General features: G+C 41.6%; 1 protein-coding gene across 2 annotated transcripts; it reads left to right on the top strand.

Moving 5' to 3' along the window:
• The first annotated feature begins 25,240 nt into the window (after positions 1-25,240).
• On the top strand, positions 25,241-142,186 carry edc3 (enhancer of mRNA decapping 3 homolog (S. cerevisiae)). 2 transcript variants are annotated; one of them, XM_060853813.1, is made up of 7 exons: positions 25,241-25,327; positions 31,352-31,529; positions 36,970-37,280; positions 75,903-76,238; positions 126,758-126,911; positions 131,271-131,488; positions 136,386-142,186. In XM_060853813.1, exons 2-7 carry the CDS (start codon positions 31,354-31,356, stop codon positions 136,718-136,720), a joined length of 1,530 nt encoding a protein of 509 aa, XP_060709796.1. In that variant the 5' UTR covers positions 25,241-25,327; positions 31,352-31,353; the 3' UTR covers positions 136,721-142,186. The 2 variants fall into 2 exon arrangements, with proteins under 2 accessions (XP_060709796.1, XP_060709797.1); XM_060853814.1 differs by having other exon boundaries at positions 25,241-25,355.
• Positions 142,187-144,179: the final 1,993 nt, after the last annotated feature.

The raw sequence follows: 144,179 nt of genomic DNA, 5'->3' as shown, positions 1-144,179 counted from the left end.
AGTTATATTAAATACTGTGGCTGCAAGAGCAGAACAGAGGCTGGGAAACCTTCAACGAATAACTTGCCTGTTGACACTCCAAACTCTGCCCACTATCTGCAAGGCTCAAGATGGAAGTGTGATGGAACACTCCCACTTGTCTAAGTGACAATACTAAGACTTTAACAGGTGTAGTTTATACATAGAACATAGGGCATAGAACAGTTCAGCACAGTACAGGCTCTTCGGCCCATGACATTGTACTGAGCATTTATCTTAATCTAAGATCAACCTAACCTATACAGGCCTCAATTTATTGCAGTCTATGTGCTTGCCCAGCAGTCGCTTTAATGTCCCTAATGTCTCTGACTCTACTACCACCACTGGCAATGCATTCCACACACCCACCATTGTCTTTGTAAAGAACCTACCTCTGACATCTCCCCATACTTCCTCCAATCACCTTAAAATTATAACAGCCATTCTGCCCTAGGGAAAAGTCTGTGGCAACCTACTCTATCTATACCTCTCATTACCTAGTAGACCTCTATCAAGTGACCGCTCTTCAGTGTGAAAAGCCCTAGCTCACTCAACCTCCCTTCATAAGACATGCCCTCCAATCCAGGCAGCAAAATGATAAATCTTCTCTGCACTCAGTCTAAAACATCTACATCCTTCCTGTAATGAGGTGACCAGAACTGGACACATTATTCCAAGGGTTTTATAGAACTGCAGCAAAACCTCGTGACTCTTAAACTCAATCCCCTGTTAATGAAAGCCAAAACACCATAAGCTTTCTTAACAATCCTACCAACTTGGGTGGCAACTTTGAGGGATTTTTATACGTGGACCCCAAGATCCCGCTGTTCCTCCACACTGCCAAGAATCCTATTTGAACCCTTTTTCAGCATTGAAATTTGACCGTCCAAAGTTTATGCAGATTGAACTCCATCTGCCACTTCTCAGCCCAGCTCTGCATCCTGTCAATGTCTTGTTGTCATCTGCAACAGCCCTCAACACTATCTACAACAGCACCGACCTTTGTGTCATTGGCAAACATACTAACCCACTCTTCCACATCTTCATCCAAGTCACTAATAAAATCTACAAAGAGCAGAGGCCCAAGAACAGAACCATGTGGGACACCGCTGGTAAGTGACCTCCAGGCGGAATATTTTCCATCCACTACCACTCGCTGTCTTCTTTCAGCCAGTCAATTCTGTATCTGGCAGCCAAATTTCCCTGTATCCCATATTTCCTAACTTTCTGAATGAGCCTACTGTGGGGAATCTTATCAAAAGCCTTACTGAAATCCATATACACTATACCACTGCTCGATCTTTGTCAACTTGTCTTGTCACATCCTCAAAGGACTCAATAAGGATTCTGATATATGACCTCACAAAGCCTTGCTGACAATTGTTAATCAAACACAGTTCTTTCCAAATAGTCATAAATCTGATCTCTCAGAACCCTTTGCAGTACCTTGCTTATCACAAATGCAAGACTGACTGGTATGGAATTCTCAGGGATTTTCCTAGTTCGTTCTTGAACAGAGAAACAAAATTCACCTTCCTCTAATCATCCAGTGCTACTCCCATGGAAAGTGAGGATGCAAAGATCATCACAAGAGGCGCAGGAATTTCGCTTCCCTTAGTAACCTTGGATATCTCTGGTCCAGCCCTGGGGACTTATCTATCTTGATGCTTCCCAGAATTTCTGGCACATCTACTTTCTTAATATCAATCTGTTCAAGCCTACTAATCTGGTCCACAGTGTTCTCACTACCAACACAATCCCTCACTCGGGTGAATACTGAAGCAAAAAACTCATTTAGGGCCTCCCCTACCTCTTCAGACTCCAGGCACAAGTTCCTTTCACTATCTCTGATTGGCCCTACCCTCTCTTTGATCATTCTCTTATTCCTCACGTGAGTGTAGAATGCCTTTGGTTTTCCCAAGACTTTTTCGTGTCCCCTCCTAGCTCTCTTCAGTCCATTTTTGATTTCTTTCCTAGCTACCCTTTAATTCTCTAAAGTTGTGCCAGATCCTTGCTTCCTCAACCTTAAATAAGCTTCCTTCTTCCTCTTGACCTGAAGCTTAAACAGACTCCACATTTCTGTTGTGCATTTCCTGTAGAACAACTGTTCCCAATTTATGCTCCACGGCTCGTCTAATAGCAGTATAATTTCCCCTCCACCAATTAAATACCATCCCATACTGTCTGTTCCTATGATGTCACCACAGGAAATGACATCACCAACCCAAAGAAACCCAAACATATAAATAGAAAGCAGGAATTATCAACAGTGTTTTGCCCGGAGGCTCACGGAAGATGTTACCCAGTAGGGTGACGAAACGTCTGGAAATGAATCTTCCAGCTCAGTGAGCAAACCTACATCCAGTTCCTCTCCCTCTTCATGACCATGGTAAAGGTGAAGCAGTTGTGGTCACTGTCACCAAAATGCTCTCCCATCGAGAGATCTGACATCTGACCTGGCTTGTTGCCTAGCACCAAATCCAATATGGCCTCCCCCAAGTCAGCCTATCTACATATTGAGTCACTCTTGACAATATCGGCTCCATCCACAGCATCAGCACGAAGGAGGTTCCAATCAATATTAGGCAAGTTGAAGTCACCCACAACACCAACCCTGTTACATCTGCACCTTTCCAAGATCTGCTGTCCAATTTGTTCTTCCATCTCTCTGCTGTTATTGGAGGATCTATAGAAAACCCAAGAAAGTGTCTGCTCCTTTCCTGTTACAGACTGACACAGTCGACAAACCCTCCTCAACAACCTTCTTTTCTACAGCTGTGATGCACTCTCTAATTAGCAATGCTACTCCACATCTTCTTTTACCCCACTCCCTGTTCTTTCTAAAAGATCTAAACCCTGGAACATCCAGCAACCATTCCTGCCTTGTGAAATCTATGTCTCCGTTATGGCCAGAATACTGTAGTTCCAAATACTGATTCACGCTCTAAGTTCATTACTCTTATTCCTGACACTCCTTGCATCGAAACAGAAACACTTTAACTCATCCCTTTGCCCTATCAACTGTGTATCCTTCCTGACAGACTCTCTGCATTCTATTTCTGCCTGTTCAAAAACTATCCTCTCTGATCTGCAGCGCTGGTTCCCATCCCCCGCTAAACTATTTTAAATCCTCCCGACAGGCTGTAGCAAATCTCCTGCCCAGGACATTGGTGCCCCTCCAGTTTAGAACATAGAACATAGAACAATACAGCACAGAACGCCCTTCAGCCCACGATGTTGTGCCGAACATTTGTCCGAGCTTAAGCACCTATCCGTGTACCTATCCAATTGCTGCTTAAAGGTCATCAATGATTCTGACTCTGCCAGTCCCACAGGCAGTGCATTCCATGTCCCCACCACTCTCTGGGTAAAGAACCTACCCCTGACAACCCCCCTATACCTTCCACCCTTCGCCTTAAATTTATGTCCCCTTGTAACACTCTGTTGTACTCAGGGAAAAAGTCTCTGACTGTCTACTCTATCTATTCCTCTGATCATCTTATAAACCTGTATCAAGTCACCCCTCATCCTTCGCCGTTCCAATGAGAAAAGGCCTAGCACTCTCAACCTATCCTCGTACAACCTATTCTCCATTCCTGGCAACATCCTGGTAAATCTCCTCTGCACCCTCTCCAAAGCTTCCACATCTTTCCTAAAGTGAGGCGACCAGAACTGCACACAGTACTCCAAATGTGGCCTTACCAAGGTCCTGTACAGCTGCAACATCACCTCACGACTCTTGAATTCAATCCCTCTGCTCATGAATGCTAATGCACCATAGGCCTTCTTACAAGCTCTATCCACCTGAGTGGCAACTTTCAAAGATCTATGAACATAGACCCCAAGATCCCTCTGCTCCTCCACCTTACTAAGAACCTTACCGTTAACGCTGTATTCCACATTCTTATTTGTTTTTGGGCGGCACGGTGGCACAGTGGTTAGCACCGCTGCCTCACAGCGCCAGAGACCCGGGTTCAATTCCCGCCTCAGGCGACTGACTGTGTGGAGTTTGCACGTTCTCCCCGTGTCTGCATGGGTTTCCTCCGGGTACTCCGGTTTCCTCCCACATTCCAAAGATGTGCGGGTCAGGTAAATTGGCCATGCTAAATTGTCCGTAGTGTTAGGTAGGAGGTAAATGTAGGGGTATGGGTGGGTTACGCTTCGGCGGGTCGGTGTGGACTTGTTGGGCCGAAGGGCCTGTTTCCACACTGTAAGTAATCTAATCAAAAAAAAGGACAACCTCACACTTGACAGGGTTGCATTCCATCTGCCACTCCTCAGCCCAGCTCTGCATCATATCTAAGTCCCTTTGCAGCTGACAACAGCCTCCTCACTATCCACAACTCCACCATTCTTCGTATCGTCTGCAAATTTACTGACCCACCCTTCGACTCCCTCTTTCAAGTCATTAATAAAAATTACCATCAGCAGAGGACCCAGAACTGATCCCTGCAGAACTCCACTTGTAACTGGGCTCCAGGCTGAATATTTACCATCTACCACCACTCTCTGACTTCGACCGGTTAGCCAGTTCTCTATCCAACTGGCCAAACTTCCCACTATCCCATGCTGACTGACTTTCCACATAAGCCTACCATGGAGAACCTTATCAAATGCCTTACTAAAATCCATGTACACGACATCCACTGCTCTACCGTCATCCACATGGTCACCTCCTCAAATAATTCAATAAGACTTGTAAGGCAAGACCTACCCCTCACAAATCCGTGCTGGCTGTCCCTAATCAAACAGTGCCTTTCCAGATATTCATAAATCCTATCTCTCAGTACCCTTTCAATTACTTTGCCTACCACCGAAGTAAGACTAACTGGCCTTTAAGTGCAACTCATCCTTTATGTACAGGTCCCACCTTCCCCAGAAGGTACCGCAATGATCTATGCCCTCCCTCCTGCACCTGCCCGGTAGTCACGAGTTTACCTGCACTCGCTCCTTGTTCCTCATCTCACTAGCTCCCTGTTCCTCACCTCACTAGTACCGGCAGTAATTGTGAGAACACTACTCTGCTTGTCCTGCTTCTTAGCTTCCAACCTAACTCCCCAGAATCACTTTTTAGATCCTCATCCTTTTTCCTAGCTATGTCATTGGTGCCAATGTGTACCATGACCTCTGGATTTTTTTTTTACAAAGAGAGATTGAGATATAGGTAATGAGTGGTCTATTCCAAGCTTATAAAGCAAATAGCTCAATATCTCTTGCAGATTTTTAAAAATCCTGGAACAATAGAAGCAGCATGAATGGGTGGAGTCAGGCTCTCATTTAGTTTCAGTTTCAGCAGTTGCTGGAGTTTTGAAGCTGGATGTGGAAGCTGTCTCTCTCTCTCTCTCACTCTTACAGCTAAAAATTTGGGGTCTCTTTCTGCTGCCAGAATCCAGTGGGAGACAATCTGTTTTACTGACTTTGCCTTCACCAATGACGTGCTTATGGGATGCTACTGCATTGGAAAAGTTACTGTTTTCTAGTTAAATAATCTGTTATTCTGTTAAGTTTTCCAATAGATTTAATGTTATACCAATTCTACTTTATTTTGTGTGTTTTTAACCTGGGGTAAGAATAAAGTGTGTTTTATTTAAAGCTTAGTAGTGTGAATCACATCTGAAACATAGCACCTTACACTTGCCTTTAAATAAGATAAAAGTGTAGGCTACTTCCTTGAATACTTGAAAGGGGTTTGGTCCATAACACATGAATAAGTTTAGCTCCAGTACGGTGGCACAGTGGCTAGCACTGCTGCCTCACAGCGCCAGAGACCCGGATTCAATTCCCATCTCAGGCAACTGTCTGTGTGGAGTTTGCACATTCTCCCCGTGTCTGCGTGAGTAAGTAATCTAATCTAATCTAATCATACCCAAGAAAATTGACTATATGATAGCTTCACATCCAAAACATTCCACCATGGATGCTAAACAGTTGCCGTGTGGACCACCTACAAGGTGCACTGCAGAGATTCATCAGGGCCCTTGACAGAGCATCTTCCTAACACATAACAATTACTATCAAGAAAGACAACAGCTGTAGATCCATGTGAGCACCACTTGCAAGTCCCCTTCCAAGATGCACACCATCCCGACTTGGAAATATATCACTGTGTCTTCAGTGTTGGTGGGTCAAACTCCGGGAACTCCTTCCACAATGGCACTGTGGGTTAACCACACCAAACGGACTGCAGCAGTTCAAGAAGTAATCTCACCACCACATTCTCCAGGGCATTAAATGCTGGTCAAGCTAACAACAGCCACGGCCTATAAATAATTTATTTTGGCAAAAAGAACAGCATCCTCTCTTTTCATTTGGCACTTTCCAGCACTTGAACACAACAATGAATTCAACAATCTCAAACCATGATCTCTGATCCAATTTTGATATCTTTCTCATTGAAGACATCAGTTTTATTTTCATTTCTCACTTGTTTTTGCGTTAGGGTGGCAGCTATATATTCTGCCACTCACACCTCGCACCCCCCCCCCCCCCCCCCCCCCCCCCCCCCGCCCCCCCCCCCACCCCGGCACATCCTGTTTCTTAATGTTCCATTTCCACTCCCTTTTGTCTTACATTATGAACTCTTCTGTCATTTAACTACCTCCTCTCCAAGTTATCACATACTTTCCTTTTTATTCTATTTCTTCCTTCTATGTTTCACTTGCTTAAAAGCTACATTTCTAGCTTTTCCCATTTCTGATGATTAGATTAGATTACTTACGGAGTGGAAACAGGCCCTTTGGCCCAACAAGTCCACACCAACCCTCCGAAGAGCAATCCACCCAGACCCATTCCCCTATATTTACCCCTTCATCTAACACCCAATTCACCTAGCCTGCACATTTTTGGACTGTGGGAGGAAACTGGAGCACCCGGAGGAAACCCACGCAGACACGGGGAGAATGTGCAAACTCCACACAGACAGTTGCCTGGGTCTCTGGCGCTGTGAGGCAGCAGTACTAACCACTGTGCCATCATGCTGCCGTAACCTTTCTTGGCTGAAATGTTACTTTTGTTTACTCTTGATTGATATTATCTGTCCTGAGTATCCTCTGCATTCATTTTTTTAAATTTGTGATTAAGCCTGATTGGCACTCCTGTGCAGTACTGAGGAAATCTTGCTTTGGATCAGACATTAAATTAAGGTTCCATCTTTGGTCTCAGATAAATATTGAAGATACCATTGCACTATTTGAAGAACAGCTTGGGGGGGACCCCCTACTGTTCTGGCCAATATTTATCCCTAAGCCAATGCCACACACAGTTTATCTGGTTATTAATTTCAGGACTGTTTGTGGACCTTGCTTTGTGTAATTTGGCAATTATATTTACAATAATATAACAGCAACTAAATACTTCAAAAAATATTTCATTAACTTTAAAGCAGTTCGCAATACCTCAGGTTGCGAAGATGCTATTTAAATGTACTTCCTTCCTTTCATGTTTAAATGCAGGTTTACATCAGCATGAAAATGACTGTGCAACTGTGTATGTAATTTTGCCTATGTTAATTTGTCCTCACTCTATTTAACAATCTTAAACCAATTTTGATGTAAGGGATAATATTAATCACCCAAGAGATATATGGGCCTTTTTGAAAGCAACATTTCACCTTCGAATAACTTGCCACCACAAATCAAGATTGTGTCTTACATTTTACTGTTTATCTGTGTGACAACTCAACTTGTGGCATTAGATATAATCAAAAGCTGATAATATCACATCTTTAGGACAGGATGGAACTGTGGTTTAATGTAGTGTGATTTTTATCAATTTTGTCCTACTGTCACATGATCTTTCTATTAACATAGCAAGATTTCCCTTTCACAGTTGTAGGATACATTGCTCACACTTCAGTGACAGCTAAAAAAACAAGTCTATGTGAGAAGGATTATAAATGGATGATTTATGAATAAGTGGGTTTAATTCAGAGTGACCATCTTTGCAAATGGACTTTTCAGGTGTTAGACAGCTTAGCCTCTTTCAATTCTTTTTCCTTTTTGTATAAATAATGAAATGAGGTTTCCTTTAGTTTCCAATGACACAACATTTTTCCCTTTGTTTCCCCTGCTGCACAAGATTAAATTCTCCACACAGCTCTAGTTAACTTCCCTGAAATTGCAGACTCGGTTTTGCCTTAGAACACATTTAATGCCCCAGGAATTTAGATTTTTTAAATTGTCATTTTGGGATGATGAAATTGGGATGTGTTACTCCTGATTTGGGTTCTGAAATGAATGCAATGTGTGCCAACTTTAAAGTGGTCAGCCTGTGTCCAATTTGCTCAAGATTGGATCTGACCGCAAAATTAATGGATCCAGGTTTTTCAGCACCACTCTAATCTAGACTCTAATTTCCAGCATCTGCAGTCGTCACTTTTGGCCTTTTTGACATTCTTGGCTAATACAAAAGAACTGCGTCGAAATTCAAACTGTTTTCAAACCTTTTGAAAGGTGCCATCCAAGCAATTAATCGTCAAAATTGTTGAAAATGACGAGTTAAATTTTTCTTCTTCAGTCTCTGGAGTCGGGAAGAGGAGGTGTACTTTTGTGACTCAATGGAACTCACAATGGGCTTAACCTGTAGCCCAATGCTTTCTGAACTTTTCCCAGTATCACCCCATCTTAATGCCTCAGACTTTGTGTGACCCAGAATGAAAATCTGGGAGGTGAAAGAGTTGTTGGGTTGGGTTGGGATGATAAGACGTGGAGGAAGGTTTCAGTTGTTGAGCAAGGGAGGGATTAGGCTTTAGTTCTTGACTGGGGTGGCTAGGAGAATAGGAGTACTGTAGTGTGAAAGGAGCTGAGGAAGAAGTGACTTCTTCAGAAAAACACAAACACCTGCCCACTTTTTTTTGTAGCTGCAGCAATCACACCTCAAAACGGAGAGTATTCAGGTCACACCCATCAACAAAGAAAATGCAAAATATTCCAAGGGACCTTGCAGCTGTCAGAAATCACTCTGAGCTTCAAATAGCCCTTGCTGCCTCAGAGCTTGCGACCCCCAAATTATATCTTGCAACAAAAGCAGAAATTTATGGAAAAGCTCAACAGGTCTGGTAAGCATCTGTGGAAAGAAATCAGAGTTAGCATTTCAGGGCTGGTGACCCTTCCTCACAACTGGATCAAAACGCACCTCGAAACAGTTAACTCTAATTTCTCTCCACAGATGCTGCCAGACCTGCTGAGCTTTGCCAGCAATTTCTATCTTTGTTTCTGATTGACAGCATCCGCAGTTCTTTTGGTTCTTCTCGTATCTTGAAATTCCACTGAGGATCATGACCCACAGTTCTGGAAGTGTTGCTGTCACCCACTCCTGGGACTTCCCCAAAGTCTGCCGCCAATGAGTCAGATAGTCCATCACAGTCTTCATTTGGCTGAGATGCCTGTTAGGACAAACACCTTGGAGGTGCAAGGCTCAGTTTCCATTGATGTTAATGCCTTTCAGGTTCTGGTGTGAGCTGGCTACAGAGCTCAAAGTTGACATCTGAAAACCATCTGAGACCAGAATTTATCCCTATTCCTCTTATCGTTCTTTTACCTTGCTAACCCTAGTATATTGCATGTAAAATGCAAAATTATTTCCTTTTCATATGTTAGAGGGATACAGAGTGCCCTGTGTATTACAGCTAAAATCCAGATCTTTATCGGACATCATAATGAACAATGTCAAATGGTAGTAGCAATAACCATAACAAATGAGGTCAGTTAATCAGTTTTGCTGAGTAGCTTTAACTGAAGTAATTTTTTTATCAGGTTGTTGCGTGTCTCTCTTACCGATGTCAGGACGTCACCGCCTCAAGCTAGCTGCTGTAGTTCCTGTTGCTCTATTTCCACTGCACGCATATGTTCCTCATTAAGCTGCAATTGCAATCCCTTCTGTATTCAAAGATTACACTGCATTTAGAAAAGAACCAAAATTTTATACACCCTTTATAGCCATAATGCAAAAATAATGACAAAGATACAGGCAATTTCATTTTGTGGGTTCAATCATAGACATTGTCTTATCATAGAGTAATTCTACAATTCATTTCTTGACATATATTTTGTCTGAATTTTTTTCCCTTTATTCTCTTGAAGGCACTTACTGATTTAATACAGCAAAATGTTGTTCTACATTCTCCAGAGGTCTGGAAAGGATCAAGCACTGATCAGTGTATAAGAGCTAGGATGATATTTTTCAAATTAACTACTCAAATATTTGGTTCTCATTTATTCATCCCCATTGTAAAAGTATAGGATGTTTGTAACTCTTATAGTAGCAGATTATTGATTCAAGGATGATTAGAATGACTGAAAACATTATTGATGACATAAATCCTCTCCATGCAATTTGTTTTTTTTATCTTTTTCATATCTCAAACCTTCACTTTTCCATTCCATATTTTATTAGTGGCAGTATTCCCAACAGTGTGTTTCAACAAAATCAGTACTTGTAGTTCCTTGATTAGAAAGGATCACAATTTACAAATCAATGTGGAGAAATTCGTCCTTAAATCAAGCTTTTGATTGTTCTGTGACCTGCCACTTTAAGAGGTAGGCTTGACCTTGATGTGAACTGAAAAAGTAAAAGTGATTGCATAGCAGGGGAAGTTCAGTGAATTTTTACTAGAGGCACTGGGAGGTTGCTGGTTGTTTTTATACACAGCAGATCTTAGTCCACATTTTACAGTTTGTAGAAGGCCATTTTCATGGAAATAAACCTGACTCATTAGAGTGGTTCTGCTTTTTAGAGCAAAAACTATAACAAGAGAATGTCATCAATTTTTAAAATATTCTATTAATCAGATATGGGTGTCCAGTATTTATTGCCCATTTCTATTTGTCCTTTAGAAGGTGGTGCTGAGCTGCCTTGAACCACTGCAGTCCATTCAGTGCCAGTACATTGGCAATACTGTTTGGGAGTTAAGAATTTTGACTCAGTGACACAGAAGGAACGGCGATACATCTCCAAGTCAGAATGAGGAGCGGTTTGGACAGCAACTTGCAGGAGGTCATGTGTCTGCTGCCCTTCTCCTTCTTGATGGTAATGGTTATACATTCAGAAGGCGTTGTCTAAGGAGCCTTGGTAAATTTCTGCAGTGAACCTTGTTGATGGTACATACTGCTCTGCTGAGTTCTGGTGGTAGGAGGGAAGATACAATCAAGTGACCTACTTTATCCTGGATGGTATTGAGCTTCTTAAGAGTTATTGGAGCTGCCCTCATCCACATAAGTGGGGTATATTCCATCACTTTCCTGACTGGTGCTTGGTAGATGGTGGATGGGTTTTGGGAAGTTAGATGAGTGACTTGTTGCAGGGTTCATAGTCTTTGATTTCTTGTAACAAGAATATTTATTCATCTACTTCAGTTTTTGGTCAATGGTAACCCAGTAGATTAAGTATTCCAAATTCAGTAAGTGTTCAGGGACAACAGGGTGTGACTATAAGTGAGGCAGGTAGGGGGATTCTGAGTTCAGGAGGGCAGGAGCTTCAGCCCTTGACCTTGTCCAATAGGTATGAGATTCTTGATTTCTGTACGGATGAGGGAAAGGGCTGTTGACAGGACAAGCCAGCTGACCATGGCACCAGGGTGCAGAAGGCCATTCAAGAGGGGGGAGCAAAAAGACAAGTAGCTGTTATAGAGGATTCTATAATTAGGGGGACAGATGGTATCCTATGCAAGCTGGTTTGGGAGTCCCACATGGTGTGTTACCTGCCCGGTGCCAGGGTGCAGGACATCTCCGACCGGCTTGAAAGGATATTGGAGCAGGAGGGGAAGGATTCAGTTGTGATCCACGTTGGGACTAACAACATAGGCAAAGCTAGGGTGGAGGATCTGTTTGGGGATTATCAAGCACGAGGAAGGAAATTGAAGTACAGGTCCTCAAGGGTCATAATCTCTGGATTATTGCTCGAACCACATGCCAACTGGCATAGGGAAAAGAAAGTTAGGGAAGTAAACACATGGCTAAGGGATTGGTGTGGGAAAGAGGGATTCCATTTCATGGGCATTGGCATCAGTTTTGGAACTGGGAGGATCTGTACCGTTGGGATGGTCTCCACCTGAACAAATCTGGAACCAGTGTTCTCCTGAGAAAGATAAATAGGGTGGTCAGTAGGACTTTAAACTTCCGAGTTGGAGGGAAGGGAAAAGTGAAAGTGACAGGGAGTATGGAGTTAAATGGAAAAACAAGTATGGACTGTGGGAGGAAACCGGAGCACCCGGAGGAAACCCACGCAGACACAGGGAGAACATGCAAACTCCACACAGTCAGTCGCCTGAGTTGGGAGTTGAACCCAGGTCTCTGGCGCTGTGAGGCAGCAGTGCTAACCACTGTGCCACCGTGCCGCCCTTGATGTGGAAGACATCACAGAGGCGTGGTTGCAGGGGATTCAGGACTGGCAGTTAAACATCCAGGAAGTTACAATTTCTCGAAAAGACAGGGAGGTGTGCAGAGGGGGCAGGGTTGCCTTGTTAATTAAGAATGAGATTAAACTTATGGCACTGAATGACAGAGGGTCAGATATGTGGAGTCCGCATGGGTGGAATTGAGGAACCACAAAGGTAAAAAAACCATAATGGGAGTTATATACAGACCTCGCAGAGTGGTTAGGACCAGGGGCGCAAGATGTACCGGGAAAGAGATAGGGCATGTCAGAAAGGCAAGGTCACGGTGATCATGGGGGACTTCAATATGCAGGTGGACTGAGCAAATAATGTTGCTAGTGGACCCAAAGGAAGGGAATTCATGGAATGCTTACAGAATGGCTTCTTCGAACAGCTTGTGATGGAGCCCACAAGGGAGTAGGCTATTCTGGACTTTATAAGAGAGCTGAAAGTAAGGGAACACTGAGGAGGCAGCAATCATAATAGAGTTCCGACTGCAATTTGAAAGAGAGAAGGCAAAAATCGGAGGTAATGGTGGCACAGTTAAATAAAGGTAATTACAAGGGCATGAGAGAGGAACTGATGAACATCGACTGGAATCAGAGCCTAGTGGGGAAGAGAGTAGAGCACCAATGGCAGAAATTTCTGAGTGTAATTGAGGACACAGTACGGAGGTTCATCCCAAAGAAAGGAAAGATTATCCGGGGGGGGGAATTAGATAGCCATGGCTGACGAAGGAAGTCAGGAAATGTATCAAAGAAAAAGAGAGTGCCTAGAAAGTGGCCAAAAGCACTGGGAGATCAGAAGATTGGGAAGGCGACAAAACAAACAGAGGATAACAAAGAGAGAAATAAGGAAGGAGAGGCTAGCCAGTAATATTAGAAATGATAGGAAAAGTTTTTTCAATACAAAAGAAACAAACAAGAGGCAAAAGTAGACATTGGGCTGTTCCAAATTGATGCTGGAAGGCTAGTGATGGGAGATAAGGAAATAGCTGAAGAACATAATTAGTACTTTGTGTCAGCCTCCCCAGTGGAAGACATGAGTAATATCCTAACAATTAAGGAGAGTCGGGGGCAGAGTTGAGTATGGTAGCCATTACAAAAGAGAAAGTGCTAGAAAAGTTAAAAGGTCTAAAAATTGATAAATATCCTGGTCCCGATGGGTTACATCTTAGAGTTCCGAGGGAGGTGGCTGAGAAAATAGTAGAGGTATTGATTGTGATCTTTCAAAAGTCACTGGAGTCAGGGAAAGACACAGATGATTGGAAAATTGCTGTTGTAACCCCCTTGTTCAAGATAGGATAAAGACAAAAGATGGCAAATTATAGGCCAATTAGCCTAACCTCGGTTGTTGGTAAAATTCTGGAAAAAAATCACGACACGTGAAAATCAACTAGCCACAAAACGACATGACTCTCTCTCACTAGTACCCTTACATACAGATAAGGAAGGACATCACTTTGACTGCGACAACTCATCCATCCTAGAACAAGCCAAACAGAGACACACACGAGAATTCCTAGAAGAATGGCATTCCAACCAGAACCCATCAGGTTTGACCCCCATCTACCACCCCCGAGAAAAAGAACAGGAAATGACATCACCACAGGAACGGACATCACCAACCCAAAGAAACCCAAACATATAAATAGAAAGCAGGAATCATCAGCAGTGCTTTGCCCAGAGGCCCACTGAAGATGTTACCTAGTAGGGTAACAAACCGTCTGGAAATGAACCTTCCAGCTCAGTGACCAAACCTACATCCTGAACCTCAACCTGATCACAAATCTTCTCAAAACTCACTAAGTGCATTAGATAATCTTATGTTTATGTGTGACCTGCTAGGATGGTATTGACAAACTCCAGTCTGGAGGAAACAGAGAATAGGTGAGGGTTTCAGCAGCAGATAGAAATGTAACAATCAGAGTGCATGGGACAATTGACTGTCTGACAAATTAGTTATATTGACGTTACTTTATTTTGAAATGTTAACATTTGACGTAACAAACCTTAAGTCTCAACTTATTTTAAACATTGTAAATAGTGTTTTTACAAAGAGATCTTGGAATTCACAGTTCCATGAAAATTGAGTCACTGGTAGACAGGGTAATGAAGAAGGCATTTGATATGCTTGCCTTTATTGGTCAGTGCACTGAGTATAGGAGTTGGGAGATTATACTGCAGCCATACTGGACATTGGTTAGGCCACTTTTGGAACACTACATTCCATTCTGGTCTCCCAGATATGACAAAGATGTTGTGAAACTTGAAAGAGCTCGGAAAAAAATTACAAGGATGCTGCCAGGGTTGGAGGGTTTGAGCTAGAGGGAAAGGCTTAATAGGCTGCGGTTTTTACCCCTGGAACATTGGAGGCTGAGGAGTGACCTTATAGAAGTTTACAAAACCAAGAGAGGCAGGATAAGGTGAATATTCACAGACATTTCCCCAGGGTAGGGAAAAATTAGAGGGCAGATATTTAAGGTGAGAGAGGAAAGATTTAAAAGGGACCTAAGGAGCAACTTTTTCACACAGAGGGTAGTGCATGTAAGGAACGAGCTGCCAGAGGTAGTGATGGAGACTGGTACAATTACAACATTGAAAAGGCATCTGGATGGCTATATGTATAGGAAGGGTTTAGGGTAATATGGCCCAAATGCTGGCAAAATCCACTGTGATTCCATAGTGTTTTCTTTAAAGAAAGAGAACTCTCCTGGATAATGTCTCTTCTTCAACTACAACCAATGGAGATACTAATTAACTGGTTATTTATCAACAATCCTATTTGTCATGATTTGGAGATGCCGGTGATGGATTGGGGTGGATAAAGTTAAAAAGCACACAACACAGGTTATAGTCCGAAAGGTTTATTTGGAAGCACTAGCTTTCAGAGCGCAGCTCCTTCATCAGGTGAAGGAGCAGTGCTCCGAAAGCTAGTGCTTTAAAATAAACCTGTTGGACTTGCTGAAATATTTGTATCATCGATAGTCACAGGTGAGGTGCCGGAAGACTGGAGGTTGGCAAACGTGGTGCTACTGTTTAAGAAGGGTGGTAAAGACAAGCCAGGGAACTATAGACCGGTGAGCCTGACCTCAGTGGTGGGCAAGTTGTTGGAGGGAATCCTGAGGGACAGGATGTACATGTATTTGGAAAGGCAAGGACTGATTAGGGATAGTCAACATGGCTTTGTGCGTGGGAAATCATGTCTCACAAACTTGATTGAGTTTTTTGAACAAGTAACAAAGAAGATTAATGAGGGCAGAGCAGTAGATGTGATCTATATGGACTTCAGTAAGGCGTTCGACAAGGTTCCCCATGGGAGACTGATTAGCAAGGTTAGATCTCATGGAATACAGGGAGAACTAGCCATTTGGATACAGAACTGGCTCAAAGGTAGAAGACAGAGGGTGGTGGTGGAGGGTTATTTTTCAGACTGGAGGCCTGTGACCAGTGGAGTGCCAAAAGGATCAGTGCTGGGTCCTCTAGTTTTTGTCATTGACGTAAATGATTTGGATGAGAGCATAAGAGGTACAATTAGTAAGTTTGCAGATGACACCAAAATTGGAGGTGTAGTGGACAGCAAAGAGGGTTACCTCAGATTACAACAGGATCTGGACCAGATGGGCCAATGGGCTGAGAAGTGGCAGATAGGGTTTAATTCAGATAAATGCGAGGTGCTGCACTTTGGGAAAGCAAATCTTAGCAGGACTTATACACTTAATGGTAAGGTCCTAAGGAGTGTTGCTGAACAAAGAGACCTTGGGTGCAGGTTCATAGCTCCTTGAAAGTGGAGTCGCAGGTAGATAGGATAGTGAAGAAGGTGTTTGGTATGCTTTCCTTTATTGGTCAGAGTATTGAGTACAGGAGTTGGGAGGTCATGTTGCAGCTGTACAGGACATTGGTTAGGCCACTGTTGGAATATTGCGTGCAATTCTGGTCTCCTTCCTATCAGAAAGATGTTGTGAAACTTGAAAGGGTTCAGAAAAGATTTACAAGGATGTTGCCAGGTTTGGAGGATTTGAGCTACAGGGAGAGGCTGAACTGGCTGGGGCTGTTTTCTCTGGAGCGTTGGAGTCTGAGGGGTGACCTTATAGAGGGTTACAAAATTATGAGGGGCATGGATAGAATAAATAGACGAAGTATTTTCCCTGGGGTCGGGGAGTCCAGAACTAGAGGGCATAGGTTTACGGTGAGAGGGGAAAGACATAAAAGAGACCTAAGGGGCAACTTTTTCACACAGAGGGTATGTGTGTGGAATGAACTGCCAGAGGAGCCTGGTACAATTGCAACATTTAAGAGGCATTTGGATGGGTATATGAATAGGAAGGGTTTGGAGGGATATGGGCTGGGTGCTGGCAGGTGGGACAAGATTGGGTAGGGATATCTGATCGGCATGGACAGGTTGGACCCAAGGGTCTGTTTCATGCTGTACATCTCTATGACTCTATGACTATAACCTGCTGTTGCGTGAACTTTATTTGTGTACTCTTGTTTAGCACAGGATAATTACTATAGTAATATATTTTAAAGTCATTTGATGTCTATGACTCATGTAGAAATTATAGTGCATCTTATCTGTCTCACATTTATGTTCATGTCTTATATCCTGAACTGGAACTGTCAAGTCATAAACAATGTCTTTATCATTTCCACTGGACCTTCTGCAGTCTCCTCTTCTCAAACATTTAGCCAAATTTCTTTTATATTATCAATAGTGCCGTCTCCTAAAATATTTGATAGTCTAATAACTGTGAAATGCTTCATTCAACGTCTAATTTTGTTCATGTAATGGCAAGTTTGAGTGTGCACTCCCTTGTTATTAATTCACCAGCTAGTTGAAACAATGTTTCATTACTTGCCACATCAAGACTATTTATACTTATGAAAACCCATTACATCCCATTTAATGTTCACTCTTCTGGGGGGAAAAGCCCACTGTTTCAAAGCTTGTTATATAATTATAACATTTTGTTTGTCATAATTCTGTAACCATTCATGGTTTTGATGTTCTTACAATCACAATTCTCCAACTGCAATCTAGTTATCGCCTTGCACTAATTTAGCATCATTTTGTCCTTATATTTAACATTCCTCTGCATAAAAATCCAGAATCACAATGGCCTTTTAGTGTGTTTTGCAACCAGAATTCTTTCCACAATAGACTAATCTCCATTGAACTTGAATCTCCTGTGTTCCTCCACTCTGTTAAGAGTGGAAGAATTAAATAGAACTTACAGCACAGTAACAGACCAGTCAACCCAAATGGATCAATCTGAAATTCCTTCATTCCAATGTCTTGCTTTTAAGGTATGTCCAAATTAACTTTGCCTACATGCGGCATTGAAATGTGTAAAATTGACCCTGAAAGTTTTTGCCATCTCTCATGCGATAACACCATCACCTTGAATAGATTTCATAGAATCCCTGTAGTGTGGAAACAGACCCTTCAGTCCACACTGACCCTCTGAAGTGTATCCCAACCAAACTCATTCCCCATTACTCTACATTTACCCCTAACCTTCACATCCCTGAACACTATGGACAATTTATATGGCTTCACCTAACCTGCACATCTTTGAATTGTGGGACGAAACTGGAGCATCTGGAAGAAACCCACACAGTCACGTGCAAATTCCACACAGACAGCCCGAGGCTGGAATTGAACCTGGGTCCCTGGCGTTGAGAGGCTGCAGTGCGAACCACTGAGCCACCCATGTTGCCCTCACTTCCCCCTCTTGTGTGAGTATTTTGAAGAGACTTTCATTTTGTTAAAACACACTGATCCCCTCTTCAAATCACAGCCATTATCTCTCCCATGGCAAATACTCGAACAGTCACAAGAGGTGTAACACCTTTCCTTTTACCTCCCACCCCAACCATTGTCCAAGACCCAGCTCTTTCAAGGTGACACAGCAATTTACCTGGCTGTGTATTTAGTATGCTATATTCACTCTTGTAATGTGGTATTTTTAACACCAGGGAGATCAAATGCAGAATGAGTGACCATTTTATGGAATGCTTTTGCCTCAGTCCATAAGGATAACCATAAGCTCCTGGTTTCTTGCCATTTTATTTCATCTTGCTAATATCCCTGCCCTTTGTCTGTTGCACTGTTCCAGTGGAGTTTTAGGAACATCTCATCTTCTGATGAGGCACTTTTTACAGGCTTCTGGACTTGATACTGAGTTCAACAATATCAGGCCATGAACACTGGTCCTCCATTCTGTTTTTATTTTTTTTGTCAGGCGCTGTTCTTTGTTTTTTGTGCTTTGACCTTGGACAGAGCTGCTCATTATTTTTTCATTCAGGCTTTTGTTCTTCACTATAACCATTTGTATAACCTTTGCCTTTGTTTCACAACAACTTTGTTATTTGTTATTTCAATTCTCCTTCACTTTTGTTCATCCACTCCCTCCTGCCTTTCAATGGCACTTAACCCATCACATTTCTAGCTTCTTTCAACTCAGCAAAAGAAGCATATTTGACTCAAAACAAAATATGTTCCTCTCGCTACAGACGCTACAAGATCAGTTGAGTATTTCCAGCTCTTTCTGTTTTAACCACAACTCAATTCTAATTTCACTAGTTGGTACCACTAGGGTCTGGTTCAAGTCTCATTCCAGGGTTTCCACACAAAACTCGTGGTTGATAGACCACTGCAGCACTGAGGTTAAAATTGCACTGTTTGTGGGCCTGCCTTTCAGTTACACTGAGGATATGCCTATCTACTTGGAAGTATTCTGTGGAAGAACAAGAGATACTGGCTGATATTTATCTTTCAATCGACATCATGAACAGGGTAACTGACCCTTGTCACATTGCTGTTTGTGAGATCTTGCTGTATGCAAACTGGCTGCTGTATTTCCTACGTTAAAACAGGAATCACACTTCAGAATTATTTCACAGTGTGTGAAATGCTTTGGGATGTCTGGCAGTCATGATATAAAGCTGAAAATGTGTTGCTGGAAAAGTGCAGCAGGTCAGGCAGCATCCAAGGAGCAGGAGAATCGACGTTTCGGGCATAAGCCCTTCTTCAGGATATGATATAAATGTCTTTCTTTCTTTATTTACTGCATATTCTAGTTTTTGTTTGCAATCTTGGAGGTTTTAATGAAGCTGTCTTTAGCATTACTGCCCATCGTTAGATAAGACGATTGTCTAAGATAAGAAAACCAAAAAAAACTTTATCACAGAATCATAATAGAAATTGTCCAATCAATGCCAATGTTTTCTTTCTGCGAGACATACAGTCTAATCACACTCTTGAAATCAGTCCCTTTATCTTTCAACATTCCTTTTTCTAAAGTAAGTTATCAATTTCCCTTCTTTAAAATAGTTTAAAAGTTTGGCTCCGCTCTTTGGAAAGGAGCCTTGCTGGTGTCTGTTAATGTCAGGAATTTAAAATAGGTGCAAATTAACACTGATATGTGCTTAAACTTTCTCAGCCATGAAGAACTCATGGTGTATACATCGATGATCCATGGAGACTTCAAGCAATCTGTTCTTTAATTAAATGCTACACCCAGTTATTTCTAAATACATTAAGGACAAAAGGGTAACTAGGGAGAGAATAGGGCCCCTCAAAGATCAGTAAGGCAGCCCATATGGAGAGCCGCAGAAGATGGGGGAGATACTAAATGAATATTTTACATCAGTGTTTACTGTGGAGAAGGACATGGAAAATACAGAATGTGAGGAAATAGATGGTGACATCTTGAAAAATGTCTATGTTACAGATGAGGAAATGCTGGATGTCTTGAAACACATAAAAGTGGGTAAATCCCCAGGATCTGATCAGATGTATCCTAGAACTCAGTGGTAAGTTGTGGAAGGATTGCTGAGCCTCTTACTGAGATATTTGTATCACTGATAGTCACAGGTGAGGTGCCGAAAGACTGGAGGTTGGCTAACCTGTTATCACTATTTAAGAAAGGTGGTAAGCAAAACCCAGGAAACTGTAGACCAGTGAGCCTGATGTTAGTAGTGGGCAAGTTGTTGGAGGGAATTCTGAGGGACAGGGTTTACATTTATTTGGAAAGGCAAGGACTGATTAGGAATAGGAGAAAGTGAGGACTGCAGATACTGGAGACCAGAGTTGAAATGTGTGGTGCTGAAAAGGCGCAGAAGGCCAGGCAGCTTTGAGGAGCAGGGGAATCGATGTTTCAGGCATAAGCAATTGGAAGGGCGGGGTTCAAGGGCGGAGGTGCAGGAAGTGGAGGAGATGCAGTGGAGAGCATCGTCAACCACATCAGAGGGGAAATTGCGGTCTTTGAAGAAGGAGGCCATTTGGGCTGTTCGGTAGTGAAATTGGTCCTCCTGGGAGCAGATGTGGCGGAGGCGAAGGAATTAGGAATATGGGATGGTAGCGCCAATACAATCATTGATGTAGCGGAGGAAAAGGTGGGGGGTGGTGCGAGTGTAGCTGCGGAAGATGGACTCTTCCACATATCCGACGAAGAGGCAGGCATAGCTGGGGCCCATGCGGGTGCCCATGGCTACTCCTTTGGTTTGGAGGAAGTCGGAGGATTGGAAGGAGAAGTTGTTAAGAGTGAGGACCAGTTCAGTCAGTCGGAGGAGGGTGTCAGTGGAAGGGTACTGGTTGGGTTGGTGGGAGAGGAAGTAACACATCTTCTCCACTTCCCGGAATTTCCCCTCCAATGAGGTCGACGATGCTCTCCACCGCATCTCCTCCACTTCCCTCACCTCCGCCCTTGAACCCCGCCCCTCCAATTGCCACCAGGACAGAACCCCACCTCACCAACCTCCAGATACATCGTATCATCCTCTGTCATTTCCGCCACCTCCAAACAGACCCCACCATCAGGAATCTATTTCCCTCCCCCACCATCAGCATTCCGGAGAGACCACTCCCTCCGCCACTCCCTCGTCAGGTCCACACCCCCCACCAACCCAAGCTCCACTCCCGGCACCTTCCCCTGCAACCTCAAGAAGTGCAAAACTTGCCCCCACACCTCCCCCCTTACCTCCCTCCAAGGCCCCATTGGATCCATCCATATCCGTCGCAAATTCACCAGCACCTCCACACACATCAATTCCTGTATCCGCTGCATCCGATGTGGTCTCCTTTACATTGGGGAGACAGGCCGCCTACTTGCGGAACGTTTCAGGGAACACCTCTGGGACACCAGTACCAACCAACCCAACTGCCCCTTGGCTGAACACTTTAACTCCCCCTCCCACTCCGCCAAGGACATGCAGGTCTTTGGCCTCCTCTATCGCCAGACCCTGGCCACAGACGCCTGGAGGAAGAGCGCCTCATCTTCTGCCTAGGAACCCTCCAACCACATGGGATGAATGTAGATTTCTCCAGCTTCATTTCCTCTCCCCCCACCTTATCTCAGTCCCAACCCCCGGATTCAGCACTGCCCTCTTGACCTGCAATCTTCTTCCCGACCTCTCCGCCCCCACCCTCACCTCCTTCCACCTATCGTATTCCCAGCGCTCCTCTCCCAAATTCCCCACATGCCCCCAACCTTTTATCTCAGCCCGCTTGGCACACCAGCCTCATTCCTGAAGAAGGGCTTATGCCTGAAACGTCGATTCTCCTGCTTCTCGGATGCTGCCTGATTAGGAATAGTCAGCATGCCGTTGTGCATGGAAAATCATGTCTTCAAGTTTTTTGAAGAAATAACAAAGAGCATTGATGAGGACAGAGTGGTAGATGTGATCTATGTTTACTTTAATGAGATGTTCGACAAGGTTTCCCATGGGAGACTAGTTAGCAAGGTTAGATCTCATGGAATACAGGGAGAACTAGCCATTTGGATATAGAACAGGCTCAAAGGTGATGGTGGGGGGTTGCTTTCAAAATGGAGGCCTATGACCAGTGAAGTGCCACAAGGATCGGTGCAGGATCCACTACTTATTGTCATTTACATAAATGATTTGAATGTGAACATAAGAGGCATAGTTAGTAAGTTTGCAGATTACATTGAAATTTGAGGTGTTGTGGACAGCAAAGAGGGTTACCTCAGAGTACAATGGAATTTTGATCAAATGGACCAATGGGCTGAGGAGTGACAGATGGAGTTCAATTTAGATAAGTGTGAGGTGCTGCATTTTGGAAAAGCAAACCTTAGCAGGACTTATACACTTAATGGCAAGGTCTTAGGGAGTGTTGCTGAACAAACAGACTTTGGACTGCAGGTTCATAGTTCCTTGAAAGTAGTCGCAGGTAGATAGGATAGTGAAGAAGGCATTTGGCATGCTTTTCTTTATTGGTCAGAGTATCGAGTTTCAGAATTGGGAGGTCATGTTGCGGCGCACAGGATGTTAGTTAGACCACTTTTGGAATATTGCGTGCAATTCTGATCTCCTTCTTATTGGAAGGATATTGTGAAACTTGAAAGGGTTCAGAAAAGTTTTAAAAATATATTGCCAGGGTTGGAGGATTTGAACTATAGGGAGAGGCTGAATAGCTGGGGCTGTTTTTCCTGTTGGAGGCTGAGGGGTGACCTTATATTGGTTTATAAAATCATGAGTGGCATGGATAGGATAGAGAAAGTCTTTTCTCTGAGGTGGGGGAATCCAGAACTGGAGTGCATATTTTAATGGTGAGAGGGGAAAGTATAAAATGGACCTAAGGGGCAACCTTTTCATGCAGAGTTGTGAATGTGTGGAATGAACTGCCAGAAGAAGTAGTGGAGGCCGTTGCAATTGCAACATTTAAAAGGCATTTGGATGGGTATATAAATAGGAAGAGTTTAGAGGGATATGTGCCAAGTGCTGGCTAATGGAACTAATTAGGTTGGGATATCTGGTTGGCAAGGATGAGTTGGACTGAAGGATGCGTTTCGATGCTGTACATCTCTATATGACTCTATAAGCCATGGCATCATAGAACCAATCTTGGTTCTTGAATCAGAAAGTAGGAAACTTTAGCACTGTCTAAGTTGATACTTTAGTGAGAGAGCTCAACACATTAAACTGATGTGAATAAAGCAAAGAAATGTGGATCCTGAAAATCTGAACAGAAACAGAAATTACTGGAGAAATGCAGCAGGCTTGGCAACATCTGGAAAGAAAGAAGAATCAACGTTTTGAGTCCAGTGAACCTTCTTCAGAACATTAACTTGATGAGTTATTGAATGAAACGCTTGTGTGCCCTCTCAGTTGTCCATAAAACTGTCTGTGACCCTGCTTGAGAAAGTGGACACATGTCTTGTGCAATATTTACTCCTAAAACATTTATATATTTTTTCTGAACTGTCTATGCAAATATACGCTGTAATTTCATTTCAAAAGTCTTCCATTGATTGTGAAATACTTTGGATGTCTTGTACTTTGCAAAGCATGACAGAAATGCAATTTTTCCACCCATAATAGTCTGAAGATGCTGGCAGTATGTTGCAAATCAACACAGCATCTGTTATGATTCTGGTCCACTTCAGTTCCATGTTCATGGTCTTTTGGCTATCTTTGTCAAATCTCATGGTTCAGCTCAAACTTCAGGTCAGATATAGCTTCTGAGGGTGGTTTCTCTGGATCTCCTTTCTTCTGTCGGCTTGTCCATGGTCCTAGATAAATGTGTGCAGTATGTTGGAGATCATCCATGTCCAGTAGCTACTGCAGTGTGGTGGATCATGTGAATCTGAATTATAAGGTGCATTATTATTTTAGTTCATTTTAATTTTGCCCTTCATCTTCTTATCATTGAAATTATAAATGGTCCAAATTCAAGTTTGTAATTGAAATAGCTGACTCATCTGCTGTGTATTTTCTGTTTCAATTTTTCATTGATTTTTGCATTTTCAGTAGGTCCATTTCATTTCATTATATAAATGAGCATTTGTTCTTTTCTGTGGTTAAAGATTGATGGTTCATTTAAATAATTCTTACCCTAAATCCTACAAGAATTCCAAATAAATCCCTAAATTTGACATCATGCTTGGTCTACAATCCTCCAAGATATCTGCACCCTCCCATATTGTAGCCTTTTTTGCACTCCCAATTTTTAAATTATTTTATTGTTCACATGTCCTCCTTCTGGAACCTGGGCTTTAACCTTTGGAATTCCCTCCACAAAATTCTCTGCATTTCCCTCCTGTTTACAATGTTCCTTAACACCCATTCCCTTGACTCAGCATTTAATTACATTTCTAAATACCATTATGTGGTTCAATGTCGGTTTTATTTTCACCTCTTTGGATGTTCTACTGCATTAAAAAAGACATTTACCAGCCTGAATTGATTAAACATAATGACTTTCATAATTGTGAAGGTGTACTGTATATATGAACTTAAAGTATCTGGTCGGACAACTTTCACGAAGTGACAGAGTTGCTATAACTCCATTAAAGGGCCGGAAGTAATTAAACGGAGAATGAACGTCTTGAATGATTAATAGCAATTTGCAATTAAGGATTGATAACTAACCAAAGCCTTTTGGGGTGCAGTCACAGAAAGCCTACCTTTGAACCCAGAGACCTGGATTCAACTTCCACTTGCTCCAGAGGTGAGTGATAACATCTCTGAACATGATGATTATAAAATATCTACACACTGATCAATTAGTGCAGTCTGATGATTGCAAGTGGCTAGCTAGACTCTGCGAGTTCTTGTGGTGTAGTGTCTCTGCCTCTGAGCTAGGAGACGCAGGTTCAAATTCCAGAGGCGTACAATAACGAGACATCTCTGAACAGGTTGATCCGACAATATTTTGATTCCTAAGCAGTTTTCATTAAGAAATGCAGTCAGGGTTACTCATCCTCACCGCGATGGAGAATGTCCCTCCGTTGCCATGGAAAGGAGGAGAGAACCGGAAGGGAGTCTGGTCGCTAAGAGGAAGTGAAGTCAGAGCGTGGCCCGCGCAAGCGCAGAAGCGAGACGGGCAATGGCGTAGCGATGTGTGTGGTTGCTGAGCGTTAGTGAGGGTCGCTGGTTAGCCCACTTTCGCATCGTACCCCTCTTTTAATACGACGTAAGGGATGCTGCCGAGCTTGTGACGGGTGTGTGTAACGGGAAACGTGCGTCATTTTTTAAAGTGGACGGGTGTTTGGGGAGATTGGATGCTGCTCGGCCTGGGAGTTGGATTGGGCCTACCATCCACTTCAATCCAGTCAGCAACAAATGTCTGGTCCTTTTTTTTTGAAGCAGCCATTCTTTCGGTCATGGTGAGGGAAGAGTATGGAGGCATAATGAAATTGACACTATGGACTGATAATCCAGCAAGTATGGTTAATGCTCTGAAGGTTTGGGTTAAAATTCCCATCCAAGTGGCTGGGGGATGCCTCTTCAGTTATCCAAACCTGGAATATAAAGCTAATCTCAATGGTGTCCATGGCAACTGTCATAGATGTTCTCAAAAATTCACCTGGTTTTATGAGGAAAATAAATTTGCCGTCCTTTCCTGGTTTAGTTTACACTTGTTGATTCTTAACTGCCTTCAGATGGCCTATTAATTGACTTGGTTTATGAGCGATTAGGAATACACAGTAAAAATTGGTCTTGTCAATGATGTCCATATCTCAATGAAAAGAATTATGGTTGGTTGGTTTCTTTGTGCTTCTACAAGCCTCTTTCATCCCCATGGAGCTCTAGCAACTGGTGCTTTTGTCACTTCAAAAGTTCAAACTGATCTCCCTCCCCAACTATAATCTTGCTATGGAAATGGTAATGACTAAGTATGTGGATAACTAGGAGAGAGCTACTGCAAATGTTCATTCCAACTGCCATATTCTGCCTCTTTGCAGAGCCCTCAAAGCCAGGCAAATGTAGACAACTCCCTGCAACATTTCTGTTGACCTTGTGGTTGTGGTGGGAGAGAGGAGACAAATTCTTGCACCAGTGTGTCTGAATCCTCATTTTAGGAGTTATGTGCTTACACTTTAGTGAGAGTGTGCAGGTTCAACATTGGAACAGACAATGTATATCACAGTCACAATGCTGCATGCTGTTATTCGCTGTTAGTATTTTCAGCTTGAAATGATCAATTCATATTGTATATTGAATTATGATGTATGCAACTTTACCAGCTGTAGAGTTTTGCTGTTTTACAGACTAGATATTAGGAGCCAGAAATATTGACTTAAAACTGATACTGTACTTCAATTTAAAAGTAAATTTTTCAAGGAGTACTAATTTCTAATGTGATACTGTACTAATGTGATACTGTACTAATGCATTCTGAGTAAGGATATAATTGTTTGGAGGTGGTAACATTTTTAATAGAGGCTGTATGATTTTTTTTTACTCCAGATTTTGCAGCATGGTTTCAGAATTCATTTTGGCTTTTTAAACTGGAGTCCATGATAGACATTTATGTGGAACTTAGGTTCTATTCTCTGCCTTATGCTACAAATTTTGTGAATGAAAGAAGTGATGGAATGTAATATTTTGATTATAAAATTGCTCGTCATTGAGCATTTTGTGGTAAGTTCTAAAAATTTTGAAATGGTATGGAGGAATGGTTCATATCTGAATTGTGTCCTCTTTTTTCCAATTTTGACAAGTGTTGAATTAGTTATTGTTTTGTGCAGAGCAAATTTGAGGTCCACTTGATAAGGGAGCTTAAGGTGAAGGAACTCTTAGGAAGCAATGATTGTAATATGATTGAATTAACTCTTCAATTTGAGAGAGAGAAATTGGAGTCAGCGGTAGTGGCTTTTCAGCTGAATAAAGGCAACTGCAGAGGTATGAGTGAGGAGCTGGGCAAAATTGACTACAGGAGCCTACCAAGAAAGTCAATGGAACAGCATTGACAGGAGTTTCTGGGAATAATTCAGGAGACACAGCAGAGACTAATTTCGAGGAAAAAGAAGCATGGTCCAGGGAGGATGAGGCAACCATGGCTGACTAGGGAAGTCAGGCTTAGCATAAAAGCAAGAGAGAAAGCATATAAAACAGCAAGGAACAGTGGGAAACCAGAGGGTTGGAAAGCTGACAAAGACCAACTGAGGGCAACAAAAAGTAAATGAGGAAGATTAAATATGAGGGTAAGCTGGCCAGTAACACAAAGGAACACTAAGAGCTGCTTTAGATATCTAAATTGTAAAAGTGGACATTGGGCTGCTGGAAAATGATGTAAGCGAGATAGTTGCGGGGAACAAAGAAATGGGTGAGGAATTGAAGAATGACTTCACTTCAGTCTTCACAGTGAAAGACATGAGTAATTTACCAAAACTTCAAGAGTGAGAGGGCACAGCCGAGTACAATGGCAATCACCAAGGAGAAGGTGATTGCCTGAAGATGGATAAATCACCTGGACCAGATGGACTACACCCCAGAGTTCTAAAGGAGGTAGCTGAAGAGATTTGGAGATGTTAGTGGCAATCTTTCAAGAATCACCTGAGAATCCGGGAGGGTCCCAGAGGACTGGTGAATTACTAATATAACATACCCTGTTTAAAAAGGGAGTAAGGCAAAAGAAGGAAAATTACAGAATAGCCTAACCTCAGACAAGTGTAAGATTCTGGAATCCATTATGAAGGATGAGATTTCTGAATACTTGGAAGTGTATGGTAAAATAGGGCAGAGTCAGCATGGTTTCATCAAGGGGAGGTCATGCCTGACAAATCTGCTAGGAAGTAATGAGCAGATTAGACCAAGGAGAACCAATGGAAGTTATCTACCTGGACTTCAATAAAGCCTTTGATAAGGTGCCACAGAGGAGGCTACTGAGTACAAAAAAGGCCAGTGGTGCCAAAGGCAAGGTGCTAGCATGGATGGAAGCTTGGCTCTCTGGCAGAAAGCAGAGAATGGGGATAGAAAGGTCCTAGAAAGGTGGTAGCTGGTGAAAAGTGGTGTTCCCCAGGGCTCAGCGTTGGGACCACAACTTTTCACTTACACATTAACGAATAAGGGCATTCTGGCTAAGTTTTGCAGATGATACAAAGATAAGTAGAGGGACAGGTGGCATTGAGGAGGCAGGGGTGTGGAAATATTTGGACAGGTTAGGAGAGTGGACAAAGAATGGTGGATGGAGTACAATATGGGAAGTTATGAAGTCATGCATCTTGGTAGGAGGATTAGAGGCATGGACTGTTTTCTAAATGGGGAGTAAATTCTGAAGTGCAAAGAGACTTGAAAGTCCTAGTCCATGATTCTCTCAAAGTAAACTTGCTGGTTGAGTCAATAGTTAGGAAGGCAAATGCAACGATAGCATTTATTTCAAGAGGACTTGAATTATCAAGTTAGGCATGTACCTCTGAGGCTCTTAGGCTCTGGTCAGGCCACATTTGGATTATTGCGTGCAATTTTGGGCCCAATATCTCAGGAAGTATGTCCTGACCCTGGACTGTGTTCCGAGGAAAATAACAAGAATGATCCCAGGAATGAACAGCTTAACAAACAAGGAACATTTGAGGACTCTGGGTTGATACTCGGAATTTTGAAGGATGAGGGTGGATCTGATTGAAACTTAGAGAATGCTGAATGGCCTAGACAGAGTGGATGTTGGGAAGATATTTCCATTAGTAGGAGTGACAAGGTCCCGAGGGCACAGCCTTATAAAGGGAAGACGTTTTTGAACAGAGATATGGAGACACTTCTTCAGCTAGAGAATGGTGAAACTATGAAATTCATTGCATCAGAAGACTGGAGGCTAGGCTATTGAGTATATTTAAGACAGTGATACATTCTTGATTGTAAAGGGGATCAAGGATTGCAGATAGAAAGTGGGAGAACAGGGTTGAGAAACTGATCAGCCATGATTGAATGGCAGAGCAGTCTTGATGGACTGAATGGCCTAATTTCTGCTCCTAGTCTTGTGGTCTTTTTAAATTTGAAGACTTCCTTTAACAATTACATTAATTACTTCTCATTTGAATTAGATTGCAGTAATTTTCACGGTTACTGAAACTTCAAGGATCAGTGACATTCACAGATGGGTACTGTGGGATATTAATTGTGCAGTCTAATTTTACTTAAATGACTTGTTGCAATAGTTTACTAGAAACTGTTTTAAAACAATATATTTCTGGTTCAAGCTGTTAAATAGTGTTGTACACTGGATAGGTAACTGCATGTGTTTGAAGACTTCCCACTGGGCAGAAACTAATGAGGACAGCACTGGAGGCCAAGCACAACTGTGGCAGGGTTCAGTCTCTTTGATTCAGTGGCTCTACAGACTAAATGATTTGGAGATGCTGGTTGACAACCACCTAATAAAGGAGCAGTGCTCTGAAAGCTAGTGCTTCCAAATAAATGCGTTGGACTGTAATCTAGTGTAGTGTGATTTTTAAACTCCAGACTCACTGGAGTGCTAATGTTCCAAAGTATGACTGGAAAGAAAAAGCAATATCCCCGTCAATTTATGGAGCATTTCTTGCTCAATGTTGTCCAACCTGTAGATGAAACATCTGGACGGCATCAATTTTTGCAGGGCTCTGACAGCCCCAAGCAACTGAATGGGCAAAAAACTGTGACAGATTTTGCAGACCCGACGTTGAACTGTTCAGTCATTTCAGGACCCACAATGTTGGAGTGGAAGAAAATCTTGCTCCTTTTAGAGGGATTGCCTAAGGAGGAACGTAAAGGGTTAGTTAGGTAGGCTAGTTGCCTGCTTACTTTAATTGAAGAGCAATACTTGGTATGGAGCTGAAGGAGACAATATTTTTTGATCTTCGTACAAGCAATGTGGGAAAAGTATACCAAAATCTGGTGAATGTTAATTGTTCTGAGCAATGATTTTTTTTTAGTTCATTTAAGTTTTGGAAGTGAACTGAAATTAAAAGTTAAAAGCAATATTGTTTTTAGGTTTTCTCCTTTGCCTTTTTTGAAATATCCTCCTTGAAAGCATTGGCTTTAAAATTCTGTGTTCAATCCAAATATCCATTCATCATGAGGTTTGACGCAATGTGGTAGAGAGCTATTTGGCTGCACGGTTAGTTCATTGACTACACTTAAGGTAGATAATAAGAACCAAGCTCCAAAATGAGAATTGTGGACATAATGCCTGACAATATTAATCGTGATTTTAAAAACCGCTCCAAATCTCATTTCTTTCTCGCTTGAGGTGGGGCATAACTGGCTGGGCCAACTTTTATTGCCTGCCCCAAGTTTCCCTTGAGAAGGTGGTGGTGAGCTGTAGTCCTTGAACTGCTGCAATCCTAGTGCTGTTGGGATGGAAATCCAGCATTTTCTCCCAGCAACATGAACTGACTGAACACAGGTTGCACATTAAATCTTGGAGGTTTGAAGTGTACGTGGTCCAGCTACTGAGTAAGCAAACTTTCAGACCTGATGAGGCATTTTTGTTTTGATAAATGATGTGTGGTTGCTGAAAGAACAACTTTCAAAAATTGTTTTTTGCTCTTCTGTAACTTAGTAATGTCAAATAATTAAAGCTGTCTCATGGAATTGGAACATGTACTTGAACTATTGACTAAAAGCTGGTATTATGCTGTTCTATTAAATGCCACAATGTGTTTCTCCTTTTAAATAGTTTAAAAGGTAAATGTCCAAAGGCATACTTTCAACTAGAAACAAAGAATAGTTAATACAGTCAAATGGGAAATTGCTTTATTTTGATATGGCACCAATACAGAGTCATAGTCATACAGCATGGAAACAGACCCTTCAGCCCAACTAGTCCACGCTGACCATGTTCCCAAACTAAACTAATCCTACTTGCTTGCATTTGGCATATATCCCTCCAAATCTTTCCTATTCATGTACTTACCCAAATATCTTATAAACATTGCAATTGAGCCCACATCCACTACTTCGTCTGGAAGTTTCTTCCACAGACAAGCCACTCTCTGTATACAAACAGTCGCCTTTCATGTCCTTTTTTGAAAACTTTGCCTTAAAAATATGCCCCCCGGGTTTGAACTCCTCTACCATAGGGAAAAGACCTTTGCTACTGACCGTATCTACTTATTTCCTGATTTAGATTGCATTGCCTGATTATAGCAGTATCGATAGTTTGAGGATAAGTTTGGAAATAAAAGCTGATAGATGCAGAATCAAACAAATGACTACTTTCTTGACTTTTGTTTTCCAGTTATGCTGTATAGGATGGCTGTAAATTGGATTGGGAGCCTTGTTTCTATTAACTGTGGCGAGACGCTTGGCGTATATCAGGGAAAAATTTCTGCAGTGGATCAAACCAGTCAGACAATCTCTCTAACACAGCCATTCCGCAATGGAGTGAAATGTTCAGTTCCTGAGCTAACGTTTAGGTAAGTATTCTTAATTCAGTGACTTCAGTGCCAACTAATTGCAGCCATTTAATGTACTTGTACTCGACCATATACTGGGTAAAGGTACCTAGCTGTATAATTGCAGGTCGTCGTCAGACGAGGGTAATGAATGGAGAGCATTTTTATGCTGTTGCACCATACCCCAAAACTGCCTCAGCCATCTTAGCTGGGGCTTATAATTGTTGCTCTTGGTTCTCACTTGGAAGGTGTCAGGATGAAGAACATTACAGTGCAGTACAGGCCCTTCAGCCCTCGATGTTGTGCCAACCTGTGAAAATAATCCGATGCCCATCTAACCTACACCGTTTCAGTATTATCCATACGTATATCCAATGCCCATTTAAATGCCCTTAACGTCGGCGAGTGTACTACTGTTGCAGGCAGGCCGTTCCACACTCCTACTACTGAGTCAAGAAGCTACCCTTAATATCTGTGTCTTAAATCCATCACCCCTGGATTTAAAGCTATGTCCTCTTTTGTTAGCCTTTACCATCCGGGGAAAATGGCTCTCTCTGTCCATCCTATCTAACCCCCTGATTATCTTATACATCACAATTAAGTCACTTCTCAACCACCTTCTCTCCAAAGAAAACCGCCTCGGTTCCCTCAGTCTTTCCTCATAAGACCTCCCATCCTTACCAGGCACTATCCTAGTAAATCTCCTCTGAAACCTTTCCAAAGCTTCCATATCCTTCTACAATATGGTAAGTAGAACTGCACGCAATACTCAGGTGCAGCCTTACCAGTGTCTTGTACAGCTAAAGCATGACCTCGTGGCTCCAAATTCAATCCCCCTTCCAATAAACACCAACACACCATGTGCCTTTTTAACAACCCTATTAACCTGGGTGGCAGCGTTCAGGGATTTATGCACCTGGACACAGACCTCTCTGTTCATCTACACTGCCAAGAATTTTACCATTAGCCTGGGACTCTACATTCCTGTTATTACTTCCAAAGTGAACTAATACACACTTTCCCACATTAAATTCCAATTGCCACTTCTCAGACCAGCTCTGCATCTTATCTATGTCCCTTTGTGACCCACGACATCTTTCCGTACTATCCAGAACTCTGCCTACCATAGTGTCATCCGCAAATTTACTAACCTATCCTTCTATGCCCACATCCAGATCATCTGATAAAAATGGCAAGCAGCACTGGCCCCAAAACAGATCCTTGCAGCGCACCACTGGTAACTTCAGCTCCAGGGTGGACATTTTCCATCAACCACCACCCTCTGTCGACTTTCAGCTAGCCAATTTCTGATCTAAACCGCTAAATCACCTTCAATCCAGAAACTCTGTATTTTGTGCAATAGTCTACCATGTAGAATCTTGTCAAATGCCTTATTGAAGTCCATATACACCACATCAACAACTTTTATCTTCATCCATCTGTTTTGTCATCTTTTTGAAGAATTCCATAAGGTAGTGAGGCACGACCTACCCTTCACACAACCGTGTTGACTATCCCTAATCAAATTATTCCTTTCCAGATGATTATAAATCCTATCTCTTTTAACCTTTTCCAACACCTTACCCACAACTGAAGGAAGGCTCACTGGCCTGTAGTTACCAGGGTTGTCCTGACTCCCCTTCTTAAACAAGGGAACACATTTGCTGTCCTCCAGTCATCTGGCGCTACTCCTGTCGACAATGATGACATAAAAATTGAAGCCAAAGACTCTGCAATCTCCCCCCTGGCTTCCCACAGAACCCCAGGCTAAGTCCCATTTGACCCAGGTGTCTTAGCAATTTTAAAGATGTGAAAATAGATAAAACCTCTTCTGGCAGCCTCAATCCCATCTAATCTTATAGCCTGTATCTCCATATTCTCACTAACATCGCCCTTTTCCAATGTGAATCCTGATGAAAAGTATTCATTTAGTGCTTCCCCTATGTCCTTAGATTCCACACACAACTTTCCACTACTATCTTTGATTGGGCCTACTCCTAGTCTAGTCATTCTTTTATTCCTGAAATAACTATGGAAAGCCTTAAGACTTTCCTTTATCCTATCAGCCAGCAACCCCTCATGTTGCCTCTTGGCTCCTCTTCGCCCTCTCTTTAGATCTTTTCTGGCTAACTTAACACTCAAGCCGCTTAACTGAGCCGTCACTCCTCATCCTCACATAAGAGCTTCAACTTCATTAGTAAACCATGGCTCCTTCTCTTGACAACTGTTTCCCTGCCTGATAGGTATATACTTATCAAGGACCCGCAGTATCTGTTCCTTGAATGAGCTCAATGTTTCAAGTGTGCCCATTCCCTGCAGTTTCCTTCCCCATCCTATGGGAAGAGGGCTACAGCCTTTTTTTTAGTCATTTGTAGCCATTTTTCGGAGGCATGTATCCTGATAATTGACAATTTGCTGAACAAATGCTTTCTAGTTTGAAATCTTGCTGGTTAGGTTAAAAGAGAAAGTAGTTTGATCAATTTTGTTTGAATTGGAGCTCATTTGAGCCATTCAGGAGTTAATATCCACTGAACAGTCCTTACAACTATTAAGTGTATTTTTGTCAGAATGATAAATTTCTTTTCAGGTAATTTTGAAGTGCAGGAAATAAGACAAGACCATTAACGTGGTATAATCAGGAGTAAAATACCCATTGCTATGTAATTCTAAATATATTTAGTTTTAACAGTTCATGGTTCCTACCGTTCTGCTGGTGTTTACTGAAGCTTGCATGTCTGCATATCCAAGTCTTGTGCTCAGCAGAATGCACTTTGGTCATATATTGGAAATTCTTTATCTTACACTAATTAGATAGATATGATGCTCAACTATAAACAATAAGGAAAGTTTCTTCGACAAGAGAATAGGGTGGTGATTGGTAGGTTGGCAAGTCAACTTTAATTAGCTGAGGTAATGACACAGACAAAGCAATGGGAACTGTAGGCGTCCCCAGCTTTTGGGTTAAAAATGGGTGCAGGAATGGAACATTTTCCTCTTGTTTGCTTAAATGGCATGTCTCTTTTCAGCAAGTCCTTTTTTTATTCAAACACACAATACTAGCTTGATTAAGACCGTTTTAAAGTCACCAATTTGAGAGAGTATAACTGGTTTTACCAGAATGCCCTTAATATTCTGCATATGGAAGGTTTTGGGTTAAAAGTGTAGTTCTGTAAAATTCAGACAGTTATTAAGCCTAAGTGTAAATAATATGACCAGGTGAAGCAAGAACCTGATTGTACTCTAATAGAATGTCTTCATGTTCCTGTTAATTCTCAAATCATTTATCCTTGTTGAAGTTATTAACACATGCAGTTAAGTGATATCGCTTCATAGTTTTTGATGGGCAATTCACTGTCTCTGCTTTTACTGCATGCAGTAACAATGCTTGTATGGCCACCTGTGCCTCCAGGCCTCTCACCTGTGAATTAAGATTTCATAATTAATGCCTTCAGACTTTTTTTCCTGGTGTATAAAAGATTGTGATTAAACTTAATTTCTTCAATTGATAGTTGTCTGGATTGTTTCAGACATTGGCTGCTGTATGGCAGCCATGTGGTACATGGAAAGTCTGATTTAGTTCAGATGTTTGGCCAAGTTTAAGTGTAACACCTTCTTGTGCTGGCAGAAATCCTGGTTATGTGCTTGGAAAAACAGGTTACATTGAAATAAATAACACAAAGAAAATAGTCTGCTTGACTCAACCCAGTCCATTGTTTATCTTCCACAAAATGTCTGAACTCCACGTGGGTGTCATATTCTCAATGCATTCATTCTCTTTTTTTATCTAATCTATTGTTAGGTGTTTTTCTGATTTCTACTTCAGTCACTAATTCAAGTAGTTTACAGAATCACAAAAGTGTTATGGTGCGGTAGGCCATTTGACTTACTCTGTTTGCACCAACTCTTCAAATGAGCTCCATTTACCTGCTACCAATTTCCTGCTTTATTCCCATACCCTTGCACATTACTTATACCCAAATAATCATCCAGTACCCTCTTGAATGCCTCCATTCCTCTGTGACTTCATTTTATACTCAACTACAGTGTGCAAAACATATTAATTTAAAATACTTTAAATTCCAGTTTGTTTCCTATGTCTTGTCTTGGGCCAAGTCATGTTCACCTGTGACTCCTGTACTCTGACCAAGATTAAGTTGATGAGACTTAGCTCTGTTTCTTTTCGTCCTCTCACCCTCATTCTGCCTATCTTTTTCTTTCCTGATCCCCTCTCTCCCTATCTCATTCTGTCTCTCCAGGTCTTTTTTTCTTTGCTCTGGCTTCTGCTCTTGCTGTTTCTCATGCTTTCCCCGCACTTTCATCATGTTTTTCCATTTGTAGGTAAGTATCCAAATTTCGGACGTTTCTTCAGGAGCAAGTTGTTTGACACAGATATTTTCGCTGCTGTGCAGCTTGAGGAGCTCGCAGATGGAAAATTGTGGTGCTCTTGAGCCACCCCCTTGCTAAGTGTTGACTGGTTTAAAAGTGTTGACAGTTTTTTCCAATAATTATGGACTTATAAATTTCTAATGGAGAAAGTCAACACAGAACCATCAACAGGAAGTAGGTTTTTGTCAACTTGCTACTACCAGCCCTAGAGTTATACAGCAGAAATTGCTTTCTCCAGTTTGTATTTGATTTTTTTTGGATCAGCTGTATTTGTAATTCTACTGCAGATTTTGCTTTTAATGCACCTGAAACAATTGTAGTATGACTGTTTCCAGATCATATTTGCGCTTGCATCATCATGGCATTAGTGATGTGACTTGCAAAGAAATTGGGGATAGTGCGTGAGAGAAACAGTGCAGTACTTTAAAGTTCTTATGCAGGTGTTTGCCTGATACACAAACCCTTGATATTTCTTGATCTGAAATTTGCAGTTCTCCCAAAAGGTCTTGTCGAAGTTTTTTGCCAACTTTGATCAGTGATCCCTTCATGTTTAAATTCAAGTTATTTGTAGGTTGGCATTTTTATTTTCAACTAAAGCTCCAGCGTTTCAAAGCTTTATCTGTAATATTATGTTTTAACAGCTGTTAGCATTGGCAGACCAAAATATAGAGGGAGAAATCTTTGCATGCATTAATATAATATTTATAAGAATGTTTTATTACATAGCCAGGAAACAGTACAGCAGGAAAATACTTTGAATGATTTGGGTTTCAAGAAAGCGTCTGTGCTGTCAGAAACTGTATTTAATGTTAATTAGCAAAGACAATTATTGTTTTATGTTCGGAGTGTTTTTAACTTCAGCTTGATCTACTGCTGAACATAAATCAATCTTGAGATTTCATTGATAATATCAAGGAAAGCCACAGTAATTTTTCAAAGCATTGCAACCATATAGAAGTGGCATACATTAGTGCTTTAGAGCCAAAGTTTAGTTTTATGCAATTCCACTTTGTCGACTTTCCAGTACAATTGATATCAAAGACCTAAACTCCACTTTCTCTTTTGTTTTTCGCAGCGCAATTGATATCAAGGACCTGAAGATATTAGACATCCCACATACACAGATAAACACAGGCTTGATTCAGCCTTCTGTGTTCACGTCCACCAGTTTGTCGCACAGTACTTACTCATCTCCGAATGGTGCCAGCAAGGGTATAAAGAAACTAAACACTTCAGGAAGTGCCCCACAAACCATTCCACGCCGCGCAGAACTCAAGGTTCAGGACTTAGTCACGTCACCTCAACAGCATTCAAAAAGTTATGTGGACCGTCACATTGATTCTGCCCTTACCCCATCTAAAGCGTTTCGTCGGAGGCATAATTCATGTGAGTAGCTTGGGATTAGTTTATTTGGGAGTTGCATTGCAATACTTAAAAGATTCTCAATTTTATTTTGAACAGTCATAGAATCCTATTGGTCCTTCCTCTTCATGCTATCAGCTTCCATGTCCAAAAGATCATTGGCCACTATTTCCACTACCTGTAGTGGAATGCTGCCACTGGGCACACATTCCCATCCCCTCCTTGTTCACCTTGAGCACAGACTGTTCCCTCCAGAGCACGCTTCTTCACTTCTGCTCCACTTCTGAAACTTCACTGCACTTATACCCCAACTTTCCCATGTAATCACTGACAGTGCAAGACCTGCTCACTTACCACCCTGTTCCTCACCAACCAAGTCCCCATACAAAGCTTCCAAGTGAAGCAATGATTTGCCTGCACTTCCTTCAATCTATTCTACTATATTCACTACTCTCAATCTGGACCAGCATCATCAAAAACTGCCTGATTGGTTTCAGTGAATAGCCAGGCTGCAAAAACCAAATCAAACCAGAGAAAAGCTGAGCTGGGAGAACTGGCCACTTCCTTTTATTGTGCAAGTGCCTCTTTTCAAAACTTGAAAGCCTTTTGTCTGAGGCAAAAATCTGTTAGCTTTAATCAAACTGGCCCAAAAACCTTTCAAACTTAGACTTTTTGGAGTCTGTCTCTTTTATGACCTCTCTTGGAAAAAAAAAGTGAAGGACAGCATAACCCTGTTAAAGGAACAGCATCATGGCAAATGCGCTAATGAGACTCGATGGAAGTTGGAAGAAAACAACCTTTTCTATTGAGGTACCTTACAGCCTTTAGGACTCAATATTTGAATTCCACAATTTCATAAGGTGCATACCCTCCATCCCACAGCCCCCATTGTGTTTTTCTTGGTCTGGGTGACTCCCAGCACAGCCAACCCATTTCCAACCCAGTTTCTCTTGAGATTTTTTTTTTGAGAATTAGATTAGACTAGACTTACAGTGTGGAAACAGGCCCTTCGGCCCAACAAGTCCACACCGACCCGCCGAAGCGCAACCCACCCATACCCCTACGTATACCCCTTACCTAACACTACAGGCAATTTAGCATGGCCAATTCACCTGACCCGCACATCTTTGGACTGTGGGAGGAAACCGGAGCACCCGGAGGAAACCCACGCAGACACGGGGAGAATGTGCAAACTCCACACAGTCAGTTGCCTGAGGTGGGAATTGAACCCAGGTCCCTGGCGCTGTGAGGCAGCAGTGCTAACCACTGTGCCACCGTGCTGCCCTAAAACTTATCATCCAGACTCTTACTTTCCTTTTCAGTAGTATGTCCTTGCTTTCCTGTCGCCAATTGCCCAAATTCTTCTTAATTTTTAATTGATTGCCCCACTAAATATGTTGACAGCACTACTCTGGTCATGATTTACTAAGGCAAGAAACTGAATTTATTAGACATTAACAGAAAAAAAATCACATCCAGTCGACAGTACAGAAGGGATTCACAGAAATTTGATTGCAGGGTGGTTGTCACGAATACTATATCAATGTCTCCAAAAATAAGTATTTCAGAGGCATTGAAAGCCTAATGGGTCACACTGCAAAGTGCATATTCTGAATTTGAAGGACCCTGGAGTGTCAGAGGCTGAGGGGTGACCTTATAGAGATTTACAAAATTATGGGGCATGGATAGGGTAAATAGACAGTCTTTTTCCTGGGGTCAGGGAGTCCAGAACTAAAGGGCATAGGTTTAAGGTGAGAGGGGAAAGATATAAGAGACCTATGGGGCAACTTTTTCACACAGAGGGTGGTATGTGTATGGAATGAGCTGCCAGAGGAAGTGGTGGAAGCTGGTACAATTGCAAAATTTAAAAGGCATTTGGATGGTTATATGAATAGGAAGGGTTTGGAGGGATATGGGCAAGGTGCTGGCAGGTGGGACTAAATTGGGTTGGGATATCTGGTCGGCATGGACGGATTGGACCAAAGGGTCTGTTTCCGTGCTGTATATCTCTATGACTCTATAAATACACTTGTATAATAAAAGCAATTGTTTAAACTTAATTTGTATCAGGAATCTTAGTTTCTTGCTTTCTTAGTTTAGGCCCTGACTTAGAATAAGTTAGAATTTTAAGGAACTGCCATAAAGTGATGCTGCACGGAAATAGACCCTTCCATCCAACCAGTCCATGGTAACCATAATCCCAAATTAAATTAGTCCCACCAGCTTACACTTGACCCACATCCCTCCAAATGTTTCTTATTCAAGTACTTATCCAAATGTATTTTAAATGTTGTAACTGTACCCACATCCACCACCTCCTGTGGAAGTTCATTCCAGGTGCAAACCACTTTGTATTAAAAAGAAGTTTTCCCTCATGTCTTTTTAAAATCTTTCTCTCCCCTTTAAAATACACTCCCTTGTCTTGAAATCCCTGCTCCAGCAGGGCACCTCGCGCGTAGTTATAGTGTAAATACAAATATTTCTGCAAGGGGCCCTGCGATTTCTTACTTAACTTTGTACAATGTGCTGGGATACAGTAGATCCGGTCCCAGAGATTTATCCACCATTATACTTTATAAGACTTCCAGCACTTTGTTTCAAAACATCAGTGTTTATTTCCCTGAGTTCTTCTGCCTCCATTCTTTCTCAACTGTGAAACTGACACAAAATATTCATTTAATATCTCTCTCCTGAGGTTCAACACAATGCAACCCCTTGATTTTTTTTAATGGGCCCTACTCTCTAGTTGCTGTTTTGCTCTTCACATACTGCATGTAAAGCACTGGATTATGAAGAAAAATTAGTTAATTTAGACTTTTGTACAAATGTCTGCAATTTGTTCTTGCCTCATTTTGCTCCACCAACTTTTAATTATTGCTGAAATAAAGATTGAATCTGCTGTGGTATTCAGCATTTCTTTTCAAAGTAACCCCACAATTCAGTACTGGGGAGGTGTTTGGGGGTGGGATTTGACCAATTTACAATAGAAAAGGAATGATGCAGTGTCACCTGTTGTCCAGTAAGCTGAATGAATTGTGATGTTAGCATTTTCTGCTGCCAAGTTGTTGCAATACTGATGAGACAGTTTTTAAACCAACATAATTGAATACGTAATTGTGCAATCAGACATGAAATATTACAAACTACATCCAAGTGTGAATTGCTTTATCTTGGAGAGTTGAGGGGACTACTGTTGTGAAATCCTAGGTGCTGGATGGGACACTAGGAAAGTGGTTCCCTTTAAGTTTGATGGTTTTGCTGATTTACGGTACTTTACCATATCTGAGATTGAGGACCTGCAATCTTGCAGCCCATAACCCTCTGGTGATTGATATCGTGGATTAGAGATGTGCTTTTGAAATCTTGCTGCAATCTAACCTTTGGATTGCAGGCACTGTAACTATGTCATCATGGTGACGATGTGTGGATGCTTTAAGATTGAAGAGTGAGTGAGATTTCAGAAAATGAATCACCATGAGAAATAGGAATAGGCGTAGGCTATTTGGCCCCTGCAATACGATCATGGCTGACTTATCATTCCTCCCATTCGCTTTCCTGCCCTCCCCCTGTAATATTTGATTCCTCTACTGATCAAGAATCTATCTACCCCAGCGTGAAATATACACAAGGACTCTATATCTACAGCTTTCTGTGGCAAGGACTTCTTCAGAGGGCTAGATGTTTTCAGAAGTTCCTCATCATCCCCGTCTTAAATTAGTGCCCCTCTCTTCTAAGACTGTGCCACTTCCTGTCAAGTATCTGACCTAACCGAGTTCACCACTGTCAATCTGTGGTTGGACCATTTGAACTTTTGTTCACTGGGGGGCTACTGCATGTTTGCAGGATATGGTGATGTGACTGCATGTCGCAGAAGAATGATGAGACTCCCTCTTTTGGCTCAGTAGTTAGCGTTGCAGCCTCACGTCGCCAGGGACTCTGGTTCAGTTCCTGCCTTGGGTGACTGTCTGTGTGGAGTTTGCACATTCTCCCTGTGTCTGTGTGGGTTTCCTCCAGGTGCTCTGGTTTCCTCCCACAATCGAAAGATGTGCAGATCAGATGAATTGGCCATGCTAAATTGCCCATTGTGTTATGTGCATTAGTTAGGGGTAAATAGAGGGTGGAGGAATTGGTCTAGGTGGCAAATCAGAAGGACGTATACATTTAATGGTAAGGTCCGAGGAAGTGTTGCTGAAAAGAAAACTTGGAGTGCAGGCTCATCGTTACTTGAAAGTAGAGTCGCAGGTAGATAGGTTGTGAAGGAAGTGTTTGGCATATTTTCCTTTATTAGTCAAGAGTATTGAGAACAGGAGTTGGAGATCATGCTGTGGCTGTACAGGACATTGGTTCAGGCCACTTCTGGAATATTACATGCAATTCTGGTCTCCTTCCTATCAGAAGGATGTTGCGAAACTTTTGAAAGAGTTCAGAAAAGATTTACAAGGATGTTGCCATAGTTGGAGGATTTGAGCCATAGGGAGAGGCTGAATCACACCTCATTTATCTGAATTAAACCCCATCTGCCACTCTTCAGCCCATTGGACCATCTGATCAAGATCCCGTTGTAATCTGAGGTAACCTTCTTCACTGTCCACTATACCTCCAATTTTGGTGTCTTCTGCAAACTTATTAACTATTACCTCCTATGTTCACATCTGAAATGTTTATATAATTGATGAAAAGTAGTGAACCTAGCACTGATCCTTGTGGCACACCATTGGTCACAGGCTTCCAGTCTGAAAAGCAACCCTCCACCACCCGCCCTCTGTCTTCTCCCTTTGAGCCAGTTCTGCATCCAAATGGCTAGTTCTCCCTTATTGCATGAGATCTAACCTTGTTATCCAGTCTCCCATGAGGAACCTTGTCGAAGGCCTGACTGAGGTCCAAATAGATCATGTCTACCACTTTGCCTTTATCAATCCTCTGTTATTTCTTCAAAAAACTCAATCAAGTTTGTGAGACATGATTTCCCACATGCAAAGCCATGCTGACTGTCCCTAATCAGTCCTTGCCTTTCAAAATACATGTACATTCTGTCCCTGAGGATTCCCTCCAACAACTGGACCACCACTGACATCAGGCTCATTGGTCTATAGTTCCCTGGCTTTTCTTTACCACCTTTCTTAAATAGTGGTAAACACATCAGCCCACCTCTAGTCTTCTGGCACCTCACCTGTGACTATCCATGATACAAGTATCTCAGCAAAGGGCCCAGCATCATTTCCCTAGCTTCTCAAAGAGTTCTAGAGTACATCTGATCAGGTCCTGCGGATTTATCCACTTGTATGTGTTTCAAGACGTCCAGTACCACCACCTCTGGAATATGGACATTTTACAAGATGTCACCATCTATTTCCCCACATTCTATATCTTCCACGTCGTTCTCCACAGTAAACACTGATGTAAAATACTTGTTTAGAATCGCCCCCCTTCACTCCTGTGGCTCCACATGCTGAGTGCCTTGCTGATCTTTGAGGAGCCCTGTTCTCTCCTTAGTTGTCCTTTTGTCCTCAATGTATTTATAACAACCCTTTGGATTCTCCTTAATTCTATTTGCCAAAACTATCTCATGTCCCCTTTTATACTCTCCTAAGGGCTCAGTAGATTTCTCCTGTCTATAGCTGACATATGCTTCCATCTGTTTCTTAACCAAAACCTCAATTTCCATAGTCATCCAGCATTCCCAACACCTATCAGCCTTTCTTTTCACCCTAACAGGAATATTCTGTCTCTGGATTCTTGTTATCTCATTTTTGAAGGCTTTCCAGCTGTCTCTTTCCCTGCGAAAGCCCGCTCCCAGTCAACTTTTGAAAGTTCTTGCCTAATACCATCAAAATTAGCCTTCCTCAAATTTAGAACTTCAACTTTTTAGATCTTCACCATCACTATTTTAAATCTAATAGAATTATGGTCACCGACTCCAAAGTACTCTCCCACTGACACCTCAGTCACCTACCTTGCATTATTTCCCAAGAGTAGGTCAAGTTTTGCACCTTCTCCAGTAGGTACATTCTCATACTGAATCAGAAACTTTTCTTGAATATGTTTAACAAATTCCTCTTCACCTAAACCCGTAACACTATGGCAGTCCCAGTCTGTTTGGAAAGTTAAAATCCCCTACCATAACCACCCTATAATTCTTACGGATAACTGAAATCTCCTTACAGGTTTGGTTCTCAATTTCCCTCTGACTATTGGGGGGTCTACAATACAATCCCACTAAAGGGATCATCCCTTTCTTATTTCTTAGTTCCACCCAAAAAAATTCCCTGGATGTATACTCAGGGCTATCCTCCCCAAGTGCAGCAGTAATGCTATCCCTTATGAAAGATACCACTTTCGTTCCTCTCTTGCCTCCCTTTCTGTCCTTCCTGTAGCATTTGTATCCTGGATAATTAAGCTGCCAGTCCTGTGCATCCCTAAGCCACATTTCTGTAATTGCTATGGTATCCCAGTCACATGTTCGTAACCATGCCCTGAGTTCATCTGCCTTCCCTTAAAGGCCTCTTGCATTGAAGTGAATGTGGTTTAATTTATCAGTCCTACCTTGTTCTCTGCTTTGTTCCTGCCTGTATTGAGTGTTTGAATCACTTCCTTTCCCAACTTTACCAGTCTCAGATTGATCTCTTTTTCGCACTATCTCCCTGGTGGCAACCCATCCCCCACCTTAATAGTTTAAATTGTCCTGAGCAGCTCCAACAAATCTCCCTGCCAGTATATTCGTCCCCTTTCAATTCAGGTGCAACCCATTCTTGCGCAGGTTACTTTTACCCCAAAAGAGATTCTGATCCAAAAATGTGAACCTTTCTCCCCTGCACTAGCTCTTCAACCCCACACTCATCTGCTCTATCCTCCTATTTCTGCCCTCACTAGCTCATAGCACTAGGAGTAATCCCGATATTACGACCCTCGAGGATCATCTTTTTGAAATTCCTAAGTTTTCATATTCTGCCTTCAGAATCTCATCCTTTTCCTTTCCTATGTCATTAGCTCCAGTGTGTACAAAACCTCCTGCTGGTCCCCCTCCCCTTTGAAAACATTCTGCACCTCCAACAGGAAGACTTTATCGTACCACTAAGGGCCGCCTTTGCTCCTTCACAATCTACAGACCCAGAAAATTGCACCATCTTTTTGCTCTAAGGGCAGTGCTCCAGGCTAACTTAGTGCTTATGGTCTATAATTTTAAAATTTAAACGAGGAATATCTCCGTAAAATATATAATCAAGAAGGAGCCCACTCTAATCATTACTGTAGCCTTATGGCAAGGTTACGTGTTTAAAAACTATGCACTTACCTGTTCCTGTGCTGTGAGATCTCCCAAACAAGTTCCTCCAAGGTCAGCTGTGAATTTCGCTGTTTGTTAATGTTTCCGAGACACACTCCGATGTCCGGAGATACATGAACTCTCACAGCAAGGGCAGTAACTGCAGTTTCACTGCTGTGTCAATTAGCAGTGTAGGTTTCTTTTGCGCTCTCCTTCACTGACCATGTATTACTGCCTTTTCTGATTTTCTTCTTTGAAAAGTGTCATTGTTTTGATTCCCTCCCCCCCCCCCCCCCCCATAGTTCCAAAACAATGCAACAGCTTATGAAACAGTAATTGTTGCTCCTGGAATTCGAGGAAATCGCCCTCCAATGCATAAAATATCTCCAAAAAGTAGCAGCTGTTACAGCTACAATCTTTTACCGTTTTCCATCTTGGATTATCCAGAGTCAGTTGGTCTCTTGAGCCAGCACTACCATTTGATAAGATGATGGTTGATTTGGTGGCCTGTCTTTCCAAAATAACCCCTTGTCAATCAACAATCTGTCTAAATCAACTCTAAATACATTTAATGGCCCACCCTCCACTGCATCCCTAGAAGGGAATTTCAAAGACTAACAACCCTGCCTATTTCGATCTTAAATGGGAGACTCCTTGTGTTTAAACTGCTCCTCCACCCACAATTTCTAGATATAAAGTGGAGCTTGTTGAACCTGACCTAAACATCAGTAACACTTAATGTTGAGTCAGTGCCACTTGGTAGCAGCATTGACACTTCCTTCTATCGTTTTGCTGATGGTCAGATAGGAATTGCTTGGATTGGCCTTTTTTTGTTTGTGCAGATAGGAGTATATTGGGGAGATGCTAATATTGGAGGTCTACTGGAGCAATTTGGCTGGAGGGCAGAATTTCTGGATCACAGGTATCCAATGTAAGAATATTGGAGGAGTATTGTCAGGACCCATAGTGATCATTGCAGACCACTGTCTTGCTATCCCATGGAGTGAATCAATACCAAGACTGGCATCTATAATGGTGTAGTATAGGTTTAATTAGTTTGTAGGCATCAAAAAAAATGTTTATAGTTGTTCTTAGTCTTTGTTTTTTTTAAGAAGGAATTTTTCTTTGTGTTCTTTAATAGATCTGCCTCAATACTGGATAGCTGCAAAAACTCCTTTGATCATTTGGCGTTGAATGGTATACAGTGCTTTATACTCCTGTGGCAGTCGAGTTTTTTTTAAAACCCAGATAGCTCTGAGGAAGTTTTTTTTTGTTTTGGACTACTTTTGTTTTGCGCTTTCTTTGTACCTCTGTGTGGAATAATTGATCTGACTATAATGGGTGAAATGTATTCCATCCCTTAGAGTTGGGTTGAAAGTAGTTTTGTGTTTCACATTTAACTCAAACCTAACTGGAAAATTATAGAATCAGCATGGTCCAACTTGTCCACACCAACTAGATATCCTAAATAATTTGTGGCACTTGGGTGTCGCTGGCTGGCCAGCATTGATAGTCCATCCCTACTTGCCCTTAAGAAGGTGGTGGTGAGCTGCCTCCTCGAATCACTGCAGTCCACCTGCTCTGGGTTGACCCACAATGCCAGTAGGGAGGGAATTCCAGAATTTTGACGCAGTTACTGTGAAGGAATGGTGGAATGTTTCCAAGTCAGGGTGGTGAGTGGCTTGGAAGGGATCTTGCAAGTGGTGGTGTACCCATGTATCTGTTGCCCTTGTCCTTCTAGATGGAAGAGGTCATGGGCTTGGGAGGTGCTGTCTGAGGATCTTTGGGGAATGTCTGCAGTGCATCTTGTAGATAGTATACACTGCTGCTACTGAGTGCTGGTGGTGGAGGGATTGAATGTTTGTAGATGTAATGCCAGTCAAGTGGGTTGCTTTGTCCTGGATGGTGTCAAGCATCTTGAGTGTTTTTGGAGCTGCACCCATCCAGGCAAGTGGGGAGTATTCCATCACACTCCTGACTTGTGCACTATCGATGGTGGATAGACTTTAGGGTGTCAGGAGGTGAATTACTCGCCTAGTCTCTGACCTGCTCTTGTAGCCGCTGTGTTTGTGATGAGTCTAGATTAGAGTGGTGCTGGAAAAGCACAGCAGGTCAGGCAGCATCCGAGGAGCAGGAAAATCGATGTTTCGCGCAAAAGCCCTTGCCCAGTCGAGTTTCTGTTCATTGGTAACCGCAAGGACGTTGACAGGAGGAGATTCAGTGATGGTAATACCATTTAATGTCGAGGTGTGGTGGCTAGAGTGTCTCTTAGTGGTAATGGTCATTGTCTGGAATGTTCCAAAATGCACCACCTCACATTTATTGAAATTAAACTCCATCTGCCACTCCTCAGACCATTTGCCCATTTGACCAAGATCCCATTGTAATCTGAGGTAACCTTCGCTGTCCACGACACCTCCAATTTTGGTGTCATCTGCAAACTTGGTAATCATACCTTCTTGCATTCACATCCAAATCACTTCTATAAATGACAAAAAGCAATGGATCCAACACCAATCTTTGTGGCACATCGCTGGTCACAGGCTCTAATCTGAAAAGCACCACTACCACCACTGTCTTTTACCTTCAAGTTGGTTTTGTATCCAAATGGATGCGTAAATGAAGATAACTTCGTAATGGCTTCGTGCAATTTAGCATGTATTAATTTTACTCAATGCAATAAACATCAGAGTTGATATAGTTTTTCCTGTGTTCACTTAGCAGCCTATCAATGGTTGGGGAGGGTTTAAACTAACTCTCTGGGGTATGGGAACCAGGAGGTAATATTAGAAAGTAAGATCAGTGTACACAAAATGGAGGAGAGGCAAGTAGCATTGAAATAGAGAATGGTGAATTAGTGGGCAGAGTCAGAAAAAGCAAAAGTAATAAAGTGAAACATTAGCTCCACTGCATATTTGTAAATGTATGAAGTATAATAAGATTGGAAAGTTATAGGTGTGGGATTATGATATTGCCACGATAACAGGAATGTAGCTGAAGGACGGGCATGTCTGGGTTTTAAATATTCAAAGGTTACAAAGGTGTTCAGAAAAGATAGGAAAGATAAAACTGAGCAGGGGTAGCATTTTTGATTAAGGAGAGCATTGCAACACTGGAAACAGGAAGTTTGAGGGTTCAAGGTCAGAATCAGGTTAAAGGTCAGGCTCCAGCTAAGGAACTACACTGTAATAAATAGACCAATAACCAATGGGAAATCTGAAAGGAAAGGTTGCAGGGAAGGCAAGTATTATCGAAAAAAAACTTTGCATTTAACTGTGTTTCTGTATTATAAAGTACAAAGTGAAAAGTTGCAATTTACCTTGACTATCAATTTTGTAGACTCAGTTCATCCTTGTATCATTTGGACAAGGCTTTCTGTCCGAGCAAAAACGTGTCTCTGGTTTTACCCAATAGCGCAAAATTGAATGTGTTTATCTCTGGTTGAAGGGAGAGGTCAAATTCTGTTAAGTTACATCTTTTGTTGTTGTCAATGCTCTCTTGCATTTTTTTTCAATTTTTATTAGGTGGTTGAGGTTTTGGTCATCTTTTTTTGTCAACTTGTTTTCATTCATGGGAGGTTAGATGATGAGCAGTAAGTTGTGTTGTAAGTGACTGCATGATAGGGTGCAGGCACCAGTTTCTGATTTCAGCGCCATCCCGACGTGGAATTTGAACTGACGTCTTTTTTGTAGTGACTTGGTCAATGTGGGAAATCACTGTAATACATGGCATCAAAGAATATCTGAACAATATTTGAGCATGTGAAAAACTGATCAGTGGTCATTATGTAGCACAATTCAAATGCTCTAAGGCAGTGTGGGCCAAATGAACCCTGTGGGGAATCTTCAATTGTAAGGCATGGGTTCTTTTGCGAATCGAGATGCATTTTGCATTTTCCCAGATATCCCCTCATATTTCAGAAGAGATCTCAACATGCAACTCCCTCTCCCGTATCTTACAGAGCCGTGTGATCTCATCCAAGGCACCCCCTCCCAATAGACAAGCGTTGCTAGCAGATAATGTACCCTCAGTACTCAACGCTGTCCTTTCCATGTCAGACCTAAAGGAACAACTAGGAGTGTGGTCTCTTTTTGTATGAAATTTCTAATTTGAAAGAAATGAAAAGGTCCCTACTGGACAATTCATATTTCCAGGCCAACTGGTCAAAGACATCAATATGCCCCTTTTGAATAAATCACCCAGGCAAGACACCTCTAGTTGCCCATAGTTTAAATCCATCATCTCTGGCTGAAAGCCTAGCATACTAACTATGGGTGTCAAAAATTATATTTTGGTAATATTGCTGTCAACGCCTTGACAGAATTGATGACCTTTTGGGCTGTGGCAATATTCCTTAACTGTTCTCAGGCTAATAAGGGAGTATCTTGCCTGAGATGCTTTGTTGTCCCACCAAAGTGATTAAGGTCTCCCCAGGCCCAATCATTCACGTAAGACAGCAACAAGCTTAATTGATAGCTTTTGATATTTGGGAGGCTCCCCCCTCTGTTTGTAAGGTAACTGCAATTTAGTCAATTTAATCAGGGGCCGCTTGCAATACCAGATTAAAGAACAGAACCAGCCATTCAGTCTTCTAAATATTTGCCTAGTAAAGCAGAGGTAGCATGCGTATAGGATACGATAGGCGGGTCAGAATGTTCATTTTAATGAGGGCTATCCAACCTAACCAAGAGATCGGAAGCGTCTCCCATCTATGAAGGTCCTGCTTGATTTTGTCAAATAAATGGGTAAAATTGGCTTTAAATAGCCAATCAAAAAACAGGAGTAACAAACAAACCCAAGTAGAGAAAGCCCTCCTGTGGCCATCTAAAGGGGAACGGAGATCCACCCTCAGGATCAGGCACTATCGGGACACCACCTATGGACATGGCCTCTGACTTTTTGCAAAGTTGATCTTATAACCCGAAAAGCTACCGAATAGATTGATGCATTGTATCAGGTGTAGCACTGAGACTGCTGGGTTTGATAAGAAGACAAGAACGTCATCCGCATACAATGCGATCTTATGTGACTTCATCGCCACTTCTGGAGCAGTTACATAGTAATCCATAAGTATTGCCTCTGCCAGCGCTTAATAACCAATGTGAAAAGCAATGTCTTTTCAGTACTTTCAGACGTGTCTTGAGCAAGCATTGTTGCTCACCTGTCAGTTGCTGTTTAATGGCTGAATAGGATATAACCAACCCCCTTCACAAAGAATGATGGGCTATTGGCTGAGCCTGAATTAATATCCAAAAAAGCCCTGAACCCAGTAGAAGAGAATTCAATAAACTTGCTATCTTTGAGGATGAAGATATCCAGTTGCCAATGCCTCGAACCTACCACAGTATACTTACTCTTCCCATTAAATACACTGGGGCGTGATCGGAAATGGTGATATTGCCAATTGCACGTGATGCGACCGAGCCCAGATTTGCTGTGGGGGTCAGAAAAAGATCAATCCTGGTATAGCATTTATGTGGGTTTGAAAAGAATGTGAAGTCTCTGCCAATAGGGTGAAGATGCCTCCAAACATCTACACACATCCCTTAATTGTTTCGATCGCAAAGAAGATATCAGTGGGCCTTTGGGCAATCTGTCTACAATAGGGTCTAGGAGACAATTGAAATCTCCTCCTATGATAATATCTTGACTAGAAAGTGTATCTGTCAAGAATTTAAGGGAGTGGGCCAGGGAACAGGAAACATTTTCCGATCCTGTATTCTTCCCCACGTATCAAAGGTTTAACGATTACAAATCTCCCATGAGTCTTTAATGCACTCTTAAAAACTTAAATGAGAGATTCTTTCTAACTAAAATGACTACCCCTCTACTCCTTGTATTGAAAGATGAAAAATAAGCCCAGTCATATCGATTTCTGTTGTAGCTTCAAATGCTGTGCATCATCCAAGTGTGTTTCTTGTAATAAGGCAACATCTCCTCTCTCTCTCCTTTAAGGCTGGAAAGTACCTTCTTCCTCTTGACAGGCGAATGACTCCCCTTAATATTCCAGGAGCACCACTTAAACACATCCTGAGCCATAACCTTCTATAGCACCATTTAGACTCCAGAGAGGAAGATCCCGAACCACAGATTGCTGAGCTTTAATGCAAAAGAATGCACAAAACCCAAAAACTACACAGACTAAAATAACTACAGCCAACAAATCTAAGAAGCTTGCAGATACTATATACAGCAAAAACAGAAAAACAAAAAGTTGCCAAAGGGACTGATAAAACTAGTTTACTGCCTATTCAAAGAGGGTACCTACACATCCTACAATCCTACGAACCATCCCAACCACCCTCAACTCCTTCCAGCTAGGGTTGCGCCACATATATTGATCGCCCAGTAGAGAAAGAAACCCACTAAGATCAAGGTTAGTACTGTAGTCAAGTAAACTAAAAATAAATACATCACCCATCCCCTAACATAACTTAGGGATTAAACTTAAATACTCTGTCCATCCCGGAACCTGACCAGGACCGGGAATGGGTGCTGATCCGGACCTGGCTTTTGTGCTGTGATCCAGGGGGCTCTTTTTCAATTGTTATCCTTCCCTTCTCAACCTCCAAACCGAAGAATTCCGGGAACCACTTCTCGATTAAACCCCACCAGCTGTTCATCTTCCATCCCCTCCATTATGCGTAGGTTCTTTCTTATGCTCCTGTTTCAGAGATCGTCCTCTAGGTCCAACGGACCACGGACCTGTTTCTCCAGGGTTTCAATCTGGCACTTGGAAGAGTCAGTCTCTGCCTCTACCCCTGCAGCCCAGTGCCTGAGCTTCCCAAATCTTGCAGCATACCAGACACAGGAGCCGGCCTCTTTTTTTTTCCTTGGATCTGCCTCCCCAGGACCTCAAGATTTGGCCAGCTCCTCAACAAGGTCTGGTGAGTAAGGGAGCCCGCTGCTTCAGAAGGCTGGGCCATGGCCCCGGTCCTGTGTGAGCTTCCTCCTTGTTTTGGCATTCTCCAGCTGCACAGACCAAGGAAGTCAATTTTTTCAGGTTTCTGGCTCCTTTTGTGGTGTTTTTACTCGCACTGAAGTGTTTGAGATGGGTGCTGGCTCTGTCTGGTCGGTGTTGCAGCACGGAGCCCAGCAAATGCAATCCTAACAGGACGCTGTCATCTTGGATCCCAGATGTGAAATTTTTAATCTAGTTCAATGATTTACCACAATGTACAATCAAGGGCAGGAGTTTTAATTGTTTAAGTAGGGCCTCAGGTAGTGTTGTAGAACAGAGACACCTAGGGGTTCAAGTATATAACTCTTTGAAGTTTGCATCACCATGTAGACAGGGTGACTAAGAACGCATTTAGCATGCTTGCATTCATTGCATAAACTTTTCAGTATAGGAGTTGGAATGTTATGTTGAGGTTGTACAGGATGTTGGTGAGGCATTGGCTGGAGTGCTGTGTCCAGTTCTGGTTGTCATGTTAAAGAAAAATATTAGCAGGAGAGGGTTCAGAAGAGATTTACCAGAATGTTGCTGGAAATGGAAGGTTTGAGTTAGAAGGAAAAATGCAGTGTTCTTTTCACTGGAGCGACCTTATCTTATACCTTTTATAAGATCATGAGGGACATAGATAAGGTGAATGCCAGGTGTTTTTTTTCTCTCGGATGGGGGATTATTTTTAGGGAGCATACTTTTTAAGATCAGAGGAATAATATTTAAAGATACGGGAGCAATTTTTTTTAAACTGTGGTTCAAGTGTAGAGTGAGGAAGTGATGGATGCAGGTAGATATGTTTAAAACATATATTTGGATAAGTTCGTGAATAAATGTTTGGAGGGATATGGACCAAATGCAGACCGGTGGGGATTAGTTTAGTTTGGGATTATGGTCGGCATGGAGTGGATGGACCGAAAGGTCTGTTTTTGTCCTGTATGACTCTGACACTATCAGACAGGATATCTGGCTGAGGACTTATTGGAGGCAAAATTCCCACCAGACTGGAAGTAGTCTGCAGACATTAATATTCACTTCCATTTTGTATTTCCTTTTGGTTTTAAGAAAGATTTATGTCAGTGTTATTGTTGGAATCTGGTATCAGAGGAACTCTGAGTATTCATAGGTGTTAGTGTACCACTTTGCTTTTTAAAAGGACAGTATATAACATGGTTTTAGTCCTTGATTGTGTTAACTCATCTGGCTGTAGATAGGTTTTATGAATCAATATTTTATAATTTTAGTCATAATGAAAAGTCAACATACTACATCTTTGTAGATTTGAAACCAACTAAATGTCCAAAACTAAGTGTTTTAATAATGTTAAATGTCACTCAACACCAGCTTATAGTCCAACAGATCTACTTGGAAGCACGAGCTTTCAAGGTGCTGCCCCTTCAGGTGATTGAAGAACAGGACTGACGACACAATTTATAGCAAAAGGATTACAGTGTCATGGAGCTGTAATGATATATTAAACTGGTTTAGATTAGGTCTTTCATCTTTTAGAATGGGATATGCTAGTTTCGGTTTGTTAATATGTAAATCACAAAACTCCTTTCAAGTTACATTCTCAAGATTTACATATTAAAGAACCGAAACTAGTAATCCCATTCTAAAAGATGAAAGACCTCATCTAACTTTGTTTAATATATCGTTACAGCTCTGTGACACTTTAACCCTTTTGCTATAAATTCCGTGTTGTATGGTCCTGTTCCACAACCACTGAAAAGGCAGCGGCTCAAAAGCTCATGCTTCCAAACAAACCTGTTGGACTATAACCTGGTGTTGAGTGACTTTTAACTTTGCCCACCCCAGTCCAACACCAGCACCTCCAATCGTGTTTGAATAATGGTTAATACAGTGAAGAGCTCATTTTTTATGCTGTTCTGCAAGTAATTTTAAATAACTCAGCTAGTAATGCACAGGATGTTTTTGGGATTTAGAATGTTACTGTTCATAAGTGCGGAATGCCATTCTAGTGTTTCAGGATTAGGTATGGAAACTAATTTTAAAGTGAAGTGTTAGGATCCAGTCAGGCCTGAATCTTAATACAAATTCATGTCGTATAATCTCAGTTCTCCCCTTGAAATGAACTTTAATTTAGTTTCCCCAAAGGGAATGCATATATCATCCCTGTTTTGACTCTTCATTCTGCTTCTTCCATCTTTTCCGTTTCCTTTATTAATTTTTTTAATGGCAGTTTACCATGTGGAACAGTTGCAGCCTGTTTTTTTGACTGGCATTTGTTTAGTGTGGATACTGAGCCTGTACAGCTCCTTTTGCACTTCTAAAGCTATTTTTTTCTGGTAGCAGCAATACAACTCCGATAAAATGGTCTAATTTTACTGGTGCAAAATACTGGGATTTGCTACAAGCTACACTGAATATAAAATTAGTTTCTTAAAGATGGATTGGAAAAGGGTCTGTCTTCCCAATTTAAATTATTCAGTGGGACAGTATGTCCTTTCTTGGGTGGAATTGAGAAAATTGTACTGATTTGATTCTTGCAGAGCCTTTGGCAGCAATCTAATTTGTATGAGCACAAATGTGAATTCATGAGGCAGTAAAACAGAGCTCAACTTTTTTTTTTCCCCTTTTCATTCAGACATATCCCTTGATGTATTCAACAGTGATAACCTGGTACAATTTTATTGATGCAGCTTAAAATGGGACTACCATTCTATGCATCCACTACTTGAAAGTAACCTGATGTAAAATTATCTGGTGCACACTTTTTTGTTTCTTAAATTCAATATTTCCCAAATAAAACCTTTCAAAATGGGTCCTTTAGCACCTATTTCTGAGAAACATGGGGACATAGCCAATTTTTTTCCCAAAGATCCTGAAAGCCAAGAACTGAAACTTTTTTTTTAAAAAAAACAAGTTTGCGTCTACTTTGAAATATTTATGGATTGTGGGAAACTTGAAGTTTCCAAGAATTCAATGTGCAATTATTTCAATACTGTGAGATTGCAGAGAGTAAGTGATTGCTGAATGATGTATTTATAGTTCAGGAGGAAGTCCAGAAGAATGAATGGGTTTGGGCTCTTTGTCACAGCCTCTCTTTTTCTATTTCATCAAAGTTTCGAGGTCAGCTTCAAACTAGAAATCCTACCTATTGCCGAGTATCTTTACTATGGTTTAAAGTTCATCTTTAGATGTGAGTCTCATAATTGAGCTTTCTGAAAGGCAATCTAAATCGCTTAACAAGAGTTCCTTTGAATAAAGCAATATTGCCAGTGATATTTCAGAAGTAGTTTTTTTAATCTCTAGAGTTTCACCAATTCCTTAAAAATTGGGATTTATCTTGTGTATCTTCTACATATCTCATTCCTGTGTTCAATTTGGAAATACATGGTTTAAAAACTTAAGAAACTAGTTTTGTTATGGCAGTGTGGAATTGATGTGAAGATCTATATTTTATGGCTGACAGAGCATCAAACTTCATTCACAGAACAAAATGAAATTGATTTAATACGTGAAAAGTAGAGTTTTGGGATATTACGTAATGGTGATTTTATGTTTAATTTGTGCCAGAATTATTGAAAGTTTTTTTTGGCTCATATTTACTCCTTTTACTAAGGCTGAATACCAGGCCAAATGTATTTAAGTTAGGTGGTGGTTTTGAGTTCATTTTGATTTTAGACAACCTGTCAAACCAGCAATCCCAGATCTTAATCGTAGCTAAGTGAACTAAACACACCTTTTTTTTTCTGCTGTACAGACTTACTTCAGCCCTCCCATCAGAAGAATATTCTTCTCCTTAAAGTGTTGCAATTTTCCATTTTTCAGTTTCTTTATCCACTGGGCTATCCCTTTGTTGTTAGTTTAGTGTAAGCTTAAAAGCAAAATTATGATGTATGACCATGTGCTTTGTCACTGAATGAAATCTAGAATTGTTGCAAACTGTCTGGTTAGCGCACAGAAGATTTCATGTCATGAATATGTACTGCATTTCTGACCAGTGTACCATGAGTGAAGGATCAGAACTAATTTACTCAACTATGCAGGCCCTTCATTCTACGTTGAAACCAATGTCCAAATATTTGATGAATGTGTACTCTATCAGCTCTCAGTAATTTATCCTGATAAAGTAATTAGTAGTGTTTAATTGTTTTATGATTAAAAAGCCCCTTTAATGTCTACCCATTTCATGCAATTAAAGGCAGCACAATATGATCACTACAAGTTCAACAGGTTTTGACAGTATAATCTTATCGGACTTACCCTATGCCAGAACTGCTGATTATGATGGCAATTACTTTTCAACCTTGTTGAGAAAGTGTTTAAAACACTTACATTTTTAAAATTTGGATTGCGTAATCATTTAAAATACACAGCAGTAAGAATATTAGGCATGTTTATGTTGAGAGGGAAGGGAAATTCTAAAGAAATAGACACTGATCTTTTGCTGTTATTGATTGTATGTAAGAAATGCCTCTGCTGAATGTTGGGCACAGTTGTGGAATGACCTTTTTCCTCAAACAAGAGACTTGTGGTGTAATAAAGTGTGTTGTTACAGATGTCAGCTTGCCTGAAAATGTAAAAGTGCAGTAATGGTAAATAATAGAAGCAAAAGTTTAAAATGTAAAGAGAATTAAAAGCTTCACTTTTGTTCCTGAAGAAGCGATTAATTTGATTTTCATGTAATTCTAGGACCTTCTGTAGCCCTCTATGCAGAACCTCGTGCTAGTTTTACCGGTGTTGGATCCTCCTCTTTGCACTGAGAGTTCCTTTCCAGCCCTGAGCAGATATCCTGAACCCTGGCACCATGCAAGCAACACAACTGTCTGGATTCTTACTCTTTGCAGAGAACATGCAAATCCCCTTACTATATGTTCCTCTACTAGAACATTCCTTGCTGCTCCCAGCAGTTGAATAGCTTTCTGTACCATGGTGCCGAGGTTAGCTTTCTCATCCACCATGCTTTTATCTAAACAGGCTGAGAGAACCCCAGACTTATTGGACAACCGACGAAGCTGACACTTGTGTCCTGTTGGTCCCCTTACCACCTTCATACATCTTCCTGTCCTTGACCATCGATCAAATTAGATGACCCCAACCTAATAGTTTGGCTGCTTCTTCGTACAAAGAATGAAAGTAACTCTTCTACACTCATGCGTCACAGCATCTGTAGTTCAGCCTTCAGCTCATAAATTGAACCAAAGCAATTGTGTCCTAGATCAAAATGGTGTCAAGGAGCTTCCACATTCTGCAGTCATTATCATCACCTGTCTTCCAATCCTTAGAATTTTAGTTATTAAGTTATTTTATACACATATTAACATTGCCTTTTTATATATTGTTTTCCATTAATTTTGGTGCCAAGTTAAGAAAAGACCTTGACCACTGACCAGAGACTCATTGAATAGTTAGTTCCTTTCTCTGTAGTGGAGCAAAAACCAATTCCAATCCATTCAATCAATCAATCAATCTAGTCTTGTCTCTGCCTGTATGGGGATTCTCACTCCATCTGTTCTAGGTGATACTGACTGCCTACGTCGGAGTCCTTCTCTCAGCGCTCCTCTATTTTGATGTGGGTGTGGTGAAAACCTGGTTGAAGCGGTTCAAGCATACAATTGATTGAAAAACGCTTTTTAATTAATAAAATGGAATTGGAACAAAAAAACATTTGTTTCATTAATGTACTTAGTGAAGAAAATCTGCAATCCTTACCTGGTCTGACCTCCATGTGACTCCAGGCCCACAGCAAAGTGGTTGACTCATGACTATCTTCTGAAATGTCTGAGCAAGCCACTTTGTTCATGGTCATCCAATGCTGACTTTGCCAGTGAAGCTCACAAAAGAATAAAGAAACCGGGTGGTACATTTTCCATTTTTTGGTTTTAACCATTGTGTGCCTTTTAATTGTGTCTTTGAGAGATTAATTTATTTACTGGAGTTGTTTGCATGTTGTTAAACTAATGCTTTCATGCATAATGAAAGCAATTATCCTCAGCAAATGAAAATCATGTTGGAAGCAGATGGCTAAATACTGTAAGTATGTTAGAAGGCAGTTGGCAGAGGTTGACTTACCTGTCAAGACTTTTGGTTATGGTTCCCTTGGTGGCATAACTAGAGGTATTTAAACAGTGATGTGAGTGACCAGCCTTACAAACGAGCTTGATCAGCTTGCTGATGCTGGGCGAACTCAACTGTCAAGAGCATTTCTACAAGCTGTCAGCCACAAAATTGGTGACAATGGCCACCTCATTTTCCAAGCCCTTTTTATTGAAATATAAAAGTAAATTACTTGAACAAGTCATTGCAAGTTTGTTCATATCAGTGGAGCCCTACCATGCCACAATTCTTTTTTCCAGGTATCAAGTGGAGGGGGAGGTTTCGCATAAGCTGTTGGTAATCTAAACTTGCTCTAACGCTTTGAGAAATGGATTCTTGAGCAGTAGTAACAACATTGAAATAATTTCTTATGTATTAACTTGGACTGTCCGTTTGAGATCGATACTTGATGAACCAAAAGGACAGCAGCTATGACAAAATTGAACTAAGAGTAGAAAATGCTGGAATACTTAGTCATAGATTTATACAGCACAGAAACAGATTCTTTACTCCAACTTTGCTTGTCGGGCAGCAAATAGGAACAGAATTAACATTTCAGGTCAAGGAAGCTTCAGAGCTCTGAAGGAGATGGAAATGTAATAGATTTTGAGCAAGTGAGTGTGGCTAGAAGAACAAACAGGAAGGTCTGTCATAGAGATGTACAGCATGGAAACAGACCTTTTGGTCCAATCCATCCATGCCAACCAGACATCCCAACCCAATCTAGCCCCACCTGCCAGCACCCGGCCTACATCCCTCCAAACCCTTCCTATTCATATACCCACCTAAATGCTTCTTAAATGGTGCTATTGTACCAGCCTCCACCACATCCTCTGGCAGCTCATTCCATACACATACCACTCTCTGCGTGAAAAAGTTGCCCCTCAGGTGCATTTTATATCTTTCCTCTCTCTCCCTAAATGTGTACCCTCTGGTTCTGGACTCCCCAACCCCAGGGAAAAGACTTTGTCTATTTATCCTATCTATGCCCCTCATAATTTTGTAAACCTCCATAAGGTCACCCCTCAGCCTCCCACGCTCCAGGAATACAGCCCCAGCCTGTTCAGCCTCTCCCTGTAGCTCAGATCCTCTAACCCTGGCAACATCCTTGTAAATCTTTTCTGAACCTTTTCAAGTTTCATAACATCTTTCTGAAAGGAAGGAGACCAGAATTGCACACAATATTAGCTGGAGCATTTTTCTGTTTTTATCTTTACCCATTAAAGGTGGGTATGTAGAGTAATGAAAAAGGTCAAAAGCAGAAACCAGCACATTCTGGGGTTAGTAATGATGTGGGAGCATTAAAAGAAGTAGACAAGATAAGATTGAAGCAACTGCGGATGATGGAAATCTGCAACAAAAACAGAAAGAGCTGGAGAGGGGTTACTGGACCCGAAACCTGGACTCTGCTTTGTCTTCACGGATGCTGCCAGACCTACTAAGTTTCTCAAGCTATGTCTGTTTACATTTAGTATTGAAGTGATCTGGTCATTTCTTGTAGGAAGAAATGCATTGAGGTGAATGGGAGAGATGGAAGATCAGGAAGAAAGAATAGGAGCAGGCCTAAGTGCCAGATGGGAAGATGTTGTGGCAAGAGACCGGAGTGTAGTGGGTTTGAAATAAGAATGGGAGACTGAAAGATGGAGAAGTGGATTTAATCAGCACTTTGGTGAACCAAATAAAATGGGCAAAAACTCAGTGATGAATAAAGCTGTGTTTGAACCATGGTCTCTAGATTTTTCAGCATCTTGAGACCAGTATTTGTAGCAAGTTTATCTTGTATTTAGAGAGAGCTGAATCTGGAAATGATTATTTTTTAATTGTGCTGGATAAACAGTGGTGCTGCTCAGCAGATTAGAGTATTCTATACAACAAAACCAGTTCACTGTTTGCTTCGATAGGAGTCTGTTCGTTATAGCAATAGCTGCACTTAAATGGGTTTCTTTGCCATCTGATTTCTCTCATTTCCTGCTGTAACAGCTTACTGCTGAGTAGAATGTAAGTTGTTGAATCTGTTCTTAGTTCAATACAAATCTTTTAAATCTTTATTAGCTTGTAGCTCACTAACAATAATATTTGTCATGTCTTGCATGTACAACCAATAAAATCTAGTTGGTTAAGGATTTGAAATAGTGTGGGTTTGCATTATTCAGGGGGATCTTGTATTCCACACTTTCTTTTATTAATAGGAGCTCCTCATATTGATTGTTTTTGTAATAACTGATGTTTAAATGACAATGGATATTCAGTGGCCTGCCTTTGCAAGATTGCTAAAAGCAATACCTGTGACATCCAATTCTGCTGTCTCTTGTAACCTAAACAAGTGTGTTAGGAATTAGGACCAAGTGAGGTCTGTGGATGCTGGGGAGCAGAGTTGAAGAGTGCAGACCCTGGGGTATGGGTATCACACGTGAAGCATGTAAACACCCCTCAAAATCAAAAAGCTTCAAGACTACTACTTTCCTACCCTTCACCTTATTTTAAGGAGTGATCAGATAGCTGCCCAGATACATGTATAAAGTACAGGCCTGGAAGATAATGGAATCCACTCCACTTGTCTTGGTTGAATGTAGCTCCACCAACACTCAGGCTCAACACCAAGGCGAAATAGCCTGCTTAGTCAGCTCCTCATCCACAACCTTAAACGTTCACTCCATCAGTAGCACTGTGTGTACCGTCTTCAAGATGTATTGCACCAACTCCAGTTTCTTTCCAACAGCTTTTTGAATGCCAACTCTCTACCATTCAGAGGACAACGACAGCAAATGTGGGAATAGCACCACATGCAAGTTTCTCTCCAAATGCAACTGTCATAGTTCTGTCATTGTCGCGGTCTAAATCATTCCCAGCAGTGCTGAGTACGTACCTATGTCATGTTCAAGAAGGAGCTTACCACCTTTCCTAGAACAACCATGAATGAAGAAGCAACACTTCATCCCATAAACAAAACAAACTCTTTTATCATTGAGTGTTAAAATGGGAGACATTGTTCTGTCATGCAGAGGGTTTCATGAAACACTGGTGGTTTCATTTGCTAAGAAAGACTAGTTCTTTTTTGCAAGTCGTAAAAACCTGCAGTTGCATGCAGTCTTTCATGCAAGATCTTTGGTTAAATGAGAATTACTGCTGTTGACCTCAAAGTCCCATAGCGTGCCACATGAAGTCCAAAGTTCTACTTTGTAATACTTGTGTGACAAAAATCAATAAACAATGTATAGTAAAGCAAATTATGTAACCATGGGTTTCATGCAGTTCTTTCACTTAATTTATCACGCTACTTGCAGTTGTGGAAAAGCAGCCTAGAGGCAATAGCTCTGATTGCATTTGTAGTTTTCCTAAAATGTAATTAAAGTATAAATACTAGATGTATTTATTAACTCAACATAGATAATGCCTTATTTATTAAAAGCTTCATGTTAAGCTGCTTACTGTTCTGTTAAGATCATTGCTGAGTGTTGGAGGGTGAATGTACTTAGTTTTTCAAAGGTTGTGTTTGTACACTACTCAGGTTGCGTGACCTGCTCACTCTGTGTGCTTGCTGCTCGCATGAGAAAGATTTGAAAAGATAGTTTTAACCATAAAGTGATATATCTGTGGGAAATCTGTTAAGTTTATGATGGGAAGGCAACATAGCTGTAGATTTGACCACTTGTTAACTATTTTTATGGCTTCTATTTAGGTCATCTAAACCAATCAAGTGAATTTGTTGGCATTATTCGTGTTTTGTTTTCTCGTGGTTTGTGCAACCTATAATTTAAAGTCTGCTGCTCATTTAGGTTTCTTGCCTAACATCGTATGCGTGAGAATGGCACTGTTTTTCTTTTGAGATGTCCAATTTGCAAGTATGTAGGTTCAAATGACTGCAGAACAAGTGGAAAGGATAAGGGGCTGCATGCATGCACTGGGTCTATCACGATTTGAAAGATTAAGATTTAGATGGTGGCTGTTGACCAACAATATTAATCTCAAGCTCTGAAAACATCTTAAAATCCTTCAGAGCCATTGAATTACAGCAGTGACTACATTTTGAAAGTAAGGTAACAAAATGTGGAGAGCAAAGTCCCACAAACAACATTGAGTTAAGAAATTAGGTTATTACAGAATTTAAAGAGCCGAAATAGATCATGCAACTTAGTTGGTCCAGGGTGATGAGAATGCCCCAGCACGTGAGCTGCCTCTCATGCTGTTTCATCTCGCCCTTTGAGCATATCCTCATTCTTTGTCTTGTATCCTTTCTTCATTATCAACTTAGTTAACTTTCCCTTAAGGTTGCATGCTCCGTGTGGCCGCAAATTCCATCTTTGAGCCATTCTCTGGGTAAAGCTATTTTCACCGTATTACCTGTTCAGGAAGTTGTCTGTCAGTGGCAGTGTTGATTGTAATACATGTTGGTCAGGCACAAGAAAACTTCACTGCGTTTTTTTTTTGTCGAGTGCCTATATGGTCATTTACATGTATCTAAGGATCCAGATAAATATCTTTTTGATTAACTTCACAGACTAAAGACTGCATCTTTGAGAATGCACTCTATTGCAGTGAGGTGTTCAGGTGTCAAGAACAGAACTTGAACCCTGGTGTTTTGGTTTGCTGCTCTCATTAAGTCATGATGACACCAGACGCTCGACAACATACTTTGAATGAATCAATACTATCTAAGATAATGAACAACTGACTTGTACAAAGCCACAAAAAGGAGAAGAAAGTAATGACACAGCACAGGAGGCAGTTATTTGGCCTATTGTGCTTGTGCTGGGATTTGAGTTGCATGTCACCAATCTTGAATTAAGGAGATAGTATTCTTGACATGTTTAAGATTGTCAAATAATTTATTGCTATCTGGATTTTTTGTGGGATAATAGACCTAATATAAAATTCTGAAGTTCCAAGCAAACAGCATGTATGTACTTTGTGCTAGCAAGATAGTGTCTCTGAGGAAAGCCAAGGTAATTCATTGACTTTGTGAGCACTAATAAAAGGTATATATGCTTTAAGGGTTTAGTTTCTGATTGCATTGGGTGACAGATTACTCAGCTACCATTGAATCATAAAGTTGACCAAATTTGATGTCTCTTTTACAAAATAAAGTTTTAGTTGCCTTTTGTACGTATTTTTAAAGGAAAGTTTTATAGTTGTTTCAAATGTAGGTCAATGTTCCAGTATGAGTGCTTTAGGAAACTCGTTTATTAAAAAGTCTCATTAAAGTTTTATTTTCCCTTTATGGTTGTGGTGATGTTACATATCACACTTTGTTTAAAAAAAGGTTGAAATGGCAGAATTGTGATTTCTCTCCTTGATTGGTTTTTTTGCATTTCTTACACCACATCTCCATGCAAAGTAGTTGTTTGTTGTGAATTTACAGAAGAAGTTTTTTTGAAAAGGTATATTGAACTGGTTTCTGTCATGTTGAAAGTGTGGCGGTGGACAAGCACAGCTGGTCAGGCAGCATCCAAGGAGCAGGAGAGTCCGTGTTTCAGTCATAAGCCCTTCATTGGGAGGAGAAAGGGTGGGTGTGGGGGTGGAGAAGAGATAGTTATTGGTTCTTTTCCCAAGGTGTCACACGGGATGTAATATGCACACACCAACTTCTGCAAGCAGCTAAAGTTTATTAAAGTTTCTACAAGCCAGGTGACCGCCTTTGACACTCTTCACAGGCGTGCAAAGTGGAGTCAGAAGAGGCCCCGAACAAAGGAAACCCATCCCCTTTCTATAAGTCACTTGGTCATGCACGCAAATGCTCTGGCCATATGTTACCCCAGGTATAATGGTAGGATGAGGTCATCCTCAGAGATAATGCAAAAGTAAATGCCCCAATCCTAGGAATCGTATGCAAACGATTCCCTGATTCTGTGATTCCCAAAACAATGTAGGTGTGGTCTGTCCTAGCTTCAGGGTGATGGCAATGAAAGCATTTCTGAATGGAAGTGACTGAATGAGTGTTTAATTTGATAATGGCAGTAGAATGATAGTAAATGGCTGCCCAAATGAATTGTGAATTACAATAGATAGTCATCCACGTTCCTGCAGGCTTGTTTTGTGAGGCAGAATGTCGCCCCCACTCACTTCTGGACTGTTCAGCTTCTTGGAGAAAGACGGTGCAGTTTAATCCTTTCACGTTACATTAATGTCCAGAGAGAGAGTAAAATAAATATTTTAACATTACAGTAGTTGGGAAGGTGATAAATAGATGGGTAGAGGGGTGGGGTTTGTGATCGTGATAAGTTGGAGAGGAGGGTGAAGTAGATAGGTGGGAAGGAAGATGGACAGGGTGGACAGTTCAAGAGGGTGGTGCCAAGTTGGAGGTTTGGATCTGGGATGAGATGGAAGGAGGGGAGATTAGGAAACCAGTGAAGTTGATGTTGATGCTATGTGGTTGAAGGGTCCCAAGGCAGAAGACAAGGTGTTCTTTCTCTAGTCATTGGGTAGCTTAGGTTTGGCAGTGGATGGGGCCCAGGACTTGAATGTTCTACCTGTCCATCTTCCTTTCCACCTATCCATTCCGCCCTCCACTCTGACCTATCATCCCCCACCTGCATCTACCTAATGCGTGCACGCACGCACACACACTCCCCCTATTTATCTCTGTACATATCCTTCATTGGTCAGAGCATTGAGTATAGGAGTTGGGAGGTCTTGTTGTGGTGGAACAGGACATTGGTTAGGCCATTTTTGGAATACTGTATTCCGTTTTGGTTTCCTTGCTCTCGCAAGGAAGTTGTGAAACTTGAAAAGGTTTACAAGGATGTTGCCAGGGTTGGAGAGTTTGAATAAGCTGGCACTGTTTTCCCCTGGAGTTTCGGAGGCTGAGGGGGTGACCTTGCAGTGTTTATAAAATTGTGAGGGGCATGGATTGGGTGAATAATCAAGGTCTTTTTCTGAGGGGAGGGGAGTCCAACACGAGAAGGCACAGGTTTAAGGTGAGGGAGGAATGCTTTAAAAGGGCCCTCAGAGGCAGCTTTTTCATGCAGAGGGTGGTGTGTGTGTGGAATGAACTGCCAGAGGAAGTGATGGAGGTTGATACAGTTGCAACATTTAAAAGGCATCTGGTTGGGTCTGTGACTCGGAAGAGTTGAGGGACATGGGCCAAGAGCTGGTAACTGCAACTAGATTATTGTAAGATATCTGGTCGGCATGGACAAGTTGCACTGAAGGATCTGTTTCCATGCTGTACATCTCTTTAACTCTATGCTATTTTCTAGTATCTATTAACTATTTTGTTTCTAAAACTTACTCCTGCTAACTAGTTGTCTGTGACCCTAGTTGTGAAAGAATGTTGTCTTTGCTAGTGCTGTTAGTAGATATTCAACACCATGTAGTGGGGGATGAGATATGAAATGGAGGTACAGAAGTTGATGGCGCACAGATAAAAATGGAAGAAGAATCACCAAGTCAGCCTGGAATGCAGTAAATCTGTATTCAAATTAAAACATGAGAGCATGGCAAGGCTGGATGACCATTATTTTGATGGAAGGAGTCTTGGAAGAAAGAGTTAGGTGTTTATTAATGTGGGGATATGGTGAAGTTTTCATGAAGGTCTCATTGGCAGCTCAATATTGTGGGTTATTTAGAATCTTCAGGTGAGGCAAGAGATGAAAAAGAGGAGGTAGTTTTGCAACCACTGATTGACAAGTGAATTACAGCAGGAAGGTGGGATCATGTTTTTGAAGATTTCTGGAATGATGTCACGTTGGTACAATTAGAAAAAACAAAATGGGAGCTGTCACAGTTTTTGAGTGTACAAGAAACTACTAGATAGCCAGGAAGAGAGAGTAGAATAGTTGGAATTGGAAGTATAAAAATAATTATCTGGTAATAGAGGATTTCAACTATCCCAATATGTAACAGATTGACAAAGGTGTTTTGTAAATGTATTTGGAATAACAAGTGAGTGAGTAGAGCCCAGAGAAGAGTTTGAAGATGGTGAGGTTTTAATTGAACACTTTTTTCATCTCTCTTCATGATACAGTAGAACGATGTAGGCATTAACATTGGAGAGGACGACTGTCATATACTTGAACAAATTACAACTGAGAAAGGAGGAGGTTTTAGCAGGGTTAAAATTGGATTAATCCCCAAACACAGTTGAAGTGTATTCTAGGCTGTTTTGAGAGACAGGGAGGAGATTGCAGGGGGCCTGACAAATTTTCAAATCCTCTATGGATAGAGGAGAGGTGTCTGAGGACTGGAGAACATTTATGGGACAACAGACCAGTGAGCTTAACATAGTAGTAGGGAAACCTCAAAAAAAAATTGAGGGACATGGTCAGCATGTCTTTTTGAGGGGGCGCAGGGTGTCATGTCTGATATGATTTTTTCCATTTTTAGGGGAGGTAACTGTGTGTAGATAAAGGTAGCGCAGATAAGTGGTAGTGCAAAGGTAGGTAAATGTCTGTGTGACTTCAGTACTGTTTCTGCTGAGGTGTTGCATGGGAGACAAAAAAGGATCCAGGAAAACTTTGCAAATTAGATCCAAAATTGGTTTAGTGGCAGGAGGCAGACGGTAATGTTCAGACCTTTATTTTTGAGTCTGGAAACTTGCCCAATGTCTTACACTGGGTTTATTGTTGGGTCCCTTGCTATTTGCATTATACATAAATGATCTGGAAATGAATGTAGGAGGTTTAATGAGTAAGTTTGCAGATGACTGTAAAATTCATGATGTGTTAGGTAGTGAGAAGCCTCGAACTGCAGAATGATATTGGTGGGTAGAATAGGGCAAGTGGAATTTAATCCTGAAAAGTGAGAGAGGATGCCTTTTGGAAGTACTAGAGTCACAGTCATAGATACGTACAGCACAGAAACTGACCCTTCAGTCCAACTCGTCCATACCGACCAGATATCCCACCAATTTAGCCCCACCTGCCAGCACCCGGCCCATATCCCTCCTTGTTCATATACCCATCCAGATGCCTCTTAAATGTTGCAATTGTACTAGCCTCCACCACTTCCTCTGGCAGCTCATACACACACCATCCTCTGCATGAAAATGTTGCCCCTTAGGTCTCTTTTTTTTTTATATATCTTTCCCCTGTCACCCTAAACCTATGCTCTCTAGTTCTGGACTCCCCCACCCCAAAGAAAAGACCTTGTCTATTTATCCAATTCATGTCCCTCATGATTTTAGAAACTTCTGAGGTCATCCCTCAGCCTCTGACGTTCCAGGGAAAACAGACCCAGCCTGTTAGCTCAAACCCTCCAAGCTTGGCAACCTCCTTGTAAATCTTTTCTGAACCCTTTCAAGTTTCACAACATCCTTCCAATAGGAAGGAGACCACAATTGCATGCAGTATTCCAAAAGTGGCCTAAACAGTGCCCTGTACAGCTGCAACATGACCTTCCAACTCAAGTACCCGATGCTCTGACACATAATTAAAAGCAAATGCCGCCTTCACTATCCTATTTACCTGCGACTCCACTTTGAAGGAGCTATGAATCTGCACTCCAAGGTCTCTTTGTTCAGCATCACTCCCTAGGACCTTACCATTAAGTGTATAAGTCCTACTAAGATTTGCTTTCCCACAATGCCACACCACACATTTATCTAAATTAAACTCCATCTGCCATTCACAAACCTATTGGTTCATCTGGTAAAGATCCTATTGTAATCAGAGAGAACTTTCTTTGCTGTCCAGTACACCTCCAATTTTAGTGTCATCTGGAAACGTACTAACTATACCTCTTACCTTCACATCCAAATCATTTATATAAATGACGAAAAGTGGTGGACCCAGCATCAATCCTTGTGGCACTCCACTGGTCACAGGCCTCCAGTCTGAAAAGCAACCCTCCACCACCACCACCACCACCTTCTGTCTTCAACCTTCAATCCAGTTCTATATCCAAATGGCTAATTCTCCCTGTATTCCATGAGATCTAACCTTGCTAACCTGTCTCCCATGGGGAACCTTGTTGAATGCCTTACTGAGGTTTAAATGGATCATGTCTACCACTCTGCCCTCATCAATCCTTATTGTTACTACTTCAAAAAATGAATCAAGTTTGTGAGACATGATTTCCCATGCTCAAAGCCATGTTGACCATCCCTAATCAGTCCTTGCCTTTCCAAATATATGTACCTCCTGTCCTCTGGATTCCCTTCAATAACATGCCCACCATCAACGTCAGACTCACTGGTCTGAGGTTCCCTGGCTTGTCCTCACTCCTTTCTTAAATAGTGGTACTATGTTAGCCAACCTCCAGTCTCCCGGCATCTCCCCTGTGACTATCGAAGCTACAAATATACAAAAGGCCCAGCAATCACTTCTCTAGCTTCCCACAGAGTTCTAGGATACACCTGATCAGGTGCTGTGGATTTATCCACTTTTATGCATTTCAATGATAGGAATGATAGGAAGCACAGATGATCAGAGGGACCTTGGTGCACATATCCATGGATCCTTGAAGACAACAGGACAAGTTGGTAAAATGGTTAAGGCAGCATATGGAATACTTGCCTTTTAGTAGAGCCATTGAATACAAGAGCAGGGAGGTTGTAATGGAGCTGCTAGGCCACAACTGGAATACATTGTCTTCTGATTTCCATACTATAGGAAGGATGTGGTTGCACTAGAGATGGTGCAGAAGAGATTCACCAAGCTATTATCTGGGCTGGACTGATTCAGCTGTGAAGAGAAGCTGGATAGGCTTGGATTGCTTTCTTCAGAGCTGAAATGACTGAAGAGGAACCCTGATAGATGTGTGCAAAATCAAGGGTCGTCATGAGATGGAGAGAAGCTTTTCCGCTTAGTATGGGAATCCGTAATGAGGAGCTTAGATTTAAAGTAAGGAGCAGGAGGTTCAGAGGGGATTTAAAGAACTTGTTTCATCCAAATGATAGCAGGTATCTGGACCTCATTGGCTGGAAGGATAGTTCATGCAGGAACCATTGCAACATTTAAATATTTGGTTGAACATTTAAAATATAGCATACAAGATTATCAGCCAAATGCAGGAAAAGAGGACTTAAGTAGACGGGTGCTTGAAGACTGGCATTACACGGGGCTGAAGGGCTTCTCTTCCATGCTGTAAAACTCTGACTTGTGTCAGAGTGAGACTTTCCAGTGATTTAGAATTCTAATTTAATGTTCTGTTACATCACAGGAAAAAAGATGAAAATAAAAACAATTGTCACATTTGCCAAATACAATTTTAAAAGGTATTCAATTTGTCATTTTACTGCTACCTGTAAGTGTGCTGGACTCCTATCACATTTGGGGAGAAATCACTAAACTAATGCACATTTGTCCTTTACACCAGTCATTTTGCTGTTGTATCCTTGCAGAATTTGGTGTAAAACTGGGTCAAAAAATTTTCATGACTATTACTGAACGACCTTGCCATCACTGGGGGAAAGAAAGTTAAGCTGTGGAACGTTAGTTTTCTCCAAATCTGAAACTTACATTTTTAATTTTAAGTTTGGCATTTTACTCTCATTCTGTGTATGTGTCTTGATTGGTTTAATCTGTTTTTTTCACTTCAAAATAATAATAATGTATTTTAAAAATTGGTTTGCTATCTGTTCGAATACTTCTATTAATTGGCTCTTTATCTTATTCAATGCTATTGCTGCACTCCTGAAGATTCCAGCAACAAATTAAAACAGACATTGAGAAGGGGGAAATGCATACCACAATGTTTTAAATCTTTGTGGACAACTTTTGTGAAGGTCAGTTGCAAGCAGAATTGTCTCCCTGCTGACTCCATAAACTGAAGCATGTTATCTTTTCACCTGATTTTTTTTTATTCCCCATGCTTATCTTTCATCTAATACTCTGGGGTTATCATTCTGAAAATAAAGATGTGCAGAAACATTAGCAGATGCCACAAAAAGCTAGAATGAGTCTACGTTCCTTTAGAGTTCTGCTCAGTTGTGACTAAATGTGTTTTTCTGAAGTGTAGGTCATATATACCCACCCTGGAGGTTTTGTAAGATGTCATTTCTGCCTAGCTAGAGGTGGACATATTGCTGGCAGCCTGAGGAAACTGTTTTGAACAGCATGAAGCACAGTTAATGGCTTGTATCATATCTGCATCAGCTCATGCTTTGTACTATATTTTCTCTATTAACTACTCTTGCTGAATTCTAATAGGAAATGAATTTTGCAGTGACAGCTGTGCTTCATTTTTTTTATGTTGCTTTGATTTTGTATTTTTGAGCTGCTTGACTTGAACTTCTGGAGAGTTTGTCAGCCTTTTGTGGATCATCAGTGGGATTGTCAGTATTTGCAGTAAGGTCGATGAAAAAATGTTGCAAGTATAGTGGAATAGATAAATCAGTAGCAGAAACGGTTGCGGAACTTGTTTATTGTTACATTAAGTATCCAGGAATCTTGATCATTGCACTAACATCTTGCTGAAGTTTATTTTACTGATATTTTCTGTTGTGCTGCGGTCTGTATCTTTCTAAGATCCATTGAACTTGGCAAAGTTAACAGGTCATGTCTGCTTTGTTGATTTAACAGAGCTCTCTTTCTGTAGACATTCTATGCTGCATTTTCAGTGTTTCCTTCCATGTCAACATGATTATTGCCTTTTGTTAGTGTTGCATTGTTGGCTTGCAATCATGAAATGGAGACATTCAATTTGTGAGCAACCAATGCATCTGTTTCAAAGGGAGAGGAAGTTGATGACTTTCAAGAAGAACCTGGCAAATACTGCAAAATTGATTATAAAGCACAAAGTTTTGTGAAAATTCACGATGTAGTTATTTTGCCTTGTACAGTAACTGGTTATGAGCAAGACTGGCAGTCGATTTGTATCTGTCAACAATTCGGCATGCAAAATGTTTTCTGGAATATCTGTAACAGTGACTTGCAGTTGAAAGTGAGGAAAGATGGAAAATGTGAAATAGGTCAATAGCAGAACATAGAATGTTTGTGATATGGGGCCGCACTAGTTGATTTTGAAAACTGTTCCAAAAAATGTTTGATATCTGAGTTGTTAGCTTTGCCACGCATTGAAATGAGGACTGCAGATGCTAGAAACCAGAGTCTGGTTTAGAGTGGTGCTGGAAATGCAGAGCAGGTCAGGCAGCATCTGAAGCAGGAAAATCGACGTTTTGGGCAAAAGCCCTTCCATCACGAATAGAAGCAGGGAGCCTCCAGGGTGGAGAGAGAGAGAGGGTTGTGCGAGTGGGGAGAAGGTAACATAAAGTACATTAGGTGAAAGGTCATAGAGGAGGGTGGGGTTCCACCCTCAGACTCCTTGCCCCTATTCCTGATGAAGGGCTTTTGCCAGAAACGTTGATTTTCCTGCTCCTCAGATGCTGCCTGACCTGCTGTGTTTTTCCAGCACCACTCTAATCCAGACTCTGGTTTCCACCGTCTGCAGTCCTCGTTTTTGCCTAGTTGATTTTAACCTTGCTGTGAATCCTCTTGCAAGGATGCCTGCCTTGAAGTTCTTTCTCTCTCTTCCCCCCCCCCCTCTCTCTCTCTTCCCCCCCCCCCCTCTCTCTCTTCCCCCCCCTCTCTCTCTCTCTCTCTTCCCCCCCCTCTCTCTCTCTCTTTTCCCCCCTCTCTCTCTCTCTCTCTTCCCCCCCTCTCTCTCTTCCCCCCTTTCTCTCTCTCTTCCCCTCTCTCTCTCTCTCTCTCTCTCTCTTTCCCCCCTCTCTCTCTCTCTCTTTCCCCCCTCTCTCTCTCTCTTCCCCCCTCTCTCTCTCTCTTCCCCCCTCTCTCTCTCTCTTCCCCCCTCTCTCTCTCTTCCCCCCCCCTCCCTCTCTCCCCCCCCCCCCTCTCTTCTCCCCCCTCTCTCTCACTTCTCCGCCCTCTCTCACTCTTCCCCCCCTCTCTCACTCTCTTCCCCCCCCCCTCTCTCTCTCTTCCCCCCCCGCTCTCTCTCTCTTCCCCCCCTCTCTCTCTCTCTCTCTCTTCCCCTCTCTCTCTCTCCCTCTCTCTTCCCTCTCTCTCCAAGAATTTCAGCGAGTCCCTCTCACTCACTGCAACTCCCAGATCATCTCCTCTGCCCTGAAGCTCCTACTCTTTGCTACCTTCCCCCACCTGCCCCTCTGACCTATCACCGCCATTCATCTATTGTACTCTATGCTACTTTCTCCCCATCCCCCCCCCCCCCCCTCTCATTTATCTCTCCATCCTGCAGGCACCCTGCCTCTGTTCCTGATGAAGGCCTTTTGCCAGAAAGATTGATTTTCGTGCTCCTTGGATACTGCCTGACCTGCTGTGCTTGTCCAGCACCACTCTAATCCAAACCCACGTCTTCAAATGAGTACAGTGGAAAATAATAAGTTGCTGTTTCCAGCACCATCTTGGGTACCTAGATCCAATCCTTAGTTACAGAATAGAGGAAAGAAGAGAAAATAAAGCTAAATTACAGTTATTCATAGTATGACCATAGGTCAGAAAAAACAAGTAAAGTTAAAAAGACAAATATCACAGTTCCCCCTCCAAAGGATGTCTGCAGCAGACTAACACAGGGCTTCCCTGTTGTCTGACTGCTGGCTGTTGCAGCGCTCTTCACCCGGGCCGCTATCCCCTCTCCCACTCTGGGCAGCTGGTTGACGGTGACCCTGCTCCAGATACAAGAAAGTAGGAGAGAGGGGGAAAAAGAATTGGCAGGGAGGAGGAGCTCTGGTTGGAGCATCCTGTGCCTCCTCCACCTTACTGGATAAAATTGCTATGGTGAGTTTTCCTCCACCTTGAGGCCCTGCCCAGTAATTATTAACACCTCACAACAATTGACTTTAACTGTTTTCATTTGCTCATTTGAGCTCAATTTCACAGGAGCTTATTTAGGATTTACTTTGTAAATTTTATTTGGAGTGAGCCATTTGAACTATGCCTTGTGGAATTATAGTCACAGTGGTTATGGGCTTGTCATTACTGGAAGATACACGGAATGTTGCCTAAATAATTATTTTGCATGAGCTGAACTGCAACGCCTCAGCATACTTAGCATTATGTCAGATGAACGTAGTTTTGAATTTTGTAATTTTTATGATAGTTCATACTTTGTCATTTAGAATTAGAATCTTAGAATTAGCTTTATTGTTACATGTACTCAAATGAGTACCATGAAAAGTTTACAAGTCGCCACTTATGGCGCCATCTTAGATAAAAGATACCTTGATAGGAATTCTTCAGTGCAAATTCTTTTGGTGGGGGGGGGGTCAGAATACGAGACTTGCACCATAATCTTTAAATATAAAAAGTTAATTTTATGGCCAAAGATGCTTGGAACATTCCTGTTGCTGCCAGGAGCTTATTGGAGGGCATGTGCTGCAGTAATTTCACATGTATGGTTTATCTCCTCAGTACTTTGCTGATTGTGGGTCTTGAATTGGTGGAAAGTGACTCTGCATCTCCTGGTTTTTCTCCGTTTCATATACGACACCTTTTTAATAGTATCTATCTAATCAGTGTGGTTTTTGAAACCGAACTGATTGTATTGTGAAATTCTGATGAGCAAAGCATTGAATAATTTATAGCACAACAAACAAATATCCAGCTGGTTTATCAGTGAGTAGGGGGATGAGAAAAAGCATCGTGCATTTCTGCACTGTGGGTGAGTGAGTCAATAAATATCTTCAAATAATTTTTAAGCAAAACAAATCCGTATCTAATTGTGACTTATTAGGCTCTATCCCTTTCAAATGAGGCCTGAGATGGTTGAAAGTGTAAAACAACAGACATGATGCAAGTCCTTTTTTAAAAATTAAATTCAGTTATTCATTTCAAAACATTAAAATTAGGTTATATAATTGTAAATCCGAATTCAGTTTTGTTTCACACGCTTTTTGTGCGTGTTTTTTTTTATCAATCTTTAGATGTTTCTGTATTGATGAGAATAGTGTGGAAAAGTACAGAACTGACAGAATTCAAACTTTGCTTTAAATTCAATCTTTAAATTTAGTTGGGGGAGATGAAAGATGTACTTAGATATATTGTCTTCACGTTTGGAGTATCCCAAAGTGCTTTTCAACAGATGAAATACTTCAGTCCAATCGCTGTTGTAATATAGGGAACATGACCATCAAGCCGTGCATAGCTATGTCCAGAAGTCTGTTGGAGTAATGTTGGCTGAGGGGGTGAATATTGGCAAGGACAGCAGAGTTTGATTCTTGGAACCAGTGAAATGGGAGTGATTCCATCTAATAGAATCTCTTTTGAAAGAAAGGAACCTCAATCCTTCATGTGTACTGCACTGGGAATGTCAGCTTTGTTTATGTTATGACTCTGGAGAAGGACATGAAACCACAGCTTTCTGAGACAAAGGCAGAATCACTACTGAATAAAACCTAGCTGTCGAAAGTTGTAATTTATAAAATACATACTGAAATACCTTCACTTCTGGAATGTTAATTTATTTGTTGAGCAGAAACTGCAAAATTTATTACTGAAATACTTATTTGATGTACATTTCTGCAGAGGCATAATGGTAGTTGAAAGCTTATCCTAAGCATTTCTCCATGTTTTCTCTCCTGAGACAAGAAACTGGTGCTGAGATTTTGTTTGGAATGTTGTAACTATTTATAATATGAAGTTCACTTGTGCTGGTGCCATATAACTGGCTGGAAACTTTATCTGACCAGGACATTTGGGGAATCATTCATCATGGCACATCTCTTCAACTCCCTGCAGCATTCATTAGGAATGTACTTAATTGAAGAATGTTCTCAACACTCCATTTGGCATTGGACAATAGTGTGACTCAGCATCCTTCACTGATTCTGGAACATGCCCCATTTATGGGCTGGTTTCATTGCAGTGTACTCCATGGAAACCCCCAATGGCTTCCTCCAACAGCCTGCACTGTGGCTTAATCTACTAGCATTCCTGCAATTTGTTTTAACTCCAACTCTTTGCCATTAGCAGGGTCCAAATTGTCCAAAGAAAAAATGTTCTTTAAACTTCTGTGTTGCACTATCTGTCAATCTACCTTGTTGAACTGTTAACACTTTTTTTCTTTCCCCTAATTGGTTACTTCCTTTTCTACTCAATTACAGAAATGTATTGACTCATAACATAAATTTGTGCCTTTTTAAATTTCCTAAATCTTATCCCGATTAGATAACTCCACCCCAAAATACAACTTGAGTAGATGCCTGGAACATCTCCAGTTACAGTACAGCCTCACTTGGTACTTCAAGCAATCTGCTGAGTTGAGGACTAGTTCTGAGCCAAGCAAACACACAACTCCAGGTCACGGTATTATCCAGCCCCCATTACAGTGCATGTCCTGCAATGCACTTGTTTTGTTAGACTGATGTAACATACTAGAATATATGGATGAACCGGAATTGGGAAGAAGCTCATTTTCCAGACAAAACTCAGAGCCTGAAATTTATTTCATCCCCCCCCCCCCCCCCCCCCCCCCTCATGACCTTTGGCTGTGTATCTTCTCCATCTGCCTATTGTCATATGTACACTTGTAATATCTGCTCAATCCACAAGCACCTCCCACAAGTCCCTCTGTTGTTTTCCCTTTTGATATACATCTTCCCAGATCAGCTCATGTTCCAAACTCTGGTTCTCCTATTTTGACTTTGAATGCCAGCGTAACTTTCATGCTATCCTTTTCCTGAAGTACAGTGGAAATATGCCAAATGTAATGAGCCCCAGAATATCTTGAATGTTAAGGATAAAGTGAATTATTGAAAATATGCACTTTGCAGCTGTCCTTTTATTGTAATACAGTGCTACTATTGAATTTTAAAAGTGTCATTATCAAAGTAAGTTACTGGAATCCTAATAAGACAATGAGCACAAACAAAATATACATTTGATCATATGCTTTCATATTTAAGATAAATCTTATGAGTAGTGTCGTTACTTTTTAACATTATTCCATCACGAGGTGATGGCAATGGCTTCGAAGACCTGGTCTGTCCCACAATTTTGGGAAGCAGGTGATTCTGTTCTCTGTTGGAATGAAGCAGAGCTGGTAAATTTTTCAATCCACCTGGTTTGTCAGTGGTGTTTCAATAATTAAGTCATTGTTAATTTATACACATGCAATGAAGAAATTTAAGTTGAAAGTTCAACGAGGTATGATAGAAGCACTTGTATTTGGATTAATTTGTGTTCTCTAGAGAAATTATTTTAAACTTAGACTGAATTGGTTTTATAAGCTTCCATATATTTCGCAGGGGAATCCAGGAATAGAGGTGGAGGGGCAGTCGAATTGAGGTAAAATATCAGCCATGATCATGCTGCAGGTGCAGGAGGCTCCAGAGACCGTATAGCTTGCTGTTTCTATTTATGTTCTAAAAAATTTATTTGGGCAGTTGTATTCTTCTACTACCTTAGAAAGATGCAACTCTTTATAGATATAATAGTCAAAGCTCTTAAGGTGGAGGGAAACTGCGATTGTTCTAATATATTGTACATTATTTCACTGTATTAATCTCAATATTGTCGTTTCCCAGGGTCCTCAAGTAGCAAGATTCCAAATCAAGCAACGCCAAAGAAAAATGGAGTTAAGAATGGACCAATGAAAAATAAAGATGATGAGTGCTTTGGGGATGGAATTGAAGTAATCCTTGACACAGACTTTGATTTTGAAGGTAATCTAGCACTCTTTGACAAAGCAGCAGTCTTTGAAGAGATAGACACGTTTGAAAGGAGGAATGGAACACGGTCCCGAGGAACACCAAATGAGAAGCCGACAAGATATCGCCATGATGAGAATATTCTGGAGTCAGAGCCTATTGTCTACAGGCAAATCACAGTGCCACAGCATAGTGGCAAAGAATATTGCACTGGTGAGAATCAATAGTTTTAAAGCTGTTTAATTGGGAATTAAAGGGAGAGAATTTGTCTTTGTGGGAATTGATGTATATGTATTTGGTAACTTGTTCTCTGATACTTAGGTTGGAAATGCTGAACCAACCTGTTTTTCCTTAATTCTTGGCAGACTGGCACATGTTAAGTATGAGGTTAGTAGTGGGTATACAGTATCAAAAAGTGCATTCTTTATCTTAAGTTTTAGAAGTACAGCTTGCGGAGACTAAATTATTCAAACTTGATAGTTGGGATTCATCCAAGTCACTTGTGAAAACTACAAAGAGCAGAGGCCCAAGAACTGATCCCTGCAGGACTTCCAGGCAGAATACTTTCCATCCACTACTACTCGCTGTCTTTCGGCCAGCCAATTCTGTATCCAGACAGCCAAACTTCCCTGTATCCCATACCTTCTAACTTTCTGAATGAGCCTACCATGGGGGACCTTTTCAAATGCCTTACTGAAATTCTTATACACCAAATCCACTGCTCGACCTTTGTTAACCTGTCTCGTCGGAGCCTCAAAGAATTGAATAAGGCTTGTGATGCATGACCTGCCCCTGCCAAAGCCATGCTGACTATCTTTAATCAAACACAGTTCTTTCCAAATAGTCCTAAATCCCATCTCTCAGATCCTTTCCAGTACCTTGCTTACCACAAATGCGAGGCTGACTGGTCTCTAATTTCCAGGGGTTTCTCTTTTCCTTTTCTTGAACGGAGGAACAAAATTTGCCTCCCTCCAATCATTCAGTGCTACTCCCATGGAGAGTTAGGATGCAAAGAGGTGCAGCAATCTCATTTCCCACTTCCTGTAGTAACGTTGCATATATAGTCTGGCCCTGGGGTCTTAACTACCTTGATGTTTCCCAGAATTTCCAGTACATCTACTTCCTTAAAATCAATCTGTTCAACCCTATTAACCTGGTCCACTGTTTTCTCTCTAGTAAATCTCATGCCCAGGACATTGGTGCCCCTCCAGTTTCAGTGCAACCCATCCTTCATGTCCAGGTCCCACCTTCCACAGAAGGTACCCCCAATGATCTATGTATCTGAAGCACCAGCCTGCACCAGCCCTGTAGGAACGCGTTTAGCTGCACTCGCTCCCTGTTCCTCGCTTCAAGAGCACATGGCACTGGTAGTAATCCTGAGGTTACTACTCTGCTCATCCTGATTTTTAGATTCCAACCTAACTCCCTGGAATCACTTTTTAGATCCTCATCTCTTTTCCTGGCAGTGTCATTGGCGCCAATGTGCTACACCAATTCTGGCTGCTCACCCTCCCCTTCAGAATCTTGTAGACTCAATGAGAGAGATCCTGGCACCCGGGAGGCAGCATACCTTCCTGGAGTCCCATTCACGACCGCGCAATCTCCTGTCCGTTCTTCTAACTGGGTCTCCCACCACCACCGATTTTCTATTCTCCCCGCATCCTATCTGAGTCTCCGAGCCAGGCTCAGTGTGAGAGACTTGGCCACAATGACTTTCCCCTGGTAGGTCATCCCCTCCCAACAGTATCCAAAACCGTATTCTTATCATAGAATCAGTGCAGAAAGAGGCCATTTTGCCCATCGAGTGTGCTGGAAGCCTCCAAACAGCATCTAACCCAGATCCAGCCTCCCCATCCTAAGCCAGGAATTCTGCATTTACCATGGCTAATCCATGTAAACTACACACCTTTGGACTGTGGGAGGAAACTGGAGCATCCAAAGGAAATCCACGCAGATACCAGGAGAATGTGCAAACTCCACACAGACAGAAACAGTCGCCCAAGTCGCCTGAGTCTTTGGTTCCGTGAGACAGCAGTATTAAACACTAACTCACCGATGCTGTCTTCTGTGTTCCCCACTCTTTTTCTCTGTTCCCATGGCCTAGAAGAATTCAATTCAGGAGATGTGACATGATCCCCTTGTTATTCCGTGAACTTAATCACGTGACAATAGTCTTTCAATTTGAATCATGATTTAGTTAATTTCTGCTGGTAGAATTGTTGATAATTTATGAATGATGTTTTTGCTCTTGAGTTGTTCAGGAGAGTGGAGACTTGGTTTAGATTTACATGATTAAAAACCTAACCCAAGTTTCCTGGTAGAACATGTGGATGAGAACAGAATTGGGTATCATGCTTGCCATAGACAAATAGCTCCTCTCCAGTGTGTTTGTCCAGGTTCTTACATAAATAATTGCCATGCAGCATGTGGAGGATGGCACGTAATAACACATCCCATTATTGCCTTGCACTTTAAGTAGAGGGTGGAATGCTAAAGCTACTTGTTAAACTGAGAAATGGTTTGGATTTCCCTTGAACAGTTGTTTGCCCTCCAGGCTGATTTTTTTTTTGTTTGCTTCATGACATTTGCTAAAACAGTGGTTTCATTTGGACTAGATTTGTTTTAAAATATTATGGTTTTGCAGCTTAATGGGGTCTGTGACAACTGATTTACAAATAATGCAGTGTAAAATGGCATTGCTGCAAAACATCAGGCACCTTGGGCCAAATGAAAAATCACAAGCTATTTATAGAATATTAATGAGATAATTTCCATAAAACCAGTTTGGTGTGGTGTGTGGTTGCTGCTCAAGCAACTTTTGTAATTAATTCTTTTGTGGTCTGCTCTTGCCTTTGCAACCAAGTGAACATATCAAGATGTACAATTGGTCATCGTTGAAATATTTTTGTCTCTCCATGTAAGCCACCAAACAAAAGTGACAATAGCAGTACTGACAAGTGTATCCTACTCTTTCCCTCATCCCTCCCCCTTCTCCCCATTCCAGACCACTTTTGGAAGAATTTAAGGTGTCCAACCTAAGTTGTTGTGTGGTTGACCATTTGCCTCTGGGAAGTTTCAGAGCGATGTCTATTCTTGCCTACCAGTGCTCCGAGATGCTAGATAATGCCAATCACTCCTGCCCTTGCACCTTCTAAAATCTGAGGATTTGGCTGCACCTTCTTTCTTGTTGTTTGTAGTATTTAAAAGTGCTGTGAATAAATGCAAATTATTGGTTCAGATAATCAAAGCCTGAGGATTAAACTTGGAGCTTGCTTTAATCTGAACGACTTAGTACTTTGCTGTGTATTGCTAACTGTTATGCTGTCACAAATCTCCGAAGGGCTACTGTATGCAATATAGATGCAGTGTTCGTTAGGTCACAGCAACGAAACAGTACTGTACGTTTGGAAATCGTGTGCATGTTTATTGCTCGATAACCTTGCTGGGAAGGGCTTCATCCTAAGTTACTCTAAAGAGATTTCCTACACCCTCCTTTTGATCTATATTCTAATACCTGTGAGGTCATTTGCTTGGAGGAGTTTTGCTTCAGGTTTGCCTCGGGGTTTCTGCTATGCCACCTTGCTTGTTTGAGGCAACGGCAAAACTTGTTTTGTCTCATGCATATGATACAAATGTTTCATTCGTATGTTTCTTATGGGTAGGGCTGCAGTGTTGTGGGGAGGAATGATGGTTTTCTTGTGATAAGTAGTGAGAGCTGCCCTGTTGACTGCTCTCAAGGGTTTGGCAGCTTTATTTAAATAGAGTTCACAGAACTTTATTAAGTTTTCTGAAGAATGGATTGGTTATATTTCCATGTTGTCAAAAGCCATCCTGTATTTAACCTGTAAAAATTTGCATAATTTGTGACAGTAGTGTTAGATGCTTTGTGTAATGAATCCTAACACCTGTTTTCAAAATATTTCAATGAAAATCTTTAACCCAACTCATCCTTCACCATCATCCTTTCTTCTACCACTCCACCTTGTCTGCTTTCTTTTCTAATGCCTCTCTCTAATCTCTTTTTCTCCCTTTTTTATTTGCCTGTTCTGAAGCCAATTTCCTAATACGGTTGGATGAAGGAGAGAGGGCCAGCAAAGCAGGTTAATGACCGTGAAATTGGATCAACATTATGATGAACAATGGTAACTGGAGACCGTTCAGAATGACTTCTAAATTATATCACCTTGGTTGATAGTCTTGACCCCACCTTTCCTCTCGGGTGGAGACAGATTCTGGGCAATAAATAGGCAACAGCACCATCTACTTTGGAAACATAGTAATGCAGAATTCCAATTAGCGATGTCAGTTAAAAGTAGAAAAGGTAAAGATGGTGTCATAGAAACTAGTGTTTCAAAACAGCAAGTGTGTGCATATATTTTTCGATGATCAATTAAGGACTGGCAACACATGCTGGGCTTGCAAGCATACTAATCCCTGAAGGAATATTGAAACTTTTTATGGTATTCCACAAACAGCTTTTGAAGATTTTTAGCAGCAATAGTGTTCCTAAAAACAACTATACTCCTACTAATACACAGAGGGGTTTACAGGACTAGATTGGTGGATATCCATGATCTCATTAAATATCTCTGAGTATGCTCCAGAGGCTAAGTCACTGACTCTTGTTCCCACGAAACAGATCATCTAAAAGCAGCATAGAGCTTTTGATATAAACCTTTCTGGAATATGACTTATATCAGCAATGACTTGCCTTTTGAACACAAATGGGAAATTTGTTTTTTATATTTTTATGTGCAGGAATCTTTTTTTTAAACCAATTTGGAGCCAATGGGAGATCTCTTCTGTTCAGATTCACTGCAAGACTAGAGTTTTAGTCTCTTAAACATTTCCCGAAATGTATTTTGAAAATGCCTTTTCTCTCCCTTTTTTCATGTTTCATAAAACAGGTTGAATGCAGTGTTTCTCCAATTCTAGGTAACTGGAGCTGTTCATTATTCATAGAGTAAAAAATGAGGTCTGCAGATGCTGGAGATCACAGCTGCAAATGTGTTGCTGGTCAAAGCACAGCAGGTTAGGCAGCATCTCAGGAATAGAGAATTCGACGTTTCGAGCATAAGCCCTTCATCAGGAATAAGAGAGAGAGAGCCAAGCAGAATCATGTAAAGTTTTCTATCAAACTGATCGGTATCAAGTGAAACAAATCCAAAGCTACCTCTGAATTCTGAAATGTCCGCTGTATTTGTGTTATGTGGCACCCCAATATAGCTGCATTTTGTGCACTGATAATTGAGTGTGCTTGTAACTTAATACGTCGAAAGCACTAGCTGCCAGAATTCGATGGGAACAAATACGTTTTTCACAAGCTGTCTTGAAAATTTGGCAGCCAGTAATCTCTAGATTTGTAAACTAAACCTCTGTGCTAAAGAAGTAATGAATGATACATCTGAGGTTTTGACATATCTGCATTCAGAGGGAAAAAAGAAATTAACTTTCTGCTGAAAGCTTATCCCTGGAAAAAATCTGGTAGCAATGTCTGGATTTGTTTTCCCTTCACCTAGTGTACCATAGAAATCAGTGATTAAATATGGCTTTTATACCTATAACAATCGGTAAAATAATCAACTGCATGTGGGTAGTTCTGTCTTGTTAGCAACAGTGTAATGAGCACCAGATGCTGTCCATCTGACATGGTGTGCTTACCATGTTTGTGGTTGACTAAGATTCACAGTTGTGTTTTCCAATCCTTTCACTTACAATTCCTTGTAGTACATGATAACTGTGCAATAGCATTGGCAAGTCTAGTGTCATAAATCCCTTGGTAATTATATTGCTAAATCAGATTGCAGTGGAATCCGACTTTTGTCCGAGGGTTGCTTTGCTTCATAATTTAGCCTGTTTTAATTTCTGCTCAGGACATTTCATGGTTACTGTACAAGTAAATGTAATTCTTTTCCACTGAAATTTCTGTAACAGTTTTCATGAGCAGGGCAGAGTTTCCGATAATAATTTGATCATGCTCTTTAATTCCAAATTCAGCCTTGGCTTCCTCTGATGCCCAGTGAGATTTCCTGAACTATGCCCTAGGTTTTGCAGCAGTTTTCATTTGGCTTTGAAAGTCAGCTCTTTGCATCTTAACATGTGAATGCTCACTCTACCTGTCTGCCATTTTATTTACCCTTTTTTTAATGAAGTAGATGTGAATCATTAAAGTGTTTAGGTTATACTTCCTGCTTTTGTTTAAAATGTGGACAGTGGAGGTTAAGAAATGGATGCTTTGGGTGGCTCGATGGACCAAAGGATGTCTCTTCCTCGTGACACTGTTGCTGTGCTACTGTTGTTAAGTGAATGCTAACAGTTGAGCTGCCAAATTTCAAGGCGTTTGTAATCTGAGTCAGGTAATTCGAGATGTCCACTAAGACATCAAGCTCAATTTTCAGATTTCCCATACAAGAATAAAGTAACTAAAACTAGTATAATCTGTATATTGGTGTCAAATGGCTTTTCTGCTCATCGTGTTTACGGATCATAGCTAGTGGCAGCAACCATCCATATATAGCACATTGTGTTCATTATGTGAAATCTTAATTCCTGAAACTGATTTCAATGCAGATTGTTTCATCATAAGTCAAGCCATTTGTTTTTTCAGGTCATTTTTTACCCAGAGTGTGGTGAGCATGTGGAATTCTCTGCCTCATGAAGCATTGAGGCCAAAACAATGTTTTAATTAAAGTTACTTATAGAGTTGTACAGCCTGAAAACAGACCCTTCAGCCCAACTCGCCATGCAGACTAGATTTCTCAAACCAAACAAGTTAAGTTTGCCTGAATTTGGCTCATATCCCTCTAAACCTCTCCTATTCATACCTGTCCAAATATCTTTTAAATATTTTAACTGTATTGGTCTCTACCACTTCCTGTGGCAGTTCATTTCATATACGCTTTGTGTTTCCTTTTGTTTGGAAAACATTGCCCCTCAGGTCCCTTTACAAATCTTTCCCCTTTCATACTAAAACTATGCTCTGTAACTTTGAATTGTCCTACGCTGGAGGAATGATCTTTGCTATCCCACTTATCCATATCTCATAAAACAATTGGCTGTTAAAGAGTCCAATAGCAAACGATGTAACATTTCATGGGAGGCGGTTCAGAGAAAGTTTACTAGAATGTGCTAATGTTTAGAGTCTGGATGGCTCTTCCATTAGATAGAGAGTCCTCTCGACTTGACGTTAACTTGCTCACTCTCCGTGGATGCTTTCTAACCCGATATGATCACCAGCACTTGTTGCTTTCAGTATGGAAACCAGCATCTGCAATAATTTGCTCCTTCAGTAGAATGATCCTTGTTATGGAGGCATTGTTTTATGAGCAAGGCCTAAACAGATTAAGAGTAAAAAGTGAGGTCTGCAGATGCTGGAGATCAGAGCTGAAAATGTGTTGCTGGTTAAAGCACAGCAGGTCAGGCAGCATCCAAGGAACAGGAAATTCGACGTTTCGGGCCAGAGCCCTTCATCAGGAATGAGGAGAGTGTGCCAGGCAGGCTAAGATAAAAGGTAGGGAGGAGGGACTTGGGGGAGGGGCGATGGAGATGTGATAGGTGGAAGGAGGTCAAGGTGAGGGTGATAGGCCGGAGTGGGGTGGGGGCGGAGAGGTCAGGCAGAAGATTGCAGGTTAGGAGGGCGGTGCTGAGTTCGAGGGAATCGACTGAGACAAAGACGCCCGGACCAACCAACCCAACCACCCCGTGGCTCAACACTTTAACTCTCCCTCCCACTCCACCGAGGACATGCAGGTCCTTGGACTCCTCCATCGGCAGAACATAACAACACGACGGTTGGAGAAAGAGCGCCTCATCTTCCGCCTGGGAACCCTCCAACCACAAGGAATGAACTCAGATTTCTCCAGTTTCCTCATTTCCCCTCCCCCCACCTTGTCTCAGTCAGTTCCCTCAACTCAGCACCGCCCTCCTAACCTGCAATCTTCTTCCTGACCTCTCCGCCCCCACCCCACTCCGGCCTATCACCCTCGCCTTGACCTCCTTCTACCTATCACATCTCCATCGCCCCTCCTCCCTACCTTTTATCTTAGCCTGCCTGGCACACTCTCCTCATTCCTGATGAAGGGCTCTGGCCCGAAACGTCGAATTTCCTGTTCCTAGGATGCTGCCTAACCTGCTGTGCTTTAACCAGCAACACATTTTCAGCTCTAAACAGATTAAGACTCTACTCACTACAGTTTAGAATAAAGATGATCTCATTGAAATATATAGGGTTCTTAAGAGACTTGACAGGGTAAATGCTGGGAACGTGTTTTCCCTTGTGGGAGAATCTAGAACCAGAGGGCATGGCCTCAGAATAAAAGAGTGCCAATTTAAGACTGAGATGAGGAGAAATTTTTTGAGGATTGAGTGTCTTTGCAACTCCTTGCCACATAGCCGTGGGGCAGAATTTTTGTGGATTGAAGGTTAAGGTAGATTCTTGATGATAGGGAAGTCGAGGGTTTGAGAAAATGCAGGAAATTGGACGTGAACAATATCTGATCAGCCATGGTCTGAATGAATAGTGGATCAGGCTCGAGAGACCAGTTCTGACCACTTCTGTTCCTATTTCTTATGGTGTTTATAGTCTCATGGCAGAGCATACCATAGCAACGAATGGCCTCCTACTGCTCCTGTTGTCTATGCATTTTTTTTTGATCATTGCTATCTGTAAAGGTATTATTGCAGTTTTGCTGTGTCTTCGTGAGCTGACTGACAAAGTATTAATCAACAAGGTGAAGTGCCGGGAGACTGGAGGCTGGCTAATGTGGTGCCACTCCTTAAGAAAGGAGATAAGGATAAGCCAGGTAACTATAGACCGGTAAGTCTGACGTCGGTGGTGGGCAAGTTGTTGGAGGGAATCCTGAGGGATATGATTTACATATTTGGGAAGGCAAGGACTGATTAGGGATAGTCAGTTTGGATTTGTGTGTGGGAAATCATGTTTTATTAACCTGATTGAGCTTTTTGAAGAAGTAACAAAGAGGATTGATGAGGACAGAGCGGTGGATATGATCTATATAGACTTCAATAAAATGTTTGACAAGTTTCCCCATGGGAGACTGGTTAGCAAGGTTAGATCTCATGGAATACAGTGAGAACTAGCCATTTGGATACAGAACTGGCTTGAAGGTAGAAGACAGAGGGTGAAGGTGATGGAGGGTTGTTTTTCAGACTGAATGCCTGTGACCAGTGGAGTATAACAAAGTAGCTGGGTCTGCTACTTTTCATCATTTATATAAATGATTTGGATGTGAACATAGGAGATGTAGTTTGTAAGTTTGCAGATGACACCAAAATTGGTGGTGTAGTCGACAGTGAAGAAGGTTACCTTGGATTACAACGGGATCTTAATCAGACAGGTAAATGGGCTGAGAAGTGGCAGATGAATGCAAGGTGTTGCATTTTGGGAAAGCTTATCTTAGCAGGACTTATACACTTAATGTTAAGGTCCTAGGGATTGTTGCTGAACAAAGAGACCTTGGAATGCAGGTTCATAGCTCCTTGAAAGTAGAGTCGCAGGTAGATAGGATAATGAAGAAGGCGTTTGGTATGCTTTCCTGCATTGGTTAGGCAATAGGTGCAAGAGTAGGCCGTTCTGCCCTTCGAGCCTGCATCACCTTTCATTATGATCGTGGCTGATCATCCTCAATCAGTATCCTGTTCCTGCCTTATCTCCATAACCCTTGATTCCGTTATCTTTGAGAGCTCTATCCAACTCTTTTTCTTAAACGAATCCAGAGACTGGTCCTCCACTGTCTTCTGGGGCAGAGCATTCCACACAGCCACTACTCTCTGGGTGAAGAAGTTTCTCCTCATCTCTGTCCTAAATGGCCTACCTCTTATTTTTAAGCTGTGTCCTCTGGTTCAGGACTCACCCATCAGCGGAAACATGTTTCCTGCTGCCAGAGTGTCCAATCCTTTAATAATCTTATATGACTCAATCAGCTCCCCTCTCGGCCGTCTAAACTCAAGGGTATACAAGCCTAGTTGCTCCAATCTTTTGACATAAGATAGTCCCGCTATTCCAGGAATTGACCTCGTGAACTTACGCTGCACTCCCTCAATAGCCAGAATGTCTTTCCTCAAATGTGGAGACCAGAGCTGCCCACAATATTCTAGGTGCGGCCTCACCAGGGCCCTGGTACAGCTGCAGAAGAACCTCTTTGCTTCTATATTCAATCCCTCTTGTTATGAAGGCCAGCATGCTATTAGCTTTCTTCACTACCTGCTGTACCTGCATGTTTGCCTTCATTGACTGATGTACAAGAACACCCAGATCTCTTTGTACTGCCCCTTTACCTAACTTGACTCCATTTAGGTAGTAATCTGCCTTCCAGTTCTTGCCACCAAAGTGGACAACCATACATTTATCCACATTAAACTGCAACTGCCATGCATCTGTCCACTCACCTAACCTGTCCAGGTCACCCTGTAATTTCCTAACATCCTCCTCACATTTCACCCTGCCACCCAGCTTTGTATCATCAGCAAATTTGCTCATATTACTATTAATCCCATCTTCTATATCATTAATATATATTGTAAAAAGCTGCGGTCCCAGCACTGATCCCTGCGGTACCCCACTAGTCACTGCCATTCCGAAAGGGAGCCGTTTATCACTACTCTTTGTTTCCTGTCAGCCAACTAATTTTCAATCCAAGTCAGTACTTTGCCCCCAGTACCATGTGCCCTAACTTTGCTCACTAACCTTCTATGTGGTACTTTATCAAAGGCTTTCTGAAAGTCCAGGTACACTACATCCACTGGATTTCTCTTGTCCATCTTCAGAGTTATATCCTCAAAAAAATTCCAGAAGATTAGTCAAGCATGATTTCCCCTTCATAAATCCATGCTGACTCTGACCTATCCTGTTACTGCTATACAGATGTGTCGTAATTTCATCCTTTATAATTGACTCCAGCATCTTTCCCACCACTGAGGTCAGACTATTGAGTACAGGAGGTGGGAGGTGGCACTGGTTAGGCTGCTTTTGAAATATTGCTTGCAGTTGTGGTCTCCTTCCTCTCGGAAGGATATTGTGAAACTTGAAAGGGTTCAGAAAAGATTTACAAGGATGTTGCCAGGGTTGGAGGATAGGAGCATTGATGGCTAAGGGGTGACCTTGGAGGTGTATAAAATCATGAGCATGGACAGGATAACTAGACAAGGTATTTTCCCTGGGGTGGGTGAGTCCAGAACTAGAGGGTGTAGGTTTAGAATGAGAGGGGAAAGATATAGAAGAGACCTAAGGGGCAACTTTTTCATGCAGAGGGTAGTGTGTGTATGAAATGAGCTGCCAGAGGAAGTGGTGGATGCAAGTGCAATTGCAACATTTAAGAGGCATCTGGATGGGTATATGAATAGGAAGGGTTTGTAGAGATATGGGCTGGGTGCTGGCAGGTGAGACTTGATTAGGTTGGGATATCTGGTCGACACGGACAGGTTGGACCGACTGATCTCTTTCCGTGCAGTACGTCTCTCTGACTCCATAACAGCAACTTGTATTTATATAGCAAATTCAAAGGCACTTCACAGCAGCATTCTAAAACAAAGCCTTGGCTTTATTCAATATTGCATTTACATTGACACTTCATAGTAAGCAAAGCTCTTGACATATTTTAACCCTCTTTCCTGTATGGTATTATGTTTCTGCTGGCAAACCTACTGCAGAGTAAGACTTTGCATTTTTAATTTAAAACTATAATTTCATCAGTGGTGCTTGCCATTCATTAGGATCCACTGCTGACACCTGCCATCAGCAAAATAGGACAGTCATCTGGCAAATGCAGCTGTGTGCATTGGCAACTAAGATGTCTTTTTAATTACAAAATATACGTTAAAGCCAGTTGGGTATCTAGAATGTTTCTAGAATGTTATGTAAAAGATTAATCTGCTTGGAATTAGTAGTCTGAAATTTGAGAATTGCAGACTATAGAGCAGATCGGCTCGGAACAGTATAAAGAATTTGATCCCATGGGAATGCATATCAACTCAGTAGACCACAGCAACTGATGCATGTGATATAAGGATTTTATCTGCATGCTTCATCATGGCAGACTATTGTTAGTTTGCCGTTTTGCTGTTCATTCCATCAATAATGTCTGCTGTTTCTAGCTTTGGACCAAGAAGGATTTCTTTGTTTCTTTCTTTCTCTTTGCTTGGGAGCGGCACGGTGGCTCAGTGGTTAGCACTTCTGCCTCTCAGCGCCAGGCACCCAAGTTCGATTCCAGCCTCTGGTGACTGTGTGTGAAGTTTACACATCCCTTTGTCTGCATGGGTTACCTCTGGGTGCTCCAGTTTCCTCCCACAGTCCAAAGATGCGCAGGCCAGGTGAATTGGTCATGCTAAATTGCCCATTGTGTTAGGAAGCATTAGTCAGAGGGAAATGGGTCTGGGTGGGTTACTCTTCAGAGGGTCAATGTGGACTTGTTGGGCCGAAGGGTCTGTTTCCACTCTGTAGGGAATCTAATCTTAAAAAAAATCCTCACTCCTCCCCTTTCTAACCCCTTATTCCTCCTGTCTTCTCTCTTTCTCTCCTTGTTTGTTTCTCCCCCGTCTTTGTTTTCAAGAACTGCCAGTGAATGAGAAAATATAATCTTGTGGATGTGTGCTGAACTATTAATGTTTGTCAGACAATGTTTTTGTCCTTGCTTGTGGAATGTTCTCAGTTCAGGGGATGTGAATGTTGTTTGTGCTGTGACTTCTTTATTTTATGGAATAAATCTATCCATTTCAATCAGATACCAGCCTTAAATTGAAAACCTATACAGGTTTAGGTATTTAAATTATGAATGTCTGCCACTTTTGCACACCGTAGAGAAGATGCTGTAGCTGCTATACAGTAAAAATGATGGTATAAGTTGAGGCTGTAATTATAGAAAGGTAGTGCTGTAATTAGTCTGGCATTGTTTTAAATGGTAAACAGTTCTTCGTATCTAGTGGGATTGAAATCACTCATGTTTGAGAGTTCTGCTGATCTTTGGGAACAATTTGCAGTTTTAATGGCACCTCGTGCCCTCAGGACATCTGTAACTGCTGCACATTGAAAAGATTGCTTTCGACATCTAGTTATTTGTCGTCTTTAGCAGACTGAAGTAATTTATGCATTGCAAAGTTATCACAGAGCAGGATATTAGTTGAATCCCAATTTTCTGTATTTGATACTTCTAGATGGTAAATGTTGCCCAGGCAGGACCATAGAGAATATCTTTCTCTCCTTTTGTGTAGAATTTGAGTATTGCTGTAAAAGCTGTTCATCTCTTATACATCTGTATTTGGAAAATCAACATTGAAATATGTCTGCACATTAATATGCAGCATGTGTAAATGCTATTTTTGTCTGTATCTGCTTTATCTGAAAGTAGCAGAGTTATTTGATAGCTCATTTCCCTAGGCAATATGCTGACCAAACAGGGTCAATGGCCTAGTATAAAATTTAAACTCTGGCAGTTAACTGATGACCACCATTAATTAGTGCATTCTTCATGATGATGCCTTTACCATCAATGCACTTGCCAGTCAATCAGCACTTCCTCTCCTGCAGTGGAAATGTTTCCCTTGAAATGTTTTCATGCAAAATGTCCTGATGAGTGTAAAATGAAAAGTTTTGAAGGAATGTCTTTTTCAACCATTTTTAGTTCTGTAAAACCTAATGTCAGTTTGAATAGAAATGTTTATTGTTCTAAAACAGTGAAACAGGCAGATGGGACATCCTTTTTGAAATTATCCTCAGCAATCCAGTCCTGTATCAGTGTCACACTGAAAGCATTATAGCTTTGGTAGATAACTGCTGTCCAAGACTTCACAAATTCTGTTCACTTCAGGAAAAGCAAAATGATCTGTAAGTGTCAAATAAAAGCATGAATGTTCGAAAGATTTCAACTTGCTGCAATATTTGGTAGTTTCAAATGATGGAGCAGGCTTGAGGGGCCTAATGGCCTACTGCTCCTAGTTTAAGTGCGTGTGCATGATAAATATTTAAATTAGTTGCTGTTGTACTTGGCTGACTAGATTTGCATTCATGAATTCAAAACCGAAGTTTGTCTCTTGAGCGTGCAAGCTAATGTTTAATGTTTTCTTAAAATTCTAGGGAAGCTTTAAGTCTAATGTCCAATGATGGGATCAAGGTTTTGTTGTGACTGTTTGTTTGCTTCTAAAATATATTGAGTCCTTGGTACAGATGCAACACCACATGTTGCTGGATTGATATGTTAGCATCTTCAAGGCAGCATGATTTCAGTCTTGGTAACTTCTCAGTTCAAAGTTTTGATTTGTCGAGAGAATTCCTACTATGTTTGATTCTACTTAACTCCAAAATACTACATTTTCAGTTGGTAATTCTCTATTAGGGAACACTTTTTGTTAAATGGATCCAAGCAAGGTGATGTCTGAAACAAGACCATTCTTTTTCTTGGTGGTATTTTTGCAAGTTGCAGTCTTCTAGATCTTGTGCATCCTAACTATTACTCTAAAGAACAAAGAGAGCAAAAAACCTCACAGCACAGGAACAGGCCTTTAGGGCCTCCAAGCCTGTGCCGATCCAGATCCTCTATCTAAATCTGTCACCTATTTTCTAAGGATCTGCATCCCTTTGTTCCCAGCCTATTCATGTATCTGTCTAGATACATTTTAAATGACGTTATCATTCCCACACCACCACCTCCACTGGCAACACTTTCCAGGCACCTACCACCTTCTGCACCTAAACTTTTTTCCCCCCTCACTTTGAACTAGTGACCTTTAGTAATTGAGTTCTCTGCTCTGGGAAAAAGTTTCTTGCTATCTGCCCAATCCATGCCTCACAACATTTTGTAGGCCTCAATCAGGTTTCCTCCCCATCATCCTCCTCTCCAATGAAAATAATCCTAATCTATTTATCCTCTCTTCTTAACCAGCACCCTGCATACCAGGCAACATCCTGGTGAACCACCTCTGCATCTCTCCAAAGCAACCCACATCCTTTTGGTAATCTGGCGACCAGAACTGTACGCAGTATTCCAAATGTGGCCATTTGTCAATCCTTGTACTCAGTACCCTATCCGATGAAGGAATTTGTGACATATGCTGCCTTGACCACTCTAATGACCTGTGTGCCACCTTCAAGGAACAATGGACCAAACTCCTAGATCTCTCTGTACATTAATTTTCCCCAGGACTTGCCATTTCTATCCCTCGTTTTCACAGGAACATCTCTCTCCTGAACTCTAATCAACCTTTTCTTTAAATGCCTCCAACTTATTGAATGTAGATTTCCCTTCAAACAGCTGCTCCCAATCTACATTCCCCAGCTCCTACCAAACATTGGTATAGTTGGCCTTCCCCCAATTTAGCTCTCATCCTTTAGGACCACTCTCGTCTTTGTCCATGAGTGTTCTAAAACTTATGAAATTCTGTCACTTTCCCCAAGTAATCCCCTACTGAAACTTCAATCACCAGGCCAGGCTCATTTCCCAAAACTAGGTCCAGTATGGCCCCTTTTCAAGTTGGACTATTTACATACTGCTCTCAAACTCTGCTGGATGCTCCTTACAAAATTCCACTCCATCTAGACCTCTAAAATTAAAATCTCCTAAGTCTTTCTCTGATCTCTTGACATATTTATACCTCTATCTCATGTTCGCTGTTGGGAGGCCTGAAGTACTGCCCCAACATTGTTACTGCACCCTTCCTATTTCTGAGCTCTGCCCATATTGCTCACTGCTCAAGTCTTCCATAGTGCCTTCCATCAGCACAGCTGTGATATCTTTGAACAGTAATGCAACTCCTCCACCCCTTTTTACCTTCCTCTCTATCCCACTTGATGCATCTATATCCTGGGATATTTAGTTGCCAATCTTGCCCTTCCCTCAACAAAGTCTCAGTAATAACAATAACATCATACTCCCAGGTACTAATCCAAGTCCTATGTTAATCTGCCTTACATACTATAATTCTTGCATTAAAATAAATGCACCTCAAACCATCTGTCCCTCTGTGTTCATCCTCCGCTTCCTGCCTATTTTTCTCCTTAGTCACTCTGACTTCATTATCTTGTTCCTTACAGGCTCTAGTTACTGCCTCTTTCCTGTAGTCCACCCTCCTCATTTGATTCCCATTTCCCTGCCATGTTAGTTTAAACCCTCCCCAATAGCATTAGCAAAAGCACCCCCAAGAAGATTGGTTCCAGTCTGGCCCAGATGTAGACCATCAAATTTGTAGTAGTCCCACCTCCCCCAGAATTGGTCCCAAATTTCCAAAAATCTGAATCCCTCCTTCATGCACCATCTCTCAGGCCACACATTCATCCTGATTATTCTATCCTTCCTACTCTGACTAGCACGTGGCACTGGTAGAAATCCTGAGATTACTACCTCCCTGAAGTCCTACTTGTTTCCTAACTCCCTAAATCCCTCTTGTAGGACTTCATCCTGTTTTTTTTACCTATATCATTGGTGCCAACATGCACCATGACAACTGGCTGTTCACCCTCACTTTTGAGAATTTTCTGCAGGTGATGGGAGACACCCCTGAGCCTTGCACGTGGGAGGCAAGATTTCATTCTGCAGTCACAGAAATGCCTGTCTATTCCCCTTACACATGAATTCCCATTTGACTATAGCCCTTCCACTTTTCCCCCACCCTTCTGGATAGCAGAGCCAGCCACGTTGCCTTGAGTGTGGCTACTGCTGCTTTTCTCTGGTAAGCTATCTCCCCCAACAGTATCCAAAATGGTCTACCTGTTTTGGAGGGAGATGACTGCACGTGCACTGCCTTTCTGCTCTTTCGCTGCCTTTTGGTTATCCATTCCCTCTCTCCCTCAGCAGTCCTAATTTGCGGTCTGACCAGTTCACTAAATGTGCTGTCCGTGACCCCCTCTGCATCATGTATGCTCCAAACTGAGTCCATCTGCAGCTCCAGAGCCATTATGTCGTCTAACAAGAGCTGCAACTGGACAAACTACTTGCACGTGAAGGAGCCAGGGACACCAGCTGTGTCTGAGTGCTCACGTTGAACAAGAGGAGCATGACATGGGTCAGAGATCTTCTGCCGTTTTTAATTTTAACTTCAGTCTCAACTTAGCTAAAACTTAGGAAAAAGGAAAGTTTTTTTTTTAATCAACTTATACTTGCCAAAATCCTTACCTTGTCAACGCACCACAGAGACCTCCTCTTTGGTTAGAAGAGGGGGAACAGGTGGTAATGTTTCTGGTTCAGCTGCTGCCAAAATATATCAGCTTTTTAAATGATTTGTTTACCTTCCTGATAGCCCCCTTGTCCTCCTCCTCCTCCTTTCTGCCCTCGCTGCAATTAAAATGGAGGCTGCAGACTCCTGAGGGAAGCTTTTCAAATGTTTTGCTTACCTTCCTGGCTATCTGCCCTGCAATTAAAATGGAGCAATTAAAATCCAGTGTCCAAATTGATACTCTTTACAATAATGTTTCATCAACCTGTTGAGGGAGGAGAGGAAAGGGGAGAATGTTAGTCACAGAGATCGAGAGCACTGAGAAAAAGGCCCTTGTGTCCACGTCAGTCAAAAAGACCACAAAACTATTCTGATCACATTTTTGAGCACTTGGTCCAATCTTGAATCTGGACCTTCCAACCCAGAATTAGGGTCACTGCCACTGCATTGCGTGACACTCTTAAAATGAAGCATTGACGGTGTTACCACTGCACCACATGAGCACCTGACCCTCTTTGATAAAAGAAATTCAATCTATCTGGTTTAGCTGCCTGGATGTGTTGTGGGATACCTCTGCCCATCACATCCTGGATAGTACTTGAACTCTGATCTTTTGTTCCATATTACCACTGCACCATAGGAGACCCTAGGAACAATGGTGCTGTTGCTGAAAGTCAAGCTCATGATCTCTTTGCTCATAAAGCATGTGCTTTCAAACCACAAGGCTTCCAAACGTTTGTAGATTTGGACATAGTCTTCTGTTAAAAGTACTGTCTACAGAAGTTGGATGCTTTATTAATTGGCCACACTGTCACTGTTGTTTTTAATGGTGATGCTCAGACGAGCCACACCTCTGGAATAGCTGGAACTTAAGTCTGGACTTTCTGAATCAGAAGTCGAGAAAATACCTCTTAAACAACAAGACCCCTCTGACTCTTTTTAATTAAAAATACCTATCATGTGCTAACAACATATTCAGCAAGTCGTTATCATCTATTTGTCAATTCATTCCAACCCCATTTTATCTTTAATATTGCTGAAAAGCGAGAACTGGTGCCAAAGTTTATAGTCTTGCATTTATAATGAGAACTGCAAGAATGCCAACTTAAAACCACAACTGGCTTATCCCCCAGGAAAGGAAGGTGTATGTTAGTTTCTAAGTTGTCTTGTCAATAAAAGGTGTTAATGAAAGCCAAAAATTCTTTTATTCCTTATTAAAAATACCATTTGTTTTTGATTAGACTTAGTGTGGAAACAGGCCCTTCGGCCCAACAAGTCCACACCGACCCGCCGAAGCGAAACCCACCCATACCCCTACATTTACCCCTTACCTGACACTACGGGCAATTTAGCATGGCCAATTCACCTGACCCGCACATCTTTGGACCGTGGGAGGAAACCGGAGCACCCGGAGGAAACCCACGCAGACACGGGGAGAACGTTTTGTTTTGCATTGATATTTGTGCCATGTAATATTAAATATTGCAATGCCAGTTTGCTTAAAAACTGATTTCAAGGGATTGAATCCATTTGTTTGTGTAAGAGTGACATCAGTTACATGCAAGGGAAATGAAAGTTTCCTAATTTGAAAGATAAGGTGAAAAGCTTGGGGATGGCTACCTTCATTATATTTTTGAAAATGAACCTTTATATATTACAGATGACATTGAAAATTAAGCCAGTCAAACTAGCATTAAAGCTTATTAAATGAAGTTGACCAGACTAGGGCGAGTAAATAAATGAGCTGACAGCAACATGTGCTGAGAAACAACAGCCGAACTGCAGACTTGCGTATTGTTGAAAACATCACGAGGGAAACTTCGCTCTAAATGACTGAGTGAGCTTTCACTGGTTGCTGAGCCCAATATTTGATTAATGATGTTGAAAGTGACTGGCTTGTTTACAATTTTCAGCTTGCATAGTTTAAATTTTGGAAGCTGAGTGTTTAGTGAAATGGTTATTACAACTTCACTTTTCCGATATGGACAGTGCAGCATGGCTCATCAAAACAGTTTTTTTCTAATCGGCATTTTGAAATTCTGGTATAGGGACTTTAGTTAGATGATTACTTCAAACCTGAAATCTTCTATAGAGGAAGGCAAGAGATAGTAATGGACTGTTAGCTTAATACAGTGGCCGGTGGAAATTCAGTGCGAAGCTGATATTCCAAAAAAGCTAATTTTGTTTTTAGTGAAAGTGTGCTACTGTAGGTTGGTCATGTATATCTTTACTTTTCTATCAGTAACCTCCATCTTCAGGTACTGTATTTAATCATATTGTTCCACTCTTAACAAAATTCAATTGGAGAAAATGAAATGTTGAACTTGAATTTCCAGCATTTGTTTTATTCCATGGATTAAAGTTCGCAATTACCTTGATGCTTTAAAAAAAAACCTTGCTAAACTCTTCACTTGCTCATTTGCCCTTTGTACCTATATTAGTATAGTCATGGGGACTTTGGTAAAATGTGACATGAAATCTGAAACTTGGCCACACCAATACTACATGCAATTTTTCATTCACTTTTTTTTGGCTAACAATAATGATTTGTGTGTGTTTCAATATAGTACTGTGAAATATGCAACTAAAGAGCTTTTTTTATCTTTCCAAATTTAGTGCTTGACTAACATTTAAGAAGGTAGTTATTTCAGTGGCTACTGTTGATTTACTGGGAATTACTTTTAGGTGAAGAATTAGAAGCCATGTAAAGTTAATGGTTTTTGGTGGGCAGCAGCAAAGCAACTGTCATCACTGCTGACCTCAAAGGCTGGGCTGTCATTACTATAGCGGTCACTCTGGTGAGAGTTCCTCTTGTACTTAGAATCAGAGTCATAGAGATGTAGAACATGGAAACAGACCCTTCGGTCCAACCCGTCCATGCTGACCAGATATCCCAACCCAATCTAGTCCCACCTGCCAGCGCCTGGCCCATATCCCTCCAAACCCTTCCTATTCATATACCCATCCAAATGCCTTTTAAATGTTGCAGTTGTACCAGCCTCCACCACATCCTTTGGCAGCTCATTCCATACACGTACCACCCTCTGCGTGAAAAAGTTGCCTCTTAGGTGCATTTTATATCTTTCCCCTCTCACCCTAAACCTATGCCCTCTAGTTCTGGACTCTCCGACCCCAGGGAAAATACTTTGTCTATTTATCCTATCCATGCCCCTCATAATTTTGTAAACCTCTATAAGGTCGCCCCTCAGCCTCCACTCCTGGGAAAACAGCCCCAGCCTTTTCAGCCTCTCCCTGTAGCTCAGATCCTCCAACCCTGGCAACATCTTTGTAAATCTTTTCTGAACCCTTTCAAGTTTTACAACATCTTTCCAATAGGAAGGAGACCAGAATTGCATGCAATATTCCAACAGTGGCCTAATGACTGTCCTGTACAGCCGCAACATGACCTCCCAACTCCTGTACTCAATAATCTGATCAATAAAAGAAAGCATACCAAACGCCACCTTCACTATCCTATCTACCTGCGACTCCACTTTCAAGGAGCTATGAGCCTGCACTCCAAGGTCTTTGTTCAGCAACACTCCCTAGGACCTTACCATTAAGTGTATAAGTCCTGCTAAGATTTGCTTTCCCAAAGTGCAGCACCTCGCATTTATCTGAATTAAACTCCATCTGCCACTTCTCAGCGCATTGGCCCATCTGGTCCATATCCTGTTGTAATCTGAGGTAACCACTACACCTCCAATTTTGGTGTCATCTTACTAACTGTACCTCTTATGTTTGCACCCAAATCATTTATGTAAATGACAAAAAGTAGAGGGCCCAGCATCGACCTTTATGGCACTCCACTGGTCACAGGCCTCCAGTCTGAAAAACAACTCTCAACCACCACCCTCTGTCTTCTACCTTTGAGCCAGTTCTGTATCCAAATGGCTAGTTCTCCCTGTATTCCATGAGATCTAACCTTGCTAATCAGTCTCCCATGGGGAACCTTGTCGAATGCCTTACTGAAAAACATATAGATTACATCTACTGCTCTGCCCTCATCAATCTTCTTTGTTACTTCAAAAAATTCAATCAAGTTTGCGAGACATGATTTCCCATGCACAAAGCCATGTTGACTATATCAAATCAGTCCTTGCCTTTCCAAATACATGTACATCCTGTCCCTCGGGATTCCCTCCAACAACTTGCCCACCACCGAGGTCAGGCTCACCGGTCTACAGTTCCCTGGCTTGTCTTTACCACCCTTCTTTAAACAGTGGCACCATGTTAGCCAACCTCTAGTCTTCCTGCACCTCACCTGTGACTATCGATGATACAAATATCTCAGCAAGAGGCCCAGCAATCACTTCTCTAGCTTCCCACAGAGTTCTTGGGTACACCTGATCAGGTCCTGGGGATTTATCCACCTTTAACCATTTCAAGACATCTAGCACCTCCTCTTCTGTAATCTGGATGTTTTGCAAGATGTCACCATCTATTTCCCTACAGTCTACATCTTCCATATCCTTTTCCACAGTAAATACTGATGCAAAATATTCATTTAGTATCTCCCCCATTTTCTGTGGTTCCACACAAAGGCCACCTTGCTGATCTTTGAGGGGTCCTATTCTCTCCCTAGTTACCCTTTTGTCCTTAATGTATTTGTAAAACCCCTTTGGATTCTCCTTAATTCTATTTGCCAAAGCTATCTCATGTCCCCGTTTTGCCCTCCTGATTTCCCTCTTAAGTATACTCCTACTTTCTTTATACTCTTCTAAGGATTCACTCAATCTATCCTGTCTATACCTGATATATGCTTCCTTTTTCTTAACCAAACCCTCAATTTTGATTGTGGTGTCCAGCAACCGAGATCAATCAAAATGTTAAGCAAATGTAAACCATTGATTATCCTTTCCTTTGTTTTAAATTACTTTGCAAAGTAGATTTCAAGGGTTTTTACAGTAAGAGTAATAATGTATAAATGGAAGTTCACGTCAAACTGGATGCTAGAGATTTTTCACCTGTGGGAATTTCAACCATGCACCCAGTAGAGGAACATGCAATCATTGGTAGCAGTTTCTTGAGTCCCTCGTGTGAACTCAAAGCTTTTCTTTCCTCCCAGATTTGACAATTGTTTCCGAAATCACCACCTTCAAAGCCTCACTATCTCATCCTGTGAAGTGATTTGAGATATCCCTCTGCATATAAGCTGTGCATGAAAGGTTCTTTTGTAATGGATATTCAACCCTCTATAAATCTGAAGATAGGAAATAAAAGAGGAGAACTTTCTTTGTGCTCCTTTGGATCAAGTCTCTTCTGTTTGAAGTCTAGATTCACGAGAAACCTAACATTAAAAATGTGAGTGCAGTTTCCTCCAATAAGCCTTGCCATTAGTGTAACCAGACTATATTATTGTATCTCTTCCATGTTAAGTTGCATTCTACCTCTGCCTTTTCAAAATCAGTGTTGTGCCTTTAGTGACCCCGCAAATTAATTGTTTGGCTTAAAGTGCATAATCGTATAAGCCCAACATTTAATTGTGTTTTCTGATGAGTGCTGTTTGGTGTTTCCACATCAAAATTCAGAATGATTAAAAGGCAAATGATTGAAAATGCATCTGAGGTACTCCCAATAAGCATATTGCTTTTTCTTCCATAAGCTGATAAACTTTTAGTATATGGCCAAAATTTGTTTGTGGAACATTTGCTTCCACTTCTCTGCCCTTTGCCACCTTAAAGCAGTGTTTTTATACCTGGTCCAAGTGGCTGTTTTTTAAATAGAATTTTGGTGGGTTATTTAATCACAGAGGACATTATCCCTGAGTCCAAAGCCTCTATGCAAAGCTGAATCCTTTTGGCAAAAAGAAGTTTTGCTTTTTGCAGCATCCTGTCCCCAATCACTAATCCTTGAATGCCCCGTTTGTATTGTTCAGCTCTGTGGTGCATTTACAAAGTTGGGACTATCAAGGCATTTTGTTTTTATTACAAAATGATATGATAAGCTTCTCCTGTAATGGAAAATGCAATGAGTATCTTTCGTGAAGTGAAAACTTTTACAGCACTAATCCAGTTGTAGTTGTTATTGGCTTTGAGTCAAGTAAATTTCCTTCAATGAGGTGGAGTGTTACTGTTGTGTGCATGCTGTGGTATGACCTTGATTCTTTTCCTTTTATAGTTTATCGTACTTGCAGTTTTAGGGTTGTGCTGCAAGTCTACCGATAACCTCTCAGGGCAGGTTATACATCGCGTGTGTACTCGACGGGAAGTTGGCTTGGCAGCCAATACCTCCATCCAGACAGACTATTCATTATCAATTAGAGCAAAGTGCATTGTTTCTCTGTTTCCTTTTGGTTAAATTGTACAGGCTTTTGCCCTGTTTACCGGACACAATTTGTGGTGCATCACGCACATTCAGGCAAATTACAATACATACATCTACCTAAGTAATTATTTAGATAAATATTATGAAGTTAATTCCGAATCCACATTTCACACATACGATAATTTGTTCCATGCAAGAAAATGAGAAAGCATTAGATTAGATTAGATTAGACTTAGTGTGGAAACAGGCCCTTCGGCCCAACAAGTCCACACCGACCCGCCGAAGCGCAACCCACCCATACCCTTACATTTTACCCCTTACCTAACACTACGAGCAATTTAGCTTGGCCAATTCACCTGACCCGCACATCTTTGAACTGTGGGAGGAAACCGGAGCACCCGGAGGAAACCCACGCAGACACGGGGAGAACGTGCAAACTCCACACAGTCAGTCGCCTGAGTCGGGAATTGAACCCGGGTCTACAGGCGCTGTGAGGCAGCAGTGCTAACCACTGTGCCCATTAATAGAGTACCTTTCATGTCCTCAGTTTCCAAAAGTGCCTTACAGCCAATCTGTTTGTGGTGTTGTCAGTTACCTGTCGTCTGATAAACATGTCCTCAACATGACACATTATTAAAACTGAAAGGTATTTTTCTGAATGTTTGTGTAATATTTAACATCTCTCAAGTTTTCCAAACATTAACTTTTAACTAATCCCACAAGTTTTATTGTACTGTCTCTAATGTGTTCAGGTATGCATGTTACCTGGCATTGTATAGGAATGGTTATTCTTTGTACTGCTTGTTTGAGGTGGAAGAAAAGTTCTGAAAGTTGGAATGCTTTGCCTTTGAGTGTGCACTATGAAAGTTGCAAGACTTGGTGTGTCAGCTCCCATGCTGTTTTAAGTGCATGAGGTGCTTGTTGCCATGATTGATATAACATGCTGATCTGGTGACTATCCTCACAATGGCGTACAAAATTAACCTCATTGTTACAGTGGACAATGACATGGCTTCATCTGGAATTGAGTTTCTCATTGCTTCATATTCACCCTCATGACTCCAGTTCAAGCTGAGCCTAAGGAAAGGCTTCCTTTTTCTTCTATCCACCACTCCTTATATTCTAAAATGACTCATTCAGTTCAGTTCAATAAAATCCTGCAAGTCAGACTAAAGCATTGCTCCAGAGTTGCGAAATTCATTTACTTTGAGCAGCGCTGCGCTATACTCAGCCAGGAATATTGTTTCTGCGGTAGGTACTTGCAGATTGGTTCTGAGTTTCAAATATTGATCCCTATTGTGAAAGATGGAGTGGATTTGGAAATAATCCAGCTCCAAAGCAGTAGCTTTGTGTAGCTGCAAATTAAATATTTGTAGCATCTATTATGAAAATGTTAATCAATACATTTTTCTAGCAGAGCATTGTAATTTTAAATATGCCACTTTGCTGTTCCCTATGCAATATTTAAAAGGTAGCTTGCTTCATTACTTAGTTTTAAGTCTTGAACTTTCACACTGTTCAATATATTACAGTTCTCTACAAGAAATAATGCTGTAGTGACTTTCAACTAAGTACATGATACCTTGAGTTTGAAGGTAATTCACAATGCGTAAAAGGATACTAAAACTTAATTTGATAAAAACAAGGGTACAAAAATGCTTTGCACGTCAACTGAGGATTTAATATATGCAATGAGAAAACTATTGAGAGACTCAGAATTGCAAGTGAAATTAATGAAACTGAAAGAGCAAGTGGCAGAATGTTGACTACTGGTGAGACACAGATAATAAACATGAGACATTCTAAAGAAAATTTGGATTGGAGTTGAGCAAGCAGATGCACAAATTTGTTTTCTGCTTCCAATCAGCACTACTGTGAAACCACCAATCACTTCTTTTTAAAATGTAAAGCTGGAAATGGAGTATAAAAGCAATTGTTAAATAATAGTGCTAGTTAATTCTAATGGGATTGTGCAATGCTGACTGACCCCAATAACGAGCAATGCTAAAATTATGCAATCAAGCTGAAATAATTGTATTCACTTTTATTAAGTGATGTGAAAATCTCCATATCTTAAATGTTTAAAGTGTCAGTAGATGGTAACAATATTCCCTCTGTTTTTACCAGTCCAAAGTCCATCTTTGGCAGAAACTGATCTGGTCAGCATGGGGAATCTAATTGAAACTTTCAGAATACTGAATGGCCTAGACAGAGTGGATGTTAGGAAGATGTTTCCATTGGCCGGAGAGATTAAGAGCCAATAGCACAGCCTTAGAGTAAAAGTAAGACCTTTTCGAACTGAGATAAAGACAAACTTCTTCAGCTAGAGTGTGGTGGATCTATGGAATTCGCTGACACACAAGGCTGTGGAGGCCAGGTTATTAAGTATATTTTAAGGCTGGAATAGATTCTTCATTTATATAAATGATTTGGATGTAAGTATAAGAGGTATAGCTGGTAAGTTTCCGATGAGACCAAAATTGCAGATGTAATGGACAGTGAAGAAGGTTACCTCTTGTTACAATGGGATCTTGATCAGATGGGCCAATGGACCGTGAAGTGACAGATGGAGTTTAATTCAGATAAATGCGAGGTGCTGCATTTTGGGAAAGCAAATCTTAGCAGAACTTATACACTTTTAATGGTAAGGTCATAGAGAGTGTTGCTGAACAAAGAGATCAAGGAGTGCAGGTTCGTAGCTCCTTGAAAGTGGATTCACAGGTAAATAGTACAGTGAAGAAGGCGTTTCGTATGCTTTCGTTTATTCGTCAGAGCATTGAGTACAGGAATTGGGAGGTCATGTTGCGGCTGTACAGGACATTGGTTAGGCCTCTGTTGCAATATTGCGTGCAATTCTGGTCTCCTCCTTATCAGAAAGATGTAGTCATTAAGACATGCTGCATGAATTGTCTTAGGCACAGGGATGTTGGCCTTCTTGAAACTGGCAGGGACAGTGGCCCGCTGCAGGGAGAGATTGAAGATGTCTGAAAAGACCTCTGCCAGTTGAATCTGCACATGCTCTAAGTGCACAGCCTGGTAGTCCATCTGGTCCCATTGCTTTCCTTGGATTCACGTGAATGAAAACTGACCAGACCTCTGATGCAATGACTGTTGGGATAGGTTCGTCAGGACATGTTGGAATATGTGTTACCTCTCTGCCGAAATTCTGCTCAAAGCGAGCATAAAGGCGTTGAGACGATATGGGAAAGATTTGTCATTGTCTGCTATCTTGCACTGTCTCTTTTTTTGAACTTGATGTCAATCAGTCCTTGCTGTAGTTGCAGGCTGTCTGTCTGGGCCTCTTGTTTGGATCGGTATCTATCCTTAGCTGTCTTAGTGGCTTTGCGATGGTCACACTTGAATTACTTTATATTTGAGTGGGTCTCCTGATCTGAAGGCCTCGCACCCAGTTTTTAGCAGGTTCTGTATGTCCTGATTCATCCAGGGTTTCCTGTTGGGGAATACCCGATTGACTTCCTCAGTATGAATAGGAAGGGTTTGGAAGGATATGAGACGAGTGCTGGCAGGTAGGATGAAATTGGGTTGGGATGTCTGGTTGGACTGAAGGGTCTGTTTCCATGTTGTACATTTCTACAGCTCTGACTGTGTATAAAGGGGCTCTTGTAGGAACTGTATTTTGGGATTCTTTAGCAGCCCCGAACTTGTGCTGGGTTCGCAAAATAAAGATGCTATTTTCGACACTCACTTTTTTCGGCCACTGTTTGACCAGGGTCCCACAGTGTGGTAGAGGTATTTGAATGTGAGTCAATTCTAAGGAAAAGTTTGTTAAACTGGTCAAAAAGTCCTTTGGAACGGTGACCTAAGTGCGTCAGTCCAGGGAAGCATGTGGTGATATTCATATGTGCCATTCACAGGCTTAGTTTTGACTCTGAACAGAAATTTCAATGTCTCAATATGCGACATAGAACAGTTTAGCACAGGAACAGAGGTAAAACACTTCTACTAGCAGGAGAACTTACTGCTTTCCTTGAAATAAAAGCTTTACTTGAGCCAGTGGGAGAGTTTGATTAGTTCCTTCATGTAATAAACTGATCTTTTTAGAAACATCGGCTTCCATTGAATAGGTTTCACTGACTACCTGCGAACATTAAACCGTGATCTATCAAGCCACATTTCTTTCTGGTGTCAGACTTGTGCAGTGTTACTTTGAGCTGCAATCATAATACTGAAACAATTGTCTGTAGGGTTAAATTTTAAGAATTCTCGTGGCATTTGGGAATTCACTTTAATTATTTAAGTCCTAGCTTAGCTCCAAGGGATCGCTATTGCAGATATTACCAGTGCAACTAAGAACTTGTTCCAACAAATTTTTGGATACATGCTTGGCGAATTAACCTCTGTTCTGCCAACTATTTAGAGCTGTTAAGTTCACCAAAATTTAACTTTCATCACAAGCATACTGGAAGGGAGAACTGATCGTTTGAAACAACTTATTGTTGAAAGATTTTATTTATTTTCTTGTGACTAAGTATTAGCCAAATTTTTTCTGTTTGAAAATCTGCCGTGGGTTGCATTCTTGTAATGTTAGGGTGCATCCAACCGGGGACTCTTTTATTTCAAATATTCTGAAGAATTCAAATTTGTGTTGCAGACGTTTCGTCCCCTGTCTAGGTGACATCCTCAGTGCTTAGGAGCCTCCTGTGAAGCGCTTCTGTGATCTTTCCTCCGGCATTTGTAGTGGTTTGAATCTGCTGTTTGTCAGTTCCAGCTGCCCACTGCAGTGGTCGGTATATTAGGTCCAGGTCGATGTCAACACTCATCCACAGAATCAATTAATAAGCACATATTTCCTGACACAACTGAATGCTAATTGAGTTAAACAAAAGCAAAAGATCCCGGATACTGGACATTTGAAATTAAATCAAAAAAACAAAATGCTGGAAAAACCTCTGCAGGCCTGACAATATCTGTGGAGAGAAAACAGTTAACAGAGTCTGACGCTTCCTCTTCAGAACTGGAGAGGACTGTGAAATTCTGGTATTTATGTTGGCAAAGAGGGCGGAGAAGTAACTAGTAACAGTTGGTGAGGCTGCCCTGAGCAAAAGATAAGGGAGTGCTAATGGTTGTAAAGGAATGACCTTGATGAAAATAGATGTGGAAGGTCAAACATAGGTTGGATTTGCTCAGAGCGAACCAGATACTGGAGTGGAGGCGTGTAATCAGATTCAAGGACGGTTTCTGAAGTGATTGAAGTCAGTATTGAATCCTGAAGTCAGATGTCACACGACACCAGGTTGTAGGCCAACAGGTTTATTTGCTTAAAAACTGCACCAGGCCTCGGACAGAAATGTTAGTATGGGTTCAAGAGGATGTATTAAAATGACAAGCAACTGGAAGGTCAGGGTTATTCTGGAAAGTAGTCAACCTGTCTGCATTTGGCCTCTCTAATGCAGAGGAGATTATACTCTGAGCAGTGAATGCAGAGGACTATTGAAAGAAATACAAGTAAATTTCTCTGCTTCATCTTGAAGGTGTGTTTGGGATCCAAGATAGTTTACTCAATCAAGATGGCCATTTAATTTTTTTTTGTCTATCCCTCGAATACTTTGAAGAAATAAGGAGAATCATGATTATGCTAATGTTTTTTGATTGATGGAGAAATAATTTCTATATACTTTTATTTTCTCAGTCATAGCATGTGACACTTGTTCTGACAGAAGTTCAGACTGTGATAACATTACTACCTATGTTGGTGTTACTTTGTGTTACTCCTGTTACAAACTATGCAATTGCAATGTGACACAGCATCAGAGACACCAATGTGTTGTATAATAATCTTTTCCAAGATATATCCTCATGCCACTCATTGCATTAAAATGCAATTTATACTCAAATGTACACATTTTAATTTTTATTAAATTAGAACAGTATTCAGATTTTCTTTCAAAAAGTTATTTTCATTTGAATTTCAAAACAAGTAATAAATTTCCGATGTCTTATGTAACCTATGATGAAGGCTCGCAATATTTTTTGGGGGGGAATTTGGGTCCTGAAATAGCAGAAAATGTTATCCTTTCAGTGAAGGCTTGACTGACTTTTTTATTTGAAAAATGAGTTAAAACAGCATTTCCAAAAAAAAATTTAATTTTTGATTGAGTTATTAGCCAGACACATGGGATAATGTTACTATGGTGTTTGCAGACTTGATTGAGAGACCTGAAAAGGCTTCATTTCAAGGGAAGAGGCTCATGATCAGCGTGGTTCATAATAGTTTCCAAAAACAGACAGGTCAAGGCTAGGAAGAAGTCCTGAGTTGGCCAGAAGTAAACTTCAGAAGTAGAAAACTTTGGAGGTGTAAGCAGAAGCCATCCTGCAATTTCATCAAAGACACAAGTTTTAGGATCCCATGTCATGTAGCAATAGTGATCTGAAGCTTGCCTAAAGGCTTAGGGAGAAACATTAGAGGAATATACCATCAAGTGAATGCAAAGAAATCTGCTGAAAAGGAAATAATTTGCAGCTATGCTAGCAGAGCAAGGAGCATTGCTGTGGGCTGATTCTTCACTGAGGTATTGTCTCTGAGACTATTTGAGAGGGAGCAGTGGAGGTAAGTGGTAAAAAGGTTGAATCTTCATGATTTTTTAAATGAGTTTGTTTCATATTAGTTTATGGAGAAACTGAGGACTGCAAATGTTGGAAATCAGAGTCAGTGTGGTGCTGGAAAAGCACAGCAGGTCAGGCAGCATCCAAAGAGCAAGAGAATTGACATTACGGGCAAAAGCCATTCATTATGAATGTGGGCGAAGGGAGCTAAAAGATCAATAGGAGGGGGTGAGGCTGAGGGGAAGGTAGCTGGGAATGCGATAGGTAGATGAAGATATTTCCTTCCCCACTCCTGTCTGTTTTGGAGAGACCATTCCCTCAGTAACTCCCTTGTCAGGTCCATGCCCTCCATCAACCACCCTCCCCTCCTGGCACCTTCCCCTGCCACCCTAGGAATTGCAAAATCTGTGTGCACACCTCCCCCCTCACCTCTGTCCAAAGCTCCAATGGATCCTTCCACGTACAAGAGAAATTTACCTGAACTTCCATATGTCGTCATCTGCATCCATTGTACCTGATGTGGTCTCCTCAACGTTGGGGAGACGGGATGCCAACTTGTGGATCATTTCGGAGAACATTTCTGGGACAACACCAACCAACCCTGCTACCCTGTAGCGGAACGCTTCATCTCCCCCTCCCACCTCGCCACGACAGGCAGGTCCTTGTCTGCCTCCCTCATCAAACCCTTACCACTCGACACCTGGAAGAAGAACGCCTCATCTGTCTTGGGACCTTGCAACCACACGGGATCAATGTGTATTTCTTCAGTTTCCCCATTTCCACTCCCACCACCTTATCCCAGTCCCAACTTGGCACCACCGTCTTGAATGGTCCTACCTGTCACAACTTCCTTCCCACCTAGGTGTTCCACCCTCCCCTCTGACCTATCACCTTCACCCCCACGTTCATCTACCAATCGAATTCCCAGCTGCTTTCCCCAGCCCCACCCCTCCCATTTATCTCTCAGGCCCCTTGGCCCACATGCCTCATCCCTGCTGAAGGGCTTATGCCCGAAACGTCGACTCACCTCCTCGGATGCTGCCTGACTGGCTGTGTTTTGCCAGCACCACGCTCTTTGATTCATACTAATTTGTTTTGATTTTGTATAATAGGCTTTCGCATTCTTCTGCTTAAATTACATTGGCAGCCTCTTGTCAACATGACTGACCTCCATATTAAACTAAAAGAAATAAAAATATTGGATTATCTGGGAGCCAATTATCAAGCATTTCCATCAGCTAGATTATCATAAATCAACTGTTCAATATTTGTATTGAACTCAGGAACTGTATTCTGAGAAATACAAGTCAATATGACACTACTAAACAATTGTCAAAGTCTACAAGACCTCAGAGGGTATTGATTTTGACATTATTTAAACTATTTATTCCTGTTTTTTTTAAGGGAAGCACTTTGTTTTTTTTGGTGTGAATGTTTGAAAGTTGATTTTTGCCTCTGCCTTTTGACATTGTCTGCATTTAGTCTACCAAAAGTTTTTCTATGTACAAGATCTATCCCAACTTCAAAGTAATTTTAGAATGTGTTCCTTTTAAAGTGAATTGTAGCAAAATCCAATGAAATCTTGGTTTATATTCTTCACTATTACCTTTCTGCTTAAATGATTTAAACTTGTTTACATTTAAGTTGTCAAGTTGAAGTGAGCTGCATATTCGATATCTAACAGTTATATCTTTACAATTGTTGTTCAATTTTTCTTTAAGGCCTTTTAGAAATGAGCTGAATCAGATTGCATTTATTTTTAGCAAATGTTGATTTGTTATATTTGTGCTATTTATGCTCTGTACTACAGAGAGAAAGATCTGTAGATCTGTCATCTCTTACCTTGTTCATTTCATCTCGTATTGTGGGTGTCAGTGACAGTGACAAAATGTTTCCACCCTATTTAGAGTCAAGAAGATAGTCACAAGTCACTTTGAAGTACTTTAGTCCAACTGGTGTAGGTGCTATTAGTGGAAATTTCCAGACCCAATGATTATGAAGGAAGACTGATCTATTCCCAATTCAGGGTTGAGAGATTTTTGACGGGACAGTGGAGACCGTTGTTTCTGCTTACCATGTGGGACATGGTAAGGACTTTTGCTAGGTCCGTTGATGTGGTTTTTAAATTAATATAGTAGTGGTAGGGAACCAGTTTGTAAACCAAGATGAGTCCGATTCAGATCAGGAAATAGGAGGTGGAACTTTAGTTGGTGATGTAGTCAACAACTCAAAGATGAAAAGAAATGAGGATTTTCCAAAAATGTCCAGCAATGAAAATTGATAGGGCTAAGCTGCTTATTCTTCAATGCAAAGGTTATTATAAACAAGACAGATGAACTAAGGGCGTAGATAGCCACATGGCAACACAATGTTGTTGCTATAACAGAAAACTGGCTAAAAGAGGGGCAGAATTGGCAGCTCAGTTTTCAGGGGGATAGAGTGGGTGACAAAAAAGGGGTGGGGGGGTGGGGTAGCAGTATTGGTTAAAGAATCAATTACATTTGTGAGAAGGCATGGTATACTAAACAGGTTAATAAATGAGGCATTATGGGTTGAACGTAGAAATTTTAAAAAAAGGGCAGCCTCACTACTAGCACAATACCATAATCCTTGTAGTGGGAGGGAGATAGATGGGCATAAATGGAGACAAATTTCTGCCTGTAGGAATAAGGCGGCAATAGTTGGAGAGTTTAACTATGCCCATTATCAGCTGGGCTTTGAGGATGAAACCAACATGTACATTCAGGAATTTCTTTTTAAGCATAACTGATAAGCCCAATGAGAGGTGATGCAATTCTGAACTTAGTTTGGGAAATGAAGGTGGGCAAATGGGAAAAGTGACAGTTTGTGACTATATTGGGGATAGTGACTATAATTTAATATTACTGCAAAGCACAGATGAATCAGGCGTAAAAGGTTTTAATGGGAGGTTAATTTTACAGAACAGGCATGTGATTTGTCTGAGGTGGACTGGACATGACTGCAAAAGGGCAAATTAGTGGTAAACCAATGGGAGGCATTAAAGAGTGAGACCCTTAAGGTGCAAAGCAGGTATATCCCCTCTAAAAGGGGAAAGTGAGGTCTGCAGATGCTGGAGATCAGAGCTAAAAATGTCACTGGAAAAGCGCAGCAGGTCAGGCAGCCCTGCTCATGCCCGAAATGTCGATTCTCCTGCTCCTTGGATGCTGCCTGACCTGCTGTGCTTTTCCAGTGACACATTTTCAGCTCTATCCCCTCTAAATCCCATGGTTAACAGGAAAAATACAGGGGAATATTAAGCCAGGAAAAAAACTTAAGATCATCACAAAATGACTCAACATTGCAGATAACCTAGAGGAGAGTAGAAAATATAGGGAACAAATTTTAGAAAAAAATTACCAAGCAAGATAAAGGGAAACGCAAAGATGATTTACCATTATTTAAACAGCAAAAGGGTAGCTAAGGGAAAAGTGAGGCCTATCAGAGATTAAGAAGGCAACTTGTTTGAAGATGCAGAGGGTATAGGAAGAATTTTAAATGAATTTTTTGTCTCAGTACTCTCAAAGAAATGGGATGATTTAGATATAGCAATCCAAGAGGAGCAGTGTGATTTATTGGGCACAATCAAGATGAGAAAGAAAGTGTTAGAACCGTTGGAGTCCTTAAGTGCATAAGTTGCCAGGGCTGGGCGAATTCCTCCTCAGGAGGTCAGGGAGGAAATGGCAGATGCTGGGTATTATCTTCCAATCTTCACATGACAGAGTGAACTGCCGGAGGACTGGATAAATGCAAATGTGGTTCCATTGTTTAAAAAGTGTGCAAAGAGCAAGCCAGACAACTGTGGGCCAATTAGACTTGCCTAGATGGTGGGCACATTGTTAAAATCAATCCTGAGAGATCAGACTATCATGTCGGCATGGATTAGAAGGGGATCCTCAGCATGACCTTAAGAGAAACTAATGCCTTTACAAATTTGATTTCTTTGAGGAGTTTGCATGTTCTCTCCACATCTGCATGAATTTCCATAGGGTACTCTGGTTTCCTCCCATGGTCCAAAGATGTGCAGGTTAGGTCAATTGGCCATGGAGAATGCAGGGGCTACAGAGGACTGCTGTTCGGAGGGTTGGTGCAGATTTAAGGGACTGAGTGGCCTGTATCTACGCTGCAGTGATTCTATGATCTAAGTGGCATGGATTGTCCAGTAGTACAGTGTATGTTGTCTGCAAGGGTTTTCGTAAGGCATTTGACAAGGTCCCATGTGGCATACTGGTTAAAAAAGTAAATGCCTGTGGGATACGGTGTTTAATTGTTCCCAAAATTTGGCTGAGTGACAGGAAAGTTTAGTGGTCAATAGCTGTCCTGAAGAATGGGAAGTTCTTTCAAGTACTATTCCACAGGGCTCAGTGTTAGGACCCCTGCTTATTGTTTAATACGGTAATGATTTGGATTTGAATGTGGGTGCCACAATTGGGAAATTTGCAGGCAACACAAAAATCGGCCATGCTGTGAATAGTGTAGACAACGTAAGCTCAAAAATGAGATTGATGGGTTAGTGGAGTGGGCAGCAAAGTGTCAGAAGAGTTGCACTCTTAAGTATAACGCATTTAGGGAGGTCACACAGTAAAAGGGAATACACAATGAATGAGAATATATAGAGATGAAGTGACGAGTCTTAGTGTACGAGTGCACAGATCGCTAAAGGTCGCAGTACAGGTAGTTAAGGTTTTAAAGAAGGCAGATGGAATATTTTCCTTCACTGACCGAGGTATAGAATACAAAAGTAAGGATATAGTGAAACTTTATAAGATACTGATGAGACTTCAACTGTAGTATTATGTGCAGTTCTGGTCAGCACATCACAAGAAGGACATAATTGCTCTGGACATTGCAGAGAATGTTTCCTCGAATGTTGTCAGGGCTGGAGAATTGTAGCTACGAGGAAAGATTGGAGAGATGGAGATTGTTTTCCTTGGAGCACAGAAGGGTGACATAATTGAGATAGACAGAATTATAAGGGGTCAAGATACCTGTTTCCCTTGGCAGAGGATTCAGAAACCGTGGGTCACAGATTCAAACCAAGTGGCAGAAACATTAGAGAGGATTTAAGGAAAATCTTTGTTATGGAGAGTTTGGTGGGTGGCTAGAATTCACTGCCTGAGTTTGTGGTGGAGGTGGAGACACTAAACTCTTCTTTTAAAAAGAAGCACCTTAAATGCTGTAAGCTGTGAACACCATACGCCACATCGCGGAAGATGGGATTATAAAGAGCATCTTTGGGTCAGAATGGACAGGATTGGCAGATTGACCTCTTTTGTGCTACAACATTTCTATGCTTCTGTCGTTGTATATTCATGATCGTAGTATATTGACAGACTTGACACAACCATTTTAAAGTGTTGCCTGTGTGAAAGAGAGATTCTGGATATATTGGAAACAAGCTAACATTTAAAGGTGCATCAAATATTTGGCACAGACCTGACATCTCTCTTAATATAACTTGCTTTAATTGTGGCTTTACAAATGAACTGAAAGATGCATTTCACAAAATCCTTGCTTTGTCAGACACCTGGCCAATGGCATTAAAAAATGTCTGTGACTTTTACATGTGAGGTGGCCTTGAATGATTTTTGTTACACCCCTTCCCGTCGCATGAGTATTTTACATTTATCGCTTTAGATTAAAATAACTATATTTGAAATCCACTGTTATCATCTCATTCTTCCAAAATGGAAGCCAGAAGAAGCATCTTTGCGTTTTCATAACCTTTGTAGCTACCTGTATTTTAATTTGAACTTCAGGTTGCTTGTCACTCATTTTGGCTAAGGGAGCAAAAAATTCTCACTTGTCAAGTATTGGCAAGCATGTGCAGATAATAAATTTTAATTCAGGTTCACTTAACTAGAGACCTTGCTTAAGCAGCACGTGTTATATGTTGTTAGTGTATTTGTAAACACTTGGTTTGAAATCCGAAGGTGAGATGATGAAGTTGAAATCATATTGTATCCATGAAAATATGACTAATTTAAATACCTAACATAGTTACACACAGACTTGGGTATACTAAAACAATAGAAGATGTCAGAAATACTCCACTCTGTTTCTCTCCCCATAGATACTAACATTTCAGACTAATGTTGCTGCTCTACTGTCCAACTTAAAAGTTAGAACATTTCGAACTTTAAGTGTGTAAAATGTGGGAGGTTGGAAGTTGAAAAGTGGAGGTCTGTGATAGAATGGAAGAGGTTAAATGACAAAGGAACTCTTAGGTTGTACCCTGAGTGATAAATGGGGCAAATACAGAAGCAAGATAGGAGTCCAGAGGAGGTGTGAATGAAAGAGCTTTTATCTAATGTGATATGCTCTGAAATTCCTGCAAAAGCATAATGAGTTGGGTGGTCTCTCAGTTGTGTGTTTTACCGCAGATTTAGCAAAATGAGCTAGATTAGATTACTTACAGTGTGGAAACAGGCCCTTCCGCACATCTTTGGACTGAGAGAGGAAACCGGAGCACCCGGAGGAAACCCACGCAGACATGGGGAGAACGTGCAAACTCCACACAGTCAGTCGCCTGAGTCGGGAATCGAACCCGGGTCTCAGGCACTGTGAGGCAGCAGTGCTAACCACTGTGCCACCGTGCCGCCCTTCGGTAATAGTATTTAAATTTTTTTTAGTATCTAGATTCCCTGATATTGTGTTTGTATGATGCACTGGCAGTCACACAAGTGTCAACTAAGTTGTCAGTGTCAGACTTTCTCTGTGGAATTCGAAGCTTTTCGGCAAGGCAAGGAGCTGATGGCCTTTTGTTATTGCTGGTCTCTTAATTCAGAGACCCAGGTCATGTTCTGGGAATCTGGCTTCAAACTCTATCATGGCAGATGATAGTAATTTTAATTCAATATTAGACTCTTAATTCCAGATTTTTATTGACCATGAGTCCTTTAGTCTATTTTCCCTTTAAGGAAGGAAACTGTCATCCTTCCTTGGTATGGCCTACATGTGACTCCAGACCCAGAGCACTGTTGTTGGCCACTTAGGGGTGGGTAATAAATGTTGGCTGAGCCAGTGACTCTCACATCCCGTGCATGAATTTGTTTTTTAAAAAAAAACCTACCAGCTAATTTAAACCACCAATTAATTATAAAAGCAGATAAAGTTGAGATAATTTTAACTTTCTAAAATATCCCTGATTTAAAGAAAATTACCTTCGATTACTCAGCTGTGGTAACATGCTGTTTTCTCACCTTGAAAGGTGATGTTATTGAAAGCAGAGTTGCCAGACTGGAATCTATTTCTGGTCTTTCTCTTGCTATTGTGAAGGTGAACAGATGTATTTTTCTATATTGCTGAATCATAGCAATTTAACTGGAAGCATTTGTTAACTTGTGCCTTTATTGAGAAAGCTAGAAGTCCATAATTTTAGTTGCACGCAGTTCAACAGTGTACTTGTTGATGGAAGAATAAAGTTGTTAAAGACTTGCATGTTGGCATTTCTGCTAAAACTTGGTAAAAGAATGTCAGTGTTCCAGCACTGAAATGGACCATTTTAGCTCATCAAATATTCATGTTTTTCTCCACACAAACCACTTATTGAATCTGATTCTGTGTTCATCATCATGAAGACTCCTAATCAAACAGCGGAAGGGATGGGGAGGGGCTGGGAAGGGAGTCAGGGAAGGGAAGTTATTTGAATTGGGCGGCACGATGGCTCAGTGGTTAGCACTGCTGCCTCACTGCGCCAGGGACCCGGGTTCAATTCCAGCCTCGGATGACTGCAAACTCCATACAGGCATTCTCCCAGTGTCTGCGTGCGTTTCCCCCGGGTGCTCCGGTTTCCTCCCACAGTCCAAGGACGTGCAGGTTAGGTGAATTGGTCATGCTAAATTTGCCCGTAGAGTTAGGTGCATTAGTTAGGGGGAATGGGTCTGGATGGGTTACTCTTCGGAGGGTCTGTGTGGACTAGTTGGGCCAAAGGGCCTGTTTCCACACTATAGGGAATGTAATCTAATCAAATTGGAGAACTGTGTTGAGTCTTCCAGGTTGAAGGCTGCCCAGGTGGAAGATGAGTGTTATTCTTTCAACCTGTGGTGTGCTTGGTTGGTTGTGGCAATGGTGGAGGCCAAGGATGGTCATGTTGGAAAGGGAGTGGGAAGGGGAATAAAATGGGCGGTGACTGGGAGGTCCAGGCAGCCCCTGCGGGTCTGGCTGCAGTGCTCAGTGAACCGTTCCCTGAGTTTACATTTGATCTCCCCAGTGTAGTCAAGATCACATCGGGAGCACCAGATGCAGCAAACTAGGTTGGAAGAGAGACAGGTGAACTTCTTTTCACCTAGATGGACTGCTTGTGGCCTGAAATGGAGCTGAGGGGAGTACCAGCAGGTTTTCCATCTTCCCCAATTGCTGGTGATAGTCCCTGGGAGTGTAGGGGCATTGGTGGAAAGAGTGGCATAAATCAAGGACTGTCAGAGGGGTCAGGAGGGGAAGATGTTCTTGGTGGTGGGATCTAGTTGAACTTGGCAGAAGTGTTGCAGGATGATGTGCTGGATGCAGTGGGGTGATAGGTGAAGACAAGGGAACTCTGTCTTTATTGCGTTTGGGAGGCGGGGAGTGTTTACAGCAGTGGAACCAGGAATGGAGGTAGTGCGGTGGAGGGCTGTCTGAATGACAGCAGGAGGAAAAGCACATTATTGAAAATAGGTAGACATCTGGGATGCTTGCAAGTGGAACGTCTCCTTGTCAGAGTAGATGAGGCAGAGGAATTGGGAGAATGGGAATGAGTTCTTGCAGGATACTAGCTGGGAGGAGGTGTAGTCCAGGTTGTTGAGAGTCTGTGGGTTTGTAGTCAAAGTCCATCTGGAGACTGTCGCCGGAGATGAAATTAGTGAGGTCAAGAAAGAGGGAGGTGTCTGAGATGAACCAAGTGAATTTGGTGGCAGAGTGGAAGTTATGGGCGAAGTCAATGAACTGGGTGCAGGACGCTGCACTGATGCAGTCATCAGTGTAACAGTGGAAGAGTTGGGCACAGTACCTGTGTAGGTCAACCTCTCTCTTTGAAAGTCTCCACATACCAAATGTGGGTTTCCCTTCAAATAGCTGATCCCAATCCATATTCCCCAGCTCCTGTCACATTTTGGTATAGTTGGCCTTGCCCCAATTTAGCGCTATTCTTTTAGGACCATTTTTGTCTTTGTCTATGAGTATTCTAAAACTTATGGAATTGTGACCACTCTTCCCAAAGTAATCCCCGACTGAAATTTCAACCACCTGGCCAGGCTCATTCGCCAATGTCAGGTCCAGTATGGCCACTTCCCGAATTGGACTATTTACATACTGCTCCAGAAAACCCTCGTGGATGCTCCTTACAAATTCTGCTCCATCTAGACCCCTTACACTAAGTGAATCGCAGTCAATGTTGGGAAAGTTAAAACCACCTATCGCCACCACCCTATTGCTGCTACATCTTTATAATCTGTTTACATATTTGAACCTCTATCTCACACTCGCTGTTGGGAGCCTGTAGTGCAGCCCCAACATTTGTTACTGCACCCTTCCTATTTCTGAGCTCTGCCCATATTGCCTCACTGCTTGGGTCTTCCATTGTACCCTCCTTCACAGCTGTGGTATCCTCTCTGACCAACAACGCAACTCCTCCACCCCTTTTACTTACTTCTCTATCCTGCCTGAAGCATCTATATCCTGGGAAATTTATTTGCCAAACTTGCCCTTCCCTCAACGAAGTCTCAGTAATAGCAATGACATCATACTCCCAGGTACTAATCCAAGTCCTAAGTTCATCTGCCTTACCTACTACACTTCTTGCATTGAAATAAATGCACCTCAGACCACCGTGTCTTTGCATTCAATATCTGCTCCCTGCCTACTTTCCCCCTTAGTCATGCTGACTTAATTATTTAGCTCCTTACAGGTTCTTTCTCCTTGCTGTCCGCTAACCACCTCATTCGGTTTCTGTTCCCCAGCCGCATTAGTTTAAACTCTCCCCAACAGCGTTAGCAAAAGCACCCCCAAGACATTGTTTCCAGTCCGGCCCATGTGTAGACCATCCAATTTGTAATGCAGGTTTGAACTCCCACCCAACAGCCTGGCGCTCTTTTTCTGTACCTATGTGTTACTTGTAAAAACAAAAGGATCATCTCAGACTATTATATTTCATGGCTTGAAGTACCTTGCTGTGCTTATTTAGTTGCTGAATTGCAATAGTAATTGCATATCAAATATACCTAATTGGTTATAAGTGTATTTTCACATCATGAGGTCTTAAAAGACAAATGCAAGTCTTTCCATTCTTGAGAGAAGTAGTAGTGAAAGCATTGCACAAGTTAGCTTAGTCATCATTCTTCTGTTTCTGGAGATGAGGTATTTGGAGGATTTTGTTCTTTGCAGCAGTACACTCATTTAATCAGGTGGAAATGTTTTTTTGAGTTCATGCAATAAGTCATTTCATTTTGTGGTCTTGGCTGTTAGCTGACGTGCCAAGAAAGCTGAATGAAGCAACCATTCTTTTGAGACTCTGCACAGAATGTGCGAGGGCCATGTTAAAACAATTAATTGCACATGCCTCACCTCACCCAAACTGTTCAAATTCCACTTGCTGTCCAACTGGTGCTACAGCAGTACATAGTTACTTGTATCTGGCCCTTCCCTTGCTTCTGGCTTTGTTGGAACCAGATACTTAGGAGGTACTTGCAAGGCTCAGACTTGCCCTGAGGTACAAATGACTGCAGACCATTTTACACTGTATAACCCTGATGCCCACCACCATGATGAACTAATTAATCATCTTCACAAGTGCTCTGTGTTGTATGACCCCCTCCAAGATTATGCCCCCCTCCTTCCAGTAAGTGGTGATTTGAAATAACTCCAGAGGCAGGTATCCTGTTACCAAGTCACCCTGTATCTAACTGTGGAGAGTCCTTGACACAGATCCAACCCCCTTAGAGCCAGCTCGCTGAGGGAATGTCTCTCAGTCCTGTTCCCATTTGTCAGTCAGGGCTCCCTGATTGGGCTGTTAATCTGGCCCCATCAGGGAATCTCTGTTCTGAGGCTGACCTGAACAGAATCACTACATCCCTCCACCTCTGAATTTAAGGGCATGGGCTGGTTTTTGTTTCTGTACCCCTTCCTTGGCCATTTTGGTACTGGGTCAGATTCTTCCAACTCTACCTTTTGATATGGGCAGCATGTAACACACAGTAACTTACTACTTGTGCCTGGGGCGTCTCTGAAGGAATTAATTCCCCTCTTCAGGCAACAAAGCTGTTGAGGCAGTGACATTGATAGTGTCCATCTCAGGTTCCAAGGTATCTTCAAAGCATGATGGAAAGGGAGAACCTAAAGGTTCAGGAATAGTCTGAAAGGCTGTCGACAAGCCGGGCACATTTTGCTCCTGTGCTGTTTGCAAGTTTATAGCTTTCATATGGTTCATGTGCTTGCTCAGGACCATCGCACCAACCAGAACTGGACCTGACCTTGTGTCAATCATGTCTCTTATCCAGGCTGGGTCATTCCTGTCATTGCCGCACCAAATTTTGTTCCCTGAAGTGAGCTGTTTCTCTTGCTTAGCAGAGTCTTGAGTCTGGCGTTAGGGTTCCTGATGCCATTTCGCCTCTGCCCCTGGTCCAGAGAGATCAGACTTAACCTGGTCTTCTCCCCATTAGCAACTCTGGAGCTATCCCTGTAGTTTACATGAGGGATTGTCCTGTTATCAAATAGGAACCAGGATTGTTTGGTATTTAGTGAAACTATAGACTGTTCCTTTAAGCCTGCCTTCAAAGTTTGGATTGCACTTTCTGTCAGACCACTGGACATTGGATGGTATGGACCTGTCCTTCGATGACTAATACCATTCGACTTCAGGAATACTCATTCCCTGCTGGTAAATGATGGCCCCATTATCTGTGATTGACATTTCTGGGAGAATGTGTATTGCAAAAGATGTGTACAATTTTTCTGTTGTCTCTGTGTTTGACAAATGAACACTATCCACATCCAGCCACTTTGAGTAGGCATCCACAGTGACTAACAGCATTAAGCCCCCACGAGAGGACCCGCATAGTTGATGTGTAACCAAGACTGGGGTTTACCCGGTAATTCCCAAGAATGTGGGGGAGTTGCTGGTGGTAATTTGTATACTTATTGGCAATTTGTATCCCTGTTGGCACTCTGGACACTGCCCCAGCAACATGGCTATGTCTGCATCCAGTCGCAGCCACTAGACATTACTTCTTGCCAACATCTTCATTCTGGAAACCCCTGGATGATCCTTGTGGAGGTCGGCCAATTTCTGGCGATGACCTTTGCTTGGAACAATCACTCTTGCTCCCCATAGTATTATGCCATCGTCTACGGCGATCTGGTCTCTCTGGGTCCAAAATGGCTTCAATTCTTGTTGTGACAGTCTGTTGGATTCCCCATGACCACCAGCTGTTTGTTTTGCCAGCACCAGATCGTTCTGCGTCCAAAGTCTGATATTGTCCGCCGTAACTGGAAGGGTGTCCAGAAAATGTAAAACCATTACAGACTCTTGCAGTGGCAGTACTACCAGTGGTGTTTTTGTCAGTGGGAGGCAGATCAATGCATCTCCATTTGCTGCTTGACCTCCTGGATAATGTTCCAGCTTCTAAGTATATGCACTTCATGTTAGAGTCCATCACTGAATTTTGCCTGAAGCTGTAAGTGAGACTGATCTGGATCCCTTGGACAGAATGTCTGACACCCCTGTTCTTATCTGTCAGCCAGGGCTCCCTGATCAGACCAGATTAACATCTCCAAACACTGAACTCATCTCCTATGATGTCCAACTGGCTAACATCCTTACAATGACTACAGTAATGTTGTTCTTCCTTCTTCTTCGGATTCCATGCTGTACATCTCTATGATTCTATATATGCATCAGGAAATGTATGTTTTCAACTAATTTTCTTTTGTTGTTTGTTGCTCCGGTGCAGTCTTGTCATGTTTCAAAGCGATTGCTAGGTTGCATAGTACCACATATCAAGATTTTTGCCAAGTGCAGTGGGATCTTTGATCTATTCAACAGCCGATGTATTGTTTTACTACGTGCTTCTTATGGCACACAAGTTTAGATGTGGCACGATTTGCTTTGTTTAATATCTGGCCAGTATCCATTGTTCAGAACCTGCAAAGAGGCTGTGTCCATAATAAAATGATATCTTACAATTACTAGTTAGCACTACTAATTCATTTTGTTACAGAATTTAATATTGTGTATTGTATTGTGTAAGATTATTACAGTTGCCAGCATTAACTATGTTTGCACTTAAGGTTCATTGTTAATTTTCCTGATTGGGCTGTTCTTAATGAGCAGGGAGAGTTAAAACAAAATGGTAATTGCTTTCAAACGAGTGCAAGTACCTGAGCTCTGAAATTTGGCCATGGTAGTTCACCCACAAGTGCTCTCAGGATTATGATTTGCACACTTGTTCTCCAGATTATCAATTATTTGTAAATTATTTTTAAATTTGGAGGTAAATGAGCACGTCCTGCTGAGTTGGATATACGGAGCATATGTTTATTTCTGAATTTGTAGCATATCAGATTGATTCCTGAAGTTTTCTGTTTCTCTAGAGAATGAAAGCTCTGGCTCCAGAACTGATAGAAAGTCCACTTTGTCACAAAGTGCCAAGTGTCATTGTTTTAATGTAATTGATTATAACCATGTAGTCTCCAATTTACAGGTCTCTATCTTGTGGTAGGCTACATTTGTGTGACAGGAGCCTTCAAAAATATTATTCCTTTTTCTGAAGGGAAAGCATCTGTGCCAATTCGTTGCGTGTTAAGTATCACTGTTTCTTGGCAACGCATAGTTTACAAAACGGTGTATTTTAGACTTAAATAAACAGTAGCAGTTTCCTCGTTCTTTTCGTTTTGTTGCTATGTAATTGGTATGTGCTGAGTTTGAGCTGCATGTTCAGAATTTCTCCAGTGGCGTGCAAGCAGGCTGCGGCAAACAACATAAATACACCTGACTGACCAACACATTTTTTTGTTCTATTTAAGTATGTGTATCAGGAGCCATCAGACTGTTTCGATCCCTGAAGGCTTAATGCTCTTCAAGTGACTACTATCATCTCTTGGGTTACTTTTGCAAATACCGGAACTGTTGGAAAGTCCAAGTTGCTATGGCAAAGTATGTCCAGGGAGAAATTAAATTATAGTATCATGGACTTGAAGGGGATTCAAGCTATTTGAAGTCAATCGTTTTGGTTGGCTGTCACATCAAAGCATAGCCTTCAAAAAGTTCTTCAAAAGCTGCTTTGAGTATTATTGATTATTGCTTATAAGTTCAGTTGAATGAATAAACTGTAACTTGCCCACTCTTGTAGCTACTTAAAACTGAGGGATGAACCCATCAAATCAGGAACATTTGCTTCCTCTTTTCAGGTGGAACAGGTGTAGGGGATGTTAGAGTTGCAGCCTGCTGGAAAAGCACAGCAGGTCAGGCAGCATCCGAGGAGCAGGAAATTGATGTTATAGGCCCTTCATCAGGAATGAGGCTGGGATCCTTGGGGGTGGAAACATTTAATGGGAGGGGGTGAGGCTGGGGAGAAGGTAGTTGAGAGTGCAGTAGGTGAATGGAGGAAGGGGTAAAGGTGATAGGTAGGAGAGGAGGGTGAAGTGGATAGGTGGGAAGGAAGATTTGACAGGTGGGGCAGGTCATGACGATGGTGCTGAACTGGAAGTTTGGAACTGGGATAAGGTGGAGGGAGGAGAAATGAGAAAACTGGTGAAGTCCACATTGATGCCCTGGGGTTGAAGGGTACCGAGGCGGAAGATGAGGCATTCTTCCTCCTCTGCTTTGGGTGGTGAGAGAGTGGCAGTGGAGGAGGCCCAGGACCTGCATGTCCTCGGCAGAGTGGGAGGTGTAGTTGAAATGATTTGCCATGGGGTGGTGAGGTTGATTGAGGGTGTCCTGGAGATATTCCCTGAAGCGCTTTGCAAGAAGGCGTCCAGTCTCCCCATTGTAAAGGAGACTGCATCAGAAGCAACAGATGCAGTAAATGACATTTGTGGGACTGCAGGTGAAACTTTGATGGATACGGAAGGCTCCTTTGGGGCCTTGGATGGAGCTGACGGGGAAGGTGTGGATGCAGGTTTTGCAATTCCTGAGGTGGCAGGGCAAGGTGCCAGGAGGGGAGGGCAGGTTGTTGTGGGGGGGGGGGTGGACCTGACCAGAGACTCACTGAGGGAATAGACTTTGCGGAAAGTGTATAGGGATGGGGAGGGAAATATATTCCTGGTGGTGAGGTTCGTTTGTAGGTGGCGAAAATATCATTACTTCTAACACGTCACTTGTAAATAAGACATATCAATTTAATTATATTCCCAATTCCATGCTCCCTTCCTTTTTGATTGGCAAATGAAATAATGTTTTGGGTTATGGAACTTCAATCATTTTGTGTTCAGGCCATACTGAATTTTTATGGTGTTTTTATCCTTTGCCGCAAAAAAGGAGCATCCCAAGATTTTTCTTGTTTCATGGGGCAAGAGGATCACTGGCAAAATCAACGTTTGTTGTCCATCTTATTTGCATTGAGTGTCACTCGGACAAGCCAAGGAACTATAGATCGGTGGGCAAGTTGTTGGAGGGAATCCTGACATGTACATGTATTTGGAAAGGCAAGGACTGGTTAGGGATAGTCAACATGGCTTTGTGCATGGGAAATCATGTCTCACAAGCTTGCTTTTTGTTTGAAGAAGTATCAGAGAGGATTGAAGGCAGAGCAGTGGATGTGATGTATATGGACTTCAGTAAGGCATTCAACAAGGTTCCCTGTGGGAGACTGATTAGCGAGGTAGATCTCATGGAATACAGTGAGAACTAGCCAGTTGGATATAGAACTGGCTCAACGGTAGAAGACCAAGGGTGGTGGTGGAGGGTTGTTTTTCAGACTGGAGGCCTGTGACCAGTGGAGTGCCACAAGGATCGGTGCTAGGTCGACCACTTTTCGTGATTTATATAAATGATTTCGATGTGAATACAAGTGGTATAGTTAGTAAGTTTGCAGATGACACCAACATTGAGGGTGCAGTGGACATTGAAGAAGGTTACCTCGGATTACAATGGGATCCTGATCAGATGGGTCAATGGGCTGAGATGTGGCAGATGGAGTTTAATTCAGATAAATGCAAAGTGTAGCATTTTGGGAAAGCAAATCTTAGCAGGAGTTATGCACTTAATGGTAAGGTCCTAGGGAATGTTGCTGAACAAAAACACCTTGGAGTGCAGGTTCATAGCTCCCTGAAAGTAGAGTCACAGGTAAATAGGATAGTGAAGGTGGTGTTTGGTATGCTTTCCTTTATTGGTCAGAGTATTGAGTACAGGAGTTGGGAGGTCATGTTGGAGCTGTACAGGACATTAGTTAGGCCACTTTTGGAATATTGTGTGTAGTTCTGGTCTCCATTGTACTGGAACGGTGTTGTGAAACTTGAAAGGGTTTAGAAAAGATTTACAAGGATGTTGCCAGGGTTGGAGGATTTGAGTTATAAGGAGAGGCTGGGGCTGTTTTCTCTGGAGTGTCTGAGGGGTGACCTCAGAGGTTTATACAATCATGAGGGGTATGGATAGGGTAAATAGATATAGCCTTTTCCCTGGGGTGGGGGAGTCCAGAACTAAAGGGCAAAAGTTGAAGGTGAGAGGGGAAAGATATAAAAGGGACCTCAGGGACAGCATTTTCACATAGCGTGGTGGGTGTATGGAAGGTGCTGCCAGAGGACATGGTGGAGGCTGGTTCAGTTGCAACATTTAAAAGACATCTGGATGGATACACGAATAGGAAGGATTTGGAAGGATATGGGTCAAGTGCTGGCAAATGGGACTAGATTAGTTTGGAATATCTGGTCGGTATGGGTGAGTTGGCCCGAAGGGCCTGTTTCCATGTTGTATGTGACTCTTTGACTTAGTGTGTCTTGCTTGGCCAATTCAGAGGTGGTTGGGAACCAGTCACATTGCTGCGGATCTGGAGTTACATTTAGGCCAAATCTTGTAAGGATGGCAACTTCCTCCCCTGAAGGATATTAGCAAACCAGATGGCATTTTACAATTGGGCGGCACGTTGGCACAGTGGTTAGCACTGCTGCCTAACAGCGTCAGAGATCTGGGTTCAATTCCCGCCTCAGGCGACTGTGTGGAGTTTGCACGTTCTCCCCGTGTCTGCGTGGGTTTCCTCCGGGTGCTCCGGCTTCCTCCCACATTCCAAAGATGTGCGGGTCAGGTGAATTGGCCATGCTAAATTGCCCGTAGTGTTAGGTAAGGGGTAAATGTAAGGGTGGGTAAAGCTTCGGTGGGTCGGTGTTGACTTGTTGGGCCGAAGGGCCTGTTTCCACACTGTAAGTAATCTAATCTAATTGGATATTCCATGGTTGTCATTATTAATGCTAGCTTTCAATTCAAATTCTTTATTATTTGAAGTTGAATTCTACCAGCACTTGTGATGCGATTTGAATTGGTGTTCCCAGACCATTAGACTGGGTTTCTGGATTACTAGATCAAGACTTTTCCATAACTCTGATACCTTCTTCCTAGAGGTCGATTCGCTCAGTTGACTGGATTGTGTGTTTGCGGTTCAATTTACATGCTGAAGTTATCCTGAAGGTCCCATCTTCTCAACCTCACCCTTTGCCTGGGGTGTGAAAACTCTCCAGTTAAACTCTGTCTTCTCATCGGAGACCAGCATTGTGGTCTTCTGGTACTATGGTGACTTTATCTTCACACTTAATATCTTGCCCCTTCAGTTAAAGTGGAAGTTACATACAAAATACCAAGGTACGGTAATGAGCTTAGAATTTTGCTTTAGAAATAGGTGCCTTCTGTCACGTCTGAGATATCCAGTCGTTCAAAAATGTGGCATGCTGTTGGAACTGTTAGCTTTTTAAAGGTTTTGAGTGTTTAGTTTAGTTTTCTTAAAAGCAATTGTGTATGATCCTTCCCTCCATTCCTGTTCTGTGTAAGAAGAGAAAAAAAAAGTCAGCTTTAGTTTTGGGAATTAAGCATTCCTTTCAGTGAATTTCTCAAATTTAATGCAGCAAATTCCCAAGGAATGCTCTTATAACAATGAAACATATTTAGAAACTCATCATTTTTTATCCATTGCAAAGGACTGACATAACCAATAAAATTTAACATTGAATCTGAGGCTTTGGAAAACTATGCTGGCGCACTCCACATCATTACGGGGGCGGCATGCTCCACAGTGGGCCATTTCTGTAAAGCAGTTTAATTTTGGATATGTTTCAGTAATGTATTCCAACAGTGCGTTTTTTTTTCAATTTAATTCCCTGTAATTCCTTTTTGGAATTAGATTTCCTCATGCGTCAACCCGTGAAGCAATTGCTATTCAGCCAAAGGTGCTGACTGGTGACTTGCTTCCACACCAGCTACCTCACCAAAAAAAAAGCCCTGTGATCCATTCTTTCTCCTGCTGTCTTTTCTGGTGTAGTTCATGCTTTCTGCTCAGCAGTTCCTCCTGACTTTTGGGGTGTGGCTGTTTGACTGTGAGGATTGAGTAGATTGTGCCATTGCTATTGATTTTCTCTTTTTCTCCAAAGTTTGTCCTTTTGAAGCCTGTCCTTTTCTTTCCCCTGTCTCAGCACAATGTGTATTTCTACAGCTATGAACTATAGGCATCTATCCCGGACTCTACCTTTTATATCATGGAGTTTCTTTTAAAAAATGTTTCGACAATATAGTTCTATCAAAAGTGTAACAGTTTGTATCTGCTCCCCAGTATTTCCAATTCTCAACTTAGTTTATGCTGCATTTGGCTTCAATTTAAATGGCCAGGATTCCCCAGTGCCTCACTCGGTTCTACAATTATATAAGCATTTTTTTCTGCATTCCAAAAAACTATGCCTGGTTTCATTGCATGCAGCTGTTCATGGAACTGTTGCAATTTCAGGTGATATGTTAAACGTCAAACAACTTTTAAATACTTGTATTGTGCAGTTCATGCAAGTAGAGGTGCTACACACACATTTATTTTTCCCACATTTATATGACACAGGTGGAAATGGTTAGTCCCCATTGATTATCTGCCCAAATGATAAATTTGGGCCAGAGTTCATTGTACTTACATTTCACTGTATTGTAACATGCCTGGATGAAACTAATATTGGCTAGCTGCTTTTATAAAGCTTGAATATTGATGAGCCCATTGGTTCTGGACTTGACCATGCTCGGTTAATTTTGTAAACCACAGTGCTCCATTAATCAATGGCCCTCAATACATCAGATGCAGCTCAATTGGCACTGAAGTAAGCTTAATACTCAACCATATCTTTGATTCTTTTCACCTTGCGGTATGAGTGAGTCTTGCTTGAGACCGATGTGAAGCATTTTTTGTATTTTGGTACCTTGCCCATTTGCAATTTCAGAAGATTTCTTAGCATTAAGTAACAATTGGAACATCAGTTAATGGATTGTTTTGAACTGATGGACGTGACTTGAAGAAACTTTGCAGAAAGTGTGAATATTTGCGGACATTATCATGCAGTATCCTTTTTAAAACATGGGCAATGCTGACAAGGTTGGGATTCCCCATCTACCCCTAATTGTTAAGACTGAGTGGTTTGATTGGCCATTTCAAAGGGTATTTGAAACCACATTGCAGTAGGTCTGGAGTCACACGTAGGCCAGACTAAGTACAGATAGCAGATTGTCTTCCCTGAAAGTTATTGCTGGAGCAGGTAGATTTTTAAGAGTCTTTCGAAATCCAGGTGTTCATCGAGATCTAGGTGTTCTTGTACATCAGTCAATGAAAACAAGCATGCAGGTACAGCAGGCAGTGAAGAAAGCTAATGGCATGCTGGCTTTCATAACAAGAGGCATTGAGTATAGGAGCAAAGAGGTCCTTCTGCAGCTGTACAGGGTCGCACCTGGAGTATTGTGTGCAGTTTTGGTCTCCAAATTTGGGGAAGGGCATTCTGGCTATTGAGGGAGTGCAGCGTAGGTTCGCAAGGTCAATTCCCAGAATGGCGGGACTATCTTATGTTGAAAGATTGGAGCGACTGGGCTTGTATACCCTTGAGTTTAGAAGGACGAGAGGGGATCTGATTGAGACGTATAAGATTATTAAAGGATTGGACACTCTGGAGACAGGAAGCATGTTTCACCTGATGGGTGAGTCCCGAACCAGAGGACATAGTTTAAAAATGAGGGGTAGGCCATTTAGAACAGAGTTGAGGAGAAACTTCTTCACCCAGAGAGGTGGTGGATATATGGAATACTCTGCCCCAGAGGGCAGTGGAGGTCAAGTCTCTGGATACTTTCAAGGAAGAGATGCATACAGCTCTTAAAGTTAGTGAAATCAAGGGTTATGGGGGTAAGGTAGGAACAGGACGCATGAAATCCTCCTTTTCTCTCACTATTCTCCCACCCCTTTTTCTCAGATGGAAGTTTGAATTTTTTACAATCAGTGGCGGTCTGCTTTGGTTTGAAAATTTACTACTTTTATTTCAATGATTCATTCATGTAATGAGTATTGGTATCTAGGCCAACATTTATGATCAGCTATGAACATAATGTGGTGCTGGCTCGACAGGCCGAATAGCCTACTCCTGCACCTATTATCTATTGAAATGGTCACTTGTATTGACATTTTAAATGAAAAATTCAAATTCTCTAACTGTTTAAAGTACGATTTGAAATTTGTGTTTCTACTGCGAAGATGTTTAGGGGAATGTAGTGATGTTTATTACATGTTACAATTACCTTGTTTTTGCTTGTTTTCCAGATTCAGGATTGGTTGTCCCCAGTATTTCTTATGACTTGCACAAGAAGTTGCTGGCTACTGCTGAAAGGCATGGCCTGTCACTGGAGCGCAGACTGGAAATGGCTGGAGTGTGTGCGAGCCAAATGACACTCACACTGCTTGGGGGACCTAACAGGTACCTCTAGAGCTTATGGAAAGTGCTGTCATTTTTAATGCGCATTTTGTTTTGTAATCCAGTCAGTTTGTCTTAGCAAGAACCTTCTATGCTTGTTGGGAAAAATGGACCTTCCCTTTCACTGTTGATTTGAGTTTCCAGAGGCAGCAGCAAACTTCAATTCCTGCATTCATTTGGCATGAGCAGTTTTAGTGAGTCTCTACCTAATGATAATTAGTCTGAAATACACACTTGAGCCAGTGATATTCTTGAAATGAGGGTGAGTTTTTGTCAATCCCTGCCTGCCTTGAGTGATTTACCAGGCCATTTGAAGGTCAATGAACGGTTAACATCATTGATCTGGATGTGGAACCACATATAATCCAGACCAGGTAATGACAGCAGATTCCCTTTCCTGAAGGATAGTAGTGAATTGGATGGATCTTTATGACCAGCCGGGATAGTTTCAGGGTCACCAGTACTGAGATTATGTTTCATCCTAGTTTTTATTCATAAAGCTCTAAGTATCACTGGGTGTCATGGTGGGATTCAAACCCATTTCCTCAAAGCATCAGCCAGCATCTACGGATTACCCAGTTTGCAGCAGCAACATCACAAAGCAAAGAGAAAAGGATAATTCTGCACCTCCCTTTAGCTTTCCTGTGCTGGTTACTTGAATATACTATTTGAGTTGGGCTGGGCCAGTATAAATACAAGAGGCGAGAGGCTGAAAGTTCTGTGACAAATAACTCACTGTGACTTCCTGAAACCTAGTAGTCATTTGCAAGTGATACACTAAGATTGCAATGGAATATGCTCTATTTGCCATGATGTCACGAGCTCTGATATCATTCAAGTCTCTCAACACTATACAGGACAAAGCAATCTTGATTGGCATCCCATTCACCACCACTTTGAACATTCACTTGCTTCACCACTGATACACAGTGCCAGCAGTGTGTATGAGAGGTTGTGTAAAAACTCTGAAAAGCTCTTTTGACAGTGCTTCCAAACCTGCAAACTCTCTCTTACCTAGAAGGATAAGGGCAGCAAATACATGGAGACAGCCAAGTTATTTTGAGCCATTCTCTGTCCTGAGTTGGAACATTGCCTTTCCATTGCCATTGCTGGATCAAAATCCTGAGATTGCTTTCATAATGCAGGATGAACTGCAGCTGTTCAAAAAGACAGCTCACCACCACACTTTCTAAAGGGTGATTATAAGGATGATCAATAAATGCTGTCCTAGCCAGTGATGTTCACATCTTGTGAAAACACAAAGTGCCTTTAAACTTCATTTTACTTGAAATCCTCCTTTTGTCTCACCATTTTCCCACCCCTTTTTCTCAGAAGTTTGAGACTTTACAATCTGTGGTGGTTTGCTTCGGTTTGAAAATTTACTTCTTTTATTTCAATGATTCATTTATGTAATGTGAGCATTGCTATCTAGGCCAACATGATCTTCTCCATTGAGAAGATATGGTGACCTAACATTTGTGAACTCCTTTAGTCCACGTATGCAGACATCCACAGTCTGTTATTGGGGAGAGCTTCTTTCTAAAGAGAGTTCCAGAATAACAATGTACTTCCAAGACAAGATGGTATGTGATATGGACAGGATCTAGCAGCTGGAAGAGTCCCATGTATCTGCTACCCTATTATAGGTGGTTGAGGTTTGGAAGGTACTGTTGAAGGAGTTTTGAGTTATTGTAGTGCATCTTGTGGATGGTACACACTGCTGCCATTGTATGCTGAGGTAAGTTATTGTGGGAGGCCAGTCAAGCTGTCTGCTTTGTTTTGGATGATGTCACATGCCTTGAGTTTTGGCAAAGCACTCATCCAGGCAAATGGGGGGCTATTCTATCACTTGTGTGATTTATGCCATGTAGATGGTGGACAGTCTTCGAGGAATCAGGAGGTGAGTCAGTCCAGAATTTCTAACCCGTGATTTGCTCTTGTAGCCATATGGCTAGTGTAGTACAGTTTCTGGTCAATGGTAGCCTCCTTCTTTTCTCTGTCTGTCTGTCTGTCTGTCCACCAACCCCCCCCCAGCATGCTGTTAATGGGGCAATTCAGCTGTTCTAATGTGGTTGAATGTCAAGGGCCGAAGTTGTATTTTCCTGTTTGATACAATAATTGTCTGGCTCTTGTGTGGCTTAAATCCTACTTGCCACTTGTCAGCTCAACCCTGGATGTTGTCATAATTTTGTTGAACTTGGATATGGATTGCTTTTGGATCTGAAGAGTTGCTGGTGGTATTGAATATTATGCAATTGTCAGTGAATACCCCCATGTCTGATCTTATAACGGATGGAAGTTCAATGAAGCAGCTGAAGATGCTAGGGCTTAGAATGCTACTTTGAACTACTGCAGAGATGACTGACCTCCAGTGACTACAATGATCTTCCTTTGTGCTAACTGTGATTCAAACTAGTAGAGAGAGTTCCCCCTATTCCCATTTATTTCAGTACTGTTAGGGCTCCGTGATGTTTTGTGTTGTTAAATAAGGCTTGTGTGTCAAGAGCAGTTTGAACCTAGGCTATAATGTTGTCTTGGCAAAACCCAACCTGAGCGTCAGCAGTGATATTTGCTAAGTGTGACATATTTGAACTGCTGGTGACCCCTCCATCACCTTGAGGGTTGTATAGTGACCCCAGCTGATAGTAATACTGGACAAGTCAGATTCCAGAGTGAAACCTGACTTAATCAACCAACAGTTGAATTTTGCTCTTTTGTTACTGTACTGGTTGATCGCCGAACATATAAGAGGCTGCCAGTGTACATTTATCAGAAGAATATCAAAGTTTATTACGCATGATAAAACAAAATACACAAACCATTTTGTTTTTAAGAACATTGACACTGTGAAATTACAAATACCAAAAATAAATTCAATCCTTCTACCCTCAAAATGATCATTACAGATGCCCATGCCTCAGTGAAGGATTACCTTACTTCCACTTTAAAGTACCTTGTTCAGTTGGCATGACTGCATTTGGTTTCTTTCTGGCCAACTTTTTCATTTGATGCTATCTCTAGTTTATGCTTCTACATGAGATGCTGTCATTGTCCCTGGTGGTGTGTGACATGCTTGTCGCAATAGCTGTTCAGCGCACTATGTGTATACAACTATCCTTAGCTTTAACCCTCATTACGCTGGTCCCAAGCATGCAATCCTTCTTGGTTTAGGTCACAAGGACACAAAAAGGCTGCATGAGAGCTGTATTTTTGAAGTTAGTTGATCACTTCACCAAACCCAGTACAAAAACAGCACAGTCTCAGATTTGTGTGCCGATTCTGATGCCAAAAGTTTTTAATAAACAAAAGGGGCAGGACTAATATTCCAAATTCTTTTAATGCAGGGCATGAGCTGGCACTAGCAAATATTAATTTCTTCCAATTGTGATTTGCTGCCTGTTGGGACCAAGTTGAAGGAAATGGTTTCATGTGGTGCAGGATGTTTTAATGGGCAATTTCCTCATTGGGTGTGGGACTCGAACATATCAGAATTCCAAATAATGGGAGATCCTGTCAGTTTATGATTAACTTTTGGGGTTGGGAGTAACTGACTTTTTTTTTGCTGTCTTGTTTGTGTCTATTTGTACATCACTGGGGGCCCCCTCAATCTACTCAGTAACATTGGATCCTTTATTTAGACTATGCACGTGTGGAAAGTTTATCAAATGCTTTGACATTTTGAACATTTGTAAGATACAATCTTTTATACATCAGTGAAGTTCAGAATTAGCTCTGTAAACCTTGTGTTTTCTTAAAGATGTATGGCAATGGATGAAGTTGCTGACTTTGATGCGGAAAGTGGACTACTGCTGCAGTGCAAGTTCCGTGAATCCATTGTAATAATTTGGCCTTGATATAGTAGTGGTCCTGAAACACACAGAAGCGCACGTTACTTTAGCACAAAAGGGGGTCATTCAGATCTGCCAGTCTGTCTGGGCTTCTTTCTGATGAATTCAGTCAGTCTCTCTCCCCCTCTCTGGAAAACAGCATTTCAGCATATCCCTGTCGTTATTTACATCAGTTATTTGTTCCATACCCCGGTTTGATGGTTACCATTGAATCGATATGTGTCATCCTGTCAGTCATGACCTTTAGCTTGTTGGATTATTAGCCTACCAGCAGTCCCTCTGCTTCTTCCCTCCCCCGCACACGTGCGCGCGCGCTCTCTCTCTCGCTCGCGCTCTCTCTCTCCCTCTCCCTCTCTCTCTCTCTCTCTCTCTCTCTCTCTCTCTCTCTCTCTCTCTCTCTCTCTCTCTGATTTGTTCTTCAGATAGTTGTCATTTTTTGTATGTCATGCAATACTTTAATGTGATTGCAAGTGTGATTTTGCTTAAAAGTTAAATCAAGGTATTTATATTCAAGGTTAAACCCCAAAAATGTTCACCAGCGTCCAACTGTTGCTTTGTTGTGTGGACCACATGTGAAGGGCGCTCAGGGGATCAGCTGTGGCCGCCACCTTGCCAACCACGAGGTACAAGTTATCCTGTTCCTGCCTAACTTTGTGAAGATGCTGGAGTGTATCACCACTGAGCTGCAACTCTTCAGCAAGACAGAAAGCAAACAAGTGTCCAGTGTGAAAGGTGCGTCATCATCAAGCCTGTATAATTTTGTTTTTTGCCCTATTATTTATTGTGGTACATGCATCTGAGTGTGTAAAGGTACTGAATGCCAGCCCAGCCTCGAACTTTTGAGAAGCCTATCACAAAGCGCATGTACTAATTGGAGATCTTCACAGCATGGGATTGCATCTATTTACTTTCTGCCATATAAGTTATCAGGCCTTGGTTAAGGTCTTACTTATTTTAATTTTAAACTTTTATTTTGGTGGTTTGGATGGTAAATTCACCAGGCACATGTAAGATAATTATAATTAGTTTTTGGAGTCTGTTTCTGGCAGCAGCCGAATGGCTGCTTCAAGTCCCTTTCCAGAACTTGAGTATGCAATCTAGCCTGAAACCCCAGCATAGGACAGAAGAAGTGCGACGTTGTTGAAACTGAAGGGAAAAGATCAACTGACCATTAACTTGATGCCTGTTTGTTGAATTCAGCTGTGTGAAAACTGACTTACATTTTTCCCAATTAGCAAACCCCTATGCTTCAAAGTAATTAATTTTATAATGTGAACTGAAGTCTCTTTAAAATGTTGAAGTTTGGAAGAATTGCATACAGAAGGTCAGCCCCTGGATTGGTGCCAACACCATTGATCACTAGCCTTTTCAAATTAAATATTTTAATATTTAATTTTAATGATTGCAGGTCTCTTAAATATCCTCATAAATGCAAGCTGCATCTGTCCAGAGCACTTAGCTATTTCATGTGAAATACCACCTAATACGGCCTAGATTAGAGTGGTGCTGGAAAAGCACAGCAGGTCAGGCAGCAGCCGAAGAGCAGGAAAATAGATGTTTTGGGCAAAAGCCCTTCATCAGGGCTTTTGCCCGCTACGCCGATTTTCCTGCTCCTCGGATGCTGCCTGACCTGCTGTGCTTTTCCAGCACCACTCTAATCTAAACTCTGGTTTTCAGCATCTGCAGTCCTCACTTTTGTCTAATACAGGCCTACCACTGCTGGTTGGACTGAGCTGATTACAGATGTAATTGTCCCCTCAGCTCACTGGTGCCAATGATGCATGAGAGGTTTCCAGAGCGAGCTTGGATAAATTAACACATGTACTTCATACCTTCAAAATGTCCTAAATTTGAGCACTTAAGAGTGTAGCTGCTTTTATCTTGAGCTCTCTGCACTATTTCAGTCATCCATTCCTGATGTATGGGTTTTGCCAAAGAAAACTTCATAGGTTTCATCAGCCTATTAGTCTCTGCCCCCAGATTTACATTTCAGGAGCAGTCTATGCTAGATCGATGGTCTGGCAGGATAAAATATACATCAAATCTTGCTGATTCACAGTTCTTCTCGGGTTAGGGTTCTGGGAGAGTAGGGATGATGGGTGCAAAACGGGGCCGGGGATTTTGGTTTCGGGATTGATTTAGGGTTAAATGATTTGGGGGAGGTATATTTGAGGGTGGGGGTGTGAGAGGTAAGTATGGGGTCAGTCGAATACTTGGGAGTTAGACTATGTATTCAACAGTTTAACATTTCCTGAGTTTCAGCTGAGCTCAAGTCTCTGATTTAAATGGAGACTCCTGGAGGATTCAAAATGTAGTGGAATCGCCAGCAGAAAATTCCGTTGCCAGGCTGCTTTGATGGAGATTCTGCAGTGGTCCCATATGCATCTCCAGACTACACTGCAGTATTGACTGTCTGGCGATCAGAAAATCTGTACCGTTATGTCTGTAGAGGGTTAATTAATCAGTATTACAAGATCATAAGACCTAGGATTAAAAGTAGGTAATTCAACCCATTGAGTCTGATCCATTATTCAATCAAATAATTGCTGACCTGATAATCCTGAACTCCACTTTCCTGCCTTTTCCCCATTAACCCTTGATTTCCTTACTGATTAAAAATCTATCTCTGCCTTGATTATGCTTAACAACCCAGCAGTGACAGTCCTGTATGATTTTTTAAAAAGTTCCACAGATTTACTGCCGTCTTAGAAGAAATTTCTTCTCATCTGTTTTAAATCGATTTCTCCTTGTGCAGATTATGTCCTTTGGTCTTCAATTGTACCACAAAGGGAAACAACCTGTCCATGTCTACCCTGTCAAGTTCCTTAAGAATCTTGTATGTTTCAATAAGGTCACCCCTTGTTTGTGAATTCAATAAATGCATGCCCAACATCTCCTGATCAGGCAACTCCTCCATAGCCAGGATCAACCCAGTGAGCGTCTCTGATCTACCTCCAGTGACAGTCTATTGGATAAGGGGACCAAAACTGTTCACAGTATTTCAGGTGTGATCTAACAGGTGCCTTGTGTAAATTAAGCAAAACCTCGACATGTTTATACTCCATTCCCTTTGAAACATGGACCAACTTTCCATTTTCCTTCCCTGTTTTCTTCTAAATTTGGATTCTAACTTTTTATGTATGCGTGCTGCCAAATCTCTTGGTGCTATAAGTTTCTGCAGTCTTGTCCATTTCAATATTATCCATCTCTTCTATTCTTCCTGCCAAAGTGAAAACTTCCATTTTCCCACATTATAGGTCATCTGACAAGTTTCTGCCTCTTCATCAAACCTGTGTATATTCCTCTGCAAACTGTCATCCTCCCCATTTGCCTACCCACCTACTTTCTGTCGTCCACAAACTTGACTGAGTGCATTCACTTTCCTCATCCAAGTAATTAATAGATGTTGTAAATAATCTCAAGACTGATCCATTGGTTTAGGTTGACATTCTGAACAGTGCTGTTCTTTTAAAAAAAAACTTTTGACAAGAAGGTTGTTGGTAGCTAAATAGCCACCTCTTGCATTACAGTGATTTCCTTTGAGTTACACTGAAACCTATCTAGAAGTCAAATCCTGGTTCAGCATTGCTCTTTATTTAACCAGCTGTTTAAATCTGTGAATAATGGGCAGCACGGTGGCTCAGTGGTTCTCACTGCTGCCTCTCAGCACCAGGGTTGATTCCAGCCTCGTGCGACTGTCTGTGTGGAGTTTGCACACACTCCCCGTGTCTGCGTGGGTTTCCTTTGGGTGCTCCAGTTTCCACCCACAGTCCAAAGATGTGCAGGTTAGGTGAATTGGCCTGCTAAATTGCCCATCGTGCTCGGTGCATTGTCAGAGGGAAATGGGTCTGGGTGGGTTACTCTTCGGAGGGTCGGTGTGGACTTGTTGGGCCGAAGGGCCTGTTTCCGTACTGTAGGGAATCTAATCTAATCTAATTTCCTGTTTTCTCTATGGGCAGTTTACTGTTCTGTTGGTATTTTCCTTTTCTCATTCCTGGTGGATCTCTGCAGTTTCTCCTCCACCCTCCACCCAACCACTAATACCATCACCACCCCCCTTCACAGCTCCCAACAATGAATAGAAATCCAGTTTGATGCCTTTTATTTTCCCTCCCTAGTGAAAAGACACTGCCACTTGCAAATCTTTGTATCGTCCTCGTCCTGTGCTCTCTTTCCTTCTGTTTAAAATCAACCTTCTCATTTGCACCATTGATAATTTTTTCACCTCACTATAAATAGCCGTTGTTAATGTGATTTGAGCCTCGAGGAGAAGGTCTTTTCTATTAGTCATTTAGTATTTTTATGATGTTCCTTTTTAAGAGTTGCTTTGGTAAAAAATCTGCAACATTGATAAAGGGTTAAAATTATAATTTAAGTTTTGGAAGCCATTTATAACATCATGCCCTTGGTTCCTAAAAGAATTGCACCTCCGGTTTAAGGTCATTAGGAAATGGCTCTCAAAAGAATGCAATCAGGGTACGATGGCCAAGTCATGTTCCAGCTCGAATTCTGGGAGAGGAGAATGTGTTGGCTCCTAGCAAATGCAGTTTCATTCAACCACAGTCTCAACTGCTCACGCCTGAGGGCTCTTAAACTCTATTTCATTCTCACGCTAAGATCTCAAAAGCATTGCAACCCTCAATCAGTAGATGTTAATCAGAAACATTAATCTTGCCTTTGGCACAGTTTTTTGCCCACCTGTTGCGAATGCTTATAGCTTGGCACATAAATAGATTCCATTTCTGATTGACACCAGTATATACCCCAAGGCATGGATACAGTTCTTAGAAATGGAAAGGGATTTTATTTTTTTTTGGATGAGGAACTCCATCGCTTGAACTTTAAGTGTTCCTTCAATGTAAACCTCTTATCATTTAAAGTTTCTTGGTGATTTGCACACTGTGTTTAAATTGGGGCACGTTATGTACTGAGATGGTTGTCAGCTGAAACTATCTTTTGCAGAGAAGAATGAAAGAAAATTAGCCATATCATGCCTGCTCTGACTTTCCAGGTGTACCAAAGTGCTTCCGAGCCACTTCCGAGCTTTTTAAAATGTTTCTGTTATATCACAGAGAAATCTGACAGCCAGTTTGTACATACCAAAGTCCTTTAATTAGCAATCTGATGACCACCAATTAAAAAAAAAATGCTTCTATGCTGATTGGGAGATAAATATTGGCCAGGGCACTGGAAAGAACTGCCTGCTATTCTTCAGGTAATGCTGTAGGATCTTGTACATTCACCTGTGCAGGCAGAGGATTGATATCTAAGGTGGAAGACTGCACACTGTGGGGCTCTGCCATACTGCAACACACTTATGACTCTACACTCAATGTCAATTTTATAATGGAGAGGCGAATGGGGAGATGGTGGCCTAGTTTTGTTATTGCTAGACCTTGGTACTAGATCCAAATTTACTTTGATTCTGGGTCCAGATCTATCTTGCCTGTCCATCCAGCACCTGCCAACTTGGTTGGCATTTCCTAGTTTCCACTTTTTGCCAAATATAGTGAAGTAGATGTCCACATTAAATTTTAGACTTGACACAAGGAGGTATTTGCATTCAAAATTTATTTCCCATATCTTTCTCAAGTAACTTTTTTTTTCTTTATACTTGCTAAACTTCCAGACTTGCCTGACACTCCTGTTGACTTGGTGATCAATTGTCTTGACTGTCACGAGAACCCGTTTCTTCGCGAGCAGCCATGGTACAGAGCAGCAGTCGAATGGGCCAACCAGAATCGAGCTCCGGTGTTGAGCATTGACCCACCTGTGGGCGAATTGGAGCATGTCATTGATGCCAAGTGGTCTCTAGCCGTGGGCCTGCCTTTGCCACTGGGGGAAAGTGCTGGCCGGGTGTATCTCTGTGATATTGGGATACCAAAGAAGGTTTTCCAGGAAGTGGGGATCTCCTATCACTCACCTTTTGGTTGCAAGTTTGTCATACCTTTGCACTGTGCGTAGTGGTGGCTTAATACACCAGAGGATAACCGTGCAGGCCATAAAACAGCTCAGCAACCTGCGGAAAAGAATATGGAGAAGCGTTACGAGCCTTAATGGACAACTCACTTGGATTTCAATATAGTTGGAGGAAATGGTTTATGAAGCAGAGAAAGCATCACAAGTGTCGTGTTGCGACTGGTGCCGTACCACGATCTGCTAAAGGGTGACAGCACCAAAGGTTACTGCTGGTTTGCAGTTTTGCCTTGTCCCCGTGCGCATTACTGTGCCTTTACTATGAAGGCTGTGCATGGTATTGTTTGTGACATTCAAGACTTTCTTTATAGGCAGGGTTGAAATGGGCACCCACTCATGAGTGAGTTTGCCTGTGTAGAATAGTATTTTTACTATTCAGTCAGTTTTTTCTGAGAGGAACTTTGAAGTAGGAAGATGTTCATTAAGAAATGCAGTAACTATCACACTTGTGGTTTCCTTTAAAGTCTATGCACCGTTTAGAAATGATCACTCTTGGGTTTTTTTCCCACGAGCAGACGGCTTAAGACAATGTTTTCAACTTTTGTGGTTTTTCATGAAGGTAAAATGTGTTTATTTGTGGTGAAACGCAATATTTGCAGAATATCAAAATGCCTGTAATTGTGATCTTTAACGTGCACTAATGGCGCCCCCTTGTGCAGCCAAGGCTTAAGTGCAGCTCCTGTGGTGACCCAGTTTGGGTGGTTATAAAGGGCCTTCTGCTTTCCTGAACTTTATAATGGCTGATGGATGCTTGAAGTTCTGACCGTTTCAGTAGTTCCCATAGACATGCTCCATACCCCCCCCCCCCCCTCCCCCCCCCCCCCCCCCAACCCCACTTCAAAAAAGCATAAATACAAGCGCATCAAGCAATATGTCAGCTCCATTTTGCCAATGATAGGTTCAAATTTCTATTTAATGTGATACTGTTCTGAATGGAATGGACTGCCATGTCTTACATTGAGCAAGGTGCATGCCTTATTAATGTTGAGTTTTAGATGGGTCCATTGCACTGAATTTTTTTGTTTTATATTGTCAAGTATTAAGTTCTTCAACCTACCAGTTGATGAAATAAGTTAAGTAGGGCTCTTGATTTGTTTGCCAACCTCATTATTTAAAATAATCTCATGAGCTCGCAGAACAATTGGGGACCATTAGATCCGTAGATTTTTTATTTTAAAGCCACTAGTGAATTGGGGACTTGTGACAGCTGGATATTTGTATTCCAGGCAAAAACACTGGCAAAAATCCGACTGATAAATACAACTGCTGGGAAGAAGTAAGATAGTGGAAAAGGAGTGTCAATATTGTATTCAAAGTTGAGCAGAAGCTCAATATGTGGGTTAGCTTGGAATTGAGCTCCAAAAGCTTTCACTAGGATATGCAGTGAGCTGGAGCCAGCTGAATGAACACCCTTTTCCTTGTGCTCCTGATGTGTTGAAATATTTCTAATTGCTTTTTAATGCATGACCAGAGTAGTGTAGAAAACATATTTTCTGGTATCATAGATGAGCATTTGAACTAAACTGACCAAAGTGGGGTGGGAGTTTTGCTTGTGTTATTTTCACTCCTGTTTTAAAAAACATTGGTAGAGATATCCACTGCCCCCAACCCTCAAGTTTAAGCTTTGGTTATATTGTGTTCCATTCTTTTCTAGGATAATAGAGAAAGTTGGTATCATTATTTTTTGACTTGGCTGCCATTTGGTTTTCCGATGTGATCCGAGTTGGTCAGTCAAACAGTGCCCAAGGCTCCAATTGAAATATGTATCTGTTCTTGTGTAGATAAATACTTTGTTCCTCAGCTCCCAGTATTTTATTCCCCATCTTGTTTATTGCTTGGACAATCTTATTTGATCACTGGGAAACACTGGAGCTAGAGGTAGGACAGTAATTGTGGAGAGCTCTGTTTACTCATGCCCATCGATTAGGTATCATTATTCAAATGCAGTTTTGTGACTGCAGCAGGATCATCCATGGCTTAAATTCTTTTTTGGGGACAGAGATACATTGTACCTTCACTGCTGACCATGTTCTGGCAATGAGAGAATTAGAATATTTCCTTGAAGGTGCTCCTTTAGTCTTCCCTCTGCAGTGTTCTTCACAGTTGGTGAGAGTTGACAATAATGCATTTATCACTGTTCTAAGAGGCTGAATAAGATTTTTTAATTTGCAAGCATTTATCTTCAACTGTAATTATTTAAAGTTTTACTGAAGCCTCTGGAAGTTGCTTCCTATAGTACATGACAGATCTCTGTGCCCAGATATTTGTTAGAATAAGGCAAAAATTATTTTTTGTGCAACTCCGAAGAGTCTAGCTGCCTACACAATATGATAGTGCTTTGAAACAGTTTAATTCTTTGATGGAATCTACAGCCTTGCATGCTTCCCTCTGCTTTGAGCAACAGTGGCCAGTAAAATTTGTTCAGTAGCTTGAATCAAGCCATTGCAAAGAATTAAGCTAATTCTAACTTTTTTGTTTACTTGATATACCTTTGGTTTCATTTTGGAGGAGGGCTGTTTTTATTCAAGCAGTGCATATAGATGAAGGCAAAGGGTTTAGATGCTGGGCATCACGAAATGGCCTGAATTAACATTGAACCCCCACTGTGATCACTTTGGTGGAGGACCTGGTTTAATGTGATGATTCAGTTGGCTTCAGTGATATTTAACTCTCCTGTTCAGATCTGATGCAACATCAGCAATATACCCATTTTTCAGGACATCCAATTCTTTGTGACTGCAGGGTTTCAGCTCAACGAGGAACATTTACTTGCTGTTGTGATGTTATTTGAGCTTTGAGTTGTACAATAGAGTTTTCTTTCAGGCCATGGCAAGCGCATCTTATGCAGTCATTGTGCAATATTACGACTGCAGTGTATAAAAGGACAAAACGTTTGTGCATATTTTTCATTGACAAAAGAATGTAGATAAGCATTGCTTACAAAGTACATTTCTACAAATGTCAGGAAATGAATTTATCACTTGTAAAACGAGACACAAACTGAATGAGAATATACATGCTGGGCTTGGACAATGCAGTGGCATTTGAATATCTGAAACAAACTACCACGATAGTGCTAGAGGTGTACTTTCAATGCAACAAATATGTAGTATTTCTGGAAAGTTGCTTCTGTATGTAAGTGTTTTGCCACTTAGACTTTAGGCATTGTCTGCCTTTGTCAATCCTATCCAGTTTTGAAAAAGCCAAATAACATGTTTTGTTCAAACCGTTTAATTTTCACTAGAGTGATTCCCACAAGCTAAAAAAAATAGACTCTATAACATGGCAGTGACTATAACCAAACTTAGGGTGGTGATGGATTGTTAGCCTCTGTGAAAATGCATGCCAGGTCTATCATGTTATTTTAAGTAGTACTCCAACAACTCTGAGCCCTCAATACCCTTTACTGATTGTTCACAGCAGACAAGCGGAATCCAAACATCCTGGTGCTTTTGTTCCAGGCAGATAGAAAACATGGGCCATTCTCCAATGTATACCACCCTAGACTTTAACTGGCTCTCTGGTCTAATGCCACAGCACTGCATTTCCTTTCTTCCCTGTTCCAGATTAACATAATGGCCCTGTATATGGACATAATTGTGTTTTTTTTTCCCCTTGGACAGGGGTTTTAACAAGTCCCTGTGGTGGAGTTCCTTGCAGAATGAGAGGAAGAGACAAGCCTGGATTTTTTTTTGCTTATTTAACAAAATAATAAATCTGGCAAGCGGAATAGAATTTGGGAATCCTCAACCTTTCAGGTCATTTTGTGTTATGACAGCACTGACTTGAGGTGCCAGGAAGTTTGGAAGCGGTAATTTTAGATCTAGAAAGTGAACAAAATAGTTATTTTTAGTGAAATGTATCAGATCAGCATTAAAAGGAGATAACAAACAACTTGTATTGTCAAATATTTAGGTCTTTGTCTCACTTTGTTTTTGCACTCAAATGCATTAACTCGTTCCCACCATTCTATTTGGTTTGGTGTGGGGGGGCTGGGTTGTCTCCACATTAGTGTTTGGGTTCCCCCCATGATGCCCTGCTGTCTGAAATATACAAAGAAGAAAGGGTGTGCTACTGAGCATCGCATCTTCAGTGATTGTTTAAAAGTGCCATATGCTGTTCTCTTGAATAACCTCGTGCTAATTGCCTTTTTGTTTTGCTCTCTACCTCCTTCGCTAATTCAGGTGGGTAGAGGAAAATCAGGGAAGAAATAAGTTTTTAGTTTTCCCCTTCTGAGTAATTCCTAGTTACCCTCCTCTGCTAATTACTGTGGGCTGATGAGTGAGATCAAGTTTGAATTCTAGATTGGCAGCTGTTTTCCAGCAGGCTCCTGAGGAATGAATGACTCTTCGGCGGACTGCAGAGCCATCGGAAGTGGCTCACCAAGTTATAAAAGTTTTGTTCAACCAGAAGTAATGGTGTCTGTATTTTGCCCTCTGCTGAAATGTGAGAGGTTTATAAGTGATTCCACACCTTAATGGCACAATCAATATAATTTGGTGGGAAATGCTGCTAGCAGTTGTCTTTACGGTGGCCAATTACTGGTGAAACATCCTTTATTTAAGAAAAAAATAACTCTCTTCACTGTGAACGTAAGTTTCAAAATTCATGCTCAGAAGTAGGAACAAGTAGTGAACATAATAGGTCTGTGGAGCCCAGCATTTCTCTAGAAAGCCTTGTTTGATCACTACAACTTACAAAACTTGATTCTTACAGTATTTCAGCATTAATGCATAGTTTTCCTTTTTTATGTTTACAAATCTTACAGACACACTCTGCACCACCAAAAACTTATTGGTAACAGGAACTCCAGCTTCCTTCCAGATAATTGCACATGTGCTCAGTGGAAGTGCTCCTATTAATCAAACTTTGAGGAGTTTGTGTTACAGCAGTGTTAAATGTTGTACTGTGCAGGTACAAGTGATCACGAGTACTGCTTTTGTTCCTCTCCCTGCTTCTTTAATATTGCAGTTGCTGATGGCTCTTGGAAAAACAACTGTTAATGTTTGTTCAAAGTTGCTTTTCAAACTGTACACTTAAATAGACTGGTACATTGTGACGTGGTGATCTTTTGAATAAACAAAAATTTCCCTAACAATCAAAAGCAGACTGCTGTTAGTGGATGTTAATTTATCATATTGAAACCAATGTACTTTGATTTGCACAGCATCTCCTATCTGTACTACCTGCATGGTGTCCAGTTTACCTGAACACTGGACCTTGAGCACTAGAACTAATGCACATCACCCTTGTGCTGTACCAGTTTATTGTAGTTATGAGGTTCTAAGTGATTGTGACCAAGAAGTTTTTTGTGGATGTGTTTTTGTTTCGGTGTTGACTGACATTTACAAAATGTAAATCTGTTGTCTCAATTTTTGATTCTGATACCGTCCTGTGTTCTGGAAGGTACATGATTTCTCATTGCTGGAACTAAAGATCTAAATAAAGACAAATTTCTGTTGATTGCTCTCTTTTCTTTTGAATGTGATAATGCAAATGTTATTCCAAGTATAGGAAATGTCGATATTGCCAATAAAATGATACTTGGTTGCTAAATACTTTTCCAAAATATACTGTATTTGTGAAATTTATAAAAATGTACATTATATAAAACTTACACTGCATAGTGCAATTCAGATTATTATCTTTCACTAAGTGCATAAGATGACTTGCTAAATGTTACATGTTTTTACAGTATACATGTGCTTTTCATGTCATTTGTTATCAGATGCGTACAGTCGAACGGATTTCCTTATGTGTGTGGCTTCAGTCTGTTTTGACCCTGTGGTGGCTGTCCCAAGCTTCTACACAGTAGTCTGCAATACGTGGTTGTCCAAGTTTCGAGTTGATCCAGAAACATCTTTCGCCGAATTGATGTTGATTTCTATTCACTATCCTGGATCCAAAGGGTACTGTGCCCCAAATCACAGCACTTAGTCATAGAGATGTACAGCATTGAAACAGATCCTGCGGTCCAACTTGTCCATGCTGACCAATATCCCAACCTAATTTAGTCCCATTTGCCAGTACTTGGCCCATATCCTTCTAAACCCTTCCTATTCACAACCCTATCCAGATGCCTTTTAAATGTTGCAATTTTACCATCCTCCACCACTTCCTCTGGCACCTCATTCCATACACTGACCACCCTTTGTGTGAAAAAGTTGTCCCTTAGTTCCCTTTTATATCTTTGCCCTCTCACCTTAAACCTAAGCCCTCTAGTTCTGGACTCCCCCCACCCTAGGGAAAAGACCTTGTCCATTTATCCTATCCATGTCCCGTATGATTTTATAAACCACTGTGAGGTCACCCCTCAGCCTCTGACGCTCCAGGGAAAACAGTCCCAACATATTTAGCCTCTCCCTCTAGCTCAAATCCTCCAACCATGGCCACATCTTTGGAAATTTTTTCTGAACCCTTTCAGGTTTCATAACATCCTTCCGGTAGGAAGGCGACCAGAATTGCGTGCAATATTCCAAAGGTGGCCTAACCAATGTCCTGTACAGCCGCAACATGACCTCCCAACTCCTGTACTCAATGTTCTGACCAATAAAGGAAAGAATACCAAATGCAGCCTTCACTATCCTCTCTACCTGCAACTCTACTTTCAAGGAGCTATGAACCTGCACTCCAAGGTCTCTTTGTTCAGCAACACTCCCTAAGACCTTACCAGTCAGTGTATAAGTCCTGCTAAGATTTGTTTTCCCAAAATGCAGCACCTTGCATTAATGTAAATTAAAACTTCATCTGCCACTCTTCAGCCCATTGGTCCATCTAATCAAGATTCCACTGTAATCTGAGGTAACCTTCTTCACTGTCCACTACACCTCCAATTTTGGTGTTATCTGCAAACTTAACTAACTATGCCTCCTATGTTCCTATCCAAATTATTTATATAAATGACAAAAAGCAGTGGCTCCAGCACTGATCCTTGTGGCACTCCACTGGTCACAGTCCTCCAGTCTGAAAAACAACCCTCCACCATCACCCTCTGTCTTCTATCTTTGAGCCAGTTCTGTATCCAAGTGGCTAGTTCTCACTGTATTCCATGAGATCTAACCTTGCTAACCAGTCTCCCATAGTATTAATGCTTCATTGCTTTTTATATTTTAAGTTTTTAAATCTGGACTGAATTGGGAAGGGACTGTTTTATGACAAAGGATTAAGGAATTGCTGTACTTTTCATAAAACAAGCTAATGAAACTTATTTGTGGGTGTGCTTAACACTGTTGTCTTGCAAGCAGTGGAGGAAGATGTAAAAGGAGACAGCTTTCCGCCAGCATGTGTATACAGCGGGAGATTTGGCTGTCAACCAGTTACTGATTAGGTTGTGGGACTGTGACCAGTTGTGCATGCCAAAGGTCATCCCTTGGTAGCTGAGCAGCTTGTGGATTGTGAGTGATTACAAGGAGAAGCTTCCAGAATGGTGTGATGAACCTGCTCCATT

Source organism: Hemiscyllium ocellatum, chromosome 42 (genome assembly GCF_020745735.1).
Source record: "Hemiscyllium ocellatum isolate sHemOce1 chromosome 42, sHemOce1.pat.X.cur, whole genome shotgun sequence".
NCBI classification, from domain to species: Eukaryota; Metazoa; Chordata; class Chondrichthyes; order Orectolobiformes; family Hemiscylliidae; genus Hemiscyllium; species Hemiscyllium ocellatum.
Note: the sequence above shows the minus strand (reverse complement) of the source record. Positions and strands in the feature narration are given on the sequence as shown.

Bases quoted from the DNA above. Each gene is read 5' to 3' on its own strand.
- edc3 (XM_060853813.1), top strand. From the start codon at position 31,354: ATGCTGTATAGGATGGCTGTAAATTGGATTGGGAGCCTTGTTTCTATT. The intron at 37,281-75,902 runs GTGAGTAGCTTG...GTCGTTTCCCAG, and splicing joins TCGTCGGAGGCATAATTCAT to GGTCCTCAAGTAGCAAGATT. The intron at 76,239-126,757 runs GTGAGAATCAAT...CTTGTTTTCCAG, and splicing joins TGGCAAAGAATATTGCACTG to ATTCAGGATTGGTTGTCCCC.